Consider the following 144,179-nt stretch of genomic DNA (forward strand, 5'->3'; position numbering starts at 1 on the left):
ATTAAATTAGCATCAGTGAAATTAACACAATTTAAGTACAAATCAGTTTAAATGCATGGAAATAAGTTAGACCAACAAGCAAATTTTTGAGTATGAAATAAAATTACTTTTCTACTAGGGGCACCATCAGTGAATAGGTCTGTAAACAGTTAACTTAACTGATATTTCAGGGATTTGTTTAATCAAACGGTTATAATACCACAAATATAAAAAATAATTATAAATATAAATATAAAAAATATATATAAAAAATAAAAAAACATTATACTAGCTACTCTGACATAGATTTCTGCACTATTTATTCAGTGGCACTGCATCACCAGTATTGCATCTACAAAGCCAAATATACAGTGTGACCATGTAGTTTTATTAAAGAATGAATGACTGTTATGATTCTGCTCTCTTTAGTGAATTAAAAACATTCAGCGCAACCAGTATTTCTAATTCTTGAACAAATGACTTATTTGAGCTGGCTCTTTTAAGTGAATTCAGAAAATACCACACAACAATAGGCTGTCAAAGATGTAGATGAGTTTGTTTCTTCATTGGAACAGATTTGGAGAAATTTGTCATCACATCACTTTCTTACCAGTGGATCCTCTGCAGTGAATGGGTGCCGTCAGAATGAGAGTCCAAACAGCTGAAAAAACATGAAATAATCAAAAAGTAATCTTAACAAATCCATCAGTAAGACTTTAATTAAAACTTTAAATCGCTGCTTCTTTAAACTTTAAAGCTTAGCTTCTGGCCAAAATATAAGTCCATTATCAAGAACAACAATTTCTCCAATAAAAAAGTAATCTCATCTGAATCAGGGGGAAATGCGCACAGAGATCAAGCACTGTTTACAAATAAAACACTTCTTAGGAAATATTTCTTATTATTTTGATGTGAGAGAACAACAGGGGACGGATTTTTTTTTCACTGGAAGAAGTGTTATTATGGATTATGGACTTATATTTTGGCCAGAAGGTAAGGTTTAAAGTTGAAACATCTTAATGATGGATTTGTTTCTTACAAACATGCAGCTTTTCACTTGACAAGATGTTAAATTATAGTCTGGAGTCGTGTGGATTCCTTGTGGATTATTATGATGTTTTAATGAGCTGTTTGGACTCTCATTCTGCCGGCACCCATTCACTGCAGAGGATCCCTTGGTGAGCAAGTCATGCAATGCTAAATTTCTCCAAATCTGTTTTGACAAAAATACAAACTCATCTGCATCTTGGCCTAAGCATGAGTAAATTTTCAGAAAGTTTTCATTTAGGGGTGAAGTAATTCTTTAAGACCAATTATTGTAATGGATGTCTGCATTAAAAAGAGTAATTAAGAAGTCTGTGCAGAGATTTTTTTTTTCTTTTTAATACTATTTATTTACTGAAAATATGCATTCCTTCCTTTTCCAATGATTCTTTTAGTACTGTTAAGATACTGCAATCATTAAAATGAACCAGGACTAAGACCCAAATCATTAAATATGATTGTCATCACTCCAGTGTATGGTAATTCAATCCAGTGTTACTCATTGGCAAGTTTTACTTACACTTAACAACGTGCAATAAACCCACACTTAATAGCATGCAGACCAGAAGGCATTTAGCTGTAAAGCTTTTTCTCTCATTATTAATCAGCTGGAATTCATTAGCACACATACAAATTACAGGTCTCATAACCCTCCTAACATAAACATAGCTTCAGCTGTTTTGATTTGTGAAAGCAAATCTACATTTAAATATGGCGAAAATGTGTGTGACTCAAGACACGCCTTAATTTATGGTAAACATAGACTTTGCAACATTTGCAGTGTTGCCTAAAACTTACAGAGGGATCAATTTGCACCCATTATCTTACCTCCGATTGACTACTACCTACAACAGGAAAAGCAAGCATTTAACCTCGCCACGTCACATCAGCCTGCCCACTCTAATGAGAAGTCAGCGCTGACAGCCCCAGCCCTACAGCTGTGCGGACCGGTGATCCTCAGCAGGCACACACACACAAAAGCCCAACCACTCTGTGGTTAATGCACCAGATCACCAGCACCTCTCTACAGATGGATGCCCACTCAGTGCCTGCATGCTTCTTTTTGAGTGCTGCAGAGAGCTGGGGAACTTCAGCCTCCACAATGCATCCATCCTGTGCCAGACACTTAGGCAGCAGCCCACAGCTCCCTCCTGCCCCCTTCTTCAAGTACTGCCTCCAGAGAGTCAAGGTTACAAAGTATGAAGAATGGCTGTCAATCATACCTCAAAAGGTTTACCAACCTTAAATTGTGACTGAGTGCATTTGGAGGATGTGGTGGATAGGTGCTGTTCCCAAGAGTGCAGGAAGTCAATATGCAAAGATGCCAGCCTAGTTTCTCTTTCTTTCCACTTTTTTTTTTTTTTTTGTTACCCCCTCCCTGTATGATTCCAGCAAGAAATGGTAAAATTATATTTTGAGAATTCTGCCTGTATGTGTGGACATTGGATGGGAGTTTAGTGATTCATCTTAATGATTCTATTTCAACAATGGTTCCATTAATGATTCTTGTATGTAATTCAGTAGGAAAAACTAAATTATGAGATTATTAAGATTTGTTAGAACAATAGGATGTAATAGAAATACATTTAATGGAAATATGTGGGTTTGGACCATTTTAATTACGTTTCTTGCAGTTCAACAACTGGTCCTATCTACAAAAAGGGGCTCATTCTTTCACAAAGCGTATCTATTTTTAACTGAACGTTGTGATATTAATCAGTCAGAAGGTGCATTGATCACACAAGTGTCACGAGCCTTAAGTACAACATAATTCATGACGGAAGTAATAGCCAACAGTTTAGATTCAGTTAGAGTACTGAGTCAGATTGATTCAATAACCGCCCCGATTGAGTCGTTTTTGAATCACCATAAGAACTAGCTCATATGAGTCGTTCATTCGATAGGCTAATTGGACAAGACCGTCTCCCAAGAGTCATTCGTTTGGCAATAACACGTGCTGTTTCTGATTAGCTATAAAGAAGCAGCCCTTATTCTGAGTCATTCGTTCTGAAATCGAGCGATGCTTGTCGCGCTGTATCTCTGTAGAGTTATTTAGTACAAGCGCCGTTGAAAAGCAGTGCATATTTTAGTAGGGTGCTCCATATATTGCCGTTTGAGAATCGTGAACCGATTGTCTGTAAAAAATAATCCGGTACCGGCATTTTAAAAATGGGTTCCCAGTAGCCTGAACAACAGGTATAGTTGTAGCATTAACTTTGCTAAGGAATAAAAGAAGCTAAATATTCGATCAGCAGCGTGAATATAATTGGCATTGTTTGCCAAAGCTTTTATTCTACACAGACTACAGTATGCTCTCCCCGCGCTGCTTTAAGAAGATTTACGAATTCGAAAATAACTCACAAGTTTAGATGCTTACTGCATACAGTGATGATGTATTAACATCTCACATTCTGAACTAAATGGTTCTCTCACGTGGCACACAGCCCTATTCAGTGTCGAGCCCAACACCATTTATAGCCTCGCAGTAACCTACAATCTTATTATGAGATTTAACCTTGCCCCAGCTGGACTTGTGGATGAGCAGTGCTCAAGTCCCGCTTCTCAACTCAACTAAAAAAATGACTGGAAACAGTTATAAAGCGCTTTCCCTCGCTGTATGACAGAGAAAACTACTCTGCCATGTCTCTGTCTGTGCGGAATACATAAAGGCTCTGCCTTGAATTAATCGCTCGCTCTTTAATGGATCTTTGAGGATCGCGCTTGACGCAGTGAGGAGCTGCAGCTCTCTTTATTCTGAGGCCAAGAGGAACCTTGTGTGTGTGTGCGTGATTTTTTTTTTTTTAACCCTCGTCCGATATCTACTGCCTCTTAGAAAATGTCAAGGGGGTACATGGTGACATAGGGACCCCGGTTTGGTTACGGAGAGACTCTTGCTTCGCTCTGCGAAAGAGGTAAGTGAGAAATGCTTTGGAATGTCGCATCTACGTCGCTTCTAACGTTGGTTTTGTCGGACGAGAAATGAAAGCAGCGCAAGTGTAGTCTGAGACATGTAAGTTATCCATGTGGCTTTTGTACATCCGCGTATTTGCAACAAATACCTCGGCGTGACTTGTCTAACTTATAAATGCATCTTCTAATGTGCTGAGTTTGACAGTGAAACCTACACGGACTCAAAATGAACATTAATTCGCTTCGTTTTGCACTAAGGCGTGAGTGTATGTCGGCGTACACGCGAGCTGTGAGCGCTTCTCTTTTGGAATCATTTGACATTCTGCATGGAATTATTTGACAAATACTGACGTGATGCATTTGTGTGGTAATATATGGAATTCTAAGCTACATTCAGCAAGTGAACACTTCATGCCTGCTAGTTTAGGGCTTGTTGAACTCCAAAGCGTCTCACTTAGAGATGTTACAAGCACTAATATCTCGTGCTTTTGCTAACATCTCCAGAATTTTGCCAAACGTTTCAGGACCCTGGACAGCAGACAGGTTTGGTTTGCCGCTAGAGTTCGCCTCCAGCCGTAAAACTGACAACTGATCGCCCCTTTCAGTCCTCAGTCAGTAGATTTTAGTGAATCGCGTGAGTGCCATCTGTATGTGGCAAATACTCTTATAATAGCTTACGGTGTCCGTTTACGCCGACAGAGCTCTGAAAGTTTTCCTGTCCATTTCAACATTGAACGTGTGCTGCTTACAGTATATAAAAATGCAGTTCGTTTATTACCAGTTGTGTGTAGTGTTGAATGAATCCAGTGCATGTGTGTCTCTCTGAGGACTGAACGTTAGGATTGCTAAATTAAGAAATCATTTGACTCTGGAAGTCTAATAAATTATTCAGAGACATAATAATTGAGTTAAGATTGAATGTGTGATGTAGACATACTGTGGTGTATGTCTTTTCAAATATTTCATGAATATATGGACCAGTTTTAGTAAGTTAAAAAGCTTTAAAAGAGAAGACATGAAAAATGACCAAGCCTGCTTCGTTTAATAGGACTTGGAGTCAGTGCAAATGCCCAGTTATCTGTGAAATGTAAGTGTTGCATGCTTCAAACAGTGAAATCTGTGCATCCAATTGGATATGCAATTGATTTTCCTCACCTTGTCTGACATAACTGTGCAGTTAAACTTTGAGACTCACCCTCCAAAAGATACTAAGTGTATTAGGTCATCTGAGTAACACATCGTAAGAAAAGAGCTTCGTCCGTCATGCTACTGTCAGAACAGTGTATTCCAGTAAGAACTGGATCAGCAAACGGAGTGACGGTGTCGTAGCTTGTAAGTAAAACACCTATCCCCCTCAAAACACACAAATACATTTGGCAGGACAAACATGCTCTTTGGCAGAACAAACCTTTTTTTTTTTAATAAATGAAAGCATTTGTATTTTGAGACTTATAAATTACTCTCCGAGTTCTTAAAAGCCAAATGTTTGCATATATGCATATATTGACAAAGTGCGAAGGAACTAAATAATTTTGGACTTACAGTAGTTTTGTTTTGACAATATCAGGTCGAAAAGTAAAAATAATGAATGTTATTCATCCGAAGCAGGCATTTTCAGCTTTTATAGACCATAAGACCCCCTATCCAGACTCTGAGCCAACCCAAGGAACCACCCAGCATAAAAAACCTGTATTTTCTTGGTAACTGTATTATAACTGTCATTAAGAAAAAATAAATAAATACATTATATAATGCTTAACAGATCATCAGTTAGAAAATGTACATTTTATACATTTCTTCAAATATTTTACCGAAGGACCCAGTAGAGTACTTTCAGGGACCCCTGATTGAAAACCTTGGATCAGAATAAACATGAACATTATTAATATTATTATTTCTGATTTTATTATTTGCCTCTGCAGTATGTGCCATTGCTGAAAGATCATTCAGTAGAAAATATACAGTAGTTGTACAGCATGTATATAGATGACTGAATGACTGAATTGCACTATAAGCTACAGACAGATTGAGAATCTCCACCCTCGCTTTAATCATTTGGTAAAAAATCAAGACAAATCATTCTTGAGTTTCATCAGGAGGATTTACTCAAGAGCTGTGCTTAAGCATAACATAACATTCAACGATGAGTGGTGCTGGTTCAAAAACTAAAACATCATTTGTTAGATGCGTACGTCTGTCCCCTCCTCTCTCTCTCTCCGTCTCTCTTATCTTGATTATGCAGCTTGAAGATTGAGTCAGCTGTTTTGTATGCAAGGTGTCTGAGCCAGGCTCTTTGTGGAGGAGAGAGCAATCGTGCCGCGGATACAGAGAAAGAGAGAGAGAGAGAGAGAGAGAGAGAGAGAGAGATGGATAGACATACAGATAGACAGACATAGAGGAAGATGGCAAGATGAGGGTGAAAAGACGGCACGTCTGTTTGTGCAGTGTTGGAAAAGCAATGCTCATATTAATATCATATTATCTGGCTTTATAAAAAGCATCCTTTATGCCTGCAGCACTAACTCATAAGGCATAATGAATGATAAATTATGTAGCCGCCCAATGTGCGCACTTAATACATAGACTCACAAAACACAAGTGCAATTGTTGGTGATATGTGAGGTAGAAGGCTTTTATAGCACAACTGTTTACAGCTAAGCACTTATGCATAGCTGATATTATACATGAAAACGTGTTTCTACAATAAAAAAGTGAATAGACTTATTGATATGATGCAGGAATGTGACATGACTAGATGAGACTGGAAGGACCCTATTTTTATTCATATGCCAGTATCCTAGAATTGAGGCGGTAGAGGTTGAAAAGGAAAGGAGGGGCTGTCCATGGTCCTGAACACCCTTGAGAGGCTGTTGGACTGAAGTAGCATATTGGGCTTTGATTCGTTGTGATATGAAGTATGTACTTTTGATAGATGTTTCTTGTTTACACACTGAGATGGCAGCCTTTTGATTTTAAATTGATGGAGATGTTGTAAGCCTGTGGCAATGTCCCTTGTGCTTCAACACACATTAGCAGCTGGATATGTCTTGTAGCAAACAAAGGTTTTTACTATACCTGAATGCTCGAGGGCCTTTGATAAAGTGACATGGGGATTTAAGGCTAGGCTGGTTTTTGAGGTTCTCTTTCACTCTTCTTATCCCGAACACAATAACTTTTGGCAGCAACACACTGGTGTATTGGGAGGGACTGACTGGAAGCTGACAGCAAGTGTTAAGCCTTGGGACAGCTTGAAATTGACAAGTAATTAAAATCTGAAGCAAATGTTCAGAAAGGAGAAAATGGAGGCTTCAGTGTGCATCCGGGGGCCTCAACAGTGTGTTAAATAAGTGACTGGAACTTGCAGATAAGGCTGAAATTAGAAAACCGATGTCCTTACAGCCTTTGCCCTTGAGTGCTGTTTTATTTCAATTTAGCAAAGCAAAGATTGCACAGTTGTTGAGATTGTATCTGTTGGAAAGCACACAAATGGCATTAACAGCTTCACCTTGAATCAGCAGCTTGTGTGAGTCATTAACCGTGTGGCTAGCGATTACCTAGCGGTATGGCCCATTCTAACCCCGCAAGCACCGCAGCAGAGTTTGCTTTGGAGATTGCAACTCCAACGCCGCAGATGTCACTGTCAGTCGCAGCTGTATTAAACACGAATAATGCTCTCAAAGCTAACAGAGTAAGATAATGTTGACTAAGTGGGACCAGTGTTTTGGAATGGTTGGCGATACAGTCCCTTTACAGAGAGTGCATGTGATAGTTAGATGTGTTCTGAACAGTATGTGCAAATTCACCAGAATCTTGTTCACAGCATGAACTGTTTGTAATTAATTCAAAACACTATTTGATGTAACAATGAACTCAAAATAGACTATTGCTTTTTTTTCCGTTTTTTTCTTTTAATCCAATCAATTCCTGATGTACAAAAAAATCTAATCAAGTCCCGCTCTAATTTTTTTTCCTCATGAGAGAAGCCATTTTATTGGCGATCGCAACTTCCTTTTCATGCTGACTTTAATATAATAAATCCATCAAGTAACTTTAATAGAACCAAATCAATCAAACAATAATAACGGAATCAGTCCAGCTTACGTTTTTGATGTAAACATTTACCTGTCTTTATGTATGTATGTACTGTATATATATATATATATATATATATATATATATGAAACATTTAAAGTAATTAAGAATATAATGAATTTACATAATTACATTTGTTCTGTGAAAAGTATGTTTTTAATTACAATCAGTTTTCATTTTTAATTTTAAAATTCATGTTTTATATATTGTTGGTTTATTTTGTTTTATGATGTTTATTTTTTAAGGTTATTTTTTCATTTATTATTATCTGTTAATGATTGCTTTCTAAAAATGTTCTAAAATTATTCTAAAAAAGGGGTTCATTTTTTTTTTTATTAAAAAATGTCATGTGGTGCAACCTATACATGAAAGAATAGGAAAAAATTCCCATAAAGCATTAAATTATATTATAGAGAAAATCTCTAGAAACCTTACTTTTACCTTATATATAAGAAATATATATAGAAGGTAAAAGAATATATATATGTGTGTGTGGGTGTGTGTGTGCGCGTGTGTGTGTTTTTTACGTTGTATTAATATCCATTGCTAGAAATTACTGTGGTTTGCTGCCGGCACTCTTATTATGGGCAAATCCTTTAGTGATCAGGCTCCACATTCTACAGTATAAGGGATATTGAACATTACCCCTCTTCGTCTTCGTCATCCCTCCTGCGAAGTAATTAGAGGTCGGGATACAGCGTAGCATGGCTGTATACCTGCAGGCCTGCACCCTGACTTGATGAATGTCCTATGCATGAGAAGCCATTAAAGCTGGTGATACATAACAGGTTTGTCAATGCTCACTTCAGAGGTTCTTTTATTGATTGAGTTTTTGAGCAGCCAGCCACTCTACTCAAAGAGTTCTCTCTCTCTCTGTCATTCTCTCATGTGTGCTTGGCTGTTGGATATGCATTTAGTGCAGATATCAATCAGAATGCAGTGCTTTTAGGGGTTATGAGGTCAGTATAATATTAAACCATTGGTGCATCGATAAAATGTGAGGTTTATGTGACGTAAAACAAAGACTAGGACAAGTTGTGCTTTTGGGAACCAATTAAAATGAAAGGAAAACGATTTGAAGAAATCTTTTCTTTTTTATAACAATAAAAAAGTGTGTGTGTGTGTGTGTGTGTGTGTGATTACATATGTACATGCTGGTCAAACGTTTGGAATAATACATTTTTTAATGCTAAGATTTTAATGAAAAAAATATTTTATGCTCACCGAGGCTGCATTTATTTGATCAGAAATACAGTAAAAACAGCAGTATTGTAAAATATAAGTTGTGATGTCAAAGCTGAATTTCCAGCATCATAACTCCATCTTCAGGGTCACATTATCCTTCCGAAAATTGTCTAACATGATGATTTGATGTTCATTTATGATCAGTTATTATTGGTGCTCAATTATTAATGATAGCTCTTATTATTATAAATGTTGAAAACAGTTTTTGCTGTTTAATATTGTTGTGGAAACAGTGATATTTTTTTTTCCCCAAAATTCTTTGATGAATAGAAAGTTCAAAAGAACAGTATTTATTTGAAATAAAATTCATTTGTAAAATTAGAAATGTATTTTAATCGTTTTAGTGCACATAAATAAAAGTATTTATTTTAAATAAATAAATAAATAAAATAATAATAATAATAATAATAATAATAAAAATCTTCCTTGCCCCCAAAGTTTTAAATAGCACATTTTCCACAAAAAATATTAAGCAGCAAAAATTGTTGTTGACATTGATAGTAATAAGAATTGTTTTTAAAATCCAATTAGCATGGTGGCTAAATTTTAGTCAGGGTGACATCACAGTGTCATTGTATTTAACAGGATCAATATTCTTGATCACTCTTCATGTCAAGCAAGAGCTGACGCTTGCATATACTTCACACACAGTGTAAAATTGTTTCCTATTGAATGAAATGTCCATATTGCAATCACTGTAATTAGTTCACATGGGAAATACAAGGCCTGTGCAATGATTCTGTTCCAAAGCCAAAATAATACTTGTTGGGCAGCAATCCACATACACTGCGTAAGTGTCTTTCAGGGTGGATTCTCAATATAAAGCTTGAGTCCAGTAGTTGCATGTGCAATGCTTAATTAGGCTTTTGGCTGGAAGAGACACCTTCCTGTCCTCAGCTGGTCCCTCACTGTGAATTACAAGGGCACTAATACTCTTTCTATTTCTACATTTTGTAAAATATTTCCATGAATGAACTATCTGCTGGTTCACTTCTTGTGAATACAGTGTTTTTGGTTCTGTGAGAGAATTTAGCAGTCAAATATGTATTTAAAAATAATCTGAAGGAGTGTATTTGTAAATTGTAAATATAATAATGGCAAAAATGATAGTTTTGATGTTGATCTTGGTGATGTTGATAGAAAACTCCTATCCTATTATTATTTTTTTTTTCATAAAAAAAAAAATTAATTTTGAAGAACATAAAATGATTTTACATATCAGAGTGAATGCTAAAAAGTGTTTAATAATCAAATTCCCAAGATTCCGTAGTGAAAACTACACTACCCATAATCCTAAGGAGAGCACCTCCTTTGATCCACCAATCAGGGAAGCCGCTGCTACCAAACAGCTTAGCAGTGGCCATCCAGTGTAGCTTTGCAAAAAGAGCATGTATTTGAATATTTTACAGTTCTTTTTAAATATATTGTATTGTATACTAATAATCAGTGATTTTAAACAGTTAATTAATGGCTAAGTAGGTAGTTCAATATTTTTGTGTTGTTTCGATTTGATTACGCCAGACAGAGTGTTTATTAGCTGCATATTTCATTGCCCTGTAAAAACGTTAAGTACACCATGTACCTTTTTCCAAATAGTTTTTGCTTCAAATAAAAGTTTGTACTGTCATGACTCATCTCACAGCTGGTTGGTTTAGTTCATGAGTATGTATTATATACAGTATGTATTAAACAATAGTTTTAAATCTCTATGGAGAAAATGAATGCATCAGATATTTCTGGAACCAAGACGGCTGGAAACTTGTTGCACTGGAAACGGTTTGTTTTTCATGTTTCAAGATTTGACTTATTGCCTAGTGGGACAGAATAGGATGTGATATTAGAAATGTGTTGAGAAAGAAACTGTAGAAATAAATTGAGAAACAGGTGTGGGTACATGGAAACAGCCAAACTACCATCTGGTAGAGAATGCTTCTGGCCTCTGGAAGGGGAAAAAAAAACCCTTAAACTGTCTCATACTTGCAGATCTGATTAATGTCTTCGTCTGCTCACCGAAGACAATTCAAACAGATTGGGATATTCTGTGAAACTGACAAAAATCTGAGGATGTCTCTGAAGAAATGAAATGGGAAACAAAGGTGATATCATTCATCGTGTGGCGCTGTACATACTGCTGTAGTGGAGGAAAAAGCTGCGAAAGCAAACACCACGTCTGTCTTTGTGTCAAGTGTGTCGCTGTTTACCCTCTCCTAGGGAAAAGCTCATTTATAATCTGACTGTGTGGCTTGTTCATCACAGTAAATAATGCTTCATGCCCACATGACAATTCAAACAGTCCACTCTTCCAGTTTTCCTCTGTTCCATCAGCCCCCCATCAGTTCCCCAATTGAATCTGCGGGGCAATTTATCCATGTGTAGAACCGTATCGCGTACAGAGCGAGCACCTCCTTTTATTTCTGACAGACTTATCTTGTTCGTGGTGAGAAGTGTACGGTAGAATGTTTTTCTCTGACAACATCACAAAGAATAGAGTCGGGCAGGTCGCCGGTCCTTATTCAAGCACGCCGGTAGCGTGAACTGTGCACTTTCCAAACGGCGACATTTAACAGCAGATATCAAATATTTTCCATCCCTTTGAGACTGCTGTTCTTTTGTCGGTTGCCACCAGGGCATTTACACAAAACTTGAACTGAAAATACAAAGATAATGGCAGATGGATAAATGTGTAATTTTGGCCAGTCGAATGAACATGTATTTCTACGATGTATTTATTCACAAATACATCAAAAGTCATATATGCAACAAATAAATGCACCTCTTCAATGATTAGCTTTTTTGATCATTTTTGTTGTTGTTGTTCTGTTCATAAAAATGTCATTTGAAGTGATTTCCTAAAAATGAAACAATTTTTATGAATTAAGGTTTAAGAATTTGATATTTGTAAGGAATACATATATATATATATATATATATATATATATATATATATATATATATAATAAATATATATATATATATTTATATATATACACACACACACACACACACACACACACACATATATGTGTGATAGAGGGGTTGAGTAAATAGTGACTGAACTTTCTTTCTTTCTTTTTTGAAATGACAGACCTACATTCCTCATGCAACTTGTCAATGGTACCTCTTCCAAAAAAAAAAAAAAAAAAACCTTTAAAAACAGCATCAGCACTGTGGAATGCTTAGAGTTTGAGGAAACATTTTCAATTAGACGCTTGCAACCATCTGTCTATTTCCTGGTTCAGTGAAATAGCTTTGATACTTAACAGAGAGGAACAATTTCAGTGGAGACTGTAGAGTTCTCTAGCATACATCTGGAATATTTTTGATGCTGCATGTGACTAGGCAATCAACAAGGATCTGCCACTGTTAATACATGTCAACCAAAGAGCACCAGAACATGAAAAAGCCAAAAGGACATGACTTCCATGACCAATATCTTGCTAGTGTGCAACATTGATCCCTGTTTTTTTTTCTTCTTCAAATGGTTGTTCAAAGTTCAGAAGATAATTAGGTAAAATGTCTTTTAAATTCTACTGACTGCAGACTGCACCAGCTGCCAAGATGAGTTTTAATGCATCAGATTTTAAGGGCCGCTAAGCATTTCTGCCATGATGGACCATAAATTTCACTTTTGGCTGGCACAGGCATTGTACTTACCTCACAGCAAGCGTCTGTCCATAATTAAGGGCTGGGGATTGTTTTATATAATTTATCTGATGCCTACTTAAGAGGTCATATGATTAAAGACCATTACTTTCATTAGAAATCTTTGGGAAATCAACAGATATTCTCTCACAGTGCAGAGAGAAAGAGCACAGTTACCATAGAAACTGTCTCTGAAGTTGCCGGAAAACATACAGTACTAGCATCTACTTATTAAAAATGTGCCAATATTCACACAGTTTGTTGGCTATGCTGTATGCTAACATTCCAATTAGACTATCTCACCATATAGTGGATAGGACCTCTGTTTGCTCAGAGCTCCATTACCGTTAATTTCATTCATTCAAGGTTCACGTGCACCTGGATATGACTACATTATTCTTGAAAGATTTAAGCTCCATATTGGTTCAGTAATGGGCTGGTGGCTTGATATAAGCCTGCTGGTGTGACAATCTGCTTCAGTATCACATCCAGATTTTTACAGACACTCGGGGACTCTTGAAGTGGAGGCAGACATCTTAATTGCATTAATGATTGGGTCATTTAGTAAGCACAGACTTTATTGGAGAGTCCATCCGAGGATATCCCAGAGGAAGATATAATTGCTCACTGGCTGCTCCATCATAACTCAGGAGACAACTGAGATCACAGTTCTGTTTCATTTGAGCACCATCATTGGCTCAGATGTTTTGACTAAATCTATCTATCTATCTATCTATCTATCTATCTATCTATCTATCTATCTATCTATCTATCTATCTATCTATCTATCTATCTATCTATCTATCTATCTATCTATCTATCTATCTATCTATCTATCTATCTATCCATCCATCCATCCATCCATCCATCCATCCATCTATCTATTTTTTAAACTGCAACAAAAATCAAGTTTTCACTGACCAACTTAATTGTATTCGGTAAACATAAACAAATTTTGATTTTGATGGCTGCAACACACTCCAAAAAAAGTTGGACAGAGGCATTTTAACACTCTGTCACATCAATTGTCCTTTTAATTAAAATGTTTAATCCTATGAGAATTGAGGATACTATACTTGTTAAAGGGTAAGTTCACCTAAAAATTACAATTCTGTCATTAATTACTCACCATCAGGTTGTTCCAAACCCTTAATACCTTTGTTCATCTTCAGATCACAAATTTAGTTTATGGAGGGTCAGAAAGCTCTCGGATTTCATCAAAAATACCTTTATTTGTCTTTCGAAGATGAACAAAGGTCTTACGGGTTTGGAACGGCATGAGGGTGAGCTTGATACAAGACTTCAGCTGCTCATCAGTCTGTAGTCATTATTATCAGATTATTCTTTTCATGATGGGCCATACATTTTCAATAGGTGACAGATCTGCTGGCTAGTCAATCACATCCAAATTTGTCTGCGAAACCAGGCTGTTGTAACATGCAGAATGAGAGCTGCACTTGTCTTGATCTAATAACCATGGACTTCCCATGACAGATGTCATCTTGATGGCAGTATGTGTCTCTTTACAGTCCCAATATATGCCTCCATGTCAGTGGTACTTTTGCACATATGCCAGTCACCCATGGCATTTGCACTGATGCACCCATAAACCATGACAGACGTTTGCTTTTGTGTCTGTCGCTGGTGATAGTCTGGATGGTCCCTTTGATCTTTGGGACTGAGAATTTGATGTCTGTTTTCCCCAAAAACAAGCTGAAATGTGGACTCATCTGACCACAGCACACATTTCCGCCGTCTTTTTGACTATTTGAGATTCAAGTTGCATTTCTTAATGCAGCAGTGGACTGTGGTAATTGACAGTGGTTTTCTGAAGTACTCCTGAGCACATGTGGCTATATTTTACACCGCAGCATAATGGTTGCTTATGCAATGCCATATGAGGGCTCAAAGTTCATGCACATTCACCTGAGGTTTCTTGCCTTGCCTTATGTACTGTAATTCCTCTGGATTACATCTTTTCACAACAATATCTTTTCATAGCAATATCTCTTTTGAAACTCCAGAGTAGACATACGTAAGAAAAATCAGGAGAAAAAGAGGGAGACTTGAGCATTTCGATTTAATCTCATTGTTGTCTAGTAGAAACAATTGGGATATTAAAGAGATCTCACTGGTGATTTTTCTTTCCTATGGTTTTCTTAGACCCGCTTTTCTCAGACCCATTTAGGGGAAAAGGTGAAAAAGAACAACAGAAAGCTACAGATTATTTTGCAGCCTTTTAAAAAGTGTTTGTGTTTGTCACTTGTTGTTTTGCCTTGAGTTGTCCCAGCCATGTAGACCTCTGCCTAGTCATTTCCGCAAAAGCGGCCAATCCAATAATGATGGATTGCAGCCTAATGAAGGTGGACGTAGCATTGGGCTTTCAGGGCAACAACTTCACATAGCACCACCTACTGAATTAAATCAATTTAGTCTCAGTATATTTGTGTGCCCTTAGCAATAAATTCGACCTCACTGCATGCCAAGCTTAAAGAAAGCTTTTAAGGCATCCCAATTCAGATTACACTGTGACATTCATTCAACCGTCTTTTCTTCCCCCATCTGCTCACATGCTTAGCCAAAGTCCAGGTGGATTTCAGTAATTATGTTGGCATGTTGCTCCAGAATTGTAATGCCGCAAAATGATCAAAACCCATCCCTCGTTTTCGTGTCAAAACGTTCTCGCCAAATGAGGCGATAATACGCGAGTCCTTCACGGCAGCCTTGCTCGTGTTGTATGAAGATGATTTGCAGGCCTGTGGTTTTAATGATTATTATCCAGGCCCGACAGCTGGTAGAAACAGAGGTGCCTCCCCAGCTGCAGCGCGTGAAACTGATGCTCCACCTGTTGTCTCCTTTCCCACATGCCCTCTGCCTCTCATTAAACAGCACCGGCTTTCTGAGCCAATCAGAATGACCCGCTGATTACCTATTGTGAAGGCGGGAAAAGATTAGAAGGAGAGAGAGATACTGTAGATACACAGAGAGAGAGAGAGAGTGGGAAAAGCACTTTCTCACCATGGGATTGGAGATTGCAGTGCGCGTGAGGTGTTATCCTGAAGATAAATATGGATATTCACGGAAGCACTGCGTGCCAATTACAGCTTCTCACTTCAGCATTGGACCACCTGAGCCAGAAAGCAGTAAGAGAGTTAAAGACATGAGAACATCTCCTTTGGGCTCTGCTTGAGTAGAAAAGCAGTGAAAAGTAGAACGTGATCAGGCCGTGCTGTGGGTATTTACTTCCACCTGATCCTATCGCTTTTACAGAGCTGTGGCGGAAGAGTACATGCTGTTACAACATCCTCTAGATTTAAAGCTGTGCAGAGAGGCACATTCCAGTATTACAGATATATCAGATGGAGGTAAAGCAGGATATTCCTGCATAATTTTAATTTCATTTATTAGATTTTTCTTTTTGGTGAAAGCCCATTGTTAGAAAAAGGCTATTTGTATGCTGTGAAATACAGGTGCATCTCAGTAAATTAGAATGTCGTGGAAAAGTTCATTTATTTCAGTAATTCAACTCAAATTGTGAAACTCGTGTATTAAATAGATTCAGTGCACACAGACTGAAGTAGTTTAAGTCTTTGGTTCTCTTAATTGTGATGAGTTTGGCTCACATTTAACAAAAACTCACCAATCCACTATCTCAACAAATTAGAATACTTCATAAGACCAATAAAAAAAAAGAAATAATAAAAAAACATTTTTAGTGAATTGTTGGCCTTCTGGAAAGTATGTTAATTTACTGTACATGTACTCCATACTTGGTAGGGGCTCCTTTTGCTTTAATTACTCCCTCAATTCAGGGTGGCATGGAGGTGATCAGTTTGTGGTACTGCTGAGGTGGTATGGAAGCCCAGGTTTCTTTGACAGTGGCCTTTAGCTCATCTGCATTTTTTGGTCTCTTGTTTCTCATTTTCCTCTTGACAATACCCCATAGATTCTCTATGGGTTTCAGGTCTGGTGAGTTTGCTGGTCAGTCAAGCACACCAACACCATGATCATTTTAACAACTTTTGGTGCTTTTGGCAGTGTGGGCAGGTGCCAAATCCTGCTGGAGAATGAAATCAGCATCTTCAAAAAGCTGGTCAGCAGAAAGAAGCCAACAATGGACCAACATCAGCAGATGACATTGCACCCCAAATCATCACAGACTGTGGAAACTTATGGGCTAAGGGCTTCTCCACCCTTCCTCCAGACTCTAGGACCTTGGTTTCCAAATGAAATACAAAACTTGCTCTCATCTGAAAAGAGGACTTTGGACCACTGGGCAACAGTCCAGTTCTTCTTCTCCTTAGCCCAGGTAAGACGCCTCTGACGTTGTCTGTGGCTCAGGAGTGGCTTAACAAGAGGAATACGACAACTGTAGCCAAATTCCTTGAAACCTCTGTGTGTGGTGGCTCTTGATGCCTTGACACCGGCCTCAGTCCATTCCTTGTGAAGTTCACTCAAATTCTTGAATTGATTTTGCTTGACAATCTTCATAAGGCTGCGGTTCTCTCGGTTGGTTGTGCATCTTTTTCTTCCACACTTTTTCCTTCCACTCAGCTTCCTGTTAACATGCTTGGATACAGCACTCTGTGAACAGCCAGCTTCTTTGGCAATGAATGTTTGTGGCTTACCCTCCTTGTGAAGGGTGTCAATGATTGTCAGATCAGCAGTCTTCCCCATGATTGTGTAGCCTAGTGAACCAAACTGAGAGACCATTTTGAAGGCTCAGGAAAGCTTTGCAGGTGTTTTGAGTTGTTTAGCTGATTGGCATGTCACCATATTCTAATTTTTTTGAGATAGTGAATTGCTGGGTTTTTGTTAAATGTGAGCCAGACTTAAACTACTTTAGTCTGTGTGCATTGAATTAATTCAATACACGAGTTTCACAATTTAAGTTGAATTACTGAAATAAATGAATTTTTCCATGACATTCTAATTTATTGAGATACACCTGTAAAATGAAAAGTGTTTTCATGAATACTTAATGATCAAGCCATCCTCAAATGAGGCTTTTAATGTGTAGATTGATTAGTAATGCAATATTTAACATGCATGCTTATAAAGGCCAATCAATGAAATGTGCAAATGATGAAAAGTCAGATGGGCTATGATGCTCTAACTTTCAATTTGTATTTTTTATGGAGTCTAAAAATGTAAAGAAGGAAAAAGTATTTAAATAAAGGCTCTCAATTTTGGACTAGATAGAAGAGGATGTTACTGTTGGCTTGAAATGAGAGGGCTGTGCCTTGGCCAAAAGTGCATTCTTTCTTAAAAGGCTTTTAGAATTTAATTGTGTGAATCATTGCTCTAATTCTCCTTTTTTGTTGATATTTCCCTCATAAATGCATACAAAAAGCTACCAGCTAATGCTGTATGTTAGCCTAAACATTTTGTGCTATTAAAAGTAATTTTAGAACAATTTTGAGTTTTTGCAAATATCAGTTTTTGGTGTTTTCTACAAACAGGGTACAACTCGGTATCCCATTTTTTAAATTTAATTTTTTTATTACATCTCCCACCTTAGAGGTCTTTACCTTTTTTCACCAAATCCAGTGAGGAATATCATTCAGTAATGCAATTTTATTAATCTGTTGAACTGATATCCAGTTAAAGAAATGATTCATATTTAATATTTAATATTAATGTGTATGCAATGTTTGTGAAAAACTAAAAATCGCCATTAGGTCCCAAATTAGTTTATTTAAATTGGCAAACCTGATACCCATTCAAACAGATTTTATTCTGTCCTTATTTTCATAGATATTTATTTTGAATGGCTAAGCTTTATTGTTTATAACTTTTTATATAATGTTGAATTTTGATACCATGTTTGAAAAAACAACAACATATTACATAAGAAGCATTTTATTTTATTTTATTTTATTTTATTTTATTTTATTTTATTTTATTTTATTTTATTTTATTTTATTTTATTTTATTTTATTTTATTTTATTTTATTTTATTTTATTTTATTTTATTTTATTTTATTTTATTAGTTATGTTTTGTACCATCATTGTGAAAAGTGGCATTTGCTTACACAGTAAGCAAACACGGTGCCGTTTGCTTACTTTTACCTTCACAGTAAGAAATCGATTGCCTTGTCTATCCTCCCCATGCGTCCTGAACGATCCCAAACCTCCTTCCTTCATTCATTCGAATTTCCTTAATGTTATAACTGAATCTACGAATCCCTCCAAGGATGTGCTCAGGTAATCGGCCAGGCAATAACAGAAGTGATCTCCTTCCTGATGCAAACCAAACCCAATCTTACTTGATTAACATTACACAATTCACCAAATTAGCTATGACTTATGACCTTTGAATTAAACAACCCACACAGTTCATACGCTGTCAACCTTATTTGTTATGAGTCTGACTTTTATTGCTCCTCTCCGCTCGTGAGAGTAAAGCATGCTGTTGAAAATACAGTAAAGTGCCGAGCCTCTTAAAGCACCCGACTGCTTACAACCACGAGGGCTGGGCACATTAATCATGTTATAAAAGGCAGAAAATCCAATTAATTCTATTTGATATTCCAATAAGATCTGGGTCTGATTAAAAACTCTAATCTCTTCTGACCACCATAGAAATCTACATTACCCACACTCAAAACTGGGGAATAGCTCCCTGAGTGGAAAAGGGATTTATTTATTTTTTATTTTTTAATTATTATTATTTTATCCAAACAACTGTATCCCTAACTGTCTGATCATATTTCCACACTTAAAAGCTTATCTCTGTTGGTTTGTGCTTTTTTCCTGTGTACTGTTAATTAGAGCGGTTGTGTCTTTCACCTCTCATTACTCACATTGCTCCAGAAACCTCCAACATTATGAGCCTTGGTGGAGCCATTGCTGGTTTCATCACATTAAATATATATATATATATATAAACACAAACATGCTTTCTTGACTTGGCCTTTCTGTATCCCAACATGAAGTGGTGCATCCCAGGGAGGGAATGAACTGGAAAGAGCATGGCAAAAGCAGGACTCATCTCATCAGTGGAGCACAGTCCTGGTTAAATATGCAGGAACCTTTCTGTCAGACGTTCCCTCAGGAGATGGACCCATGAAGAAGCTGAAGGGTGCTTTCTGAAGGCACATAGCTTACATATCACCTCTGTTTACACCAAATCAGCTGGGCAGAAAAATTTGAGCTGCGTTGAGTGATATATAAAACTTTTATCATATACTCACTGCTTGAAGTTTCCCTCCCTGCTTTCTTGTTCACTCTCCCATCGGACTGTCACCATTTAATCATAAATTCATCTGAGAAACATTATTCTCTCTGGAGTGAAATATTGCCTGTGTGATGACAGTCAGAGTCAGGCTGAAGTATATGAAAAAATGTTTCTGTATATAAGAATGGAGGTATTTACAGATTTCACTTTTGATTTTACTGCTTGCTTTTATTTAGAACAATTTTTTTTTCTTTTTGAAATGGAAATCGATACAGTACACTGCTCTCCCCAGGACATCATTAATACACTTAATGGAAATGTTAATTCATAACATTATGTCTCATATTGACAAGGGTGCATTACGCCCAGTGGGAGAGAAAACAATTCAGTGCAACTACGAAATATGAAAGTGTAGAATATTTGCAAACACGCTGTTTCAAACCAATTTGTTTTGTAGTACTTTTTTTGTAGTGGAGATTTTTAAGTAGCTCTTTCTACAGTTTACATTTTACGTCAGTAGCTGACTGTGTTTATGTTTTTATAAGTCATTTGAATTTCATTGACAATCATGTCAGAGCCATACTCTTTTGTGCACCGAATCGACATATGGTGCAGTAGCGCTTTGAGCCAAGTTTGAGTTCTGGCTTGAGGTCATTTCCTGATATTGTTTCTTTTCTCCTCCTATTGCTATTTGTAATTACTACTCTGTTCACTCTAATAAAGGCACAAATGGCAACAATATAACTTAACAAAAAGAGTTATAGTATATATGGGGTGCTCTTTTAAGCAGCTTTGTTGTGCATTTTTTGTTCCAAAAAAATAAAAAAAATAAAAAAAATTTCCATTCAGGTGCATTTAAAAATCTGTGGCTGTGGTATTATGTTATTATCATTCTGCTAAGCACACCTGTTTATGTTTTTGAAAATAAAAGAAAGCCAGACAGTTTTCTATGGTTCCATGTGCTTGCCGGTGTATATTTTGCTTGTATATGTGTGTGTGGACAACACATTTTGGCAGCAGGTGCATAGTTCTAGTGTAAGATGCTGGCAGTTGGCCCTGAGGTTACTGCTGCCTCTGTCATGCCCATGTTTGCGCTGGATTGCATCTGTGTTCACTCCTCTCCGGCTCTGAACAGCTCATGCTGTAGCAGATCTCCACTCTGCTCAGAAGTAACATTAACGGTTAGCGTGTAAGACAATAAAATGCAGATTGCTATGACCTCTGGAGTTGATCTCTTCTTGCTTGGTTTGTTTGGATCATGGAAAAAAAAAAACAGGCATGAATGGAAGCTCAATTGCCTGGAGAACCAGTCGCCTTTGCTGGTACTGAATAACGAAGTCAAAGCCAAAATGTTGCTTTACATGACAGCGTGCAGACAGATGTCCTATGACCCCTGCTAGGAGTTTTGGAAAGCATGGTATATCAAAGGGAAAGTCAGAAGACTATGTCTGTGGAAATCAGTAAACTGCTTCCTCTCTGCTTTACTTCTGCTTTAGTGAGCCTGGGGATATTTAACAGTGCCACGGCTCATTGGATTTTACAGTTTTTACATGCTGTAATTTTAAGTTTTGGTGCAAAGAGGAACAGAAGCTTTTTTGAGAGCTGCTGAAGAATTTAAGACATTTGTGCCTGTTATATTTCTCAGCGGCACACTAGATTTCCTATGTTTTGTAGTAAGATATAGAAGCAATTGTTGTGGATCTTCTCAAACCATTGATTTCTTTTGCAGCTGCCTTCACAGCATGTTGTAAGGGAGACTGGAGCTAGCTGTCACAGAGGAATGTAAGTTGTCACCAAGACTATATCTCAGTAACTGAGGTATTGAGTCTAAAGTCCAGTTACACAAATGCTTGTTTTCTCTAGTTTTATAGGTTTTGAATTAAAAAGATCTAACTGAAATCCTCTTAATTGCATTTTTGTGTGTTTCATCCTTTGAACTAAATAAGTCCCATATGCTTACCAAGGGTGCACTTATTTGACCAAAAATAGATTAAAAAGAGTAATATTGTGAAATATTATTACAACTTTATTCCTTTAAAAAAATGTATTCCTTTACTGATCAGCATTTATTTTATATTTATATAGTAAAGACATTTGTATTCTTATAAAAATCTGTAAAATTGAATGCATACTTAGTAAATAAAAATATACATAACATTAATTAATTAATTCATTTATTTTTAGCTTAGACTTAAAAGTATGTACAAATATAGAAATTGACTTTCAAAAATAAATATATCACTGTGATATAATGGAGTTAAAAGAGAACTAGCCCCATCAGGACCGGTGTGGTGTGTTTTCTGCAGCAGCTGATCGGGGAACTAGAGCATTGAGACTCAGCAGATGCTGGAGAGTAGCCAGCAGCAGGTGAAAAACCCCAGATTCTGGCCTGCATGCTGCGTTACACACTACAGTAAACCACCTGCTCAGTCCACAACTGATGACCGTAATGGAGAGATACTGTACGCACATGACTCATCTAATGGCATTCGACTGCGTGCGCCCAAAGCCAGAAACAAATACGCTTGTTGTCTTTTCTTTTGGAGGGATTCATTTACGAATCCTCCCCAAATGCTTTCAGTTCATTTGAGTCATTCTCGGTTTCCCGCTCTACATGCCAAAGAGCCGTGGGTATGTTTTCTCAGGGGTTTCTCTGCGAAGATCTCTGCCAGGTTAGATCAATTAGGGAGTGGATATAGAGGTATTTAAACACAGTTCTGCTCATCACTTCATGTTATTAGTAATCTCAGCCCTGGCTCATGTGGATGATTATGTTACATAATACCTGTTGTTATTGCCTGCTCTAAGTGCGTTTGATTAAATTGCCGCTGGTATAGATGTGTGTGTGTGTGTGGGTTTGTGTGCCTTGCAGTTGCCATGCAGCAGCGCTGAGCTGAAAGCAGTAAGCTCTCTCCTGCTCTCATCTGAATTACCTGTCCACATTGATTAGAGCGACTACGCGTGAATGGGATCTTAGATTTTCTAGCCTTCAGAATTAAGATAAGCCTCTCTGTAGCTGTGTGAGTTACACCCGGTTGACCCTTCTTTAGAGTGACACACCTGCAGCTGTGGGGCCTTTAGACTCACAAATCACCAAGGGTCTCGAACCGTTCGACTAACTAGCTCCATGCCTGTTGTGTTCCCCGTTTCTCTCTACCTCGCCCACTCGGCTGTCTCTTTCCAACCACTGCTTCCCCAAATCCTCATCTACTTAACAGAATCCCTCATTACCAGCATCCCTGCACTGGGGGAAAAAAAAGAAGGATTTTTTTTGTCTCGTTTTACAGTAAAAATATCCTTAAAACTAACTAAATAAACTTAAGAAAATATATGATAATAAGAGTAAGACAGTTCAAATTACAATTTCTTACCTTATTGACAAATAGTTTTTATAAACTTAATTGATTATTTGATAATTATATTTAGTAAAAAGTAATTACAATTATTTTTCAATGTTACAATTTTTTTTTTTTCAAATAAATGATATTCTATTAAAAAAATAATCCTGAAAATATTATTATATGGTTTGCAACATGGTTATGGTAGCAAACACTGATAATAATAAGAAATGTTTCTTGAGAACCAAATCAGTATATAAGAATGATTTCTGAAGGATCATGTGACACTGAAGACTGGACTATTGATGCTGAAAATTCAGCTTTACTATCATAGGAATAAATTACATTTTGAAATATATTCAAATAGACAACAGACATTTTAAAATGGAATAATGTTTCACAATATTATTTTTTTTATTGCATTTTTATTTAATAAATGCAAACTTGGACACATTAAAAACCATAAAAAGATATTACCAACCCCAAACTTCAAAGATGTTTGCTTACTGTGTATCCTGACCTGCTGCATTACTGTCTGGTGTGAACTGCTCCACCTCAAACAGAAGGGCCCTGCAGCCAGTTGTAAAAATGACCGAGTCCATTACTATTTTCCGGCTATTATGGACACCTACACTGAGAGGTGTAAAAGGAAGCCTAGCGGCATCAGGAAGGATTCTTCTCCCTCGTCCCATTGTATGTTCACACTCCCACCATCTGGAACTCTGTCAAAGGATCATCCAGTCCAGAGTCAACAGGCAGTGGAACAGACTTTCAGAGCTAAATTACAATTTAAATTCAGCTGATTTGCTGTTTAAGCTGAAGTGTGCAATCTCTCTGATGTCAAAATACTTTCTTCATATACACAGACAACTATGAGTAAGCCATTTTTTAGCATTTAGCGGGTTTTTTGTTTTTTAAGCATTTTTGATAATTTTCACAAAATTGCCCCCAAAATATTTTGTTGTTTGAATATCTAAATATGTCAAAAGAAGGAACAGCCTCTGCTTTTAAACAACAAAAAATAAAAATATAAAAATATTCTAGCTTCATGCATTCTGTTTTTATCAACACTGACACTTGTGTAAGTTTAATTAAAAAAGCAACATTTTGAACAAATAGCTGAGAACAAACCCAGATGTCAAAGTGTCCATCTGGATCAGATTCAGATTGATGATCAATTAGATCATCAATAGATGGAATAAATTGCTTCCAACAAGTTGCTTCCACTGCTTGAATCCACATTTCATTTGGTAACAATAGGCAGTTTTGATTTATATAATGATTCATGTTTGATAATTGCATTATGCATCTGCTTACACCTGTGATTGATTGTTTCTGCTTCTTCACCGTGTTTTGATCCATACGTTCAATTCTCTTTCAGAACATGTGTAATATCGCCTCCTACTGAGCACCAGTGAAAATGTTAAAAGACGGAACCTTCCATCAATGGTGGGGAAGCGTTGTCTAATAAATGACAGAAAATTCTGTCAATGTTGGTTAAAGACTTAAGAGGATTTCCCTTAAAAATGTAAAGACGATTTGTGGCACTAATATACAATAGCATTGATATATGAGAATCCTGACTAGCCCAACATTGCCTCAAACTATGGCATGCGTTTTGGACTGGACTGTTTGTTTTGCAACCTTAGAAACCTGTTTGGAAAGTGTTATATTGTTTGCTCAAGCTAGTGGAACATAAAATGTCTAGGTTAAAATCTAAGTTAAAAACAGCTAATCTTATTCTGCCATTCTTTAAGATTTAGCCACTATTTCTTTCAGATGTTTTCTCATTCAAGACAATCCCTTTTTCCCATTTCCGATTTCATAACAATGAACTGGCTCTGGAAGAGAATGTACATGCATGCGACACTGGAGGCCGATGGCAGGAAGTGCCTTGTCGTTGTAATTCACATTCAGTCAGGAGGTGAGGAGTCACAAGTGCTATTGTTCTTCCTCCTCTCGTCTTCCTGCTCATCAGAGTCCTGCAGTGGCCACTTCTTCTGCTATTATTCTCCATTTATAAGCCATTCATTCCCACAGGGGTTGCAGTAAAGAGCTTTATTGTCTGCTTTCAAACTTGGCACAGTAAAATTAAAGTGTCTTCTTAAAGTGGTTTTGTTTCCGTACTTATCAATGCTTAATCCCTGGTTAATCCCATCGTTTTCCTACCGCCAATCCCAGGGGCCTGGCAGCCTTAGACACTTTGCTTTGTTGGCTCCTTTAATACTCCAGACCATCCTAGAGAAGGACAGCCACACGTTTCTATTAGAAATGAGAGGGTTGGTCAGATCGTCCACGTTTCTTTCGCAGGGTGACCGTAAATCCCTGAGGAATACACAGAGATTCTTGAGGTCTGAGAATAACAACTTCTTAATTGGATTCATTTAGTCCTGATCACCGTCCTCATTAGCATCATTTGTGCATGGCAATGTCGACTCATTCTTTTACCACCTTTCACTGCCTCTTCCTTTCCCTCCGGAAATGTACAATTATCTTTCGTAAATGAATTCTAGCCTCATGCCAAAACGCGGCCAATCGCGAGCATGGTAGCTAGCGCCACCCTCTCTTGGTATCATCACAACATGCACACACATGCGGCTTTATCTGTCCTTCGCATGCACATACATCTAGGTCAGGAGGAGGTTCAAAACATATGGCTCTTCTCATGTTTGCCTACCTCTAATCCCCGTAATCCATTATTTGTCATGCTTGAAGTGCAGGGTTTGTATTGGAAGTTCAGGAGGAAAAGAGGATCAGGGCAGGTCTCAGAACAGAGCTAGAGGTTTCAGCAGCTGCCGTTATCTGATCAGAGGCAACAGAACCTTTTGCACGTACCTACGAGGCTTGAACCACATCCCTGAGGCTGCCGCTACTCCTCTCTTCATGCGTAACATACATCTTCCGGCATTTTCTGTGATGCACTTGTGCTGTTCTATTAAAAGCTGTCATGAACCGTGACTCCTTTGTGTCAGTCATGACTCTTTATAAATGCACATGTGATGGGGGAAATGTCATTTCTCCTGTGTAGTTGCATTAGGGCTGTCAAGCAAGCACTCATTTATTTGTGATATGTCATTTATTAAGCTGAATTAATTGAATTTATATCTGCAAGACATTACAGTATGGTTCAATTTGTTAGTTCAAGTCATTACTTATTGCAGTAGCTAACATGAGATAACAGCATTTATTGGTTAATGGTAATTTCTTCATATACCTACTTTTCCTATATATTTATAATTTATTAATTAATTAAGTTTATATATTATGAATGAACATGAATTAATACTGAACAGTATTTATAAATGAACAGTAACCTATATTAAAGGGATAGTCCTCCCACAAATTTAATTTCTCTCATCATTTATTCACCCTCATGTCGTTCCAAACCTGTATGAGTTTCGTTTATCTGTGGAGGATAAAGATTTTTCAAAGAATGTTGGTAACCCAACAGTTTTCACTTTAATTATATTTGTGTTCATATAATAGAAGTCAATAGGAACCAAAACTATTTTGTTACCAATGTTTATTTATTTTTAAATACATAATAAAAACATAAGCAGTTGATTTTATTTTATTTGTTTTATTTTTATTGATCAGAAATAAAGTACAGGTTTAGAACAGGTAGAGTCATGATCAGGTAGAGTAAATGATGATAGAAATTTCATTTCTGAGTGGATTTTAATAAATGCTGAAAAGAATTGTTGTTCATTGTTAGTTATAGAGCTAATGCATTCATTTGATTACAAATTGGACCTTATTGTAAATTTAGCCAAATATTAAAGGGATAGTTCTCCCAAAAAATGAAATTTCTGTCATTAATTGATCATTCGCAAAGAGATTGATTGACAGGCGATCTGACCAATCATAGCACCAAATCCGCCATCTTGTCTGACAGCTGCGACCGGAAACTAACAATAAATTACATTTTCTGCCTATTAGATTGTGTTTTATTAACATCTACACGTACCCAACCCTAAACCATATTGCAAAAACAATAATTGTTATTGTACAGTATGAAAAAAATTATGCTGTATTGATGTGTGCATTAGTGATGCGTGGGTCAGATTTTTTTCCAACCCACGGGTCCCGCATTTATGAAATTATTTGGCCAGCCCGCCCTAGCCCACCCCAGCCCGCCCCGCAAATATGAGACGACCCGCGCATCACTAGTGTGCATGCCTAGTAGCTGCAGCTGTATCCCAACCACAAATCAGACAGGAGAGTAGATTAACTTCGATGGACTTAAACTTGAAATATGGTGTGTGAAATAAAATACATTCTGATGTTCATTCATGTTCATTTCATGCTTTAAGTAAATATAAAAAGTTGATCGGTTCATGTGCTGCTTTAACTGAGGCAATACAGTGATCTTAAAGAGCCACAAAATGGTATTTATTGTTTGAACTTCTTTAAAAGTGACACAATTGAAAATCTGAGAGTCCTGAGACCTTGTTTCATACCAGAAGTAACTTGTTCTGTCTTGTTTGTCGGCACATTGTCAGTTTCCTTTTTTCTCTGCGATGTATTTTCACTGCGTGAGAACATGATGTGTAGTGTGAGAGCGCCATTGTTTGTCGGAGATAGCAACAGTAACTAAGGGTGGGTGGGTCTTTGCGAACGGTCAATTGCTCACCCTCATGTCGTTCCAAACCCGTAAGACCTTTGTTCATCTTCAGAACACAAATTAAGATATTTTTGATGAAATCGGAGAGCTTTCTGACCCTGCATAGACAGCAAAGGAACTACCATGTTCAAGGCCCAGAAAAGTAGTAAGGACAATATTAAAATAGTCATACTATACATACATATAGAAGCATACTGTCTGAGGTTGATGTTCACACAAAATACAATCAAATTCCATTTTACTCATTTTACTTATTACTATTTTACTCATGCAAAACTAACTCCTGTCTACTTCAGTGGGCAGCTTCTGAAATCTCAAAAAACCCTTGCCAAATATACATTTAAACAGCATATTAGCAATAAAATCTGACATAAACTGTCCTATAAATGTTTTTTTTATTTCAGGCTGGTCCAGCCAGCGTGCATGAGCAGTCCCAAATGAGCATTTCACCGAAATCAGAGCTTCAGTGACACGATGACTTTACCTACAGGCAATTGACTTTTTATTTAAAAGCAGACCCATTGTGCCATATTGACATATATTAATGCGTTTTTGGAGATTTTGTCTGTGGTCTTTTTTATTTATTTATTTGTTTAATTTATTAATTAATTATTTTTTTAGACACTTGCAGATTTATGTCTTTGGCTGTTTTCTTGCTGTTCTTATATTGTCTTGTGCTATGAATGCAGTATTTTTCACATGACTGTCTTAAGTGAAAACTGTTTTCGATTGTATAGTAATTTGCCCATCCTTTTTATGAAGCGAAGAACACACCCTGTGTGATGCTTTCTGCTTGTTCAAACTGCAAAAATAAAGTAAAACTTCAAGACTGAATTTCTATAATAGAATTTACACACAGATCAGGGGACATCTTAATAAAATAATTCTTCATTTTAATTTAATAATACGATTGAGATAAATTGTTTTATATTAATACTATACTTTAATTTTAATTATTTAAATATTTTAATTACTGTTATTAAGCAGACCCATTCTGCCTTGTAATAATGATATTATTTTTTATTTTTATTGTTTTTTTTTATTAATTATATGTTTTTGTTTTAATTTTTGAAATAATTTTATATTTGTTTAAAAAGTGAGCAGTGAGGAAATTACAGTCATGTACTGGCATCAGTTCTTTTAAATTAGATATTGATTCGTATATCTAGAATACATCACTGGAATGGTTTCCTCTGTGTTATAGATGATAATATGAGGGTATGCGCTGATGATGTGTGAGGTTTGTGTGATTTACACAGCACAGCGTAAAGTAGCAACGGCTGCTGGGAGATGAGCTCTGTGCTGTTAGCAAACACTCCGTGCTCGTCCCTGCTGGCACAGACTCATGTCAGCACGCTTGTAAAAGACTTCCTGTCTGACTGTGTGGCACAGTTGTCACAGTAGGGTTTGTGCCCTATGCTGTTTACACCAAGAGAAGAGAGGAAGAGGAGGGGGAGTCTGAGCACAGTACACAAATAAGACCATAACTCAGTCGCAGTCTTGGCACCTTCCATCCATGTATGATTCAACAACTGCTAGATCCCCGTCGCCCATCAAGACTCAAGTCGCAGCGGGGGCTACAGTCAATCACATTTGGAGCAGAAGATCTCGGGGTAGTCGCAATTGCTCTTTGAGGGCATTACGCTGATGGACACATGTCAGGCGGTGCATATCAGTGGCGTGACATACGAGGATAATTCGCTGTCTTACATCCCAGCCGCTTAATGGATTCGAAAGGCAGGAGATCTAACAGGCAGAACAGAGAGAAAGAGAGAGAAAGACTCTTCTCTCATTGGCACGTCTGCATTTTACCTGTCAAACCGAGCCCAGATGAAGCTCTTGTGAAGAGCGGCTACGTTCACACAGCAGCTGAATACAATGTCAGTCCTGTTTTAACAGGGCTAAATACAGCTACTTTCGCACATAGTTTGGTTCTAACCTGGAGTGACATGGCCTTTATGTAACCGAACTGACTTCCTTAAATTTTCAAGACTCACATTTTGAGGGCGAGATGAGGTTGTGTCTCGACTGATGCTTTTAGAAGCAGCCGGTGTTTTCCACCAGAGCTGCTGCTGTCAGTTTTGTGGTCTGGGCACGCTCCAAATGATGCGCTTTGCAATTCAAAACTGCTGGCGGTTAATTAAGATTTGATGGATGAACTTATGATTGGACTCATTTATTAAATAACATCCTGTCAATTGTGATAGGACGTCCAAGCGTTATGGATGTCGCCATCTTCGATATTTACTTCAGACACTGTTGTTATGGTTACGGCAGTGGGAGAGATTTTCTTTCAAAATGTGGGTGCAAATTATAGAAAAGAATCAATGTATGTCTACATATTTAAAATTGTGAATATAACAGATAAAATCTATAGTGCTAGAATAGATATTATAGATTATAATTTTATAATGTCACATAATATGTGTTTGCCATCTTTTTAAAATAAAGTACATTATAATATAATATAATATAATATAATATAATATAATATAATATAATATAATATAATATAATATAATATAATATAATATAATATAATATAATATAATATAAACACTTTTATAATATTTTTTCTCTGGTATATTTGGTGCAATGACAGTTTTTATTTATTACAGTTTTTTATTATTATTATCATTATTCTTAATAATTTGGTAAAAAAAACAACAACAACAAAAAACATTAATTATGAATGAATAATGAATGGATGAATATTATAAAAAATTGCATGCCATTAAAAAAAAAAAAAAAAAAATGCAATTACATGACTTTTCCAGGTCTAGAAATCACACTTTAAAAATTAGGCTTCCTCATATTTCCAGGCTGTGTCATCATGTGTGAACCCTGTTTTGTGAAAGATAAAGCTATTTTAAATCTTGCTTTATGTTTTTTTTTTTTGATAATTTTAAGTTACTGTGAAACCCATATGCTCCGGCCCCTTGGTTATGAATCACTGGTTTAGGGGACATTTCTGTTGTTAAATTAGCTAAAAACCAGCTTGTGCTAGACCAGTAAAAGACAAGTTTTGTCAGGCTGTAAGATCAGTTTAGTTGGTTTAAGCAGAGTTTTCCTTGGTGGTGGTTACAGGCATTATTCACGGCTAACAAAAGTGTTGTATGAACAGGATCATTTGAGACCCACACCTATTGTTAAATACAGTTGTCACTCCCAAACGGTTTGTCTGTGTGAACATAGCCAATTATTCAAGCCTCTTTAAACGAACATCCAAACAAATAGATAATTAGCTATTTTCTCTTAAGATCTTGTGTACTGTGCAACTAATTACATTTAAAATCAACAGGATGATTAGAGTTTTACTCATGATGCCTGGCAGGTGTGACTAAAGGAAGAAGAAACCACGGTGACTTTGAGAGTTTGAACGTCTTTGTTTTGGAAGAAATGGCTGAGCTGACAAATCTTTTCTTCATTCATACCGTGATGTTGCCGTAGGACTTATCAGTTGAAAAGAGAGATGTCCTTTGTTGTTTTCCGAAGGCTCTCCTGCGTTACATCACATACATACTACTGTGCCCAATAAAAAGAAAGCGACCCACAACACACAGAGAGGCAGGGGAGGACAACCACGCTGGCAAAGCCATCAAATTGCCATATTTATTGGGAAAGTGCCCTAAGCAATATTACAAGACTGTTGAGTGATATTTTAATTAAGTGATGCATTCCTTTTACAAGTCCAGGAGAACAGTTGCAGTCCTTTCCTTTTCAACCAAGCATCAACAAAGATCACTTCAAGGGGAGATTTTGAGCATCATTAGTCTGCTGTGTACATTTCGGACTTATTTACTGACTGAAGGCATGGGAAATTAATTAAGTGAAAGACACTGAACGGGCACTCATTAGGCAAGCGATCCATTTGTGTGTGCAAGCGTCCTGCTGGCTCCTACTGGAACGGGCCGCTTGCGGATTCATTGTTCTAATGAAGTTGGCAAAAGCCACCCGGTGCCAGTATAGTGACAAATCACTGTCGAGCTCCCACCAAGTGAGACATTTTCAAGGCAAACAGTAAAAAGTCAAGCATATTCAGTACTGAATAGAGCTATGTGACAGAATGCAACAATTAATTGATGAGATTTTATGGTTTTAGAAGATGAAAAAAACAAACAGTAAGAATTTGACACTTTAGCCACATTTAAAAATGTTTGAATGTCTAAATACCAAAGTGGCAAGTAAGAAATATAAGAGAACAGACTTCGTAGATCTACTTAAAATGACCTTCATCCCACTACAAATGAGATCATCTCAATTGGTTTGATATTTTGTATGTAATCTAATCACATGCTGACATTGTCCAACATTGTCCATATAAACTATTGTTCAAAAGGGTTGGTATGATTTTTAAATGTGCTTGAAAGAAGTCTCTTATTTGATAAAAAAAAAAATACAGTAAAACCAGTAACAAAGTGAAATGTTATTACAATTTCAAACAACTGTTTTGCATTTGAATATATTTTAGCGCAATTTAAATGTTCAAAATTTTCAAATCATTGCTCCAGTCTTCAGTGTCACATGATTCTTCAGAAATCATTCTAATGCAGTTGTTCTGCTTAATATTTTGTAGAAACCATAATACATTTTTAAAGATTTTTTCTGTGTAGAAAGTAAAAAAAAAACAACAACAATTATTTGAAATGAACAGTGTATAAGCTTTAACTGTCACTTTTGATAAATTTAAAGCATACTTGCTGAATAAAAGTATGAATTTCTTTTTGAATAGCCATTATATACAAACTAGAGTCAGATAATGTACTTTACCACAGTCCTTTGTCACAAACACTTAATCTTCAGATAAGGTTATTACTGCAGTGATTTTTCAAAATATGAACACTGTTTAAACTACAATAAATAAATACAAATACAAATACAAATAAACATTACTTCTTCTCCCCATGACAGTTGACTGGAGATAATGATATGGCGCGAGAGGCCTGACTAGTAAAATATTACACAAGCACTGTAGTTTGTCTAAGGGGATAACACTAGCCAGGGTGTCTGTCTGCAACATAAGATCTGTCCCTGCATGATGCAGATTGATCTGGGAGTCAGTCCAAACAAGATGTATGCCTGTATTTATGTGTGTGTGTGTGTGTGTGTGTCAGCTTGGGGATGCCCAGAGAGAGGTCACTCATAGGTGAAATCAACACCTCCATCCCAGTGGCATTCTGCTGAGTTTGGTGTGGCATGCAGTTTACAAGTTGTGGTGGAGAAATTGAACATACAGATTGTTACATAATAAACAGAAAGTAAACACTTGTATGAACACTAACTGAGATGTGTAAATGTGTGAAATGTATTGCTGTGAATTGTAGGTCAGTATAAGGATTATTTCAAAACCACTTTTGTAATTTCTAGTATTGCTCATAATCTCTTTGAATTATTTTACTTTTAGGAAATTTTTTGCCTATATATATATATATATATATATATGCATGCACTACAGGTCAAAAGTTTGAAATAAGGATAAGAGACTTCTTTTAAAAACATGAACAAATCTTAAAGGGATAGTACACCCAAAAATGAAAATTCTGTCATTAATTACTCACCATCATGTCATTCCAAACTCGTAGGACCTTTGTTCATCTTCTTATTGTTGAATAAAGACATTATTTTTGTTTTCTTTGTGCACTAAAAGTATTCTCGTAGCTTCATAAAATTATGTCATATGGACTATTTTAACAATGTCCTTACTACTCTTCTGGGCCTTGAATGTGGTAGTTTTGTTGCTGTATATGCAGGGTCAGAAAGCTCTCGGATTTAAAAAAAAAAAAAAAAAAAAATGATATGAAAGTAATTAATGACCAAATTTTAATTTTTGACTGAACTATCCCTTTAAGATTTGTTCATGTTTTTAAAAGAAGTCTCTTATGATCACCAAGACTGCATTTATTTGGTTTAAAATGCAATAAAAACTGTAATACTGTGAAATATTTTTACAAATGAAAATAACTGTTATCTATTTGAATATGTTTTAGTGTAATTTATTCCTGTGATGGCAACGCTGAATTTTCAGCATCGCTACTTCAGTCTTCAGTCTCACATCAGTCTTAAAAAGTCATTCCAATATGATGATTTGGTGTTCAGTTATTTTCAGTTATTATTTGTACTTAATTATTAACAATGGTTCTTCTTATAAATGTTGAAAACAATTTTTGCTGATTAATGTTTTTATGAAAATCATATTATTATTTTTTCTTTAGGAATAATTTGATGTATAGAAAGTTCAAAAGAATATATATATATATATATATATATATAATATATATATTATATATATATATATATATATATATATATATACACACACACACACACACACACACACTGTTTTTACTGTATTTGTGATCAAGAAATTGCAGCCTTAGTGAGCATAAGAGATTAAAAAAAAATAATGTTTTAATATATTAAAAATCTGTATTATTCCAAACTTTTGACCAGTAGTTTATTTGTGTCAAAGTCAACTCCAATTGCGTATTTTCAGGGTCTTGTCAAGGACTCATGATCATGTGGTTTTGGTCTTCACTCAGACTCAACACTCTTCTGCTCTCTGTCTTCACTCAGTGAGCTGGAATCAGCTGGTCTCGACTACAACACTATGTAATTAATCTGATGAATTAATCAGCATATCCTGTAATTAATTAGGTGAATTTTTGCATCGATTGACAGTCCTAGTAATTTCATGTACAATGAGCAGCACCTCTTCATCGAATCCCAGAGTTCAAAGGCACGCTGGGGGACAAAGTTTCAAAGTTCATTTGCTGATGCCATTTGAAAGGCTCTCTCTTAAAGTGGAGAAATCAATAGTGGTATTAAATCCTTAGAGCTGGACCGAGAGGGAATGAAACGGAGTGAGAGAGAGACAGATCCTTCACTGTGATCTTGCATTACAAGCAGTCTGGCCGGCACTTATCTAAAGCCATAGTGCCAGAGACTTAGCACCATATTTCACAGCAACCACACACGGTAACGCCACTGCATGCGTCTAAAATAGCTTCAAGTCTGTGGTGTTTTTATGGAGTGTTGGAGAGACAAGGTATCTGTCACCCTGAGCGCAAGTGTGATGTCGACCAGCGCAAAGCAGAAGCATTGAGTGCTGTGCTCCGAGTCGCACTCAGATGCACACAATCTCTACCACAGCATGCAAGGGCTCGATGAATAATACATTCTGTGCAAAGGAATTCATTTGGATTACTCAAGAGCAAAGACAAATACCTTTTAAGTTCCATTTGATATGCCTTGCTCAAGTAAATTATTCATTCTCTGAGGGGGAGGCTTCGTGACGAATTCGACAAATGTTGCGTTCAAACTACAGGTCTGAGGTAGGCCTGTGCACTTTTGTGCTACTGGAAGTATCTCTGAAATACTCTAGGTTTGGGATGTTTATTCCAGCCTGCAAGACCAGGGCGTTTTTATGCATTTAACAGTAATTTAACAGATGAGGTTTGTGGTATAGAAATTGCTAAATGGTGTTGTAAACAACTTTTACATGCAGGCTTGGCACAGGATGCCTGCAAGGGAGCAAAAATCATGCTTTTATTGTGTCAATAGTTTTGTTATACTGATCCAGTGAACATATTATATTTGCACACACAGACAAAAGAATAATTTAATTTGCACAACTTTAAAAGCTATTTATTCCTGTGATGGCAAAAATGTATTCTTAGCATCCCTAGTCTTCAGTGTCATATGATCCTTTAGAAATCTAATAAGAAATCAGATTTGGTGATCAATATTTGATTTGATTTGATTTTTTTCTGATCAAAAGAACAGCATTTTGGAATAAAAATCTTTATAAATAATAATAATAAAAAATAAGTATTAAAAAAGAAAATAAATAATATAAAATAAAATAAAATATTTCTAATCCCAAAATTTTGAATGATGTGCATATATGAAAATAATTAATGGTTTCAACTGCAATTGTATTATTGATGTAACGCTTGGTAAAAAAAAAATAAAAATAATTTAAAAAATCCTTGCGTAACTGCCAGCGTTTGATAAATGTCAGTGGGAACTGAAAAGATAAGACTTCTCTAATGACAAGCTGAATGTCTCTTTGATAAGCAGGGGGTTTTTGGATGGATATTACACATCTGACTCTGTGCAACAGCTGTCCTACCAGCTTTGAAGAAAAGCACATTTGCTGTGAAATAAGCCCCTTTCATTCACACTCAGAGATGCACCATGTTTCAGTGCTCCTCACCACATCACATAACCAACATGGTAAATGAGTAAGCCATTTTATGTGACTTTGGCTGATGGCTGCTCATTCAGTCAGAGTAATTCTCGCTGTTTAGATTCATGTAATGAATCACTTTGATAATACCAGGCTAAATCTCATCTGGCAAATGGATTGGGCCTTGGTCTCCTCCAAATGGTATTGCTAGCCGAGAGCCTCAGCTCATCAATCTGTCATGAAGCATTGATTGGCACGTCATTGCTGTAAGATAGTTGGAGCAGTGGATGTGATTGACACGGCAGGAGTCCCTGCTTGGGCGCCGCCTCTGTTGGCATAGTCGTCCTTTTCTAATGAGGAGGACCCAGTGTAGATGCACGTAAACAATACGGCAAGAGAAGAGTGCAAAGCAGGAGGCCAGGAGTGAATGTGCTGTCAACAAGCAAAATATAGACTAGTGCTATTTGTTGGGGGGCAAGCTATGCTGCTTCGTAGCTGCTGAGAAATAGTGTGGTTTCTTGGCTGATGTTTCTAGTCTCATTTCCTCTCTCTTATTATGTTTTTTTTTTCTTTTAGACGAGTTTGAAGAGCGAATATCATATGATTTTAATCACCTACCTGTTTAATCGTACTTCAGAGTGGCATTACGGTTTGCTAGCAGTGCTTTTGCTATTGTTTATGCTATTTACAGCCTTCGCTTTGATGGTAATGTGTTTGAAAAGGGGTCCAATTTTCCACTCAGAAATATTGAATTGATCAAGTTTAATCATGTCAGGTTATTCATTCCAAGATATCACCTCGGAGGGAGTGTTTCCATTTCTCTTCAGTCACTCTTGAGATGTATTCTGTCTGACATAGGCTTAATCGACAAGCGTTAATTGCTCATCCTCCTTTTGAAAGTCTGAAAAATTATATTCATTGTGCCACAATCCATTTCAAGTGATTTAAATGATTCGAATGAGAGGAAGTAGCGTAATAGACTGATTGCTGCCAGCAATTACAGTTTATTAAGTCAAACAGAAAATGCACTGGTGAGAGTCAGTGTGCCAGGAATACATAAATTATTATCTAGGAATCATCACTCTGCAATGAATTATCCGTTTAAAAAACCTGCAGGAAATGTAAAGGTTTAAAGTGATAGTAAATTAGCATAATATACTAACCTTTATGGCGTTCCAAACTTGTGTGACTCTGTGGAATGCAAAATGAGAAATGTATTCGTTGTTCAGTTATTCACATAGGTACTGCGGATTTTTAGGCTTCAAAATGGATGCAAAAGTACCTTAAAAATATCATTAAAGTGGGCCATATGTCTTGTGCTGAATTTCAAGCCAGTGAGCTCAAGAGCCAAATCATTCTGATTCTTGAACATATCATTTTGTCCAATTTTGTGAACTACATAAACAGATTTATTCAAAAGCTCTGATTCAAAAGAATGATTCTTTCTACTTCTCTCATGAACTCTCATTAAAGAGATATCACAATATTTAGTGAATAAAGTAAATTTACACAACAATATTACATTGTAACTTCAGAAGACTTCGAATATAGCCACATGTCTTATGGACTATTTTTATGATATATTTATGGTGTTGTTTTGTCATTTTTTGAGCTTGACAGTCTGTCCTTATTCACTTGGCTAGGATATTCTTCAAAAATCCACCTTTTATTTTGAACATTAAGTCATAGATTTGCAACATTTTAAATAAATACATTTTTTTTTTCATTTGTTTTTGAGTGAAGTATTGCTTTAACTTGTTGAAGAGCATAAAATCTTATGACAAATTCTCAGTAAACAATGTCTTCCACAGTATATAAATCATTCGGTTTTGGATGATTAATTTAAACAGAGCTGAACTTCAATTTACATTGAAATAGGTCTCACGATTCAAGTTCATTTCAAGCGGTATGTGTCTGTTCGAGTCTGTTTCATATGCAGACACAGTGTGTGAGGTCTGCAGCAGTGCTTTTATTAACACTGCTGTGTGCGGCATGCATGTCTGATGGCAGACCGCCTTGCTGAGCTCTCTGTTGCTGAATGTTTGGCTGTGTGTCAGCATTGTGGCTTTATCTGATCCACAAGTGCATTACTAGTTCCTCTAAGTCCCTTTAATGAATCAACTGTGGCAAGACCCATCAATACCCAGACGTTGACTAATGCCCTGAGTGCAAACACTCTGCAAGTGAATCTTTCCATTATTGAGTGTTCTTGAATGTTGTTCTCAAAATAAACGGCCAAAACAGCCTGCATGAGACCTGCATGCAATTATCTCAATATCGATTGAGGAATTCCATCATCAGACTTGGGTGTTTTCTGCTTTTTTAAGTAACATATTTTATTTAGGTGCCAGATTGCTTGCTCTCTAAGGACAAGATGCAAAGCTAAAGCAATCTTTATGTTTGCTCAAGGAAATGTGATTCTGCCTGGATGACCAAGGTTTTCATTATGACTCAAGACTCCTCTTACCTGTATTTTTATTTCTGGTTATTCTGCTGTGCAAAAGCTAAATACACTAACTTCACATTGTGTCTTGAGTTATGGCCAAAGTTGAGTGTCTTCGACTGTGACGTGACCTGTGACAGGCGGTTTTGGCTCAGCTGTGCTGAGATTCAGAGAAAATGGAGTGTGAAAATTGAAATCAAATCAAACAAAATTCAATCTAAAAACTTTTAAAACGTTTTCTTTTCCCCCTACTTTCATTCTTGGTGTAGTTACTTTGTTTAGCCTTTATAGGACAGTATTAAAGACCTCATGAAATCAATTTAGGCTGTTAGTCCATGTCTATTAGCTTTGAGGCCATCTAAATTGTGGTTAAAGCGCCACTCAGCGGTCAAAAGCTGCAAATGCACCATGCAGATGCGGCGGCGGTGGCGCTCGTGGCGATAGAAAGCACACTCTGGTTGGCCACCTACTGTATCAATGGTTTTCAACTTTTTTGCCTCAGATTCATATTCAAAGACCCAGCCCATACAGGTATTTCCAGTATTTCTGCTATAATTATGTTATAGCTGCGGCCACGGCCACCCCTGTATAAACTCTGGCCACCCCTGTGGCCACCCCTAGGATGATTTGCAGTGGCTACTATTAATTTAAATCTATTTTAAATCTATTAATTTTAGATCTATATAATTTATATATCATTTAATATAGTTACTATCACACGAAGAGTGACGTTTTTCTCCAGAAGTCTGCATAATTGCAAATGTGACATTGATTTCATACAACAGTTCAATAAACAAGAAGTTAATATCAAGAGTTTTACGTTTTAGACAACATATTCACTTTTTGCGCTCTATTTCTAAAAACAAAAATCAATTCCAAACACAGCCACTGTTTTGCGTCTCTGAGCAACATGATAGTGTTTCGTTCCTGAATGAATCAACCGTTTAAATGATTCGGTTCAATCGCAATGACTCACTTATTAACAGTAACTCGCTCCCACCTACTGGCTGTTTTAATTTCACATTAAAGGTACCATTTCATTTTTTAAACAATTTCAAACATCAGTTTTCAATGTTTTATGTTTAAAATATCAAAACATTATTTATTTTTTTGTTTCTCATTGTTGGTGTATTTTATTTTTCTAAGAGCTCCATTAAACAGTGTGTAAAAACATCCAAATGGCACTTCAGATGCAGTTTCTGTTTTCTCTGCATTGCAAAGATCAATTTTGTTGATACTGATTGCATTTGCTTGGTAACAGACCAAATGCAAGTGTCTGACTTAAAAGATGGTGAACACTTTTAGAAAAAAAATGGCGTAAAGGTTTAAAAAAAAAAATGCATGTGCTGTCAGCACACTTAGAAATAAGATATCAGCACAATAACACACACACAGCAAAATATTGTCTAATTTTCGTTATCGATAAAATCCCAGAAATCACAGAGATATAATTTTTTTTGTCAATATTGCAAACCCTTTATTTATTTATTTGTTTTTTGATGTGCCACCCCAAGATTTACTGTGGCCTCATCTGGCCACCCCTATTAAAATTTTCTGGGGGCACCACTGTGCTTATTTTCAGGCTTTTGTAGTATATTAAATTCATCAAATGTGATACATTTTGTGATTTCAGAAATTTCAAGAACTGTATGTTCATCAATAAGAACAATTATTATTGAGAGGTGAAAAAATAAATGAATTATTGCATTTTACATTTTTTTTTTTTTTTTTTAGCATTTTAGAGTAGATTACATTGTATAAAAAATCTGATAATGTCCTGTCAGAAAATTACCAATACATTTCCATTACATTTACAGACATTTTCTTCAACTGTAAAACATGATGCAATGCATAATTCAAACAATGGGTTAACATCTGTAAAAAATCTAAACATATATCTCCTCCATATTACCAAAGAGTGTAGAATTTGATATTCTTAAGTTTACTAATAGTAATTTGTTCATTTAAATATTTTTAAATAAACTTGCAGCCCCCCTGGAAGTTTGCTGAGGCCCCTTAAGGGCCCTTAAGGGCGTCATCCACTAAGGCTGAGAACCTCTGATCATCCCAAACATTTACAAAATTAACAGATATTTAAACTTAAAATTTATAGAATTTGCAACATCACTGAAAAGAAATTTGCTCACATATTACTGGCAAAAGAAAACTGTGTTTGTCAAGCTATCCAATATCAATCTGTTTTAAGGTGGCTGTTATATTTGCAGCTTTCTATTATCATTCTCATTCAGCAGTTGCTTAACTGTCAAAGTACACAACCCCCAAACTACCATTTTTTGCTTGTTTTAGTTAGAAATTATACACTTTACATTTAAGGAACCATATTTGCTGAATCCGAGTGTTAACTGTTGACTGTGAAAGTCTTCCACACAAGACCATTGTTTATTAACTCTGTCTGAAACTTTATTTCCCCTGACTGAAAAAGCTGGGTTTTAACAATGCCATCATGGATATAACTTTTATGGTGCCATAACCGCTAAAAGCAGATAGTGGCCCATGTAAGAGCATGATATGTGGCCATGTGTGATTATTGGGGCTTCCATCAGCCGTTTAGCTGCACAGGCACAATGTGCTCTGACAAAAACAGGCTCACAAGGGGTTTAATGAGCACCCAGCGGATGAGATTCAACACCGGCAAATTGATTTTCCACATTTATCAATGGGAAATGTTTAAATGGGCAGGAATTAAAGCATGAAAGAGCTAAGAGATAGTGCTCTCTCACGCTCGGCTCTCAGACCCGTAACCTTAGAGATGGAGCATGGGAGAGAGCTGCCTGGTGCGCTTACGGGGCAACAGCATGTACGGCACACATTACAGAAGGAGAAAGCGAGCTTGTTAAGCACACATCGTAATGCCTTCCTCGGCAGTTTCTTTCCCATCATGCCTCCTGCAGGGCAGAGCGAAAGCTGGCTCCTTGCTGAACACGCGTCTGATGATGGGCCGTGCCTGTAAACCCGGCCAGGGCCGTGTCCTCTCCCCATGAACAAGTCTTAGGTGAGCTACTGAGGATGACCCTGCACATGTCAAAGCTCGGTTATTATAGGTTTTCATGGAAGCGGCTGCTCCGAGGAACTGTTAAACCTGTTTAAATTTCCTGTCATGCAGGATGCCTCCAATAAATGCTTTTAATTTGCAATCTGCACTTGTTTGTTTACAGATTTGGACTGCATCCCATCGTTTGCTTCTCGTTGACAGGCATGATAAACATTTAGAGGGCATCTGTATGAGAAACGTGATCTGTAGGCCTCCTAGCCACGTCCCGTGGCTGCCGACACTCACCCAAAGATAAAAATTTGGTCTTAATTTTCCACCTTCATCATGTCGTTCTAAATGTTTCAAAAATATTTAAGCTTTTTTTCCCATTCATTGAAAGTCAATTGGAAAGTGTATTTTATTAATACATTTTATATATTGTTAATTAATATGAATGATAATTCATATTAATATTTTAAAGAGGTCATCCAAAAACTCCAAACCTATATGACTTTTTATTTTGAAGAATGTTGTTAACCAAACTGTTTTAGTTACCACTGATTTCCATTGTATGAACCAAAATTAATTAAATAAAAGTATAAACAAACAAACAAACAAACAAACAGATAAATAAATACAAGTAAAAATAGTAAAATGTTTCTCAAATTATCTTCTTTTATGTCACACAGAAGAAAAAGTCATAAGGTTTGATAGAATGTAAAGGTGTGTAAATGATGACAGAATATTAATTTTGGGGTGAACTATCACTTTAATAATAAAAAAAAAAAGGTGAAGTCTGTCTTCGATCACATTCTTGTGCAGTCTCTTTACAGACAGGCAGCTTGCAAGAACCCTACACATTTCACGATCCCTCCCTTGCAGAAAACACCCTCATAAATTGCATTTGATGGACAAGATGAACTGCGGTGTTAATCATAAATTCATCAGTGGCATGACAAAGTAGTCTTTTGTTGGTGGCGGTATGCTCCATTTGTCAGCTGAGTGAAGAAAAATGTTTGAAATGTGCGTTTGCTCCACTCAGTATCATTTTGTGCGGAAGTTGATATTATGAAATGTCAGCGCTAATTCATTCTGGTTGGCTAAAAGACGCTTTTATTGTTCTCCGAAGTTGAGCATTGTGCACCAGAAGCAGATAGAGTAGGGATGTTCAGATCTTATCATGTAAAAAGATGGACTCAGCAGCACAGTGTTATTCAGTAGTGCTCCAGTGGTCTTCCTCATTGTCTGTGGAATTACCTCAGCCAAATTAGAGTCCAGCCACACTAATGGTCCTGATGACAATATTTATCCCACATCTATTCCTGGCAGGGTTCGCCGACTGATTGGACATGCCGCAGGCCTTCATTTCATTCCCAGCCAGAGATTATCACAGCGATTGATCCACAGCCGTGCAACACGAACAGACGCATTAAGGATTCCAAACCCTCCATCCTCAGTCAAAGGGTGAGGCGCAATGCCTCTATTGACTGATAGCTTTATGTTGGATGAAGGACGAAAAGTTTCTCTGATAATATAAGTGCTACCTAAGCTGAGAAATGCTTAATGATATAGAGTATACAATGCATTGAAATAAGTGCAGACTCCAAAAGAACTCTCAAAAGAAACATCATGTGAGTAAAACTGTTTTTGGTCGGCAAATTAAAGGGATAGTTCACACCAAAAATGAAAATTCTGTCATTAATTACTCACCCTCATGTTGTTCCAAACCTGTAAATTCAGCTTTGCTATTACAGAAATACATTACATTTTAAAATATGTCAATAGAATAGATTTGATATTTTACACAATGGTTTAACTTTAGACCTTGGATAAGAGAATCTCATGTTGATAACAGTAGCTAAATTTAACAGCAGCTGCAGGTCATGTATACAAACAAGCTTAAAAAGTTTGTCTATTTTTGGCTACTACAGTAGTAAGTTCATTGTTCTTGGCTACTTGAGCTGTGAGAAATCTAAACTCCCCGAGCAAAGCAGGTTCCTTGAGGACTCGGGATAATTAGTTCCACTTTTGTCTCTTATTTCCTGATTAGACTCCAAAGTGCTGCACTTCTCTCTTTCAGCACCGTAAGGGAGACTATGGAGGAAATTAATCTTCTACATCGCACAATAAACACAAAAATATGATACGGGTCCATGTTTAATTAATAGCTTACTGAACATCAAGAGCTGTTTTGATCCAAAAATAGATATATCAGCAAACTGTGCACGCTCACACATTTATTAGGAAAACTGTTGATCTTTTAAGTCCTGTTTTTATGAGTGTCTGTTTTTAGTGAACACCATCTTTTCAACAGTGACTGTATTAGCTGAACGTCCTTGTGGTCGTGTCAAGTGAACCGTCCTCCATTTCTGAAAGAATCTCTTTATATATAAACTATGAGCGAGCGGTCTTGCTTTGCCATGCTCCAGAAAACAATCCAAGATTACTTATTTATCGTGAACTCAATACATTTCATAGCTCTATATGCTCTGAAAAGATGACGCTCACAGCCAAAACCAAAGCCGAAGCCAAGAAACGCTTATGATGAATGGGCCTGTTCATCCTTCCACCCTACATACTCCATATAATAACTAATTACTGTCTGTGTCAGTCAAGATATCTTCTATAGATTAAGCACAAAAGTCATTACAGTGCTTTAGTTAGCTCTATAAGAGCTCCATCATTGTATAATCCGTGAGAGCAAGAACAGGAGGGTCGTACATTAATCTAATTTCCACAAAGCTGTAATTCGGGCCATCCTTTGGAATATATTACAATTCCGACACAAATCTTTCTCATAAAAGAGACCTGATAAATGAACGATTTCCCTTGAGCAAGGTGCACCACAAAACCGCCGAGACGAGCCGCGATAATGCATTCCAAAACACAACGCTTGCTCTTTCTTTACACAGACGTGCACGTCTTGCACTCCATTAAAGTGGCTGTTACAAAAGAATGCAATGTCTGCCGCTGCGAAACTGTAATGTGCTTTTATAGGGCAGATGCTAAGTGTACATCTTTTAAGTGGTGTTGCGTTGAGTTTGCCATTTGTAATATTGACAGGTGGAGGCGTTAACTTTACATAACAGAGAACCTTACAGAATGACAAACTTTAAGACAAAATGGATGTTTCATATGTCTGTATATTACATTTTGTTCTGGATTGGAAGTTAATGTGGTTGGAAACTTAAATAAAACCGTGGAGTGCAGCTAAAAAGTAATTCGTAACACAGATTAATGAAACCTGAAAATCTAAAAGAGGCTGAAAAGAGATACAAAAGGAAAACCTATTTAAAAAAAATTGCTTTGGGTAACAAAGTGTAACAATAAAAGCTGACTTAAAGAAGCAGTTAGTGCAGGTGTTGATATAATCATACTTTTCATTTATTCTCATGTGTACTCCAGGCTATTTGGTCTCTTACAACAGAAATAATCTTCAGACTTTCTTGTTCCTCTTTGAAATTACCTTGTATATAGGAAAACTGCCAGAGCAGATGTATTTTTATTTTTTATTTTATTTTTTTTGCTCCACCCTGAGCTGATTTGGCTTTTTAGTTTTCTTTTATAATGTCTGTGTTATATGCCATTTAGAACAATTTCTCAGGTTTTCGGTGATAGATCAAAATGCCAGAAATAGATCATCTGTATTCTTTATAGGCCGTGATAATCAGTTAGCATTGTGGATTTCGAAAACCTGGTGATTCAGCCTGAAAATAGCTCCCAATAATACGCCATTTTCAATAATCAAATGTGTACATTTGCTGTGAGTAATACTCGGCTGCAGTAGGTCTGCCTCTGTATTTTCTGTCTGATGAACAACAAATAACAAGAGAGGAAATCTATTGCAGCATATGGCTGTATATCCTGCATGATACATCACAATTACGCTGCTGCTCCGTCCGGCTCTCAGAGGCCAATTAGAATATCCAGAGCATGATGTCAGACATCATTGGTATTTTGAGACAGATTGCACTGTGCTAAAACATTCCTCCTCTCTCTTATTAGAACATATGAGCACTTCTGTGTGTAGTCAGGTTTCATTTTCAACAGTAATTCCTAAACTCATACAGATGGATGATTATGACTCTGGGCCAATGCATGATGTAATGATCTTACTCTTGCGGAACCAGACCCCAGCAAGAGGTCTGGTCCACATTGCAGCTTATTCTGGCCAAGAATTGCACATTTACATAGGAAGAGTATTTCTGAGCAAAATGTAAAGTGACCAATCACAGTTTTAGTTTTACTTTATGTGTTGTTTAATGGAAGGTTTGTATAAAACAGTTTTGACCACAATATAGGGCTGAATGATATGTCCAAAATAGTATAACTTTTTTTTTCTCAATATTATTCAATATTGATACTTATCACAATAGTCATTTCATACCATAATGGGGAAGGAAATACATTCAACATGTTTGTTAAACCTCAAGAATGATTGTAAACAAGCCCCCCCACCCCCAGATTCTGTTTTTTTTCTAATAATAATAATAATAATTATTATTATTATTATTATTATCATTATTATTATTATTATAACATCAACGATAATAATAATAATAATAATAATAATAATAATAATAATAATAATAATAATAATACTTATTATTATTATTATTATTATTATTATATTATTTAATAATGGTCTCTCAGTTTTTTTTTCAAATAGTTCTGCATAAATAAATAAACAAATACATACAGTACACACATACATAACTAACTAAATACATAAATAAGAGCTGTTAAAATAATAGTTCTTAATCTTGATCTTAACTCTCTGTTTCTTTAACTAACACAGTAGATTATATTTTTATAACATTTACAGAAGAACTTGATATCCTTGATGGTCTGATAAATCTCACGTATAATAATCATAGATTTAGGGTGGATAGTGTAAGTCTTTTATGGTAAGAATTCTCTATGTGAAAATGCCCCAGTAGATGTTGCCCTGACTGAACTTGTGTTGAATTTGTGCCAACACTGAGGGTATGTAAAGGCATCCCATCGGCCCTCCCTGGTAAAACAATCAATCCAGAAAGGCAGTTCTGTAGCAAATGGCAGATTTTATGCTTTTATTTTTGGTCTGAGTGTTTTCTGGCTATTTGGAGGTCGAGCAGTTCAAGCTTTACTCTCTCTTCATCTCACTAGGGGGAAACCAACAGTGTGGCTTTTGCTTTTCTCCCTCCAGGACTAACAGAGACAGAGTCACTCAGATGTGAAATCACGTTTACAGAGGTCTCTTCTGTTTTTTTCTTCGTCTCCGTCTCCTGCTGCTGCCAGTCCACAACACAAGGAAGCATGCAATGGATTAATCAGACCGTCTTTTATTATAATTCTCTTGATGTTTTTTGTGCGTGTAATCCCATGAGTGTAGAATTGATATCTCTCTGAGTGACAACACAATATCACAATGGCTTTTTTTCCTTTCCAATTAAAGTCACATTTATCATGTGGTCAAAATATTTCCGGTGTTACTCGATCACTGTCATATAAAAATGACTTCTTTTAGACTCTCTTTCAGTGGTGTTCTCCCTGCAGATCTGCAGCGTGGAGGTTGTCTTAAGCCATATGTCAAAGAAGCCCCGCTCAAATGCAGGCTTGTGCATCAGAAGGTACCACCCCGGAGCATTAAAGGATTCTCAGAAATGCTCAAGAGATGAGCCGCGTGACTTTTCCGTCTTAAAATAAGCTGAAAATCAGCATTAGGGGCAGCCGTTAGAGGAAGCCCCATCGGTCCTCGCCAACAGCATCCGTTCATTCAAACCCCCTCCCATCATCCTCTGACACTTCAAAAGTCACAACCCTTCTCTGATTATTCTCTCTGCTCTTGGCCCTCGTGGCAAAGGATTCCCTCAATTTTCACCCTTATTAAGTGACTATTGTTGCTGGTTCTTTTTTATTTGTACTCTGTTTAATGTATTATATTTTTGTTAAAAAAATACATCAAGTGAAATATTTATAGTTCAAAAATTTCAGAGGTTCAGTGGTGATGGAATGAGGAATAATTCTAGGGTTTAATTCTGAGGGGTTTATTTCACTGACAGAATGTACATTTTATCTCTGTTATTGCAGAAGTACTTTCCAAATAAATAGCTACTGTACATTGACATTAAATATTGATATTAGTTCAAATTATTTGTAAATAGCTTAGTTTTAATTAAGAAAAAATAATCCTTCACAGTGTAGAAAAGCAAGCTGTTAGAAAAGCAAACCTTACAGTACACAAAAAGTGGCAAAAGCAATTTAGAAATTATTATTAATCTGCAAACTAAGCTACTTTTCTATCTACTTTATTTTTAAGACCCAACCATTTGTAAGGTGAATGTGCCAAGGCTTCAACTATTCAAAATGTTACACTTATTACTGCAAACTGGTGTTTGGTATGATATTATTTGAATTTATTATCATAATAATAAGCACACTGGTTTGTAGGGCAAACTGTTTTAAAGTTTACTGCACTTTGTTCTTCTTCTAGTTATTTAACTATGAATCGGACGTCTCAAACATTTACGAGAAATAGCGTACTTCCCCATTGAAAAGTGAGGTGGAGTTAGCAAATATATTTATCTGGTTAGCAAATATATTTAGCTACAATATAACATGCTTTAATGAAACTATTAAATACCAATTTCAGATTATTCTATCTAATCCAGTTCTTTCTCTCTGGCCTTTTTTTTTTTTTTTTTGTATTAGGGGCCATTTACAGAACAAGTTTGTGTTTAAACACAAGACATAGTAGTGGAATGAAAATAAAAAGAAAGAAGAATGCAAGATCTTGAGACGTTGAACTTCTTTTAACTGCCTAGGATTTGCAGAGTGCCCTATCATTTGTGAGATACTGAAAAGACAAGAATGCATAGAAAATGTATGTAGAATTTATATAGAAAAACGATGGAGTGCAGCTCAATTACAAAAACATGTTTTGTGTGAGTAACCCATAAGTTGCTCTAAGTTGCTATATAAAAGTCTGAGGTCAATAGCATGTATAATGAAAGAAGCACAGAGTTCTGTAGATAAAATGATCTTCATTACAATAATCAAATGAATCATATGTACTATTTCTACTTCCCTGCACACGTTGATGTTTTTTTTTTTTTTTTTTGTACAGGAAAACATTATTTTTCTAATTCTTACTGATTTATACTGAGAGCAAGATAATTAATATCTCTCCCCTTTTTTCAATTGTTTTGGTGTTGCACATGCAAACAGACATTATGTATATTTCATAATAACCACATGCAGAGTTCAGCATGACTGGAATGAGCAGTGAAGTCAATAAAGCCCAGCTGACAGTATATTTCCCCTCTGTTGTTTGGGTTTGCCTGACTCCTGTTGGGAACAAATAGACTGACACACACTGACAATAAAAAGGCCTTGTCAGTACGCTCCAAACAAATATGTCCTTCATATTTTTTCTCTCTTTTGGTTCCTACACTGCGTCATTCTTCTTTAGTCCCTTGCTCTTTTTACCTTGGAACAAGGCCCTGTTTGTACCTGTGAGGATGAATAGAGGAAAAAAGTCTCTTTTAATCCAAAACTGTGCTGATGCAGAGAGCAAGTGCTAAAGAGGGCATTAGACCAGTGCAGTTTCTTAGCATAAAACACATCATTTTGCATTTACCCAGGGAGTTCCAGACTGTAGGAACAGTTCCAAAGGTCAGGAGCACCAGGATGCCGAGGATAATGAGATTATATTGAAATCATCCAAAAGTCTGTGAGTAATGCTTCTACACCAGGGAAAATCCCTTTAACAGCTTTCTGTGCTTTATTACAGTTGGCGTCAGTGATACATGTTATAAATGTCATAAATGTTAAGAAACATAAATCATTTAGCTCTGTGGAGTTTGCACATAAGTTGTAACATGCCATTAATGAACATTTCTATTAACAACATCGATGAAGGAAATCAATGGCTGTTGTGTGCAGTAAACACATTCCTACTCTTCTAATGAAGGCGATCGGTTCAGATATTTAACCCGAGGGTGCTCCAGTTTTGCATTTCAAAAGACTAGGTCTCGGAAGACGTGCAATGAACATGTTGTTGTTGTTGTTTTTTTTTTTTTTTTTTTTTTTTTTTTTTTTTTATCTGAAGCAGCTGCGGCAAAGCTAAAGAGGACCATGGCGGGGCTATTTTTGCCCACAAGCCCACTTCACTTGTCAGCAGCTGAGCAGAGACTATCAATCAGGGCTGAGCGGCAGTAGGATGCACGGGCCGCTGTAGAGCTCGTGGTTAGTGTGCTGGTGATATACTCCTCAGGACCATATGGGGTCTGATCTCCTGTGGGCACCGGCACATCCATGCTTACATCACATGTAGGTCAGGGTCTTGTCACAATGGCTATGTTCACACTGCAAGTCTTAGTACTTAATTCTTATTTAATGTTTGTAATGTTTGTTAATTTAGCCAGTGTCAGGTTCAAGTGTGAATTAGTGATGGTCCTGAACTGACCTGCATATGCAAGAGAACAACCGTCACAGCTTTCTTAACCTAGTAGTGACCAAAGAACTACTGGTACATCAAATCTCTGGAATGACTCTCAGCACTGAATTGTAGTTGAATTGCAAAATGGACCTGTGTCAGATTTATCAGTTTGTGCTAATAAATGTAGTCCACTTTGCCTGCAGTCCAAACATAGCCAACTACACACACAAGGCAAGCATTTAATATGTATTTAATATAGCTTTATAAGATAGAAAATGAAAAGAGTGCCAGATGAGGTTAATGTAATCCATTTTTGAAAATTCTGTTGTTTCTCATCGATGAAGCAGATATTTATTCTGCATGCAGCTTGTGAATGACTACACTGCAGGTAAAAACAAAAGACAAAACAAAAGTCTGAACATATCCAGGTATGCACATGAGGTGTACGTTTAAGATGGCCATGAAGAAAAAAAGGGTCCTGTGAGTCCAAAAATAGGATGCTTTGATTTCTAAAATTCTGATATATATATATATATATATATATAAGCTGTCCATTAATTAATTGAACTACACATTATATTCCATGCATTTTGTGCATAGGGCTGTTGACATGTTCCAAGTGTAGAGCATTTGGAGCTCCTCTTGGTTCCCACATATAGGTAATGGCAGGGATGCTGGGGTTGTTGAGAGGGGCCACAGTTTGGGTTAAAGGTAGCATACGCCAGGGCAGCTGCAAAATCTGCCCTGCCAAGGACGCAGTGCTTCCAAAGCCTACTCTGTGCCATTAAATGGGTCATTGACCAGCTAAATGGAGTCATTATGATGAGTAACTAAAAGAATAGCACCCAAATCCATGAACCTTGTCTCTGGGGAGCTCTGGGTTCCGCCGCTTTTGGGGTTTCACAGGCCTTTGCTGTATGACAGCTGCGTGAGACCTCTTTCAGGGGAATGCAAATGATGCCCTGACCAACTAATTACACCACATCAACAATTCCCTGCTTCATTGACAGTTGCATTGCTGGAAATGGGTTTCCATGGGAAACCTATTTATTTGTTTATTTATTTGAAAAAGGTATTAGTACTCTTATAATCCTGAGATCTCTTGGAGTCCTTTAAAAACAGCTAACTGTGTGAATGCTAGCAGGCTTGACATTAGCAAACGAAAGCTAATTATAGGTGTAAGAGTCAGGAACGCTTTAAAATGATTGTTTTTTGGTATTTTCATTGATTATAATGGTGATTATTATTGTAAGTGATTGTTTAGTGTTACAACAATAAAAGCCTTTGGCTAATAACAACTCCTCATGCTAGACCTGTGAAGTTCCAGTAAATGTGAGGCAACTAGTTAGCTATTAAGATAAAGTCCTTATAAGAAGCAGCGCAAACATCTTTTGTTATCCTTATTACTGACATGTTACTGAGAAACAGTAAAAAAAAAAAAAAAAAAAAAAAAATATATATATATATATATATATATATATATATATATATATATATATATATATTAAAAAAAATAATGTTCATTAAACAAATAAAATGCAAACTGAATTAAACTTTTTAGGACACTTGCATGTTAATTCCAATTAAATGAAAATAAAATACATTTATTTAAATTAACATAGCTGAGTGTGTTTTAACCCATTATAGTTTAGAGTGACCCATTATAGTTAAACGCACTTTAGAGTGTGTTTTGACATCACTAAAGCCTCAAAGGTCACAGGCACTGATCTCCCCTCAGATGAATCCTTGCTGCACTTTCAACACATACTGAAACACACCCATCTCACCCAGAACAGAACTGGTTTCAGCTGCACCCCTCAAGCAGATACCCGAGACCTCCATCAGGCAAAACATTTCCATTAAAAAAACAAGCTGACAGACTGCTCAATTAACATTCGTACAGTAACGTACAGTATTACTCTGGTACACACTATGGTCCATGTTTACTTTGCATATCAATAGTGTCATAGCATTTGAGGAATATTTACAGTTCCAAGGTGAAATCACATGTGTCTATCTGTTAATCAGATTGCGTGCATGTATATTAAATACAGTAACACCAAAGTTATTTTAGTAGCATTTTATAATGTTATTATAGTATGTATTAATATTTTGAATTATATTTTATTGTTATATTTTAATTTTGATAGTTCAGTAATTTCAGGAACTTTACTATGTGCTTTTGTTTGGTGGAATTGTCTTTTTATATTTTTATTAACTTTAATTTTATTTTTAGTTTTTTTGTGTGCTTTTAGTTACTCAACTTGAACTTACTGTATGTGTTCAGGTTTACAAACAAATATATTTAATTATAGTATTTATTAGTTTTCTTTTTTTTGTAATTTTATTATGTGATTTTATCAGTTGTATTAGTTTTAGTTTTTTTATTTCTATTACCATTTATTTATTTTATTTACTGTAAGTTTTGTTTTAGTACATATTTCAGTTAGATGCCAAGGCAACATTTCTAATTTTCGTTTTTCATCATTCGTTTTCTATATTTATATTTCATTTCATGTCAGGTTTATCAACAATTATTTTGAATGGTTTTAGTTTTAGTTAACAATGCCTACTTGCTTATTAGCAGAATGTCTCTTGTCTTTCTTGAAGCTGTACTTTAATTGTACTTGTGCTCAGGTTACTTTTTCATTCTGTTCAAATGTAATACCTGAAGTCTAAAACTCAAACCTTATCCCTGTAGACAGTTTTCCGTAGTTAATCGTCTTTTTGTTAGAATTTTTCACATTGCTGTGCCGAACATTCATTAGCACTCTGGGTAGATGTGCATGGAGCTCACAGAAAAAGACATACTGAATTAATGGAGTGTTAATAATCGCTAACTCATTAGTGTCATCTTATTTGCATAGCATATCATTGCATCTTTTGAGCAGTGAATATTAATTTCCAAAGGCATGAAGTATTGCAAGATATAAATAGAGGAATTATCCATGGGTAAACCACTCATCACGAAAAAGTCAAAGCATTGAAAAGAGCTGCTATGTAATATTATTTGTCCCATGTGCTTCTTTTTAGGCAAGTCAGAAGATGTAGCGCTAATAGGCTAGGACTTTCATGGCTGCTTGATTATTATTATTCATTTATTTCTTGTCAGTTTAAAAAGGTTAGTAAATGGCTTTGCATAATGAAAGTCCATCTCACTTTTTTGTGTTTTTGTTCTGATGTCTAAGGCGAAGTCATTGCTCTTACACATCCTAATGAGCAAAGTGACGTCTCTCCTGTATATATGTGAATGTGAAAATGAGCTTCTAATTAGTTTCGCCTTTTCTCCCACAGGGATTGGCCAGCTACTGATGGTGATTCCCAAGACATGCATGTGATCACTACACAGTTTAACCAGGGTAAGTCCTCTTTGGAAAGGCTCCATGACCTGAATAGTGGCATGGCGATAGGCTGCTCTAAAGCCCCAGTGTCCTCCTCTCTGATTGGATCTGCCTAGTTTTAATTCGCTACTGTGAGGGTTAAGACTTCACATTCAGTTATCGCTCCCATATCTGTAGAAGCTTTCAGACACTGAATGAATGTATACCCACTTTTGAAGTGTGATAACATGATTTTAATTTGTTTCTGCTTCAGTTGTGTCAGCTGATAAAATTAAATCAGTTACACAATGTGCTGAGTAAATAAGCAAATTAATTGCATAAATCAGTGTTTGTCTAGACAAACCTACAAGTGACTGTGATTTGGAGGGTATCCTCTTGTTATTTTATTTCTGTATCACTGAATATCAGCCTCTCAGTCACCTTATATCCACAGCAATCAACTTTGCAACCAAGTTTGTTGTTTTTTTTCAAGGTTGTTCACATAAGACATGTTCTTGGAGTATTTTTAATTGTTTGCCTATGCATACATGGCCGTTGGGGCACATCATGCTGTTTTTCAGTGACGAGGACCATTGGCTCCATGTTTTTAAGGTGTTGTGTCAAGTTAAAATTAATTCAGCTTTGAAAAACCTGTCTGGAGACTACTGCAATTTAGTTTTATCGTGTTGACTGCTTTATATTTTGGAGGTACTTCATGCTTCAGTTGTTCTGATAGTCAGAAAATTCATTATTACAAAGTGTACAAATCAGAAAGGGTCATTAATTAAATAAATACCATTAATCATTCCAAATTAATGTGTTCAATTGATTGACACATTTATTTAGACAGGTAAAAGAACAATTGATGATAATGACTTTAAACAAGATTGAGCAAAAATAGTGCTGTCAAACAATTAATCGCATCCAAAATAAAAGTGTTTGTTTACAATTTATATAAATGCACACAGATACATTATATATTTTGAAAATATTTACGTTTATATATTTATATGTTCATATTCTTATATTTAAAATTATATATAAATAAATGTAATATATAAACAACATATTTTTCTTAAATACATACATGCATGTGTTTGTATCTATATATACATAATAAATATACACAGTATACACACGTATATTATGTAAACAAAAACTTTTATTTTGCATGCGATTAATCGTTTGACAGCAACAGTCAAAAGCTTCAAAAAGAAAAACGAATTATACACACCTGGATATAATGTGTCATGCTGTTTAAACATTCATTATTTTCCAAAAGATAAAGGCTTGATCACTGGACCTTTCAGTGCCTCTAAAAAAATAGAAAAAAATAAATAAATAAGCGAGTGCCGTGATATGGTATTCCAAAGCCACATAGAGGACACTGAAAGTCTCAGATCTATTTTCATTCATGTTTTAATCATCATTGTCAGTTACACTTTAATTATCATCACACTCTGGATCTACAGCTGACAGCCTCTGCCCTCGTCTAGAGATCGCTGACGTGGACGTCTACAGAAACCGTTATGACAACTTAATTTTAGTATGAACGGGCCGAATCTTTGATGTGTCCTTATAAATCACATTAAGTGGCAAATATGAAAGAGCTTTAATATTTGATCATAGTGAATGGCCCAGGCAGTTTAATTTGCTTAGTTCTTATGGATATTCCTCTAGACACCATGCACTTGCACCGTTTTGCCTCCGAGACTATTCACTGAAGGCAGCAGCCACGTGTGTTGACTTCTTGCGTGAATCTGTCCGTTGAGTCTTGGTGCATTCATTCTAGTTCACACTAGCTGATGCAACCCAGACTGTCAGTGGGGCAATGCCAAAGAGATGAGATGCTGCTTTACTGTGCTTGTCTTCACAGAGAAGAGAACTGAGCGCAGACAATCCTCCAAATTTATTAACAGCCATCCATTCTCTATACTGCTTATCCTTTGTTGGGCTGCGAGACAATTCATTAAATGTGTAAATGAATGAGAGCAATGCAAATACTTAAAAGAATATTCCATGTTCAGTACAAGTTAAGCTCAGTCAACAGCATTTGTGGCATAATGTTGATTATCACAAAAAGTCATTTTGACTTTTGAAAATAAAAATAACACAGCGTTATGAAATTTAATTACAAAATAAATTTAACTGTAATCCGTTATAGTCACCAAGAAAACGTGCAATTAAATTACAGTTACTGATGAAAATGTTAACGATTACACAGGTGGTTACATCTTAATATTTTTCTGTAAAAAAAATCTAGGATATGTTGAATACTATTAATTTGCTGCTTTGCCTTTTTGATGTGCACGATGCCTCCTGTCATTTAAAGGCTGTTTAGTAAAGCGATGCTCTTCAGATGCTTTTGATTGGTTCTCTTCTTTGAATTTGCTGTGGACCACATCTGCTACAGTAATTACATCAACCCACATTGTTGCTGAAAGCTTTAGGCTACAAACTGTCTGAGAGATGATTAACTGATTAACAGATGAAAACATTCGTTAGAAATTTAGAAAAGTAATTAAAAAGTAACCAAATGTAATCAGTTACATTAATAAAGTAAATTAAATAGTTACACTACTTATTACATTATAAATAGGGTAACTTTTATTCTGCAACCTATTAAATTTCCAAAGTAACCTTCCCAACATTGGCTGTACTAAATGAAATGAGTATTTTAATGTTAATGGACTGGCCCCATTCACTTCCATTGCAAGTGCCTCACTGCAACCAAGAGCTTTGCTTTCTTTTAAAGAAAAAACAGGAGAATTCAGATTTTTTTTTCTTGCAATAATCATTATGCCTCAAATACTGTTGATTCAAATTAATTTCTTATATTAAATTTCTTTACATTGATTGAGAGAGGATAAGATTATTTAACATAATATAATACCTCTCTTCAATTAGTTTCCTCAAAATGTATTTTTGTAGCTACTGTACATATCTTCTATATGCATTATTCTGTATTTTGCTGATGTACTGTATACATTTTATTTATACAGTATCTGTACACCTGACTATATATAGGCTAATATTGTCTATAGACCATATTCTGAACTATTTCTGCACATTCAATGCCTGGATTTTGAAGTTAGTGAAAAATACATGTTTTTCTACTGAAATACTGCATACTAAGTACTGCAGCTATTCAGTGGATTTGCTTCTCTGTGTTTTTACACATTAGAGAGTAGGAGGAAAAAAAAAAAAAAAAAAAAACTCCAAAGTGATAATCAGTTGAAATCAAATGGTGAAGAAGTATTTCACCAGTGAAAAAATCCTGCTATGCAATCGACAGCTTTTCGTGTGAGACTTTGTGGGATACTTCAGAACCCAGAGGACCAGACTGTCTGATGGGAGAGAGCCTTCAGAGGTTGCATTGTTAAGTCAGACAGCTTGATTTGACTGACAGTTTTTCCCTTATAATGCAAGGCATTTGTGAGGGGAATTTCTGAGGCAGATATTCGACATGTACTATCTGTCTGGAACCCTGTTTATAGAGCCCCATAATTGATTCCAAATATACATAATATTGTCTAGCGGTGAAAAATGAATAATATGGTCATGCATTCCATAATTTATGAATTCTACACCCATAAACAATATAAACTGAACAATATTATCTGGCACTGGGACACATTAGCTCTCCCGAAGACCCTCAACCTTCTGAACGATATGTGGGCTGCTGTACTGTTGTCTCACAGACTGGGCTGCCTCCTCCTCCTTCATGAATATGGTGATACATAATGTTTTTATCTCTAAACAAAAGATATTCACATCTATTTCTTACCATTCTATGTGCACAAGGGCAATGTCTAGAATGTTATCTATCTATCTATCTATCTATCTATCTATCTATCTATCTATCTATCTATCTATCTATCTATCTATCTATCTATCTATCTATCTATCTATCTATCTATCTATCTATCTATCTGTCTGTCTGTCTGTCTGTCTGTCTGTCTGTCTGTCTATCTAATCATGTTACAACTAAAGCAGAAACAACATTTTCAGGTTTGAGAAAAAAAGAGGCAGTGTGATTGTGTGATATAAAACAGCTCAATAAACAAGTAGTTAATATTGAGTTAACTACATTTTTAGGTACCAGGCACTTTGTCTGTTTTTACTCAGCCGCTGCAACATAGAGCAAACCACAGTAGTGGTGTTTTGTTCCTGAGTGTTTCATTGTTTTTGAGCGAATCGGTTGAATGAATAATTCAATAACTCACTTAAAAGACAGTCACTTCTTTGTTTTTTAACAAATTAGTGAAATTAATAATTCAATGACCCTTTTTTTCTAAACGGATCAGCATTTTAGAATGAATCAGTTAAATAAATTATTCAAATCATTCACTTTTAAAGACACCTATGTAACCTGCAGAAACAGTCACTGAAATGAATGCACACACTGACATGTTGATACATTTCTTGGAACACCCTGCAGTTGTTCTAATGAACTATATTGCTTGCCGGATAAATCATTTATTTAGATTTTGAGGATTATTTAACTCTTTCCACGCCAGCATTTTTTTTTTAGTTGCCAGCCACCGCCAGCGATCTTGACGATTTTCACTAAAATTTGATGGCCTACAGTATATTTTGCTGTATGAATATTTGAATATGCAATACACCAAAATAAAGATCAAAGCCTCTACTTAAAAAAAACAAACAAACAAAAAAAAAATGTTTTATTCTAGCTTAAAGGATTCTTTTTTTTATCAACGCTTGAATATAGGTAGGTTTCATAAAATGTTTTAATTTTGAGCAAAAAGGTGAGAAAATCAAATTTTTAGCAAAAACTACATCTGGATAATATTCAGTACTATTATCAAAGCATAAATCCAGTAAATCGCTTCCATCAACACCTCCAAAGCTTACACAGCCATATATCACATTATTTATCATATGCATCTGTTTACATAGAGATCGCTAGTTTTTCCGTCCTAGTTGACGTGTGTTTTTGTTCGGGAGGTTTTGTACTCATTCAGAAAATGTGTAATAGTGCCCCCGAGTGTATAACAGTGAAAACACGGAAAGCCGTAAAAACTTGTCAATGCCGGGGAAGCGTTGTCTTCTAAATGACGAGATAACTTGTCAATGGCGGGAAAAGAGCTAAGCACATAGCGAGCATTGATGTCTTTTTTCATATTGCTGTTGCTGCGATAACCCACTCGAGGCCATATGCTACAGTGATTTTTACCACAGCTAAGGGGCTTCGCATCATACCCAAAAACACCCTGTGGTAAAATCATTCTAACACACAGCCTCTTGTGGCTTATTGCTTTAATAGACATCTCCTCTGAAGCTTTCTAACTCTCTAGATGCATTTCTCCTGAGTAATTCTGAACCCCAGTATTCATCAATATTCTTTTTTGCCTCTTGGGCCCTCTCTCACTCTCACTTTCTCATCGAGTAGGCGAAACTCCAGACTGTTTCACATCACATCATTCCACTTTCTATGCACGACACTGTTTTTGGATGTGGAGCTACATGGAGCATAAAGAGTTCATCAATGTTTGCGTGTTGTGTGACTTTTTAAAACCCATGAAGCCTAACATCTCCTCCGGAATAGGTAAATATATTTCTGCTGGGCCGCTAATGTTATTCTTCTCAACGAATCAGTCGGTCACATTTCCTAAATGTCATCATTTTTATTTCCAGCTGAGAAGAGGCATCCCTCCCACAGCCGTGGCCATTAGCTCTGCCATACAATCATTTCATCTATATGGGGCTTGAAAAAGAGGTACAACGTGCTGCATCAGCTTAAAGCAATTGTTCATCTCTAATGACTTACATTTAGAAAACTCACTGCAATGCTAGCTGAAAGCAGAGCGGATTAATAAAAGCCCATTGCATCTCCAAAACTAGTGGCGGACGTGATAGCTTATCAGCTCGCATGCAATTTCAACTTCCTCTACTGCAGAGATTATATTTGAAACAAGTCTCCCAATGAACCCCTGTAATGGAAGGTGAACTCTAATGTGTTTGTTTGCTTTTTAATTTTATAAGATACTTACCAGAGTGGTTGCCACAACTTTATCATTACAGTATGGTAACAATGATTCAGACATTATGGAATCATTAAAAGAAAGACTGTATAATCCAAAGCCATGGTTAAGGTGGGAGCTTATGGAATGCCCCTTTCACCATAAATTCTAAAGCAGTTCGAACCTTTTACTCAAAACTGTAAGAGTACACATATTGCCATGTTAACTTAAGTACATTTTCCTCACTTTACTCTAAAAACAGTATTCAGTATATATACACTACTGTGCAAAAGTCTTAGGCCATTATTATTTCACCAAAACAAACAAACAATCAAACAACAAAAAATCCAGTTATTTCTATCTTTTGCTGTAGTGTGTCAGTAGGAAGTATTAGTTTACATTTCCAAACATTCATTTTACCAGTAATTGTAATAATCCAGTGAGATTTTTGTTTGCACAAGGAGTCTGACAGCAGCCAGTGCTCCACACAGAGATCTGATCTCTTCATCTTCATCCAGTCTGTCTGGAATGACATGAAGAAACAGAACAAACTGAGACAGACTCAATCCAGAAGAACTGTGGCAATGTCTCCAAGATGCTTGAAGAAACCTCTGTGTGGAGCACTGACTGTTGTCAGAGTCTTTTTTGCAAACAACAATATCATTGGACTATTACAATATTAATGTTTGGAAATTACTGACACTACATCAAGAGATAGAAACAACCTTCTTTTTTTTAATGAAAATACTAATGGCATAAGACTTTTACACAGTAGTGTGTGTGTGTGTGTGTGTGTGTGTGTGTGTGTGTGTGTGTGTGTGTATTGTATTTTAAAATATGCTAGATTTAATTTTATGAGACAAAACTATGGAAAATTTTACTTAGAAAAGTATTTTTTACTTTTCTGTAATTATTCACTACAGTGTGGCTGATTAACAAGATTGATAAGATAAATAGTTAATGCATATAATGTCAAGTTAAAGTGACAAAGTTTAAACTTTAAACTTTAAGTATAAAATTTAGTTTTTCCTCATGCTTTTTAAAATGAAGGGTCCAAAAAGGATTTTCAGAGCGACTGCATAGAAGAACCATTCAGTGATCAGTTCTTAAAAGAACCATTTTTCTTGAGTTTGAAGAACATTTGAATCATCTAAAAAGCTTTTTTCAGCTATATATATATAGCCTAACCTTTTGTGCAATTGAAAAGTTCCATGGAACACTAGAATTCTATATTGGTCATTGCGGTTATTCTGACAGTTCATACTGTTCTGACTGGAACTGAATGCCATTTTGTCATGTCATATTTACATTTGAAGCTTTCTATTCAGGTTTTACAATGAAGCTTTAAATATCTGTTGTCATATTTTATGACGTCATCACCCTAAAATTTATTATATATTTTTTTAAATATATAATTGTGTAAGAGCTACTGGACCGCTCCCGAATGTGCTTGCCTCACTTTGTGTCCAGCAAGTGAGAGAGCAAAGATTTTTCACCGCAGTGAAATTTATGTATTTGAAAGTCTAAATACCAACAAATATGAACTAAAGCTGAATATTTTAGTAGATAAAACATGTTGTGAATTTTGAAAATTATGAAATAATTATTTTTTCAATACATTTGGACTTTTGTTCTTTACAACACTCTGGAGTTATTGGAAATGTTTGGATCACACGAATCGAAAACAGTCACCAGTGGAATCATAATCCATGAAAAAAAAAAAAAAAAAAAAATGGATGTTATGATAGCATAGGTAATAAAAAACATTGTCATTGGAGGTGTCCTATGGGCTTTTTTCTTTTTCTTTTTTTACAAATGGGAATTTTAGTTTAGCAACAGTGGGAAAAACCGTGAGAAAAATATAGCTAAAGCGTGAAAAAGTAGCAAAAAACTTAAATTACATGCCATCTATAAAGTGTACGTTCAATTTGACTTTGCCATTCAAAGTAGAAATACTCAGAACTCTTGTGTTTTGTAATTTTTATAAATTAACAGTGCTAGAATAAAATATACAAATATTTAAGAAAAGTCAGGGTATTATAGTTATATGGGTTTTAACTCAAAGTTATTACATTGCAAATTTTAAAAGCAGTCAAAATCACTGCTTTGGTTGTTCTAGTGTTAAAGTTTCTTAACAAAAACCTGGCAACAAAAAACCTTTATTATTAAGTGTATAGTGTGAGAGAGAGTGCACAGTTTCACATGCTTCTGACACCAACTATCTGTGAGTACTATATAGAGCACACGTGAGTGTAGCACACATGACTGTATTTACAGAGGACACTGAGGCATAGCCTGAAATTCTGATTTATTTGAGGTGCCTTCATAAAGTAAACTCATGTATTTTTTACTTAGTGACTTCACATGTCAGAGAGAAAGGAAGAAGAAACATTTTATCAACAAGCAGTGCTGACCATTAATGGATCCTGCAGACTATAATTTTCTTTTTTCAGAATCAACCAAAAATGCCAGCAGCAGATCATCTCCATCAAAACAGACCGAGAAGTCCACATATGTGTAAACATATTATATAAAAGAATTTCTGTGTGGAAAAAAATGCCACAATATAGCTGTTAAAGCATTCCTGTAGCCGTGTTTCCATCACACTTTACTGCTGAATGTCTAATGACTTGATCCTCAGACTTATTTGAATGGATTACTGTAGTAGATCTGAGATCAGCTTTTTTTTTGGTTTAACTTAGGCCTCTCTAAAATGGCCATAATTTGGAGCTGACCACAAAGCAAAGCTTTTATTTATATCCTACCGCATTGCATTCAGGAATTAATAACACACTTTGCGGAGAGTGAAGTTATCCATTGCAGAGCCCAGAGCTTTCACGTGGGCCGGTTCCCCAGCAACAGCCATTTCCAAATGGTCCAAATGAACAGTGCGCCGGATGAGCTGGAGGCATGACATGGCTGAGTAGACGGCCCCATGAACTGTGCTCCATGCTGATGATAACATATTGCCTACAGTTGTGCTTATACTTTTAAATACCCTTTGCAGTGTTTCTTTATTTCCTACAGTATAAGTATATTAAGAAGTTTTTACTTGTTAAGTTACAGGATGATTCAGACTACGTTTACACTACTGCATTTTCATTTTTTAAAATGCATAAGTTTACACTTTCTTGAAAACAGAGACTTTCAAAAAAAAAAAAAAAAAAAAAAAAACATTTTGCAAATTTAATGCTGCAGACCCCGCTTTAGTTTAAAAACTCTGGGGTTGCATTTCGGTGTAAACTGACCAAAATGTAGATTTATGTAAACGATGGCGTGGCTGCGCAAATTCGCTCTGCATATCCTTGATGACCGTGTAAACAATAACATCATGCTCATCGTTGTACCTACCAGTGATTAGCAACCAGCGACAGAAATTGTGAAAATTCTGAAATGCAGTGAAAACACCAGTGTAGACGAGGATCGTTTTCATTTTAAAGTGCCGTTTTAAAACAAAAATGCAATAGTGTAAACAGGGCCTCAACATGATTACTTAAATAATTGTATTTATACGTAATGTGCATTTCCAAGCCTACATTTACGTACAAACTAAAAGCATTTTTGATTTTACATTAATTCATGGAATTAATATGTTGATTAAAAATTACACTACATTACATTAATACATTTTAATATACACTTATGAGCACAACTGTAAAATATACAACTATATAGCAATATACAACAAAATCAGTGCTAATGGCCAGTTTGCACTGTGACATTATTTGTGAGAGCGACATATTGTCCTGCCCCTTACATCTGCATGGCAGGATAAATAAAAATCCTATGAGATGGTGATCATCCGTATGTAAGAGTCAAATGGCTGCTTCTACTGCTCTATTAATAATTAGAGTAATTAGAGCTTGCTTGTTAATCGAGGCTCACTCGGGCCGAGAGAGGTAATGATGAAGAAAATAAATGTGAGTCGAGGCTGAGAGGCAGCTGTCACATGTTCATTACAGCGAGTGTGACTTCTCTCACTGCCGACGCTGATGAGCACATGGAGCTCTTCCATAGACACTGAGCTCTCATCTGTGTCCTCTTGTCAAGGCCTGTATGGAATTGGCCTGCTGGATTCCACAAAAAGCTCAGAATTCAACATCATTCCGAAATTTGATGTTCGCCTAATTAATATTTAAGTTAATTCGATAATGCTTGTTATCGTTCCATAGAATTCTGTAGTGAAAAATTAGGGAAAGATTGTGTAATTTGTTCAGGCCTACTTTTCTCTTTTCATTCCAGACAAAATCAAGACTTATACAGGAAGATTCCTCTCAGTGTGACCATCAAATGCTCTCTGACTTCTTGGCCAGTGACGTGATTGAGTGAAACGGGGCAGTTGTAGCATTTCAGTTTTAGGGGGGATCAGCCCCCTACCTGAGCATGAGCTGATCTGGTTCTGAGGAATATTTCTTGCCTTAAGTGCAAGAGGTCATGAATTAGAATATTTTCAGTCAAACAAAATTTGTAAATAAACATTAATATCACATCTTGTTATACTGGTATCTGATGTATATTTGGCTGTATTTTTATTGTGATTTCATTGTAACGGAGAGCTTTCAGAAATGGAAATAAGCTCAGATTGAAGCCACTGCTTTCAGAGAGACTCATATAATCGTATAATAAGACTGCTGACAGCTGAGGTAATCAAACGTTTTTAGGGAAGCTGAGATGAAAGAGGAGTTTAAAGGTGAATGTGTAATTTTGATAGCAAGCAGAACTGCAAAAATAATGACCGTTTGCATGAAAGTTTTCCTGAAAGCACCTTCCATTTGCTATTGGTTGATCAAACAGGTAGCCCCACCCCAACTACCGTGCCATTGGTTGAGCCACTGTTGCTGTGCTGGACTAAGCAATGTTTTAAAAGCGCAACACAATGTTTACACTTTTCTGAGAATCAGTGTTCTGATGTCTTACTTACAACTGTCTCTTTAAATTAAACTGTGAAAATCACCAACATAGAGTTGGGTGATTATTCAAAATTAAACCAAAATCACATATAGTGCAATTATGAAATCGCAAAGTATATGATTTAATTAAATAAATATATGCGCCGTGTGTTTCAGAGTTAAGTGCGGCACCTTCTTCTTTTCAGAGCAGCTCAGTTCACATCAAATGATGCTCTGCACAAACTCATCTCTGCATGTCGTGTGAGTTCGGATTGATTATAACATTCATTTGGGAAGGCAACATACGCTAACCGTCTTTTCAAACTTGTAATGAGAAGTGCTTATAAACCGGCTGTTGTCAACAAAAGAGAAGCTTTAAGGTCTTCCTGTGGTTTTCCACCAAAATAGGAAAAAGCTTTATAGTTTAAAGTTGGAAAATGAAGAAATTAAGACAGACTTTACAATGTTATTTACAAAATAATTATTATATAATTTTTATAAATCTCTTTTTTTTGCATTTATACATATTTATACATATACATATACAATATTTATTATTTAGTAAACATTTTAAATATAATTTAAATATTTTTTAGATTTTAATGGTTTTATTTTTTTTAATAGTCATATCTATATATAATCACAAAAATATCACATTTTAAAGCACTATTGCAAAATTTAATCAGAAAAAAATAAGTTTTTTTTTTTTTGGGCCAGCACCACCTTACTACACACACACAAAAAGCTATTTTGAGAGAAGTAAATCAGCTTCAACTTCAGCTTTCATCTAGAAATTAGATGTAAATTTAGAGGCAAGTATGCTGATACATGCTGTAATCTCTGGACAATGGGGTGGTTTAAAGCTCAAGAGAACACCTTGTCTTAGGCCGTAAGCAAAACAGCGGTTTAAACCTGAGGCCACTCATCTCTAAATAGGGATGTCTGGCCATCTGCCATTGCTTTTTATTAGTGATTTAGGTGCATAGTTTTATATCAGACATTGCTTTGGCTAACAATATAAATGAACTCAATTTAATGCATTAATTGGTGATTTTATAAGGTCTGCACCTGTATACAGACAGTATTGTTGGTCATTGCTTGAATGCTGAGACTTGAGTACAAACACTAAGACGCAAAGTAGACAGACTTAAACCATTCACACCATAATCCTATGTAATCCTTAAAGGGCCAGGTAACTTCTTTGGCACACCTACTTAACAACTCAACTCAATGTCTAAAACATGGAGAACATGTTGATGTGAAAAAGGTTACTAAAAAGATCAAGCAGCTTTAAAGGGACAGTTTGTCAAAGAATGGAAAATCTGCTGTTTTTCTGTCGCTCCAAACCTATTTGACTTTCTTTAATCTGCAGAACACAGAAGAAATATTCTGGTTTTGTACAATAATTGACAGTCAGTTTTGTTTTTGACCCCATTAACTTTCACTGTATGGACAAACCCCAACATTTTTCATAATTCAAAAAACATTCAATTTCATTTTTCTTCTTCAGTAGCTCTTTATTTTACAGTCCTGTTTCACATGTGCATCCTATGTACTTATTATAGTGACTGCAATAACTGGGTAATAACTGGGTACTAACCTTGACTAACCTAGGTAACTAACTCTGATGTTACTTTATATTACCATTACTTTTTGTATAGTGTAAGAACATGTAAGCACACGTATTGTTAAAAAAAAAAAAAAAAAAGAAGAAGATGAAGTGCTACCTCTTCTTTTGTGAATCTCAGCTTAAAGAAATGCATACAATTTGGAATGGCATGAGGGTAAGTAAAAGATGACAGAGTATTAATTTCATCATTATCTATTCTCCTGATGAATGACTTTCATGTCATTCCAAGCCTGTATATATAAAAAAAAAATTCTTATTTGGAGGATACTGTAAATAAATGTTTAATATTCCCCCAACTTTTTGCTCCATTTATTGAAAGTCTATGTAGTCAACATATTTAGGCTTTAAAAAGTTTGTGTGTATATATATATATATATATATATATATATATATATATATATATATATATATATATATATATATATATATATATATATATATATGATAATATTATTGCAATTGTGTTACCTCTGAAGAGACATATTTAATGCACATATAGACATTGATCAATGCACATACTGTAAGTACAGCACTTACACACATGATCAACAGAAGCTCAACCATACTTGCTTGATGCCCGAGTTGACACAATTGTGTGATACTGCTTCCATATATGATGTGAGCTTGAAAATTATTATTTATTACTAAATACTTAGACTATCAATGGGTTGAGAAGATTGATGTATGTATTAAATAAGTATTTATTTATTTAATTTTCATTTGTGTTCTGAAGACAAATGAAAGTCCAATGGGTTTGGAATGACATGAAGGTGAATAAATGATGACAGAATTTTCATTTTTGGGTGAAATATCCCTTTAAGATGTTCCAGTAAGATTAAATAGTTGAAAAGGTAAAGTGTATTTATGCAAAATGCATTAAAAACATAATTGCTTTATAACTGAACCAGCTCTCAGCATCCACATCAAACTCATGTTACACTCTGAGGAAACATGCTTTGTTGAACTATCATTTATTCATGTAGCATGCTTTTTTTATGTGCTCTTGAAAGGGTTTGGTACGGCACTGCAGGTTTTTAGCTGAATGGATTCACAGGCTGCATTCTGCGGACATGGATTAGAAGATGGAATGCATTTTGGTGTCTCGGGCGTCGAGTACTTTCTCTCTCAGGCATGAGATGCAGTAGTAATGGCTGTATAATGCCTACAGTGATCTCAGTGATGACATGAGATAGAGAGGTGTGAGAAAAAGGATGCTTTGTGTGAAGTGTGGAAAGTGCCATCTAGTGGCATTAAAGGCCTGCTCTTTCATCTTGTTTGGCACATCATCATAGCTTGTCTTTATACCTTGAAAGGACTTTCTCTCATGCATTTGTCAAAAAAGAACACTGCCATTAGATAGCTCGTCCTCAGCAATGCTGAATATGTAAAACATCTACTTTGACAAAAAGTCAGTCAGAAAGATCTTTGCTGTCTCTGTGCTGATACTATTTTATCTATATTGTACTATATCCAAATGATAGACCCATATATCAGCAAGGCCAGAAATATCATACTTTTTAAAGAGCTACTAATATAAAAACAGGTTTTTATTTTCTAATTCTACAATAAATTCTAATCTCACTAAGCCTAAATTTGATTTATTTTACATACTATCATACTACTCATATTTTCAATTTATTAACAAGAGTGCATATTACAAACATTTTCATTTGTATTCTGAAGGTGAATAAAAGTGGGAAAAAATAATAAACTAAAAAACTAAGAACTAAAAAAAATTAAATAATAAAAAAACACCAATCCTAGTTGATACAAATGATCAGACAGAAATTGGTGATATGTTTTATGGCTAAAATAATCAAATAAAACTGACATTTATTTAGAGATTTTTAACTGATGGCTTTGAATGATTGCTGCAACTAAGTATTTAAAGGAAGTCAAAGGAAACACAGTGTGAGGAGCAAATGAACTGTATTTCTGTAGGCGTGTAAGAGTGTCAAGATTGATTAGATGTTGTTATCTGATATGGAGTCCTCATCATCTTAGAGTCGAATGACTGTTTCTGATGAAAAGAGTTTTGCAAACTAGCACTTCTGAAGAAGACTCAAAAGGATTATTTACATAATTTAAAGAGCCTGTCACACAAGTTTAACTGATCTCTCATAAAGATGTCAAGATAAATTGCCCTCATAAGACTTGAAACTAAAACTTCTTTGCTGAGCAATAAAATTCGATTTAGATTAAATTTAGTTTAATTGACATAAAGTTAACAAAAAATTACCCCTATCCTAACTATTTAGAATAGACATCTTATAGTGCTGTCTGTACCCTATCTGTCGGTGACTACGAGTTATGTCGTGATGACATAGGGGGTTTACTTGAGAGCCCCAATCCGCTCTGACTTTCAGAGAAAACAGCATTGAATTTTGGCTAGTTGATTTTGCACTCCCCGTGCATACAGGTATAAAAAGGTGACAGGTGCATCTACTCATCAGATTTTTGCTTCGGAGCCGAGTGGGTGAATGATTTCTTCTTCACAAAACCTTTTCGTTCTGACTGGAAGAAGGAAGCTGTTCCTGATTGGTGTGACGGCACAAACACCGGTATCCCTGTTGATGCTTTTCTGTCCATGTTCTCTTGGTTGTGGTCAGTTCCTGTCCTCTGTTGACGGCCATGAGCGTTGCCTTCAGTGTCTGGGCATCCAACATGCTGAAGCTGCATTCGTGGATGACTCATGCATTTATTGCGAGCGTATGAGCATGGCTTTGCTGTGATCTCGCCTCTCTGTCCTCACAGGGACTGGAGCGGCACCCTATGTCTCTACCCATTCCAGTTTCCCTGTCACGAGCAGGGGACCACCGGCTAGAGCTCTGGGAGATCTGAGGGTCACAGTGAAAGCTTCTCCGCTGGGCACATCCCTGCAGACCTTTCACTCCTCCCGCAGCGAATGTCCTGTGCTCATGATGGTCCCAGCATTTCATTCGGTGAGCCGCCAGAGGATCGGATGTCAATCGCAGCATCGGGGGATAGGCTATCGTCCTCCCAGGATGAAGATTTCCAGAATTCCCAAACCCGGAAGTCATGGCTGTGCTTTCCCAGGCAGCCGCAAGTATCGGGCTAGAGGTGTGCATGCCTCCCAGTCCCACCGCCTTGAGGCTGGTTGATTGGTTTCACGGAGCAGGGCCTGGCTCATAACTGTGCCATGCGCTGGTGCCTTTATTCCTGGAGGTGCATGAAGAGCTGACAAAGTTGTGGACGGCCCCTTTTTCGGCTAGAAACCACTCATCTCCCTCCTCCATCCTCACCACCCTCGATGGCGGGGCGGCTAGGTGGTACGTAGACATTCCCCAGGTGGAGAGAGCAATTGCGGTGCACCTTTGCCCTCAAAATGCTGTCACTTGGAGTAATCGTCTGTGTCTCCCGTCCAAAGCCTGTAAGCTGAAAGCTTATGGGGCAGCGGGCCAGGCCGCCTCTCCCCTTGAATGCCATGGCTATCCTGCACGTCCACCAAGCCAAGGCACTCAAAAAATGCAAAAGGGTAGTTCCGACCCGGGGTTGATCCAGGAACTGCGCTCGGCGACGAAAATGGCAGCGCAGTCCCTCAGGAAGGCAATCTTTGGCTTAACCTCACTGAGATGAGAGATGTTGACAAAGTGAACTTTCCCGTGTCCTTGAGAGTGCCTCCACCTTGTTCTTAGACACCGTTGAGGTCAGTACATCGAGCCTCTCGGAGGACTGTGGCCCCCTCCGTGTCCCAGCCGGTCCCTAAGTCCACTAAAAAGACGACAATGTGGCCCTGACACGGGCAACCCGGAGATGTGGGAAGCTGCTCTTTTTCAGGAGATGGCGAGAACAATGCCACTCCTTCCCCCGCAGGGCCGGGCGGAGAATCCTTTGTTCCCTTTTGTTTCTGTTCCACCGCTGTTCTAATGGTACCCACATTCTGGAAAAAAGAGCAGTTTCCTTTTCCTCCGGGTTATAAGGATCGTGGGTTGACATCCTGCCCACGATGCCCCCTACCGCCACTAGCCAAGAGGTCGCAGCTTGGAGACACACTGCCTCTCCACGCATCTCTGGCCAGTCCCTCCGGGGACATGGGGAATCCTGCTGTAATTAGCCAGGACACTATGCCTTCTGTGCTATCTCCCGCTTGCTCATTCGGACAGTTCAACTCGGCTACGTGATTCAGTTCGCCAAGCGACCCCCCAGGTTCAGCGACGTTCTTGAGACTTCAGTGGCAGCTCGAGATGCCTCTGTCCTGTGCGATGAGATTGCTGTCCTACTGGCGAAGGACACAATCAAGCCTGTCCCTCCAGCCAAGATGAAATCAGGGTTTTACAGCTCTTACTTCATCATGCCCAAGACACACTCTCACAACAACTCACATTCCCCGGACAATGGCGACTCCATCCCGAGATGATCCAGCTGAACGGAGTCAATTCGGGGAAGCCCAGTTTTCAGGAAACCTGTTTGCTTCCCATGAGTCCTCCCACTGCAAGCTGTATTACTCCCTGACCGATGCTCCCTCAGCACAGATGCAGTGGCACACAGCTGGCTTCGAGCTCTAAGTAAGTATGCATTTACCCTAGTGAGCCTTCTCGCACATACACTGTGCAAGGTCAGGGAGGACGAGGAAGGTTGAATCCTTAAATTACGACTTTTAAAGTCATGATTTGTTTTTCTTACATGGCGGAAATGGGCTTCCACAGAGGTGATCCAACTTCTTATAGAATTTGATATAGCAGAAAATCTTTTTCATTTAAACACGGAAACAAGCAGAAAGCTTTAGGATTTTGAAGATTTTAAAACAATATAAGGTGACATAAACCAAAGAAAAACTATTTCCTATCCTGCAATGTTTTTGTCTCCGTGTTTTTAAGTGAATATTCTGTGGCACAAAACCAGTGTGATTTTTTACATCTTATCTACTGTAATTAAAAAAATATATTAACTACAGTAGGGTCCAGACATTGAATTGTTTATGATTCTGTATCTGAAAGGAAATGCCTGCGACCAACCTGAAAATATTTAACGTACATGAAGTGGAATTACTTAAGATTCTGTACTCGAGAAGAAATGCCTACTAGCAGACAACAACAAAAAGATCCACTGACCAGTGAAATCATTTTCCCAGGGGTCTTGTGACTTTTGAATAAATATTATTTTAAAATGGTATAAAATAACTGCAATTTGGTGTATTCCATTTGATCATGAAAATGAACAAAATATTTTAGTATTCATCACTCAAATAATGTCTAAAAAATAAAACATACATATGACAAAGAAGAGGTAATTAAGATTCTGCAAATTTTTGTTTGTATTTCAGTGCTCTTTATTAAATTTTAAGTGAATATTGTGTGACAGTTGGGTAAATTAGTGCAATTTTGCAATCTAATGCAATCTTATCTGCTGTCATTAAAAATATATATTAACTACAGTGGGGTCCAAACATCTGAGACCTTGCTGGAAATCTGTAACGTGAATTATTTAAGTTTCTGTGGTTGAGTTGGAACATCTAACAAAAACACTTACTGACCTCCAGTGATATAATTTTAAGAGGTTTCATGACTTTTGAATAAATAATATATAAAAAGTTTGTAAAATACCTAACATTTTGAATACATCCCATTTGATGCTGGAAATAAGGTTTCAGGTTTTTGAAAAAGTTATGACATAAAAAGTCTAAAAAATATGTAAGATTCAGCAGGCAAATACACGTTTACTAGCAGCCATCAGCCCACCAACAACCAATATCAAGACTCAGCAGCCTCCAGTGATTTCATGGTTGTCAGTGTGAACGGTGGCTTAATGCAGCTGAACTGTTTTGCCAGTGCTGGGGAACCAGGCATTTCGAACAGTTCTTTGATTCGCTGTGCCTCTTTCATTAGGTGTTTGGTAATGCGAGAGCGCGCGTGAGAGCGAGAGCAGCGTGTTAGTTATGCGAGTAGACAAAGTGCCTGTGGCGGTAATAGCGTGAGCTCAGCTGGCCAAGAATGGCGACCGTGGTCTCCCGGGGAAGCGAGGAGGCAGTGTAACAGCTGCAGTCTGCGAGGGGGGCTGGCTGACTCACACCTCTGCAGGAAGAGGGAACCTGGGGATGGCTGCGGGGCGGTGGAGGCAAGGAGGGGGTGGGCTGGCCAAGGTGCCCTGTTAGGGGCCCACTGATGAAAATTACCAAGATGATTTCCCACAGATGGAAGATGGTGGCCGGCACATTTCAAAAAATATTTCAAACTTAATGAATAGCATGAGCACGGCAAATTCCGTATTCATCCGGCTCCTCTCAGCTTTGAAGACCTTCCCCTCCTTGCACCCTGTCTGATTTCAAAAACATCAATAAGCAACAGCAATAAAAATGCAAATTCAAAAGTTTCTTGTGCAGCCGTTATCAAAATGTGTTAGTCACTGCTTGTTTCTTCCTCAGCACTTTAAGGACAATAAGGTTCAGTAACATGTCCTGAATCCTAACCGCTGCGACACTGAAATCATCTTTACAAGAAACTCCAGAGCAAACACTATGCATCTCTGCCAATGTTCTTGTTGCTGTTCCTTATCTCTCAACTTTCAGTCGCCATCTCTTCTCCCTCTCTGTCGCTGCCCTCCGGAATTATGCCATGTCAAATGATTTCATCTAAAAAAGCGAGGGGGGAAAAACAACCTTATTTTCCAAAACAGCCATCTGGCAGGACAGCTCTCAATGTTTCTATCCACCTCCATCCAATTTCCCATTCCGGTCTCCACTCCACAGTCACTACGTCGCTGCGGATAGATCACACACGCAGGAGCTGAAATATTCTGACAGGCCCAATGTCCTCACTGCCGCCGAATTCTCTGCGTGATTGATTCCATTTCTCCATCCAACACCCCCGCCCCCCTCCCCGAAGCTTTCGCCTCATTCCTCCACTCGCTGCAGTCATTTGCTATTCATATTTCCTGTGCTTGGGGAAACGGTCTTTTCGCTTATTTCTTGAATTAAAGTGAAATAGATCATACATTGTGCTCAAGGTGTTGGCATTTTCAAGCTCTTGTTTAGCTGCCATTTACTTTCCACCGGAAAAGGAAATGGAATCGAGTAAAGTTAAATGGAACAATGAGCAAGAGTGATGGCATTCTCGTTTTTCCATATTGTCTCAAATCCATTTTTTTTTTTTTTTTTTTTACAGCAGCTAGTTCTGGTCCTCAAGTTTGATTATCTGAGTTTGCAACGTTCCAGACCAGAGGACCGTGAGCAGAGCATATGGGTTGTTTGATTTTGTTGCTTTTTTGGGGTTGGAACTATTTACATTGCCCAAAAAGATACACAAATCTCTGTTAGATAAATATCACTTTTTAAGTCATGCTGATGTTCTGAACATTGGGTGCCATATCATTGCTCAGTAAAACAGCATTCCTGCTCTTGATATTGCTTGAATGTGCATATATTTTCATGATGGAAACCAGGCTGCCAAAAATGGCTCATATATCTGATATTTGAATATTTTCATGTGGAAAAAAGGTGTGCACTGCAGAATTTCAAATATAAAGTCATGAATTAGTTTACATGTGGGCTCTTATGGTAATGCGTCCTCAACTCTTCAAGTCATAGCTCTGAAACCATCATCTCTATTTAGCGTTGACATGACAGATGGGGAGAGGGCTGTGAGGTTGTACAACATCCCATAGCTCACTTACAAACGTTGTGCAGGAATACCTCTGCAGAGGATCAAGACTGCTTAGATTAAAAATTTGAAGGAATCTATGTTCTGTGTTGCTTGGGATGTATTTTTTTTCTTATAGAAGTACTCCCTGAATAATGTGGACAAAGAACATTTTTCATTGAATTACTGGATGTCACAGATAAATAATTGTTAATGGAGTTGGATGTGTTGGATTCCCTAGAGAAAACAGTTTTCTATAATGAAGTACCTTGTTCTTTTCCACAAGAATACAGAATGCAGAGAAGAAAAGATCTGTACTAATTCAATCAGATTTAGTGACTGTCAGCCCTTTCTAAATGCTTTCTTTTGGTCTGGAACATTCTGATAATTGCATATCTGGCCTAAAAAAATAACCATTTGCTCTTTTCCAAAACTTAGACAAGCCAATGTAAGATTAGTCATTTTGGCCAGATTCTAGGGCAGCATTGCATGTATATTTTGCATACAATACAATCCCAAAATGCACTGCAATATGCTCAGTGACAAATAAATAGATGGAAGGGAAAGTAAATGTTATTTAGAATATTATACTTAGAATTGAATTTTCAACACTGAAAATTATTAAATGGTTAGTTCACTTCCAGAATAAACATTTCCTCATAATTTACACACCTCCATGTCATCCAAGATTTTCATGTCTTTCTTTCTTCAGTAGAAAAGATATGAAAGTTTTTGTGTGTTTTTTCTCCATATAGCGGACTTCAGTGTTGTGCAATGGATTGAAGGTCCAAATTGCAGTTTTAATGCAACTTCAAATGGCTCTAAATGATCCCAGCCAAGGTATAAGGGTATCATCTAGCAAAAAGATTTTCTAAAAAAAAAAAAAATGTATATACTTTTTAACCACAAATGCTTGTCTTGCATTAGCTCTGTGATGCATGTCTGCGACTTCATGCATTACATAATCCTGTTGGGAAAATCACACGCAGTTAGTTCTTTGTCTGTGTATTTCGTTTCACAAAGGGTAGTGCGAAAAACTCCAATTTCAAAATCAGCTGACATCGTTGTTTTACCTCGTTGTTTGACTTGTTTAACTTTGCACATTTGCTTTGTAAACACTGGGTCGGTACTTCTGCCTACATCATGCGTGACTTTTCCAACCTGATTACGTTATGCGTGAAGTTGAGCTAGTGCAAGATGAGCATTTGTGGTTAAAAAGTATATACTTAGAAAATGAGCAATCGTTCTGTTATATAAGACCCTTATTCCTTGGCTGGGATTGTGTAGAATCCTTTGAAGCTGCTTTGAGACTGCAGTTTGGACCTTCAACCCGTTGGCTGCCATTGAAGTCCACTACATGGAGAAAATTCCTGTAATGTTATTCTCAAAAACCTTTATCTCTTTTCGACTGAAGAAAGAAAGACATGAACATCTTGGATGACACTGGGGAAAGTAAAATTATCAGTAAATTTTTATTCTGGAAGTGAGCTAATCCTTTTATAATGTAGAATAATTTTACCTCAGATACATACATGCTGCCTGTATCAATTCCAAGTAAAGTCTCCCTTTTACTTCACATGATGCTGCCTATAAGGTATTCCAAATCAGTCTATTTTGATGTTCCATGATCTTAAAATGCAGAAGCCATCTGTAGTAACTTTAGTAACCATTGGGTCAGCTCACTAGTTTTTGGAAATAGGTATTGTTGTCTTTTATTTATTCTCAAAAGTTTTTGTCCTGTTGCACTGTTTCATTCTCAACAAAAAAACGTATCCAAATTGCCACTACATTTCTATTGTCATCTAGCCTGCGATGACATTTTCTCAAGTTTTCTCATGAACACGATGTCTGTTTGATGCTGTTATTTGTCGTGATGGTGATTTGAGGTTAATCCCTGTGGGGGTGAAGAGCATGCTAGCAATATGCTTGGCTCCAAGTAACCAGATGTTATGCCCAGAACCCATTATGAGTTCACTTGGTAATAATGAGGCTTCGTAAGAGGTTTCCATGGCAGCAGCACAATGCCCTTGCTTTGTGTTTTGCTGTGTCATGTTTACATAAGAGGGATTCCTTACGGAGGTTATTCAGTCTCAGGCTTTTTAGGGCCATATTTGATTGTGTCCAGTATTTCTGTGCTGTAAGAGGTTCCACTCTAATGAACGCTTTACGGTGCACTGCACGTATTTACTGCACATCCAGTGGTTTGGCAACCACCACGTATCATCCTTTAGATTAGAGTACATTCATCTTTTTTACGAAACCAATACAAATGTAAAAAAGACAAAGGAATACTATATATAACAATTACAGAAAAGTATGGCGTAACACCCCAAATTTCTTTCTGAGACATGATTTAGTTATAAATGGTCAGAATAAAGCAGACATTTTAAAGGGATAGTTCAAATATAAATGCAATTCTGTCATCATTCACTCACCCTCATGTCGTTTTAATACTGTATATTGTTAATATTTAATACAGAATATAATAAATGGTGACACTTTTCAATTTTGGGTGAACTGTCCTGAAATTGTGACCATTTCTTTTTTGGTGTTTTTCGATGGCCCAGCACTTCTTTGTTGGATGACAAAAATGAAAGAGCAACCAGATGGTGCATAGGGCCACATTAACCCATCAAACTGTGTCTCATCTTCTTTCCATCTCCGGTTTTTGGACCGGAGCTGGCTGATGATGTCCTGTAGGCTTCCATATCCTGAGTCAGCAGTGGGAACGGAGTCAGCTCCCATCCTTCTGCCTGCAGCTGCTCCACGCAAAGGCCACAGCACCGGGCGAACAAGTTGATGGTCTGGAAAATTGCATTAAAACCTGCAGGTCTTATTCCTCCGTTCATCATGCACATTTCATGTGCTGAATCAAATTAGTCCCGTTATAGATTGACACCATTTCTATGGAGAAACAGGTGCTTTACAACCTGATTATTGTCATATCCTTAAGTTTAATTACCTGCTAGGAAGGAAATATGGGACGTTGAAGGTTTTGTTCTCGCGGCTGTTTTTAAGCATTTTAAGGTTTACTGTATGAGCACTTGTATTAGATGAATCCTGAACATAAATGACTATCTTGTGTTGCTTAAAGTCAAAGTGTATAATTCCTGCACCATTAGCATCACCAAATGCCATTACAAAAATAATTAATGTTTTCAAGCAAGCAAACGTTCCCCCATCTGCTATTGGTTGGTCAAACTGATAGTCTCGCTCCAAACTCATGCCATTGGTTGAGCAGATGTTGTTGCTGGGCTGATCATGTTGGTTGCACAAACAGAGCAGTGTTTTGATAGCAACACAGGTTTTACACTCTCTGATTTACATATGGTTGTCTTTGCATACTAAGTGAATTAGGAGAAAGTATGGTGTGCTAACAAAATTACACACTTCACCTTTAATGAGTCTTGGTGCTGCCATGAGGATGAAGGTCTTAATGGCCTCTTGTCATTTTTTCTGATGCCATTCTTCTTTCCCTTTTCTCTGGCCTGTCTATCCATTCTAGCAGTAAACGGTAAAATTGTGCATTTCATTAATTCAATATTCAAATATTCCTCCTTTCCTCTAAATTAAACCCTAGAGGTTTTACTTAGGCCAGTTGTCTACAGGGCTGACTTCAACAGTATGCTTTTTTTATCTTTCATTTTAAAATATACATTTAGTCTTGAATAAACAATTTGCAATTATACAGCACCTAATGTCATGAACATAGCAGTGTTTTTCTGAGATGTCACAAAAACGTTGGTCAAAACTGTACATGGATAAACAAAACATGGTTTAGGCCTGTCAAAAAGCATGTTTCAAGTCCTTTTTTGTACTGAATATTTTTTTATGAAAAAAACTTTTTGACACTTAAACCACACCTACTTAACAAATAATTATATTTTTGCAATAAAAAAGACGATGATGGTATGATTTGATTTGATGATATGATATGATGTCATAGACCATACAGTAAGCTACAGTACATATTTATATTTATAGTAAGTATGATTAGTATCCTAAAGGGTTTTTTTTTTTTTTTTTTTTTTTTTTTGTGCATATGTTGCAACAGAGTGCTATCTCCATAACATTACAACCCAGAAGACTAACTCGCCATGGGTTCCCTTAAGATTTTGCTATGGGCTTTTATGATAAGGTTTTTCAATTTGTGAGTAAATAGTCTGTAGGAAACATAACTTGATAATTATTTTGTTGTACAATGTAAACTGCACACACTCACAGTCCAAATGTTATGTAGTTTCTTATTTCAAACCATTTCTATTTGTGTTTTCAGTATGGTTGTGTGTAATTTACACTGTAGTGCAAAACGTCCAAATATCATCAATCTAAATGTACTAAAGACATTTTTTTTTTTACTCATAAGCTAAAAACCCATTATACAAAACAAATAGTAAAATCTTAAGGGAACCCATGGCAATAGATAGATAGATAGATAGATAGATAGATAGATAGATAGATAGATAGATAGATAGACAGATAGACAGACAGATAGATAGATAGATAGATAGATAGATAGATAGATAGATAGATAGATAGATAGATAGATAGATAGATAGATAGATAGATAGATAGATAGACATTTTGTGTAAAATCAAATAATAGAGGCAGTGAGTATAAACCTTAAATAGGTCATGTTAAAAAAGAAAAAGTTTTTAAAAACCTTTTCGGCATAACATGCTCGTTTTAAAATCCATCAAATACACAATGTCTAGTGATCTGTCCTTGAGGCACATTAGCACTAATGTGCTGCCAGAATGTCGCTGTTAAATACAGCATATCTAAATATTCAGATCCCGTGAAAGAAAATGAAATTGACAGACTTTGCAAGGTAACATTAAGTGTAACATATGGAGAGAGTCATCCGGTCATCTGTTTCACCTTCAGTTTATATTTGCAGGCGACGCCAATGGGCATGCGGAAATAATAGGCTTTGTCCCACAAACAAATGAATCCAAAGTACCCTGAATCGGCACAATGACGCTCACTTATCAGCAAGGAAAGTTAGATAAAGATAATTAGTGTGCGGAGCCCCAAGGCAGTCTGTGATCTTGACTGAGCCGTTTGGGGTGAACCTGAAAGCCGGACCTGAAATTGCGTCTCCACAGTCATGAGAGAAAGTCCAGCTCCCTTCACACGGAGAGGTCTGGCCAGGGCAGGACCACTGACACTCAATTCCAGCCAGTTCTTCTCCGGTAATTAACGTACAGCGCTAATACCATCTGATACAAATGAAGCACGACTCCTACCTCCTCATAATTCTCTCTCTCACTCGAAAGTAATTTGAGGGTTCGATGTGCCGAATGTCCTCCTCTCCCACGAGAGCTGGCTTCATTACAACTGAATTGTTTCAGCACCTCTGAGCCCTTTCTGTGCAACTCTTTTATGCTTTCCTGTGACACACGTATGAATTCGAAATGACTTCAAAGAACACCATAGCGGGACAGCCTCAGAGGGGTTCAAACACCTTCAGAATGCAGCTGAAGGAAGACGAAAGGAAACGAGGGTGGGGATGAAAATATGAGGAAAATGACAAGGAGGAAAAGGGGTACTTGGGTAATTGGAGGGGCGGAGATAGAGATGAAAGAGGCAGGGGGCAACAACGGGGAGGATCTGTGGTTCAGGTTGTGTGGAATTCAGAAATCTAAAAAAAGAGCTAATTAATTTAAGATAGCAAGCAGGATATAGAGCTGTAATTTGGAATTTGTAACTTAGTAGAATGGAAAATGGCATACTATATATTACATTTTTAACTATGGATTTGAGCAAACTCTTAAAAGCCTCATGAAAAGCATTTTTAGATCAATGTATTATGTTTCTACATTTTCTGTATCAAAGAAGTTCAAATATTTGCAAAATGATCATTTTCCATCCTCATTTTGTCTCTATGTCACAAACACTTTAATTTAAGGTGCTTTACTCCTTTCAGAAGCATAATTAAATGCCCACAACCGTGATTAACATCTTCATTGCACCGTATAACAAATTAGGCAGTTTAAAAAGTGGAAACTCATCTTTTAAACTGGAGAGTTAGCTTTAAGGAAACTTGCACTGTTTTATTGTAGCGTAACCTCTTATATGGGTAAATATCAAGGACATTTTGACATTTCATGACCCCTTTTAAATTGTAAACGTTTCCCACCACTGCTGCAGTTCAGTCTGACAGTTCTGCTGACGGGTCTTGGGTGGTGAGATAGTTACAGTAGTCGGTGTATCTGCGTCCTCTATGAGGCGTGAAGGTCCAACCAACTGCACTTTGCTCAGAGTGATGTTCTCATCACAGAGTGTTGAACCCTCGAGGCTCTATAGAAGTCTAACAGGATTTCCACCAGCAGCCATCACTACTCACATGGGATTCTCCAGCACTGCTTTGAATAGATATATGTGTATAATTCAGATTATGATGCAGATCTAGAAGATTTATAGATGATCTCAATAAGTATTCACTGGCAGTTATTAGTATTTTAGAGTCAGAGCACATGTGGGCAAACAGTCTAGAGGATAATATCATTGCTCAGAGGTTGCTTTTTCGCAGCTGAGGAGACTCAAATGAGTTCTCGGTTATGTTTTGCTAAAGATTCTCTCTTAAGATTTTTTAGAGAAACAAAAAATAAATAAATACAACTATTGATGTGGGTGTAGTATAGTGAGTTTAAATTATATAATAGATAGTGCTTGACCTGAGATTTGACACTATTACAAACTAAGTGTGGAAGAAACACTCAAAATGTGCCATCATAACAATGACATGAAGAAACAGAACAAACTGAGACAGACTAAATCCAGAAGAACTGTGGCAACATCTCCAAGATGCGTCGAGAAACCTACCTGCAAAGCTATCTGAAAAACTATGCGCAAGTGCACCTAGGACAAAAGCTGCCTTAGACACAAAGGATGGTCACACCAAATGTTGATTTAATTTAGTTAATATAAGTTAATTGATAAATAAAATCTATTTATGACATTATTTTTGACAGCATCCACATTTTACAACATTTTTACACAAGTGCAGTACTTTTACTGTAGTTTTGCAGGTAGGTTTCTTGAAGCATCTTGGAGATGTTGCCACAGTTCTTTTGGATTGAGTCTGTCTCAGTTTGTTCTGTTTCTTCATGTCATTCCAGACAGGCTGGATGATGATGAAGAGATCAGATCTCTGTGTGGAGCACTGGCTGTTGTCAGACTCCTTGTGCAAACAAAAATCTCACTGGATTATTACACTTATTGGCAAAATAAATGTTTGGACATGTGACATTTCCTACTGACACACTACAGCAAAAGATAGAAATAACCGGCTAAAAAAATTTTTAGCTGGTGAAAGTCAAGTGAAGTCACCATTATTTATATAGTGCTTTTTACAAAGCAGATTGTGCCAAAGCTGCTTTACAGTATTAAACAGGGAGAAAGTGTGTTAAAATAGTGTGCCGTTCTCCTATGGCCAAAGCCAGCAGTTTAATTCTAGGTTGCAGCAAAGTCAGATTGTGCAGAGCAGAAGAGACTTCTTTCACAAAGATGAAAATCTTACTGTACCAACCCCAATTGTTTGAAAAGTAGTATAAATGTAAATCTACCTCACAATGTACTCTAAAGCTCAGATCATTTGTTTTAGGAATTATTTAATGAGAAATATTTGAGTTCAAATTGAATCCCATGACTTGATTGCAGACCTTTGTTTCTTTGACAGTGTGTGACATTAAGATTTCTTCTGAAAATCTGGAGGAGACTCTTGTGAGATTCCTGTTGTCTTTGGTCAGGAGAAAGCAGGATTCAAAACTCCCTACCTATAATTTCTCTGCAGTCTAGTAGAAACAATTGAGATATTAAAGAAATCTCATTTGTCATTTTCGTTCCTAATGAATTGTTGCTGCAACATTTTAAATGGTCAGAACAATGAACATTTCACTAGTACTTAATGCGTGGTGAAAACCTTTGAGTTTATCTACAGCCGTCTCATTAGGTTGTGCATAGAGAACAACAGAAAAAGCCATCACTGCTCTGCATGCTCGCCAAAGTGAAATGTCACCCAGACCAGGGAGCAGCTGTACGCTCCCAGAGGAGGCTCCGTGTGGCTTGAAAACCCTGACTGTTCTGGCCTACAGCACACATGGCCTCTGCTGGACCATGGAAACTCAGGCTATTAATGAGGTATGGACAGAAGAGTCAGCGGAGCTAGGAAGGGTCCCTACAGACACTATTACCATTTGTTTATGTAGCTCATTTAAGTGTGGAGTATAGTCTTCCTCAGCAACACATGCCCCATGTTGTTAATGGAATCATTTATATTAATATTTGCAAGAGATTCAGTATGTTTTTAAGGAGCTTGGGGCCAAACGCAAGCAAAAACATAAGGAACAAAATGTGAATATAAATGATGGCTTATGCAGATTGTGTTTATTTTCATCTGGGTCCATTGTGAACATACTCCATGTTTGCTCCTACAAGTTATGCAGCTCATCTGTAATGCATGCCGACACTTTGTGGTAAAATCAGTCTAACTGGAGCGAGTCAGGCTGGCCAAACAGCATGTCTATGTTATATTAATAAGTCCAGTCTCTATTGGTTTACCCAGAAGTTTACCTAAAGCAGGTCTAGCCTCCGTATCCTGCCGGCTGAGGTTATACACACTCTTGGCCTTTGCCATTTTGTTGTTCTAAAGGTCACAGGCTTGGGAGAATGGGCCGCAGGACGGAGTTTGTTTTTTCATGCCCATTAAAGCCATCAGTCATCCCACTTCACATTTTGCCCAGATGGAGTTCTCATATTCGTTTCATGGACATTTGAGTTTGGTAGGTAAAGTTTTTGTAAAGGATAGGGGAAAGTGCCTCTATAATTTGCCTCTCTGTTCTCTTTTCATGCTCAGTTGGAGACTAAGCCATGGAAGAACTTCATTGCTTTAAGAGCACCCCAGTATTCCTGAGTGAGCCCTCAACTGGTCTATTTTTTATATCCCAAATTACAGTTTAAAATGGTTATGGTAAAAAAAAAAAAAAATATATATATATATATATATATATATATATATATATATATATATATATATATATATATATGATGAAGAGAATTATGAGGATGGGTGAGTGATGATGGTCATGATCTTAAACTAGTCCCACTGGATTTATAACTATGAGTTTTGACTTAAAGTGGCAAGAATATGTTTGTAAACCATTTAAAAATGTCTATATTGTTGCTTTGATGCTCATAAAATGTGTCTGCATTGATATTCCAAAAAAAAAAAAAAAGGGATCTTCATCAGTTGCACAATTATAGAAATCTGACTAAATTAAAAACATACAAAGAGTTTTTATATCAGACTTTTATTATTTTATGTATTTATTTTTTGTTTAAAACATTGAGTGATCATTGACAAGACAAGGATGTAAAAAGTAAGTGAACCTCTGTGCTTCTCCAAATGCTAATTGAAGTCAATTAGGGAGATGAGATTAGAAGTGTGGGTTGCACAGGTGCCCTGCCTTTGAAATAAAGTCACACAAATCCCGGTTACTTCTCGAGAAAGGTTTGTTAGTGTAAACAATGCCTCCATTCCAAAGGCTTAAAAAAAAAAAGACACATTTTAAAAATTAGATGAAAAGGTTATGAAAACATTGCTGAAGACTCATTTGTGTTATTTGTTTAGGCAGATAGTGATTGTCTGTAATTGTAAGTTAAATTAAGGTCAGACTGCATTTTATGAGTAATCGATGCAGAAATCCAGATATTTTCACAAACCTATTCTTGACACTCACTCTGAATTCCCAAAGGTGAGATTAGAAGGTTTTGGAAATTGTGCTCTTGACATTTGGAAATTGCAAGAATTCAGATTCACTTTAGTCAAAAACCTTTTAAGTGACACATTTCCCAGGGTCGGCCCATGGGGGTTTCTTTTGGTTCGATGCATTTCAAAAGCAATATTACTTCAAAGAATTATGAATTCCATAGCTTATTATTGAAACAGCTAGTGATGTAGAATATTTGAAAAGGGTGAGAAAGTTTTGTCATCTTTAAATAAGTTTGTTAATGCCACCTGTACGCTGTTATTATCCCACTGAAAAGAGAATACAGTTTATATTGTTTATTTTATGTTGTGTTTAGATCAGGGAACACATATTCACTATTAACTAAGAATTTCCCCTCAATAAACTCCTAGTTTACTGCTTATTATTAGTTAGTAAGATAGTTTTAAGGTAATAGGATTAAGGGACCTACTATATGGTCATGCAGAATAAGGCATTAATCTGTGCTTTATAAGTGCTAATAAACAGCCAATATGCTAGTAATATGCATGCTCATAAGCAACTAGTTAATAGTGAAGAGTGAACAGTGTTCCCTAATCTGAAGTGATACAATTTTTTGATTATTGTTAATAACAATAAATTATGTATAATTACTTGAAAGTAACCCCAAGAAAACACTAATCCTAACCCTAACCATATAGTAAATGCATGTAGTTAAAGGTAAAGTAGGAGATATTGGAAAATGCTAACCAGCATAACAAAAAATGTTTCTGAAGACAACGACCTATTGCACCTTTAATTAATATTACTCTGTGCTTAAATGTATAATTACACTGTAACAAGGACACCTTAAAATAAAGTCTAACCCACTTTAGTATACAGCAGTGCTTCCCAAACCTGTCCTGGAGGCCCCCCTGTCCTGTACTTTTAGTATGTCTCCCTTATCTAACACATCTGATTCCACTCATCAGCTCGTTAGTAGAGACTGCAAGAACTAAGGCTGCGTTTACACTTGGCATTAACATGCGATCACCGTGATCCAATCAAGCAGATCGGATTATCAGACAATCAGAACATGGCGCATTTAAACTTGCCAACATCAACTGACTTTTCTATCTGGATAACCGATCGGATCTGTCTTTCCCGCGCAATATTTAAATAAATCTGCAGAGAATGGCCCGGTGCAAAGTTAACCTGAATTAGTGCGTTTTCTTTTGAAAAGCATTTTCAGTTGCGGGACATTTTACAAGTAGGATTCTCAATAGTCTCCACACGGGTGTTCTCCGTCTTTTTTTTCTGACAGTTCACGAGAGAGGGGTGGTGTTTTGAATGACGTCCACCTGCGAATGCAGACACGATGGCTGGATTGTGTTTACATTACACTGAGATCCCATCACAATGCGTCCACGACTACCTCTGGACCAGGACACCGTTTTTTTTTTTTTTTTTTTTTTTTTTTCACTTCTTTTGAAGTCATACAATAGTTTTGTGTGAGAAATGTAAGCAGACACACAGCAATTTTGAAATTTAATCAAAAGTTCCATAGGCCGCAGGTCTTGATTTTTTAGTACAATCACATTCGTTTACATCATATGTGAGAATGCAGTGCTATGATTTGTGTGAAGATTCTTAAAAAAAAAAAAAGATTTGTGCTCCATGGCAATAACAGCATGTGAGGGTCGCAAGGATGAGTTTTCATTTTTGGGTGAACTATCCCTTTAAGACCGTAAGTGAATTCTAGTCCCTGTAGCACAGTTGCCTCATTTTTTCTGTTTGTATGGGAAGCATCTGTTCAGAGGGACTCAGGATCCATCTCAAACGCTGTTCCAACCCAAACTATGGTCATGTCACTGCATAGCACCATTACTGATGTGAGAGGCTCTGGCCACATCCAGACAGGTTTTTCAGTCCAACCAATTTCACATCCATCCAATAGCTCATGCCAAGCCGCTCTCAACACATGGCTGTCCGTGCTCCTCCTCAGGCACCCCTAAAAACAAAGTGAATTTCTGTAGCCCTGCCTGCCAGCAGCCACTAATGGCATATGCAGAGCGAGAGTCATTAATATGTGTGGATGAACATGCAGAAAAGGCCGATGAGAGGGCAAAATTTGCGGGAAGGGAAGTGGTTATGCTTGGCATAATGTTTGAGTTTAGGATAGAAATGTTCATTGTTGGTAAACCGCTGTTAATTCCAAAAGCATACCCAGCCGACACTGAATAGCAGTTCCATATAATCCCTCCCTCAGGCCTCATTCAGATTCAGACAAAACAACTGTTAACACTGGCCACTCTGTGACTCTGTCCTCTTGTCCAGATCTCACTTTCACTGGTTCTCTGAAATGGATCAAAAGTGGATTTATTCAAACACAATTGTTTGGAGGTTATGAATTTTTATGCCTTTTATGACTCTGTTTAATTCATAAATGTATGAATCTATATTAAAAAAAAACTCAAATTCTCGGATTAATACTTCACTTCGGTGTGACTTTTTACTAGTAGGTGGATCATTGTTTACCTTGTGTAAAGGACTCAACATACTGTGCAACATACATTGCTGTTTATACAAGCTGTACATTGACAGAGAATGTGTGAGTGGAAAGTGTCCGCACAACTGAGATGACGTGGGTGAGAAACAAGTGTGGATATTGCCACAATACAAAAACAGCCATGACACACTCACTTATAGTTTCTATATGCTTCTTCATTAGTTTCAGGGTGGTTGGCACAAATTGAAGTTTGTATTTGAAGACTCTAAATGACCTCAGACCATCTCAGATACCCACAGTTTGTTTGTGGTTTGTGAATGCAATGGCCTCCTGGATCACTTTATTTTCACTTTAATGTAATTCCAAAAATAAATTTGGCCGTTACAGTTCACTATACAAAACGAATGCAATGCAGCTGCACTGGGAGAGTTTGTGGACAGAATTTCTCCTCCAGCTATTACCATGTATAGAACAAGGACAGCTGAAGCCATGTGATTCCCAACTAGTTGACACAGAGCCAACAAAAAAGTGGCAGAAATAAGGCATTGTTCCAACTGCACATAAATATTTTATGTTTTTCAAATCTGAACCTCAGGATTAACTGTGTAATTTCAGAATTGTGTAGGTGCCAAAATATGATATGAAAATATGAGCCTGGTTTCTCCCAAGGTTTTTTTCCTCCATTCTGTCACTGATGGAGCTTTGGTTCCCTAACGCTGTCGCCTCTGGCTTGCTTAGTTGGGGACACTTAATTTCCAATGATATCATCGACTTGATTCCACAGATACTATTTAAAGTAAACTGAACTGAGCTGGACGATGACATCACTGAATTCAATGATGAACTGCCTTTAACTGAAAATTGAGTGTTTACTATTGTTCTTCTGCATTATTGACACACTAAAGCGGCTTTGACACAATCTGTATTGTACAGAACTTTGCAAATAAACATGGTTCTTTTGAAATTTCTATTCATAAAAAAAAAAATTAAAATCCTGAAAAAAATCTATCACTGTTTCCACAAAATATTAAGCAGCACAACTAATAATATACTGTATATATATATATATGTATATATATAATATATATATATATATATATATATATATATATATATATATATATATATATATATATATATTTTTTTTTTTTTTTTTTTTTTTTTTCCCCAGCAATGGTTTCTGAAGGATCATGTGACATTTGAAGATGGGAGTAACGTTCATAACAGCAATAAAATATATATTAAAATAGAAAAATAGAAATATATTAAATAGAAATATATTTAAACTATTTTAAAATAGAAAACTAATATTTTAAATTTGAATGATATGCCACAATATTGCTATTTTACTGTACTTTTTTTTCAATTAAATTTATGCCTTGGTTAGCATAAAATTTTTCTTTCAAAAACATTAAAAAAATCTTAAAACCCCAAATATTTGAATGGTAGAGTAAGTCAGCATTTTGCTAAGAGTCAAGCATTTGTTCACTCATTCAATATTCACTACTCATTATACAGTAAGTGTCACTTAAAGCAAAGAGTAAGTGAATGGATATGTCAGTATTCAGTGTAGTTCCATACACTATCACAATCTATGATGTTAGATTTGCATTTTGTCCTGAATGACAAAAAAAAAAAAAAACTCTCTCCAGACTACAAACATCTAAACATTTTTGAGTCTAACACCCCAAAACAGATTTTTTACTGCTTGTCTAAAACACCCCTAGTGTGCTATGTTGCAAACAGGAAACTAAGTACAAAGGTTCACTGAGTAATAAAAAGACAACCCTTGTGGAATGTCTTTTTTGTTTTAAAAAATGCAGAACTGGACTATAATTATAATGCTCTCTTGGCGGGCCTTCCTGCATACTATCAAGCCTCTGCAGCTGATTCAGAATGCAGCAGCCGAGTGGTCTTCAACGAGCCGAAGAAAGCTCACGTCATACCTCTCTTCATCAATTTGCACTGGCTGCGAGTAGCCGCTCACATCAAATTCAAGGTACTGTTGCTTGCTTACAAGACAACCACTGGCGCTGAACCAATATACCTAAACTCGCTAGTTCAGACCTACGCGCCCTCCAGAAGCTTGCGTTCTGCAAGTGAACGATGCCTAGTGTAGCGATCCCAAAGAGGCACAAAATCACTCACACAGACCTTTTCCTGGACTGTGCCCAGCTGGTGGAACAACCTGCCTATCTCAATCAGAGCAGCTGAGTCTTTAGCCATTTTCAAAAAACATCTTAAGACACATCTTTTTCGCCATCACCTGACCAATTAATACTAGCACTTATCTATTCTATTCTATTCTATTCTATTCTATTCTATTCTATTCTATTCTATTATTTATATTTCTAAAAAAAAAACACCTTGCTGTGTGCACTGTGCTAGACTAACTGAGACTTATCGCAGCACTTGTATATTGTTGTTCTCTTGTTGGTCTGATAGCTTCTACTTTGTTAGTCGCTTTGGATAAAAGGTCTGCTAAATGACTAAATGTAAATGTAAATGTAGAACCATCATATGATAAAAGTTCATCAATGCACATCTGTCTTGTCCCATGGTTAATCTTCTCAATGTCTGACTTCAGTCTTATTAACGTAGACACTAGCTCGCAGGTCTGAAAAAAGACAAACCAAACAGAGAAAGGTCATCTGACTAAGAAGATGACCTCTGATCTTTAAGTGTCATTGATGGATCCAATTGATCGGTGCTGTAGCTTCCATTACCTTGAGCTGTCATTCTGATCTCCATCCACCATAGAATGCATCCACCTGCCGAGGTTCCTGCTCTGCACCTGTCCGTGACACTGAGGGCTCTCGTGTCAGCAGCTGCCATTCTGGGCAGCAGGATATCTGTTTTCACAGGCCAGCTGAAAGCAGGTAGCGGCACGGCCTGAGGATTAAACCATCCAGAAAGCAGTGTGGCATGATGAAGCTGTCTATCAGCCTGTCACCTGCCTGTCCAGTCACTGTCCTATCAGTAGCCAGAGAAAAATATGGGCCGTGAGCAGGCAAGGCAGGTGCATGGTACTCGTGAACACACTTTTTTTCCCCACCTCGGAGTAGAAGTGCTGAGCTTCAGCAAATAATAGGAGCTCTCAAGGGGAAAACGTTTTTTTTATATATATTTTTTTTTTGAAAATTTCCAATTACATTACCCTACTGACTATACATTCTTTTACAGTAGCCTGGTTGCTGTTCACACTCCTACGAATGCAAACACCAGGAAAATATATTCATATATCTCTTTGTAATGGGGTTGCATGGGAAAATTTCTTCACTGGTGTATTCTAGAATTTAGAATTTTAACCACATGACGAGCCTAATTTGATTGCATTGTGGCAGGAAAGTGGTTGTTAAAAGAAATGCGATATGATAATGTTGGCTTCGTTTCACATAAATTAAAATTAGGGCAGACTACCAATAAAATAAAACAAAAGAAAATGGAATAAAATTACTTGCATCATGCTTGCTGATTAATTAACCACCTATATCAATATTTGCAATATTTTGTGGCAGGCAAGTAAATTGTGGATTAAACAAACAGTGGCTTTAGAAGTCAATATATAATTTGTATTTGCATGTCATTGAAAATGAGCACAGCAATACATTTGTCATTTGACTGACAAGATCTGCATTTAAATTGTTACAATGAAAAATATTATTATGAAGTTTATGTGCAAGTAAATTAAAGTTTGAATGTTACATTTTAGCATTTTTCCCTCTTTTATATCTACACAGGCAAGCTATGAAAATTATTTTTCTAATTTTGATGAAACTAGTAATATCTATCAAAACAATTCACTTCAGTGATTCATAGTTTGTCATGAATGTAACTTTTCAGTGATAGACACAGAGAATCTTGCAAGTTTGAAGTCTCAAGGTGGGAATGTGAGTGCACTTGTCATGTGTACACATGTATTTCTATAAATAACCACATCGCCTGTTTCCTTGTCCAACTCTTGCAAGTTGCTCACTAGCCACTGTGATGATATTATCATCTCTTGTGAAATACGACAGTATGTGGGAAAATATGATTCATGTTGTGTTTGTCATAGATTCAGAGCGCTATAAAAGTCTGAGATGATCATAAATTATTTTTTATTTTTTATTTTTTTGCTTTCTAGAATTGATAAGGAATAAATAAAAACTAAAAGAAAGAAAGAAAAATTAAATTAAAAAATATATACATATTATATTATCAAAACAACAATTTCAGTGAAAAAATGTAGTTGAAAAATAAATAAGAATGTCTGATTTGGCATCTCATTATTTCGCTTTAATGACAGCCACAATCAAGCTGCATGAACTCCACAAATGTGTGTAAAATCTAACAGTCATGTTTTCCAGCATGATTTGAGATGATCCACAGAGACTCTTTAGCCTAAGAGGAAGAAGAATACTCAGTACAAAGAGTGACATTATCAGTGACATGATTACTGACATACTGACATTCTGTCATTTTTCTTTAACATTAACAATATTTGTTTCCTAAAACTATTTATTTACAGGTTTAAATGGGATTTTAAATAGAGCCCATTATAATCAGTGATGCTATCAACACTGGATGCAGTGGTGCGGCATGACGTGACAAAACCCCGACAGTAAACTGATGCCTTGTTTTGTTTATGATGTACTGACACAAAATACAAATTATTTGCAACGGTCGCTTTGTCATGTCCGGTGTAGAAATGGTGTTAGAATTTAGCTGAGTGACAATGATTAAAATAGATTTAATAAGATGCATCCCGTGTTGTTTGTGGTTTACTCCATAGTGTGATCTTACAAATAGACAATCTAATGCATCACTTGTGAGAAACCCAGTCAAAGCCCAGTAAAATCCCATCTCCGATCCACATGCTTTCCATCGAGGGCTTTATGAACCGTGTCCATCTATACACTTGAGAAATGCTTCTTTCCTCTTCAGTGAAAGCCTCCTTGCATAATTTACTTGTGTAAAATCGGCAAGCTCCCTCTCTGCCAGTCATCTTGGCTTTCGCAGGGCAAGTAGCCAGCTGAAGTTAAGGCTTACAGTGGGTCAGTCAGACAGGGCAATTAGATTGAGGTTTAGTGCAGTAGAAATCACTGTAAAGAATTCAATATTGTGCAAAGTATTTACTCGTGATTCCTCCATCTAGTGAAGAGGCTTTTAGGAGCTTTCATCAGCTTCAAGGAGACAGTGCAATAATGAATGACTTTCATTTTGTGCTTCCATTGTTGTGTTCTGTTCTAGTTTTATTCATATTGGATGGATAATGTAGGTAACGTGCATTACTTGACATTGCGGTGATATCAATAGAGGACAAAGTGTTTTTTAGTTACTGGACAATATATTGTTCCTTTACTGTAGTAGTAAAGTGAAATAAGGACAATTCATAGCACTCAGGTTATTGCAAAATACAAACTCGCACATACACAGCAATTGTCTTTATGTCCATGGTTAGAAGAAGGAGTGCAGTGAAAAGAAAGCCCTTTGCTTTCAAACCAGTTCCCATCCTCTCTTAACTCAGAAAATGATTTGTGATACAGCCAACATTGCTTAGAGCTGTCTCAATGTGGTTGCAAAGCCTGCCAGGGATGACTGTGAACTGAAGCTCCCTCTTGTCTCTACCACCCCAGGGAACATACCTTCTCTCTGTGAGGACAGTGCCTTTCAAAGAAATACTATTCCCATGTGATTTCCTTCTGCTTCATAGCTGAGTATTTCATTTTTAAAATAAATGAGCATCAAGAAAAAGCATGTATAAAAATTTGGAGGCAAAACAGCTTATGTAGTATAGAATCACCCGTAGTATTATTTTTGTGATGAAATTGTTTTGTATTTAGATTGATCAGGTGATTTTTTTTTGGGCCCAAATTGAGTATATCCTAAAAGATTAGATGCAATTCTTCCAAACTATGCAATATGGATGCATTTGAATTTGATAAACTGGTCTCAAGTGGTACTGGTTGTTTTCACTTGAACATTTTAAAGGATGAAGTGTAATTGATCTGTTTCATCCCCTGAGTATTAGTTATGCTCATTTTGATGGTCTCGGAGTTAATGGAGGGAGAAAAGGGACACTTTTGTTTTCTTTTATCTGTCAGGTGGAAATTGGCCAATGGTTTACGATAATAGCAATATGTCACAGGAACTGAAGGGAAGGAATATTGTGTGCAAAATAAATTGATGGTCAGCTAACAAAGTTATTCTTTTACCTTCCACAGGTTCATATGAGTAAGACGTCAGGGAAATAAATACAATGAAACAATATGAATTATTCCTTTGAGCTTGCACACATACATTGCAGACCACAATGTATGGTATGAACCATCTCATCGCTGTCGCATGTTGAACTGTTTTTCAAATATTGCTTTTCTAATTTAAAGACTTTGTGAGCGTCAGTCAATGCTTCCTTTTTTTCTTTTCTTATCCAGGGTACACCTCTGGGCCTATAAATGAGACTAAAATGGTGGAATAGAAGAAAAGACAAGAGGATGAAAGCCATCAACAATGCTCTACCCTGGGGAAATAAGTACAGGCCATTTTGAATTGGTGAAACATTAAGACCCAGCTCTAGCACTCCACTAGTGTGAAAACTTCTCCATTGGAGACTTAACCTGTAAATGCATAAGCTATGGTCAGCAGATTTAATAAGGGGCTGACATATCAGAGCAGAAACCCTCAACTCATGTGAAATAATTCTCTGGACCAGACACTGGACATTTTGTCCCTTGGCTAAAGGGAAAGGGTTTATAACCCTACTTAAATACTGTGAGGCTCCATCCAGCCTAGTTCAAACTCAAGTGGTACCCCAAGCTGCTACCAACTGGCATCGCTCATGGCTTCCAGGAGGGCATCAGGAGCTAGTATTGGAGGCATGGTGAAGAGTGCCTTCTTCTGGTCTTTGGCCATAATCTATCTGACTCACATAGCTGAAGTGAGGGGGGATTGTTGGCTCATAGAGGGTGAAAAGGGCTTTGTATGGCTTGCCATTTGCAGCCAAAACCAGCCACCCTATGAGGCCATCCCTCAGCATATCAACAGCACCATAGTGGACCTTCGATTGAATGAAAACAAGATCAAGAGCATCCACTACTCTGCCCTTAGCCGCTTTACCAACCTCACATACCTGAATCTGACCAAGAATGAGATTAATTACATTGAGGACGGGGCTTTTTCAGCCCAGTTCAACTTGCAGGTTCTCCAGTTGGGTTTCAATAAGTTGCGTAACTTAACCGAAGGGATTCTCAGGGGTTTGGGGAAGCTGCAGTACCTCTACCTCCAGGCCAACCTGATTGAGACTGTGACACCCAATGCCTTCTGGGAGTGCCCAAACATAGAAAACATTGATCTTTCCATGAACCGCATCCAGGTGCTGGATGGGTCCACCTTCACCAGCCTGACTAAGCTGACCACCTGTGAACTCTACACCAACCCTTTCAACTGTTCCTGTGAGCTTTTGGGGTTCGTCAAGTGGCTCTCAGTCTTTCCCAACAGGACAAGTGAACGGATGGTGTGCGATTCTCCTGCAGGGGTCTCGGGCTACAGTCTCCTAAGCCAGAATCCGAACAATCCCACATACCGGAATGCTCTGCATATGCTGTCCACTGTGTGCACGGAGGACTATGTGACTACGTACATCCCTGTGCCTACCGAGACCACCACTTACCCTCCAGACTCGACACCGTGTGGGCTGGAAGACTGTCCTTCAGGGACTGAACCAGAAGGAATCAGCATCAGTCCCACGTACATAGACTTAGATGTGAAACCAATCATGAAACTCAAGCAAGTGTCTCACATGAACGCAGTAATCACTGTTCAGATACCTTACCCCTACAAGAAGATGTACATCCTTGTCCTGTACAACAACAGCTTCTTCACGGATATACAAAATCTGAAGCGGCAGAAGGAGGATATTGAACTGAAAAACCTGAAACCACACACCGATTACACCTACTGTGTGGCTTCCATAAGAAACTCGTTACGTTTCAATCATACTTGTCTGACACTATCCACTGGGCTTAGGAATGGGAAAGAGCCTGCAACTAGTAATGCATCAGCCACTCACTACATAATGACTATCTTAGGATGTCTTTTCAGTATGGTAATTGTTTTAGGGATTGTGTATTACTGCTTGCGAAAAAAGAGACAACAAGATGAAAAGCACAAAAAGGCAGGCAGCTTAAAGAAGAACATAATTGATTTAGATTATGTATGTGGGTGAGCTGGAGGGCGGGTATATAGAATGTCTCAAAAGCAAATGATGACTGGGGAGAGCATGACCCGCATGCCCTATCTACCTTCCGCCAGTGAAATTGAGCAATACAAACTGCAAGACATCAGCGACACTCCAAAAATGGCCAAAGGGAATTACATGGAAGTGAGAACAGGGGAGCACCCAGATCGAAGGGAATGTGAGATGTCCATGCCTGGCAACAGCCAAGGCTCAGTTGCCGAGATCTCGACAATTGCAAAGGAGGTGGACAAGGTCAACCAGATTATTAACAATTGCATAGATGCTTTGAAATCAGAGTCCACCTCCTTCCAAGGGGTGAAATCTGGTGCCGTGTCAACAGCTGAACCTCAGTTGGTACTGATCTCAGAGCAGCCTCAGAGCAAGTCTAACTTCCTGTCACCTGTCTACAAGGACAGCTACCACCACTCTTTACAAAGACATCACGCATCAGATGCCTCTCCAAAGCGTCCGAGTACAGCCACTGGTGGGCCAATGCGGAGTCCAAGGCCTTACCGTTCAGAGGCGTCCTACAAGTCAGAGTCGAAGTACATAGAGAAGATTTCACCCACAGGGGAGACTATTTTGACTATCACACCCGCAGCTGCGATACTAAGGGCAGAGGCGGAGAAGATCCGTCAGTATAGTGAGCATCGGCACTCCTACCCTGATGCCCACCAAATTGAAGAATTGGAAGAACCGGATAGTCGGAAAACCTCCATTTTGGAGCCCCTGACGCGGCCTCGTGCCAGAGACTTGGCTTACTCGCAGCTCTCTCCCCAGTACCACAATCTCAGTTACTCGTCTAGTCCCGAGTACTACTGCAAACCATCGCACAGCATCTGGGAGCGCTTTAAACTCCATCGCAAGCGACACAAAGATGAGGAGTACATGGCCGCAGGCCACGCTCTGAGGAAAAAAGTGCAGTTTGCTAAGGATGAAGACCTGCATGACATTCTAGATTACTGGAAGGGAGTGTCAGCTCAACAAAAATCTTAATCTACTCAAGTGTTTGTCTGTGTCTTTTTCATTTTTGATGGACTATAATGAACAGGACCAGAAGGAATCTTTAATCTAGTGAAATCACATTCTAATGGATAAATATTACACTTCAGTGAATTTCAACTTAGGGAAAAAGGTTTGTGTATCAAAATAAAACGATGTTACTTAAAGCAACAAGAGGAGAATATATATATATATTATATGTTGAAATGGATTTTTAGTATTTGATTACCGCATGGCCAAGTCCTGTGACTGGATTTGCTGTTGTGTACTGTGAGACTAAAAAGAATCCAACAGTGACAAGACATCTTCTGAAATCGTAGTATTTCTTCTGCAGGACTGTCATTTATGGACCATTTTTCTCCCAATATTTGAGTTTGTTCTAAATACAAATTAACTATGTACAGATACTGTTTCTATATTTGCAACGTTTGCTGTTAAAAAATGGAGAAAAAAAAAATCTATAATGTGTATGATTCAGGTTTAGACCATGGATTTCGGAGTTAGCTCCTGTGATATTATCTGTCCTTAAATGAATGTTTACCGTCCTGATGGATAAACACTGCACTGGTCAATGAAATGGCATATTTTCCTTTAGGCCACAGTTTACGCTACCCTGCTTTGCCAATTTTCTGTTTAATCCATGCCACTGATCAGACTGCACAATATCACACAAAGGCTGACATGATGTTACATTTGTGTATCATAACCACAAAGTGAATCAGTTTGGTTGGGATGGTGTAGATGAAACATCTCCATACATCATTTCAGTGTCAAAGTGGAAGAAAATGAAAAATAGGTAGAGCATTTTGATATACATTTATGTCTGATTTGTTTACCAGTAAAGCACTCCACAAAACATGCACTTCTGCTTTGACCTTACGATGCCTAATAGTAGTGAGGGGTTATCTGATCGTGAACCAAAGTGCTTGGGTGGCAGCTCATCACACATTTTTCTGCAGATGTTTCCACCAATCTCGAGCCAACAGCCCTATGGATGAATGTATTGCATACATAAAGCAGCCTTTTCAGCTGCAGTTTCTTTGCTGTTTTTGTTGTTGTTGTTTTTTACAACCACATAATCCCCATTTTTCATGCTGTATGCTGAGTTTTGATATTCATACTTCTTTTCAGTTTCATGCATTTGGCATTTCTGTCAACAATATTTAATCAATCAGAAAACAAAGAAAAAAAAAACGTTTATAAACCTAAGGGTATTGTTTTAGGCTTTTCTACTGTTTGGCGGGTAAAAATGCTTTTGTAAATGTTGAATGCCACTGCACAGACCCTGTGATGATCACTGCTGATCTGAAAGGTGAAACATGAGTAAGAAAGACTAAATTACCCAGCTGAACTGTTGCCACTGGATTTGTACATCAGCTATTTAGAGAAATGCAGGAAGTAACTGGGTTGTCCGATTTCTTTCTTTATTTTTTTATTATTATTATTATTTTATTTTTATTTTTTAAACCGCCTTAATCTTCTGGAAATATCTGTATAACTGTATTTTTTTTCATTAAGTGTTGATGTTTTTGAAAAGTCTTCATCTGTTGTCATTTTTTAAAAAGAAAATACATTTCAGTAGATTTCAACAGCTGTCAGGTTTATAGGTAATCTAGCAAGTAACCTACATGTTTTTATATTGCATAGTGTAGCACTCCTGTATCTCATTCAACTTAGAAATGTTGGGAAATCTGTGAACGGAGAGCATCAGATACAAACAAGAGCACAATGAGTGTTATTTTGTATTTCTTAAAACTATGTTACCTGCTTTCAGACAAAGTACTGTGAAATAAAGGAAAGAGTGCACCCATATTGTCATGATCCTTATGATAACAGTTCTCTGGAGTCCTCTGCTTTACATGTGGTACAATGGCAATATTTAAATATTAGCTGAGAAATCCCTTTAAAGGAAGATTATTCAAAGTCATTTTATTATAGGATGACCATACATCCTCTTTTCCCAGACATGTCCTAGCTGGGATTTCTAATTTGCCTAAAATGTCTGGATTTTGGCTTTGTTTTCTCACTTGCTGAAGGTAATAAATAAGATAATAAAATTGTGGCATGTGCTAAGGTGGGATCTACAGCGGATGCTCAAAGCAGTGCAAATACAGTACATGTACAGGTCTGGGAGAAAGATGATGTATGGGCATATTATTGTGGCAAATGAAAACATTGAAAATATGTTACAAACCTATCACTAGCTTAAAGTACAGACCACAGTGAAACACAATTTATCATACCAGAGCCTTCACACAGAATATTAGGTGGCAAATATTATCACCCTATGTCACGTATGATTAATTTATCTACTGACTAGAGGAAATGATAATACATAACGAACTTTAAAGATCTTCAAGATGGGTAAAATAAATATTCAGAGTGTTGCCTGCAGCTCTAAGTGACGTTTAGTGAGGAAAGAATTTACACACAGGTCAGAGACATGATTAATTGCACTTATTTATTTTTCTTTTTTACTTAATTAATCACACTAAATTATTATGTTTAACAGCCCTAACTCTGACTTTTAAAGACCCTGAAATGTGCTAGACCCTGAAATGTGCTATTTGTAGTAGTACACAGCAGGATTTGTGCACTCAATTCAGTTGACTAACTCGTTTAAGGGTTCCTGACACCATAACAAACTAAAGGAAACCTTGGTTGTAATGTTAATGAATGAAAATGAGCTGTTACAACAGTATTGAGGAATCAGTAACTATATCCATCATACATGAAATTTCACAGTTCTGAGCTGAGAAACTGATTGCTTATGATCAATCCAAAGAGCCACTTACTCCTTGGCCTTGTATTATGAGATGATGTATGGTATTAGTGAAATATCTGACTTATTAATAGTATGAATGAATGCTGACTGACTGGAGCAGGGTGCATTTAACATTTCTTTAATCTCAAGGTCAGAGGTTTCTTTCACAAATGCTCATACTTGCTCTAATAACCCATATTTCTTTTTTGACAGATAGATCCTGGCATCTGCAAATGGATAGCAAGCAGCGAAAATTAGATCAAGATTTGAGTTCTTTTGCATTCATCAAAATGAATTGCTGAATAGCCACATCAAATATATTTCAGAAAAGAAATTACACTTTGCCCAAATCAAGCAGGCTAACAGTTATGGGGTTCAAAGATGGCTTGTCAGACCAAAGACCCAGCAGATTTCATGTTTTTCATCAAGCAAAAATAATGTGCAGCCTGTCAATCACATCAGGCATTGACTGCAGAGACATACCAAAAAAAATTAAAAAAAAATAAATAAAAAATAAATAAAAAATAAAACCACGCAAAAATGCATCAGATTTTATGATTGCTTTGTGCTTATTTTGTAATAGAATATTGACAATTTGACAATTTAATTTCATTATCATGTGTAAGTATAAGTAAATATTATATTTCATGATATCCAAACATCGAAGAAACAGATTTTTTAACATTGTAGTCCCTGATTTAAACCTGGGTCTAACTGAAAACAAACAAACAAACAAACAAACAAAACTTAAAAAGGATACAGAGTGAATAAATTAACAAATTTACTTTAAAATTAATTTTACTACTTAAAAAATCCGGTTCTAATTTAAAAATAAAACCAATGGCAATTTAGAAGAAACTGCATTCAATCTTTATATACCTGTGTACGTTATACATACAAAAATAATAAATAAATCATACCTTTTCCATCTCTAACATTTTTTTAAAACTACTACATCCCACAAAAATCAATGATGTTACTGCCCACACTAGAAGGATGTTATATTTTTCTTCTCCAGATGTCATCCTATTTGACACATATGTAATGCAATACAGAAAGAAAGAAAAAAAGAAAGAAAAGAAAAAAAAAAAAAAAAACACCTCACCTGGCTGTCATAACCGTATAATCCAACAGAACTTCTCCCCACTGGAGGGTCTTGTTATTGCAGCAGGTCTCTGTGGAATTCTGAACCCAGATTTAATTTCATTGACCAAAGGCTAAAGGCTGCGAGAGGTATTTAATCTATTCGTGTTCAGTGGACAGTTCAAGCACTCTGCTCCCCATCAGCAGATGTACGGTGAGTAGGAGCACTCAGAAGAGACTCACGAGTTGTATGACTGTTTTATTGCTGAATTATATGAGGTGCCACTTGTGTTGCAGCCATAGCTCTTTGTACTGCCGTCATCTGTCTCATCTGGAGAAGAGGTGATGCAGCCAGCTTCACAAAACCCCAGAGAGCTGCTGGAAGATGCAAATGAGCCTGTGAGTGTTCAGATTCACGGTGTTCCTTCTGCCATCTTTGGAGATAAACAAACATCTATCCATATTCTTACAAGCCTCAAGAATATTTGGCATGAGATGAGGTTTATTCTGTGCTTTAGAACTAAAGTAAATCTCCCTGATGCCTTGAAGGTTGTACACCTAGAGATAAAGATCAGATAGATAAGCTGTCAAAATTCATTTGTGCTTACTTATTCAAATATGGCACAAAAACACAGTATTTTGAACACTGATGCCAAATCCTGCTGATTGTCCAATGCGTTGTAACTGATCAATGCATTCCAGTTTGAGTAAGCAGAAATGTGACTGAAATACAAGTTCTTTGAAGATTTGCAGTCAAGATTGACTTAAAGGGGTCATAACGTGCAGAATACAATTTTCCCATCTTTTGCTTGATTGCTTTATGCTATTGCATTTAGAAATGAAAACCTTGAGCTGTTTCTGGGTGTGTTGAGAAGCTCTGCTTGTCCTTTTGAAGGAATCCAATGAGTGGGAGAAGTTTATTTTTAGTAGGATTCCTGATCACTTCAGTATCATTTTAAATTGTTTTTGTGGCACATTGAAGTGCAAAATCCTTTTGTGAATTCCATCAAATTGATTAAGTACACTCAAAAAGAGAGATGGGGCATAAATAGGGCACTTTTCACATGCAAAATAGACATTCACAAGGCACAGCAATAAAGAATGTATGGCATTAAATTTAGACTTATATGGAAAATAGCAGTGTGACTAATCTGTGTAATATGTGTGTTCCATGGAAGAAAGAAAGTGTGGAACAACATAAGGGTGATTATATTAACTTTTTTTTTTTTTTTTTTTTAATGAAACTATCCCGTTAAATCCACTGAACTAGATAAAGCATGGCTAAAACTAAAGACTTCTGTTTCCTTCTGATAAAACTGATTTGGCTGCTACTTAAAGAAAGCCATCCAAAACACTACAGTCCAAACAGAGAGAGCGAGCGAGTGAGAGGGACAGAGAAAATTCACACTACTGTTATTCTATAGCCCTATTCGGACGGGACTAGTTTTACAGGGGGTCGTTAGAGAAATCTGTGTTTCACAGACGTACTTGGTGATTTTAATTCGGTCCGAATCTGCCATGTCTGTGTTTTTCTCACACAACCTCTGTGATAATTCCAGAGCAAATTACCTACTGTTTTTCAGCAAACTCAGTGATCCTCTGAGAAAACTAATCCCGTCCGAATGCGAATGTCTGTGATTGCCAGTGATATTTTATTTCACAACGCGTTTCCTTGACTGTTTTGGCCAACGTGAATTACTGTAGATGCTCTTACCGCGCGCATATTTGCTTACAGGTGTTTTGCCCAATTTTGACCCTGTGCCAAATTATTACCCCCTCGTTCAAATCGCTACCTGATTGCCTAATCCTAACCCCACCCCTAATCCTAACCCCTTCCCCAAACCTACTCCTAAACCTACCAATACTAGGGGGTAATAATCTAGCAGGGGGTCAGAATTGGGCACAACACCGGCTAAGAAATAATAATAATAAAAAAATAAAAATAATAAAATCAAGAGCCAGATCACGTAAACTGTTAATACTGGCTATTGTAATATCAGCATCAGGTAAGATTACTCACGTTCATTTATGCACTCAGGTACATAAAGTTTTAATTACAGATGTACCTTTATGAAAATTAAACATGGGTTTAGCCTACTACAAAAAAAAAAAAAAATACAAGTTAAACTAAAAAACCACACATTACCATGGTTTTGCTACACTAGCCATTTAGTTTTTAGTATTTATTGTGTACTAATACTTATGGTAATCAATCTGAATTACTATATGCAATGTACGTATACAGAGCGCGTGATCTCTGTGACACCCAGATGCACAAAACAGACCCTCCCACCTCTGTAATAAACACGGAGATGTTAGTCCCGTCCGAATTGGTACATGAAAATCACAGATGTCAGGTGGTAAGAATCGAAACTCAAACGTAGTTTAGAAAACTAGTCCCATCCGAATAGGGCTTAAGACTGCTGAATATTTCAAAATTTCAAAAATCATGTTTATTATTAAGATCTATGTAAGTACTGATGCTCAAACATATGTTAAATTGATTGTTCACCCAGAAAATACCTGCATAGACAGCAATGTAACTACTACTGTATGTTCAAGACCCAGAAATGTAGTAAGGACATCGTTAAAATAGTCCATGTGACATCAGTGGTGCAAACCATAATTTTATGAAGTTACAAGAATGCTTTTTTGTGTGTGTGTGTGTGTGTGTGTGTGTGTGTGTGTGTGTGTGTGTGTGTGTGTGTGTGTGTGTGTGTGTGTGTGAAAAGCAAAGAAAAATAACTTTATTCAACAATTTCTTCTCTTCATGTGTCAGGTGCATTGCTGTCTATGCCGGGTCAGAAAGCTTTTGGATTTCATCAAAAAAAAAAATCTTAATTTGTGTTCCAAAGATGAACAGACGTATTATAGGTTTGGAATTGCATGAGAGTGAGTAATTATTTACAGAATTTTCATTTTTGTCCCTTTAAAGTCAAAATGAAGATGCATGATAAACTAAAATCATAGCACAAGGATGCTGTTGATGATATTTTAATGTACAACCACCTAATCGTGTTGCAGTAAAATGAGCTATTAGTAATCCAATATTTTTTGCAATTTAAAACAGTAATAAAATATTTTTAACATAAAAAAGTTTATTTGTGTCACTAAAAATCATTTGAATAAATGTAAATAAATATAATAAAACAACATAACCATAGCTATGTTTTTTAATTGAAAAATGTTGAAAATCAATTTCGAAATGGAAATACTTAAGCTTGCAAAACACTACTCTTATACAAACATCGTAGACAGAAGGTTGACTCTGTTGGATTTTCTAACAAATGCATAACGTACACTAAGAAAGATGAGATCTGAGTCTGGCTTTGCATAACCAGGTGTCTAATTTGCCCTGTCCATCAGAGTTAGAGGTTTTTGTAACTTTGCCACTTGTTGGATAATCTTCTTATAGACTTTGAAACCTGAGCTCATCCTGACAATTCTTCCATCCTGAAGTCTTTAATTGAATGTACCTCATGCATGCACTGCCTCTACTTTCATGTTAATGACTCCGCATTGTAGATGATTGCAGAGGGCCCTGTGCATCTGAATAATAATCATTTCATTAGAAAAGGCTGTTAACATCAGGAGGTGTAGCAATTTGAATGTGACATTAAGGAATGTTTTCATTTACCTTTTGGGACATGATTTTAATTCACAGCGTGAGACTCGTACAACCAATGTCAATCGTAGGTCAATGACATGAAAAGGAACAAAACAACTCAAAGTGACTTTTTAAACTTGTAATCACTGTGCTCACTTTAATTTTATAATTAAATGGACTCTAAAATATAAGTTGGTCATAGGGTAAATGTTATGAATTCCACATGAATTGTGCTTACTGTACAGATGGCATAAACCTAGGCTATGTTTAATATAGAATGATAACATTGGTATACAGTACAGTAGTCCCCCATGATGCTTTTCATAAAAGCATGTCAGTAACATATAATGAAGAGGCAGTTTTGAATGCTCTATGGAGTGTTTTGAGCTCAGTCTTATAATTGCAAGCAAACACCAAATTAAAAGTAAATTGTAGAGGGAATTATGCAAAAGTGGCACAGTATTAGATTCACAACAGTTTTTTTTTTCTTTTAACATAAGACATTGAAGTAATATTTATTATAATTTTAAAATAAAGTTCTCAATTTTACAAGAAACATGTAATTGTCAGTAATAAGATGGATTCAAGTGTGATTTTAGATGATTTCTTATTAAGCGCGAATACGACAAGCAAAGTCAGAGAAAACAGTTGTGGGTGCAGCGATGACAGGCTTCCTTGATAGCGCTAGGCTGCGATGGGCAGAGATCCATAAATGTTCAAACGAGAGACAACGGGTGGAAACCAGGCCAATAATCCAGCAACAGAAAGGAGTAAATCCGCCAGAGAGCAGGAACAGAGCAAACCACAGGCACTACACAGAGAACACGCATGAAACAACGATCTGACAAAGACAAGACCAAACGCTGAGACTAATATAGAGCAGCTAACGAGCCCCAGCTGAACCTCGTGAACTCATCAACGGTAGTACACAGAACAACCAGAGGGGGCCGATGCATCTATGAACCGTGACAGTAATTGCAGTTATTGTTCTTACATCTGGAACATTTTGGTCAATGAATAAAGGAAATTATGTAATATATTGTTGTGGGGAGAACAGTAAAACAAAATAAAATAAAATAAAATAAAATAAAATAAAATAAAATAAAATAAAATAAGATGTGATTTAATTTATTTTTAACAGCCATAATGAATTGAATTGAATTGAATTGAATGGATTTAAATAAAATAAAATTAATAAATTAAATTGAATAAAGGGTTATTGAATAGTTGCTTTAACTGAATTAATTCTATATAGTTTTTGGACTTAGATGAGGATCTGTTAACAATGGTGGAGAATAAAATTTTAAAGAGAAATCAAGCAATTAATGACATAATCTATGTTGAAAAATAAATAAATAAATAATTAGTTAATGGAATTAATAAAAGTTTTTCCCCCTGCTATTATTATTATTAGAAGTAGTAGCGCTGTTGTTCTTTATGGCTACATGATATATACATGAAAAAAGAGCTGAAATTATTATTATTATTATTTAAATGACATAAATTGAAATTTAAAAAATTAGGAATCTTGACCAGATTACTTGAGTAGCTCTTCTTCTTCTTCTTCTTCTTCTTCTTTTTTTAATTATTATTTTTTAATAAAAATTGTGATTTCCGTTTACTGTAATATGAAAAATATTTAACAACTCATATACCTGTTGCTTAGATAACAATGCAAAAAAAGAAAAAGCCCAAAAGACAAAAATCTGCTGTTAATATAAATAAATCACAGCCTTTGTGATTTCATAATCACACTTATATTGAATCATATTGCTTAATATATAATTTCATTAGAAGACGATGATATAGATATATAGATACATACTGTATGCACACTGATTTTTTTCTTTTCTTTTCTTTTTCTTTTTTTTTTTCTTTTAGAAAGAGTCACTATGAAGCTAAAGTCTGAATGTTTTTCAAAGATGATAATCTCAACATCTTGAGATACACTGGATATTCTATTTTAGGTCAAAGAAAATAAATATGGTAGTGCCATCAAAGATTACTCAGGAAAGTCTACTGATAAGGGTGCAAAGTGAGGTTTGCGGCTTTACAGAAAATAAGATAAAGCAGAAGCCCTTTGAAAGCATCCAAGCATCAATTTCACACCGTCTTTAATCTAGACTGACTGAAGCTTTCTGAAGGAATAGAAGAAGTGAGGGAAAATGGAAGAGAAAGAGCCCAGGGCAAGCCCAGACGTTTGGCAGGAGAAACGTGGCCCACACTCCAGAAGCCTTGACAGGATGCTGGAATACTGAGCTGAGCCTGCAGAATGAAGGACTGAAGGGTGATGGGCATTGTTATAATGACATTTTAAAAATGCTAAAATACATTTGTGAGACTGACCTTGGGCAGCCTCTGTACGTAAAAATTCTGCTGATGTCAGATTTTACATTATTCTACTGCTCCTTTTTTTCTTTATTTTTTTTTTTATTACAGTATATCCTCTCAGAGCTCTTTTGATGGATCAAATGGCACATCCAAGCTGGCAAATGAAATTAAAAGCTAACATTTGAAAAGATTTAGTTAATTGAATTAAACCACAAAAAAGTGAAATGTAAAGGAATGGAGGAATCTCATTAAAATGAACAGAAGTTAATGATAAAACTAATCTCTGTTCAAAAGAGGTTTAATGTGCACGTTGTAATGCCAAGCGGTTTACACATACGGCATCTTTGATGCTTTGCTTTTCATTAGCACAGACACACTGGCATCTCACAACATGACAAAACTAGAAAACGTCTGGCACACGAAACAAACTAGGACTCATCATCAGGCTCTTTCTGTTTAAATGCAGAATTTGGCTCAATTTTTCTTGTAGTTCTGCCAGCAGCCTTGACCTAGATCAGTGAAAAGCTGTGATAACTCCACAGAAAGACAGTGACAGCTGCTTGGATGCTTGTTAGCGCCAGACCTCCAGACATCTTAAAATCAAGCATGTTGTAATCAGACTGTCCTTAGGAACGTCCTCCTTGTCTTTTCACATAATGCATGTGTTCTTTGGTTGTTCTGGATAAAGACTGCATTGAACACTTGATGAGCAGTTTTCTTTCCCGTGTGGATGCATTTCCTATTGATACAGAATGTTGGGGATGGGGCATAAAAGGGCTCATTTAGATTTTGAGTGCTGCGGTCATGACTACTTTTGTTGGCCAACCCCAAAGTCAGCGTCACCACGGTTCCCTTGACAAAGACATGGTCATCATGATAATCTTCAGAAATAAACATGATTTTCATAAATTTTGAAACCTAAATACAATCATCAGAAGTAAAAAGCTATAGTGTTGACTATAACTGAAATATTATTATAACATATATTATTATTAGTATATATTATTATTATTAATTGTTAAATACAACTTTGAAACTATGACCTGAACTAACTTTGTGTGGGAATTACTTTCAAATTATTTTTGTAACCGGTGTCTTAAAGAGCTATTCTGGGTGAAAACCAGTTATATTTGACAAGACTGAGCTTGTCTGGTGCCCAAACTAATCAGATCAGATTGTTAATTTGTTTACTTTTATTTATTATTATATATATATATTTTAATAGTTAATATTCTTTCCTTAATCCACTGCTACAGCGTAGTGAAGGGGAGGGGCTATCAGACTCAGATTATTAATGACATAATATTAAAACCTTGTATAATTCATACACTGCATGGTTGAGTACATAGTGTGTAAGTGCATAGTGTGCAGTCTGTGCTAACTCGTTTCTGGGTTTTGGCTTACAAAAATGCATCATCCCTGCAGCAGTCTATTATGTAGGTTATTAATAATTCTTATGACCATGGCGCATGTGTCCAAAGTGGTCACCATTCTATGCCTTTGGATGTTTTCAAGACAACACATTCTACTTGTCTAACGAATCGTTGAATAAACAGCATCACCACAGCATTTTTTTTTTAAATCATGCAGTGACACATGACTACATTAACACTTCCTGATCTCCATCTATGAAAATTAATGAGTTGTTTCTGGCAAAACTTTCAAAGGTCATTAAAATGGTATTAAGGAGTACAGGTCCATGAGGACTTATGAGTCATATCAATTAACTAACACTAACCACTGCAGCCAATTAAACAGGTTTGAGGATGTGTGTGTCTCATATACACAACCCAGGTAAAGTCAATGAGAATGTGGGTGTATGTGTGTGTTTTGCTTGTTAAACGAGACATGAAATCAAGACAGATGACATTTAAAAAAATAGTTACGGCAATTATTGGATGAGCATTATGACAAAATTAGGGATGAATGTTATTCTGGGTGAATAAATCATGCACACAGATGTATGAATAAATGAATTGTATTAGCACCCCAATCAGAAGGGCTACAGGCTTCACTTCACCTACAGCAATGCAATGGAGCAACAGCGACAGCAGGGACATCCCACAAAATACACCAGCATTTTAAACAAAAATGACAATGTTAAATTGGGGGAAAAAGAGGTTACAGTGGAAGAGCCCAAGGATTCATCATGAACACTCATCAAACCTGAAAAAAATATGATATGATAGTAAAACTATATACAATTAGACCTTTAGGAGATTTTACTTTTTTTTTTTTTTTTTTTTTTTTTTTTTTTTTTTTTATACCATCCTGGTCCCCCAGGGTTATCACATAAAGCCATGCCACATAAAGTGGCATTTTGTTATTAGTCTTATTATGTTTAAGTTTAATACTAATATAATCAATAGGGTTATTATTCTGTACTTTCATGAATTAAATTTCAGATATCTTTGCTTTTCATTAAAACCAAGTGAAATCATTTTTTTTATTATTCAAAGTGTTGCTATTATGACATAGTTACTTTACTTTAAACTTCAAATAAAATATGAACAATTAAATATTAAATAATGCATGTAATTATTCATGTGCCGGTATATACATTTACATTTCAGATGAATCTCTTTTACAGAGATTCTCCTTTATCTGTCATTGTTTATTCAGATATTGAACTTACTTGTCAAATCATATTTGTGATTAAACTGAATAGTTAATGTAGTATTTTAAATTAATGACACACATATATATACAGTGGGGAAATTATTTATTTGATCCCCTGTTAATTTTGTACAGTAAGTTTGCCCACTTACAAAGAAATGAATGGGCTGTAATTTTTTATGGTAGGTTTATTTTAACGACTAGAGACAGAATACCAACCAAAAAAATACAGAAAAAAAAAAAAACATTATATAAAGGTTAGAAGTTGATTTGCATTTCAGTGAGTGAAATAAGTATTTGATCCCCAAAACATGACTTAGGCCCAATCCAAATTCTAACCCTTAGCACTTCCCCTTTCCCCTACCCCTCCGTTTCAAGCATTCATGTCTCAATTCTCTTTTGGTTGGAGGGGTAGGGGTAAGGGGAAGGGCCAGATAGCCCTTCAAACGAAGATTTTTCAGGACCACAGGACCCAAAAATGTATTCCATCATAAATATGATGCATCATCCTCCTGCACAGGTTAAACTTATATCTAAATACATTATAATTTAAAAGTAAATGCACATTGTTCTTAAAGTTTTCACAAGCTGAAGAAATTTAGAGGACTGAAAAATAGCTACTGAAGTAGCAGTAATGAGCAACTGAATTTAAGGGATTTCTGAATAAAAACGACCTTGTTTTTTTTATTTTTTATTTTTTTTATTTTTTATCAGCTCACTGTATTTGTGGATTTAATTTGAAACCATCCTCTTCTCTTGCACTAGATCTCCATCTCCCCAGTGTGGGTGGAATATATGTATTACAAACTCTCTCCTAAGTGAATGAAAAAAAGTGCAATGGGGGATTCAACCTAGTAAAAATCAATAGACTCCAATTTCATTTGGACATCAGGGATGCTGAATAAATGAACAGCGCTTATATGGGAGGTCTTATGGTTTTTTGCTGTAGTGGTATGCAGACATAACAGGTGGAATGATAAAAGTAAATGCAATCACTCTCACTGCTCCTCTAAGCTCCTGTGTCCTTCCTGGAGCCATGTTTGGAGGTGGAGTCCAATGAGCTTCCCCTGCTGCTTGGACATGGTATGGAGAGCATTAATCAGGTGTCTACAGAGCGTGACTGCAGCTCAGAGAGACTGACTGGCTTAAAGCGCCTAAGAAGAAAGGAGTTGAGAAGTTCCCCAACTTTCCTGAGACATATCGTTTAATTGGACACGGGTGACTGGCTGGAGGGAAAACAGTCAATTGTGGCCTCAGACGGAGCTGGTCAAATCAAATGACAGTAATATTCATTCTGGGAGTTGATAATGAGACAGTTCTGTAAGCAAGTAAAGACAGGGTAGCAAAGAGAGCAGATATTTCTGACTCCCACTTAATAGAAAAAATATGCATTTTAGAGCACGGTTGCTATTTAAGGATGGCCAAGTCGACATTGTGTGACATGCGACAAGGTTGCACTTTATCTCATTCTCTCAGGGAAGAAGGGCCAATTATAAATCTTTGAATAGCCTTTGTTGCTGTTAATACCAGTCTAAACATAGAGAGAAACATTAAACTGCTAGTGATAATGATAAATTAATTACACTGTGTGTCCTCCATTCTCAGTACTGCATCAAAAGTCTCAGATTCCTTGTAGTCAAAAAACTCGTTTTGAAAGGCAAAAGGGTATGCACATACTTCAAAATATACTGTATTTTCTAAATATTTGCAGCTAAAAGAAAAAAGTAAAATTGACTGGCAAAGAGCAGCATGCATGTGAGGGGACTAAGCCTAGTTGTCACCTTTTTTACTTAAATTAATTGTTTAATGCCCTCAATACGAAAAACACTTTCACTGCTATTGCCCAGAAAAGCCACTACAAAAAATTTAAATAAATAAATAAATAAAAATAAAACACATGCTGGGACTTTTTATAACAACAAAAAAATATTTTATATGTAGCATGTAAAATACCATTTGAAAGTTTCGAGTTGGTAAGAATTATTCTGCAAAAGTTAATTAAATTGATCAAACGTAACAGTAAAGACATTTACAATGTTACAAAATTCTATTGCAAATGAATGCTGTACTTTTGAACGTTCTATTCATCAAAGATTACTATTACTATAAGAAACATATCATGGTTCCCACAAAAATATTAAGCAGCACAACTGTTTTCCACATTCATAATTATAAGAAATGTTTCTTGTGCAGCAAATCAGCATAAAAGAATAATTTCTGAACGATTATGAGACACTGAAGACTGCAGTATGATGCTGAAAATCACAGGAATAAATTATATTTTAAAATATATTAAAATAGAAAACACTTATTTTAAATTAGAACAATATTTAACAATATTACTGTTTTACTGTATTTTTGATTAAATAAATGCAGCCTTGGTAAGACTTATTTAAAAATAAAAACGTTACTGACCATAAACTTTAAAAGTTTAAAGAAAATGATTTTACAGACTACAGACCTGAATGTAGTTATCTAAAATTTCACATATGAAAAGAGTTTATTTGAAGAAATACTAGTCTAAATAAATGTCCAAAATAAACAGTTGTTTGAATGACCATGATGTTTCTGGAAGCAACAGCAAGGTTTTTTTTTCAGATTATACTGCAGATTTTGCACTTTACGCTTCTCTATTTTATGGATGAAGCTAAAGATGTTTGAAAATCCTAAGATAAGAGGCAGTGACCTTTTCCATGCTGTCTCTAAACCCTTCAAGTCTTTTAGTTATATAGTGCTCAGTAACTGAAGTGTCAGACTGATAAATCAGCAGGGCATATGGTGAATAAAGTTCAGCGAAAACAATTGCACACATCCTGATGGGGTGAAAGCAGATGAATAAACTTTTTGTATCAATCATAACCAGTGAGATGCTTAAAATATCCAGTCCAAAGTATACTTTTCTATTAGTGTTGAGAGAAGTGGATGAAAATGTAAAATTAGCTTACATAACATTTAACTGAAACCCTCTTCCTACTTAAAGGGACAGTTCACCCAAAATAATTTAAAAAAAAAATCTGTCATTAATTACTCACCCTCATATCGTTCCAAACCCATAAGACCTTTGTTCATCTTCGGAACAAAAATTAAGATATTTTTGATGAAATCCAAGAGCTTTCTGACCCTGCATAGACAGCAACACAACTGACATGTTCAAGGCCCAGAAAGGTAATAAGGACATCAATAAAATAATCTATGTGGCATCAGTTGTTCAACCTTAATGTTATGAAACTGCAAAAAATTATTTCTGTGTGCAAAGAATACAACAATAATGACTTTATTAAACAATTCTTCTTTTCCCGTCACTCTCTGCCTCCATTCACAACAGTATACATGATGCATGCAAAAGCTCTTGGATTTCATCAAAAATATCTTAATATGTGTTCCAATGATGAACGAAGGTTTTGCGTGTTTGGAACGACATGAGGGTGAGTAATTAATGACAGAATTTTCATTTTAGAATTTTCATTTATCTCTTTAAGTTGAGCAACCTTCTTCATAAGAAACAACAAAGCAAACAGAAAGTGATCACAACCAGGAATAGCCAGAATAAGCATTTACATTTACATTTACATTTAATCATTTAGCAGACTTTTTATCCTAAGCGATGAGGAGAACAATAGAAGCAATCAGATGAACGAGAGAGCAACAGTATGCAAGTGCTGTGACAAGTCTCAGTTAGTCTAGCACAGTACACATAGCTAGGGTTTTTGAATAGAATAGAATAGAATAGAATAGAATAGAATAGAATAGAATAGAATAGAATAGGTAAGTATTAGTATTAGTTCGTCAGGAGCTGGCAAAAGAAAAGATGTCTTTAGACGTTTTTTTTTTTTTTAAATGGCCAAAGACTCAGCTGTTCAAATTGAGATAGGGAGGTCATTTCTCAAGTTGAGATAGGCAGGTCGTTCCGCCAGCTGGGAACAGTCCAGGAAACTTTGGGATAGCACCACAAGGCGTCATTCACTTGCAGAAAACAAGCTTCTGGAGGGCGCATAAGTTTGAACTAGCGAGTTTTGGTATATTGTTGCAGCGCCAGTTGATGTCTAGTAGGCAAACATTAGTACCTTGAATTTGATGCAAGCAGCTACTGGTAGCCAGTGTAAACTGATAAAGAGAGGTGTAACGTGAGCTTTTTCGGCTCGTTAAAGACCACTCTCGCTGCTGCATTCAGGATCATTTGCAGAGGCTTGATAGTACATGCGGGAAAGCCTACCAAGTGAGCATTACAATAGTCCAGTCTGGAGAGAACAAGAGCTTGTACAAGGATAGGAAGGGTATAATCTTCCTAATGTTGTATAAGGCAAATCTGTAGGACCGGGCCATTGTAACAATATGGTCTGTGAAGCTTAACTGATCATCGATCACAACTCCAAGGTTCCTGGCTGTCCTTGAAGGCGTTATAGTTGACAAACCCAGCTGTATAGAGAAGTTGTGATGAAGTACTGGGTTGGCTGAGACCACAAGCAGTTCTGTCTTAGCAAGGTTGAGTTGAATGTGATGGTCCTTCATCCAGCTAGAAATGTCTCTCATACAGGCTGCAATGCAAACAGCTACCATCGAATCATCTGATTGGAATGAGAAGTAGAGTTCTGTCAGGACCACTATTGTCAATATAACTTACGATTAGTATACATTTTAGGTTGGGGGAATAGTTCTGTTCTGGGCAAACACTCCCTGCCCATCCACGTAGCCTAGCATGGATAGGAGCAGGGAGAGCAAACCCCCAGGGTAACAGAACAGAACCAACATCAATGATAAATGTAGCAGATGCCATTAATGTTGTACATGATTATTTTAACAACATGATTCAGTGGTCTGACTCAATTATATATTCACTGTCAAGTCCTGACTGGACGAGAGGAGGAGCTGGGGATGGAGGTGGGTGATAAGTTCCAGAGCGAGCAATGGCTGTTGAATAATGAAGGGAATTATGATTGGTTTCGTGATTCCATAGATAGACGTGGATCAGTTGAGTGACAGCTGATGCGAGCTTGACTATCATTGCCTGCCAGAAATATCGCTACGCTCCATTTAAATGTCATCAACATGGCAGTGATAAGAAAAGCCATGCTTCTGAATGACAGATCCTAATGATGACATGTAGATGGAGAAGAGAAGAGGTCCAAACACTGAACCTTGAGGAACCCCAGCAGCAAAAAGTTGTGACTCTTCTTCCGATGTTCAGGGGAGAGAATGAGGACACACTGTATGTCAGCGACATAAGAGGCGGTGGAGATGCGCAGGGTACCGCTGAGCATGCAACAAGTCGAAGGAGGATTAAACCATATTGCTCATTAAGATATAAAAGCGTGAGTGTATCAAAGAAGCCTCGTGCAGCAGAAGGCGGAAAAATAAGGAGTGTTTCCCACACAGTTCACATGACTTTTTGTTCCAGGAACTTTTGTTTCTGCTGATAATGAGTGTGGCTGTCTTCCATCCTCATTGTGGTCCTCCTTTTATTCTTACGCTGCCATACAAAGGCTCCTCTGATCACAGCGGCACAACAGCAAAGAAGATAGAGGAGAAGGAAATCAATGGCTCCGTTCCTTTACGAGATAAAACACTTTTAGGCTTTAATTATTTCCTCTTTGTAGTTTTATGAGTTTGCTTACCACTGGATACAGAGGTGAAAACTTCCCAGTGACTGCTCAGCAAAGATAAAACGTTTTCACTTTCCACATTTGAGTAAAAAAGTGCTAATTTGCAAACACATTAAACAGCGGAGACAATGTGTAAGCAAATGGGATCAACCCAGTGTCCCTGTATCTGACATGGTTCAAGCTCTCACACTTGAGTGTCGTTTCTAAACAAGCAAAGCTTTCCCACTCTCGCTTTATCTGCTGTGCATCACTTACATTTCAAACACAAAGGAAGGATGAGAGCAGAATTTAGTTCTATTTTACATCAATAGCCTTCCCTTTTTTTCTGACTATTAGCATGGGATAGCATGCTCAGCTATTAGCCTCAGCTAGAATATGCTGTTGTCATGAACAATTCAGTCAGCTCAATGAGTTTACACAGAAATGTATAATACACTACAGTTTAAAAGATTGGTCGCGAAGATGTTTCTGAATATATATCTGAATACAGTTTTTTTTTATGCTCACCAACACTGTTTATTTGACTAAGAAATAAAACAGCAATATTGTTAAATATGATTACAATTTTAAATAACTTTTCTATTTGAATATATGAAATCTAATTTATTCTTGTAATGGCAATGCTTGCTTTTCAGCATCATTACTTCATATGATCCTTCAGAAATTATTCTAATATGCTGATTTGCTGCTTTGCAGTTGTGCTGCTTAATATTTTTGTGGAAACTGTAATTGTTTTTTAGGACTGAATATTAAATTGAATATCGATGTTGAAAACTGATGAATATTAAGTTCATGAACAGGATTTATTTGAAGAAAAAAAAAAAAAAGTTAACAATTTGAAAATGTACACAACACTTTAGGGACCAATTCTTATTAACTAGCTTATTATTAGCATGTTTATTATAAAAATGTTGGCTGTTTATTAGTACTTATAAAGCACATATTATGCACGACTACATTCTACATCCCTAATCCTGCCCAGTACCTAAATTAAACAACTACCTTATTCATTATTAAAAAGCAGCAAATTAGGAGTTTATTGAGGCAAAATCAGTTAATGGTTTGATAATAGCGAGAGTTGGCCTTAAAATAAAGTGTGGTCAAAATATTTTCTTTTTTTAATTCCATCCTTTCTTTCTTTCTTTCTTTCTTTCTTACTACTGTTTATAGTAGTGTAAACAAAAAATTGAACCTTGATGAATAGAAAGTTCAAAAGATATTGTTGAAAAACAATAGTATTGTCAGAGAAAAAAAAATCAACTTACTGATCCCAAAGATTTTAATGGAAGTATATGTTGAAATGAGTAACCTATAGCAGGCTACAGTACATGCTAATAGTACGCTACACTAGCACACTGAACAGTCAGTTAACTTGAAAAATATAAGCATAAGGCCCTGATACAGTATGTGACCCTGGACCACAAAACCAGTCATAAGGGTCAATTTTTTTGCTTTTACTTTGCATTGGTGCATGGTTTGTTAGGATAGGACAACATCTGACCGAGATACAGTTTGAAAATCTGGAATCTATGGGTGCAAAAAAAAAAAAAAAAAAAAAAGGGGGAAAAAATCGCCTTTAAAGTTATCCAAATGAAGTTCTTAGCTATGCATATTACTAATCAAAAATTACGTTTTTATATATTTACGATAGGAAATTTACAAAACATCTTCATGGAATAGGATTTTTACATAATATCCTAATGATATTTGGCATAAAAGAAAAATCTATAATTTTGACCCATTGGCTATTGCTACAAATATACCCGTGTGACTTAAGACTGGTTTTGTGGTCCAGGGTCACATGTCTCAAATCCAAAGAGATATTCTTTATAAAAGTTAAAACTTGTCCACGCCCTCCTAAAACGCCTCATTTAAACCCGCCCCCACATGTCTACATCACTATCTGGGAAAATTTGCATAACACCAACCAAATGTTCACATGAAGAAAGAAGTTGTAACTTTGATTCTCGCTGTAGTATTGTTGCCACTATGTTGTGGAGATGGTTGCTGCAAGTCGTTCTCAAGCCCACTGGCCACCCACTCATTCAAGCCGCTGTGTGTTTCATTGTGAAAGTGAAACTACTTTGTTTGGCCTTCCAAAAGATAACGCAACTAGAAATCAGTGGTTAAGTTGTATCAGCAACACTTTTCCAGAACAGTTCAACCCGAATATTCAGATGTGTGCAGCACATTTTGTGGACAACTGTTTCTTGAACCTGCAGAGTAGCCTACAATGGGTCTGTGCTCAAAGGCTGTTTCTAAAAAGTGGGGCAGTTCCATCTTTGCAAGGACTGTCTGGCACTTCTGACTCACAGCCTGTAAGTACGTTTTTTTATATTTAAAGAATTTGCCACTGATGATTCAAACGCGAGTTTTAAGCAGTGTAGAGAATCGCTTTTGTTTGTCGTTTCTCCGATCACAAATGCAGACATGGTTCTATGTTTGCAACATGTAAAAACACAGTATAAGTCATTATAATCAGTAACTATGTCCCCACTGGATGCAGCAAATTCCTTGTTTGTAATGGGTTTTATTGGTTTTGTCTCATTGTGCCGGGACACACAGTATGGTAAGGGGTGTAACATTTCCGTCACACGCTTAAGGTATTCGGCCAATCACAATGCACTAGAAAGCTGGCCAATTCGCGTATACCTTGCTTTTCAGAACGATGAGCTTTGTTAAAATCGATGCATTTCAGAAAGGTGGGGCATAGAGGAGGAACAATAATGTACATTATGTAGAAAATAATGTTTTTGAACCAAATAAACACATTTCATTACACCAAATACACAAAATAATGTTCTTTTTAGCAACGTCATATGACCCCTTTAAAGCAATCCGATTTACAGTACTGTTGCTTTCAAATAGAATATTTTTTAAAGCAGCTCTCGTGTTTTTTTTTTTTTTTTTCAGAGAGGTTTTCATCATTGTCATAGACCAAAGGTAGTTTGAAGGTTTTTCCAGCCACAGTCCATAGCCTTGATTTTACTGTATGCTACTGTATGTAACATTTTAGTGATCATAATAATTTAGTTCACACTACATATATAATAAAACAACTTTGTTCAGTGCCTTATACTAGAATATCCTTCAGAGGACTCATTAAAAGTTGTTTCAGCCTGTGCAATTACTTTGTTGACTTGACCCAGCCAGTGAGGACACAATTGTTCACAACACCATAACAATTCCATTTGGGGGCAAAAGCATCATTAGTAGCCATGCAGCCTGACAAAATAAAAACATTTGCAAGCAACATTTAGCAAATGGTTAAGGTATTGCAGGCCTCCTGTTTAAAACTCTGGACACTTACAGTCAAAAGACGGGACAGACAAAAGCAGATGTAAATATCCCTGAATTATAGATTTGGTTTTCTAATCAGACGCAATCCGATGGCTTGGTGAGCACAATCCACAAATTCTAATGAGCAAGTTTGGGCATGTTATTGCTCTGCCTATGTTTGAGATAATCTATCCAGCCCTGCAATCACCATCTTGATTTGGCCCTGGAGGAGCCATTTGGTGATTGCTGTGCTGTTTAATTTGCCCTCAGTCGGCTGGCGTCTTGATGCGACAGCCAGTGGCTGCTCTTATGTGCGCGTCATTCAATCAGGCTGTCTGAGAAGACTAGGCTACCTCTGATTGTCATTGCTAATGATCGGGGAACGTTTGTTTCATTTACCCGAGGCAAGAGATTCTTTCAAAAAATACATAGACAAGGCCTCGTAAGACAAGTGACATTTTCAAGTGACAATCTAATGGAAATGGCACATTATGAAGTGAATAAAGGAACCCATCAAATATTTTATAGACACTCAGCAGATGCTTTTTGGGAGGCACTTGATATTTTCATCTTATTTCAAGAGATTTGTGTCTGTTTGTGAGTTTGAAATGCGCTCATATCAACATGAAAAAGAAAAGGACAGCATTTTGGGTCACGATGGACAGCTAGTCACCCAACAACTCTCTATTCAATTACTAAGGTCAAATTTTGGGGAAGTTAATAAGAAATTAATACTTATATTGAGCAAGGATGCACTAAACTAAAAAAAAAAAAAAAAATAGAGAGAGAAGAATTTAAATGCTTTCAAATTCTTATACAAATACATGTTTACATGTTACAATAATACAGTATTTTTCCTTGTATTTCTCTTTTTTAAATGTTAGCACTGCCACGTCAATCATCAACAACTGGATGTTTTTCGCTGCTTTGTGTTTTTAAACCCAGTGCAGGCTGCATGTTTTTAAAGTTTGTGTCAAGTTAAACATAGTTAGTAAAACTGTGTAAAAATAGCTAGACATCATATTCCCTGTGTGCTCTTTTCTTTTAAATGGTTTTGAAAAAAATACAAAATAATAAATAATCATTCACCCCCCCAAACCCCCAAATCTCTATCAGGATCCATTTATTTTTGCCTGTTTCAGTTGACTGCATTTGACTATTGAATCCAATGAAGTGGGATCCAGAGCCAAAGCATCTACAATCCTGAATATACGAAGAGCTCTACTATTACATTCAGACATTTGTAAGACTAGGGTCTCATGGTTATAAAGGTGTAATTACCATATCTACATCATGTCATCAGCGAGCTTGTTTTATCATGCAAATAGAACTCTTTAGTAAATGCACCCTAGTGCAATACCACACGCAGCTGCATGAACTGACATGCAAATGAGACGCTGTAGACAAAAGTAAGAGAATAGAGGATATGCTTTCAGGATCTACTGCAGCAATCCTCACAGCCCCGTATCAGAAAAGCTCTCGTTGAATAATACATATGTGGGCCCCAAAAGTAATAACTCTGATTCATTATGAATAGCCCTCAATTTTTATAGATGGATACGCTATAGAATAAAAGCATGAATGAATCTGCATTTAAAGCCAAGTCATACTGAATCAACAGAGGGGCTATTTACATGGTAAATACTGTTATTCGCCTCTGCCAGAGCCATTCAGACCGTGAGGATGCAACCCGAGGTTTCCAACTGAATGCAATCTACTCCTTTGGAGTGGCGAGAACAATAAACACTAATGAGTGGTCCACCTCCAAAATATTTACAGTAGATGCATATATATGAGCGCATTTAGCTAGCAGCCCCTTCAAGAGGCATTGTCGGGTGCCAGCTGCTTTTAAATTGTCTCAGTGCATTTCCTCTTGAGATCTGCTCACATCAACAGAGGATAAAAGGGAAAATTAAGGCATTGTCAACACTAGAGGCCATTCCTCATCATTCTCCTTCCCAAACACACAGTTGGAGGGGATGGAGCTGGGGATTTGTACTGTAGACTTGAAAGCAGTTGTTTGTCAGGCTGTTTTCTCTCCCGCTTGATACAAATCGCATTCTGCATAAAAGTGCTTATGAGAACATATTCTGTAGGCCGGGAGCTTAGAGACGCCAAGAGAGCGATAGAGAGAGAGAGAGAGCACTCTTTTGCGGCTTGTTATCGCTCCTTTCTCTTATGTTAATATTGATATTCATGACCTACAGTACCTGCTTGGACTATGAAAGTGAAGAAGCATCGGTGCAGGAATACAGTGGCAAAATAGATCTCTTTAGGTTGTAGTGCTGGAACAAAGAGAAATGGTAGAGTAAGTGGTAATTCTGTCATAAAGATTCAGCAAGTTCATTCATTTGTTCATCTGTTCATTCATTTATCCATTCTTAATGCTGCTTCCACTTTAAAGGTCTCTAACATTTATCATTTGTCGCTTCATGTTTGCATCACCCATCGCTATCAGTTTTGGACCCATCTTGCTGACCAAAGGTGGGCTCCTCGCCTCACTGCTGATGTTCTTTGGCAGGATCGGACTGTTTTGGCAAGAATATGTACGCCAAAGGATATGATTCCAATCACACACGCTCACACAAAATCGTATTAATATTCATATTTGCTTCGAGTCGTTCTGGCAAAATTAGCATTTTCAAGCCAAGGGTATCCTTTTTCCTATGGGTTTTTAGAATATCGATTTCAATTTATGTGTAAATTAAGGGCTGTGGTTAACATCACTTGAAGAGATTTTTAATGTTTTCTTCTACAATACAAATTAAACACAATCATAACTCATACTCAAATTTTAGAAGCTGTTGCATATTTGAATATTGTAAATTGAATATTATAAATTCATGTTTTGAGGTATGAATGTATGTCATTTGTTAGAAACTAGTATCCAAGAATGTTAACCATAGTAATAACAGCAAATTATGGATTTAACAATTAACCCATAAACCAAACCCTAAACATAGTAGCTAGTAGTTAGTTAGTTAGTTAAACTATAACAACGTCACCTTAAAATAAAATGTAACCTCACCAACTACATTTTAGTCTAAAAAAAATAAATTAATTAAAATAAAAAAATAAATAATAATAATAATAATAATAATAATAATAATAATAATAATAATAATAATAATAATAAAAATGTAAAAATAAAATAACATTTCAAAGGCCATTGTCAGTTAGCCTTTGGTACTGGCTTACAAAATGAAGCCATGATTGAACAGCTCTGTAAGAGTTGCTGCGTGAACCGGCTCAGTTTCAGTGTGTGGTTGTTTGCTTTCACATTTGACAGTGATAATTGTACTTTCTGATATTCCTGACAGGTAAATAGAGTCAAAAGTTTTCTCTCCCAGAGCTGTGCTGTGTGCCAGGAAATCTGATGATTATTAACTTTAGAATTGAATTTGCCACTTTTTTCCATGGTGATACAATCTCATATTCCTGGAATGAGCCGCTTGGTTTGGGGAATCAGAAAATCTCTGTCCCTGAGATGCGTTCGTACATGAGCAATTTCTAGTGGCTGTTGGTGAAATGGTAGGCAGTGTGCCTGTGAATCCTCTCCAAAATAAACCTTAAGGGATCAAAAAGTGAACTGATAAAAGTGTCATCAGATAGCTAAAAGTTTCACTGTCTTCCTTGAGAGTCGGATGGAGAATATGAGAGGAGTGGGAAGGGAAGGGAGAGATAGAGCAAGAGGAGAAGGATAAATCCCTTTGCTGAGTGTGTCGTGCATTTCAATCAGCCTCATCGCTAGCCCTCAAGACTGTGTTTAAGGTAACACATCCAGAAGGCATTTTAGTCATCAGTAGCCTCCTTGAATCAACTTACCCAGGAAAATCTGGGGTTTATTAGATCTTTGGAGGAGCACTTTTCTCCGTTTTTCTTTACAATAGGGCATGTGGGTTGTAAATGTTGAATGTTCCTGTATTCCTCTCAAGATAATTCAAGCTGATCACTGTTTGATCACAAATTATAGTTATTTTTTTTCTATTCAATACCAAAGACAATATCACTAATACTGATTCCAATACTGATATTTCTATTTATGTTTCCACAATTTCGGAGAATAAAAAAGCAGTTCTTATCAATATATGCAATAGAAATGAACAATTCTAGAATAGAATAGAATAGAATAGAATAGAATAGAATAGAATAGAATAGAATAGAATAGAATATTTTAACATTAATATCTGAAAATGATCAGACCTTTTGTTCATCATCCTTGCTTAGGGAAAAAAATGGTTTGCTGGTTTTAGCTGGTCTAGCTAAACAAGCTTAAAAGTATCCAACCCCCTTATAAAACCATTCAGCAATATAGAATTATATTTAATTGCAATTACATGTGTAATCAAGTATGATAAGGCCTATACAATATATCATTTTAATATGAATACATCTAACAACAAATTATCCGGTCTTTTATCAAAACTGAACAAAAAATAAACATGTTTGCTGGTCTTGCTTTAACTGCACAAAACTCCTATAAAACCAGCTGACAGTCCAGTCTACCCTGACCAGTAAAGACCAGCAACCCATCTTAGTCTGGTGTAATGGTTTCAGTAGATATGCATTAACAACATTTACAGAACACTGGTTCCTATTCTACAAGTATTTGCTAACACAGTTCATTTTTTGACTTATGACAGCATCAGAGCTTATGATAGACATTTTACAATTCACATGATAACATATAACATGTTAATGCTATATTAACAAATTAAAACCTTTGATCTTCACGTGCTTCTCTCATAACATCAATATCCAAGGTATTGATACGTCAAGATCAAACCGTCCCGTCTCCACCATCACAATTCTTCTTAGAGCCCAAGCCATGAAATCTGTGTGAGTTTACAGATAAAAAGAGACAAACGCCAATGCGCATGACTGCCTCTCTGAAATGCCCTTGTGACACTGGGTGCACAGTTCATTTTACGCTTGCTTTGCCATCAAGTGTGATGAGGTACCTTATCAACCCTCCAAATCAACCACCTGTGATCTACAGCCTCAGGGTGCATCTACTCCGTTTACTGGCTTTAAAACCTTCAGATTCAAAGATTTAAGCAGCGCTGGGCTGCTGTGAATCACAATTAATCGGTCTTCTGCACATCAGTGTCTCACCTCATCCTGACGTGCATTAGTTAATTGCCGTTCCGTTTACCCAGATAAGGCAAAACTAACACAAAGTGGTGCTTTCCCATCATGCAGTCTCGTTAAAAACTCTTGGAAAGGGACCACAAATAAACTGTGTTTGTGAAACATATATGAGCCTTCCTGTATCACCAACCCCAATGCAAAGTTTTATTTCCTCCATGCATTACAGTGACATAAGGTGTACATGCTGTCGTATAGCAGCTCACCTCCCCACCTCCCACCACATTAACAATGGTGCAGCAGAATCAAAATGAACTTGACAACCCTGAAGGTGAGTTTGCATGGTTTGTGACTAAAATAAAACTCTCAGATTTCATGGAGCTTCAGGTTTCATATACAGTGGGGTTCAAACCATTCTAATTTAATCCATACATTTTCATTACAAATTATGTTATCAGCATTACATTTCAAGTGAAAAGCTGAAATTTACCATGAATGTAAGAAAAAAAGACATCAGTGTTATGTTTTTCTTTTAAAAATCTGTAAGCTTTACACACTTAAAGATAAAAACTGATTTAAAAAAAAAAAGAATAAAAAAAATTACATTTTCAATGCGGTATTATAGTTTTGGCAACCACTGTATGATAACACATGTCATAGTGCTTAAATATAGAAGTCTACAAAAATTGCTGAATTGATTTTTTATTTTATGTTTTCCATTTCAATAAAAATTATTTGTAGTTGTAGTTATTTTGTTGCATTTCTGTCATTTTAGCAGTTTTATTAACCATATTAGTCATATTTCAGTTTTAGTATGCATTTTGGCCTCAATTTATGCATTTTGGCATTTTATTTCATTTGCATGACAACAGCATGTTGGGGGCCTGAAAAAAAACAACAACTTTTGAATCTGTTTCAAAGTGCAAGTTTTTGAAAATGATACTGTTATCATCATCTTCATGTAAACTACAAAAATGCAAATTTAAGAAAATAGTGATATCATGCACATGCATATTACGTGTTCAGTCTATAGGTATGTGCGTGGGCGCAAAGTGTTTCTTTACAAAGTGACACTGCCAACTACTGGTCTGGTGTGCATAATACAGTGTTTTTACATTTTATTTCATTTTTATTTATTTATTTATTATTATTATTATTTTATTTTCGCTGTGTGAACGGGGATCACTTTGACAACACTTTTGTCATTATGTCAATAAAATTCAAAAACGCAAAGAAAAATAATTTCTGTTTTTAGCAGATTGTTGTCATGTAAATGTATCCTTATCGCTTTAGTTAACTGTAATAACCCTGGACCCCACCCTCAGTTCTGCTTGAGTTTGTTTTCTCTACTTTTTTCTGAAGAAGCCAAGCCAGACCAGAGCTGCCCTCTCAAGATGATGGTAACAAATCATTACTTCTGGAGTTTGTGAAGTTTGGCCCACTCTGTACCCCGCAGTCCGCCCACTCTCCTCTTCACCCACGCCTGAGCTCTCAGCCTCTCACAAGAACAGATCCTAGCCATGTAGATATTAATGCACTGTCAGGTCCCTTCACAGTGGCTGCACCCAGGACAGAGGATCATCAGTCTTACACCATGGTTTGCAAATTCTTCAATGACCTCTTTCAGCTGGAGGTATTTTGTGAGTTTTCCCCTGTGGCTAATCTAACTTGTTCAGTCAACCCTATTCACTTTACATGACTCACTCTTCCATAGTTCTTATTTTATTTTATTTTATTTATTTTTTATAATTTATTATTTCACAAATCCTACCATGCAAGAGCCTGACAAGCAAAATGTAGCAAATAGGCCTACTTTTGGCTTTGTCCAAAGTAAAAATCTATCTGTCTCTCTGTCTTGTTGAAGAAGATACTTTGAACATCAACTACTTATAACTGAACTTGAGCCACTTAAAAAAGTAGCTAACTACATTTAAGCTCTTGAAGGGGCACTATCGTTTTAAACTGTCATATGATACAGTATGTAGCTGTTTCTTCAAATTCAGGGACTTTTATGTCCCTAGGGTTGATTTTTATCAAAACATATTCAAAAGATTTCAACTTTTTGTTGAAGGCCACATTAAAACTTTGTTGGAAACTTTTTACAGTTCCATTAATCAAAATACGTAAAAAAAAAAAAAAAAAAAAAAACAGCACAATATACTGTACTGACATTAAGGAACTGTCTGTTTTCTTTTTTTTTTTTTTTACAGGTGTTTCCCCTGTATTTTAAATTTTACACATCATTGTGTTTTTCAAACTACAAACATATAAACACAGAGAGGAATTACCATAAATCATTTTAATATTTATTGCATGACACTGAATTGTATACATTTTTATACAAATTCATTCTATAATTAAGGCCGTAATGCTTTAATTTACATTTTCTTATAATTGAAGCATTTATATTGTCCAAAAATACGATCTCTGTGACAAGAAAATATAAATATTCAAGAAATGCAACAAACAAAATTAGAAAGAAAAAAATCCATCAAAGATTTCTGAGCAGATTTTTTTGTTTTGTTTTGTTTTGTTTTTTTGGTTTATAAGTTTGTGCATTAGTGGTGAAATTGGATGTGGTGTCAGAGTCCCAGTTTTTAAATAATTTGTTAGTGGAACCTCATAATGCATAATTTTTGGTTTTTGTTTTCAATATACATAGAAAAGACATTAAATCTTCTAACCACAAGAAAGTGGGAGGAGGTTTAGGACTTCCAGTGCAATAGAATTCATCTGTGAGTTATCAGTGAGGCAAAGGCTAGAACATTAGCATACTTTTTTGAAAGTATGCACCAAAAATAACAATTCAAGGGCATAGTTCAAGGGAAATATAAGAACGTTAGAAAAAAATTCAAAAAGGAATACCACAAATCTTCCAACTTTGGACAAGAAAAAAACATGTGGGCATGATCAGCAGGAGTCGTAGAACACCTATTGCCAATAACATCCACATCCTGAAATAGCTTAATTCACCAAACTGTATTGGACTTAATTCTCACACATAATAAAGGAGGGATCAGCATTATGTGCAATTATGTGCATTATGACTCAATTCATCACTACTTGCTGACAAAAGTAGCTTGTAAGCTACATTCCTCTCTATAGCAGCTGAGCTACATGCTAATGAAAAATGTTAAGTTATGTTAATATCTGTCTACACACCCGAATCATACGTGTAGACCCAGGCAAAGAGTTTCCTTAATCTTTAATTGTGTCATGGTTCTAAATGAAAAAAGTGTTCTTGTCCGCTGTCGCTGTGGGACAGCTGACATATGCTCAGCACCAGAGCAAATGAAGAGATGTAGCAAAATTGTCAGAAGGCATTAGACTCAAAGCTGATCTGTTGTCCCCTGACAGTCTTGCTTGACAGACATAACAACATAATGTAAGATTCAGACAGCGGTCATGCCATAAGTCCATCCTCTGTTACATAATCCCGGTGTTCTCTGCACACAGACTTCAATCGGGACACTTTTCCCTGTCTTTTTCCCCCCCCGTTCACACCACCAGCTGTTTATTTTGCCCTCAACAAGCTTCTCTTGTCACCGGCAACTGCCGGCTGCCATTCTTAATACAACTTCACACATGCCACATCGCCCTCTCTGTTGGAACGCTCCTTTTACCAGGTGCGTCAGATACACGAGTCATTTATTCGCTGTCGAGAGACAAGTCTTCAGAGACCCGAGTGTCTTTTCAGATGTTCTACATGAAATCACCGCTTTTCCCCATTCAGCTCAACGGATGAGTCGTTTTCTCGACATCTTCAACAAAAGCAGCTTCTAAAGCCACAAAAAGCCTTTTGTTATTTTTTCAACACCAGGCGCATGTCAGAAATAGCAGTGAAGAACAATTTCCTCGTTTCTCGACTACTGTACGACCGTGTGAGGTTTGATGAGAGCCGGGCTGAGCTCCTATCTCTTGGCTGGTGAGCAGCTACCTGGGGAGCAGGTAGTTGAAGCTTCTGTTCATCAGTAATTGTGCTTCAACAACACCCCCACTGACTGTAGAAAAATTCCCCTTCGCTGCGAGGAGCCGCCACCCCTGCTGAGCGAAAACAAGCTCCTCGGGCTACGCGGGGGGCAACTCTCACTCCATTTCCCGTGCCGACGATGACACGCCGGCCTCGGCAGGCATATAGATCTCCTCATAGATCAGGCCTGTTTGTGTGATTACAGCGTTGATCATTGGAAAATTACATACAATAGCTTGGGATCAAAAGGCCTCTGGGGAGGAAACATGAGAGTGGAAGTACTGTACTTGCCAAATTGCTGGTTCTAATGAGAAAATATTGAGCAATACAAAGCTGGCTGCCGTTTTGACTCCTCCTCAAAAACACAGAAGATAATTGGGGGTGAACAAGCTGGCGATCTTTCCGAGATGGTCTGAGGAAATCAGCTGTAAAATGGAAATTCTTGAGTGTATGACAATCCCTGAAACTGGAACCTATTGTGTCGAGGTTCATTTGTCCAGGAAACATTCATGACCTTGACTTACAAATGAATCATTTACTCAGCCTCATCGTAAATTTCCAAGAGTCAGAATTCCTTATGAATTGATTCAGAGAGATAGTTTTTGATAACTGTGTCCTGGGAGAAGTGAGGGAAGATGGCGGTAAATCCCGCAACGAAAAAGAAGGCGCCAAATCCACTTTGGCTGAGATGAAAATCACGGATATGGTTAAAAAACTGTGGTAGTGCTGAAAGGTCTTTAACCTCCTCACTCCAGAGACAGAGCCCATCACTAAGAGCCTATTTCAGAACACGCTAATTATAGAGAAAATGTGCAAATTATATACTTCTGCTTTGATAATTGGATTTCATAAGTTGTATGTAAAGCCTATGCTAATAAGGGTTCTGGGGTTGAAATCATTTAAAATGCCTTATCTGTGAATAGACATTTCTCTTGACTGAAAAATGCAATCCATTAACCTATACAAGAGGCTCCTACGCACCACTTCTGAATGCTGTGCAAGCTCAATTCACAAACGCGTTAAGAATTTACTCCTGTTGCTTATCACTGAGTCAGAACTCCATTGACAGAGTCATCAGCATATTCGATTAAAGTCTCACTTAAATATTTCCATACAACTTTACTGAGTCATGGCTCTAGTTTCTCATCTCAAAAGACTCCCCTGGGCCTTGAATATGAAAGTCGTTCCACAATTGATGAATATACATGAATGCATCGTTCAGTTGATCTTAGCTATTTTTCTGCCTTTTTTGTGTATTGGACCTTTTTTGTAGTAGTAGACCTAGGGTAGACAATAAGTTGAATACTATAGAAACAAGGTGTGTTTGCACTGTAAAGACTGACTGTAATTTAAAAACTCAAGGTACAATGTTATTTTATCATATGTTGAGTACAGTTGAGTTTCATCACAAGAATGTTAGTGGACAAATGTGCAATTTCAGCGAGAATTTACTGCAAGAATTTACAGTGTACTTCCAGTGTTCAAAGATTATTATTAGAGATGAAGACAAATACTGAATTGTGCTATATTATGATAAAGAAAAGGATCAAAATAGGAGCAAATAGTTCATGAAAATGAGTGACAAAGATGGTAAACAGGATTGTGGGTACACCACAATTTGTGTAAATAAATGCTATTCATTTGAACTTTCTATTCATCAAGAATCCTGAAAAGGTGTCACAATTCCCACAATGATATTAATCAGCACAACTGTTTTTAACATTCATAATAATTAGGAATGTTTCTTGAGCAGCAAATTAGTATATTACAATGATTTCTGAAGGATCATGTGACCCAGGATCAACAAAGCATGAGAAACCCAGAGTGGAGCTGGAGTGAAGTGATTATAGATCACTTTGAAAGAAAAGTGGGCCCGAAAAACATTTATTCTGAGCGCATAATGAATAATATGCAGGTTTTTGTGCACAACGGTTTAGTGAATACACTAGGTCAGAAGTCAGTCAGTCATTACTGTAAACAAGAATACAGAAAGATGACCGTCAAGGCAGCTGAGGAGTCAGAGTGACCCTGAATTAGAGAGGGCAACACTACAGCCTTGAGGAAAGATTAGTGTAAGACGTAAATTACTGCCCTTGGACAGCACCTAACAGTCACAGTGAGGGTCATATATGCTCCAAAACAAAATAAACATGAGCACAAGAAACACACTCACTGTATTCCCACTAAGTCAGAAAGATACATTAACAGCAACTCCAGTTGAATACATCACATGATGAATACAAAATGCCAAGCAAGACTTGATATTGCTGATTGTTTCATTGAAGCTGAGTGATTTAAAATAACACAACCAATCAAACAAAAGGAGGGAAACAAAACTTTGATTAAACGAATCTGTCCGGTGAATCCGTTCCAAGCCATTTCCAATCTACAATTCCAGCAATCTAGTGATCTGATGAAGCCCGCTCCATTTTTCAGAGTCTGGTGTAGACATACAGTATCAGCCACCACAGCACGTTCACAGATCTCTGATCACATGGTCGGAGCTATAAAGGCACCATAGAAACACCCAGAAGTCTGTGCTTTAGTGGCAAGTAATCTATTCCATTTGGTCCGCTCTGCTTGACGTCCACACGCTCATGTGAAATGAAACCTGTAAATCTTTGACTCAAGGTGGCCAATTTTAATAAGATGAGCACACATTACAATGTAGCCCATCTCCCCAGGAGTCTATTTAATAAATAATAGATGCCCTTTGCTCAAGATTGCAGAGAGCAAGCCATGGGTTAGCTAAAGAGTGGCAAAGGGCTGAAATCCCTTGTGCGTTAGTGGACTGCTATAACCTACTTATTGGTTTAATAAACTATTATGTTATTATTTATCACTTCAGTCCACTTCCTGTGGCTTACCAAGATACATTTCACATTCCTCTCCACAGTCTGCAAGCATACGTAATCTCTTTAGCGTATTTTGTGAACGTTTTAAGTGGCTTCTGGTGTGCAACACTTCCCAGAAGCATCTCTTTGAACCTAATTGATGGCTGTTCAGGCCAGGATGACAGGTAATGCTGGAACTGTCACACTGTTTGAAGTCTCGCCTCTATTTGTTGAAAAGCGTCTGATCTCTGACTGTATGTCGCCAGGGACGGCTGTTTGTCCAAATCTGTCAAGGCTCATCAGTCAACTACAACTACAGCCGAGGAGAACTGGATTCAGCATGCGATAATGTATTTAAAAGGATCGCCCAAGTGAAACAGTGTTAAAATCTTATCAGTTCTTGGGCAATTGCATGTATCGATTCTGCCGTTACTCTGGGATATATGCCTAAAAAGGACAGAGGGGAAAAAAGTGTTATGATTCAGTGGTTAGAATTGCAAGGTTAACTGCTTTCCTGATGTAAAGCAAGGATGTCAAATGTTTACTGATCCAAATCGTAACCCTAGCCTTCAGTTTGTTTTTTTTTTTTTGTTTTTTTTTATGATTATAAAAGCAATTAATTCATACAATAACTAAAACACATTACTTTTCAAAAGTCTGAGGCCAGTAAGATTTATTGGGTAATATATATATATACATGAAAGATCTGTAAATTATAAATGTCTGTACTGTCACTTTTATTCATTTAATGCACCCTTGCTGAATAAAACTAATAATAATAAATCTTACTGACTGAAACATTTGAATATTCTATGCATTTTTAGAATTCTAAATTTAATTCAATTCAAGTTTATTTGTATAGCGCTTTTTATGATACAAATCATTGCAAAGCAACTTTACAGAAAATTAAGTTTCTACAATATTTAGGAGTAGCTTATCAGTGATGACTGTCAGTTTATGTGCATACGGCAGAAATGTTCAGAAAAATCAATAAGAGAGGTAAACAAACAGACGATTAACACTTAACAGCAATTATGCAATCAAACTTATAGCAAAATGTGGTAGTTCTGTATGTATTGTATTGTATTGTATTGTTTAAATTGACATTATGTAATGAATTACATATTTATATAATTATGTATTATATGAAATTATATTATATCATATTATATTATATTATATTATATTATATTGAGATGTGCAATGATAATTATAATAAAGATGTCCATTGTTGTCATCATCCAGCACAAACATGCATTATGAAATGATTCTGCTGATGCTGTAATAAAACCCCTGTTCCAAAAACACGGACACAAAGAAAAGGAAAAAAGCTTCCTGATGCTAAATATAGTGCAAACTGCTGACAATTATGCTATTCTTAATTCATACCTCACACATTAACACCTCACACAACCCACTTACGTCAGCCATGAGAAAAACCACAACTATTCTTGACACAAGCTGCTGCTGCTGTGTCCTTGTAAACAATGTGTGCAAGCTCAAGAGAAATGGATTTCAGTTTTCTTGATGTCTATAACTGTCAACTCTCCCTTGACGGGCAATTAAAAAGATAAAACAAGATCAAAAGTCAGCAAGACAGCAATTCACATTAATTCAGCCAGCTAATAAGAATCCCACACAATCAATACCACACGGCAGGACTCTGTCTCGCTTAACATTAATGGGAAATAATCATGTCCTCTAATTATGCATACAAAATCACACATATATCTCCAGTTCTGTTCTGCACACTGTATAGTATTTTTCTTTCTGATGATAGTAAAAACACAATATGACAGCAGCTAAGGAATATTTCTATTATTGTAAAAATTATACCCTGCAGGGTTATTATTCATGATGGAAACCATTTTGATGAATTTAAAAGCTATAAAAAAAAAGAAAAAAAAGAAAAAAAAAAAACAGTGCAAAACCCAACCACTTTTAAACATGTGTCATTTGCTCTTTCTCAGTTTATAGACCAAAGTGGTTTTCTTTAAAGGAATAGTTCACCCAAAAATTTTAATTTTGCTGAAAATGTATTCACCCTCAGGCCTTCCAAGATGTACATGTGTTTGTTTCTTCATCAGAACAGATTTGGAATTTTTTTTTACATTATATCACTTGCTCACCAATGGATCCTCTGCAGTGAATGGGTGCCGTCAAAATGAGAATCCACACAACTCCATCAATTAACGTCTTGTGAAGTGAAAAGAGTTTTTTTAAATGTCAGATCTTTGCTTCCAACATACTTGTGTTAGTTGCCTACTGTGATGTTTTTATCAATTGTTTGAACTCTTATTCTGATGGCACCCATTCACTGCAGACGATCCACTGGTGAACAAATTATTTATAGCTAAATTTCTGTTATGTAGAAACAACCTCATCTACATCGCGGATGGCCACAAATTTTATTTATAACTGAGCAGAACACATATTCATATTCTTAGTACAGTTTAGAAATACAAGGCAAAAGAAAAGCTTTCAGGGAACTCCCAAAGTGTGTATGCAAAAAGCTGATTTTAAGTGACGTATCTGTCGAAAAGCTGGTCTGAGCTTGACAGCAATAAAATCTGCTTTGTTGTATCTTTAGGGACCCTTCAGTTTCCTTAGGTTTGTGTTGTGTTAAAATACAAAGCATACTTCATGTAGAGCAAGCGGTTTGGTCTCCTGAGTCTGTCTGATTCACTCTATTTCCAGAGAAAGCTGCAGGATCACAAGGATTTTACATGGGGGTGTATCAACCATTATAACTTGCGGGGACATGTCCCCCTTTCGGGAATCTTTTAGAAATGAGCAAGCGGTTCATGGTAATCCTAATAAGGCCAGCGCCCACTTACCTGCCTCGCAGCAAATCATTCAGGACTACTTGGTGAATGTTACATCAGCTAATTAATATTCATGAGGCAGACTAATAATGTATCTCCCCAAGTTTTCAGATTGTTCCTATGCCCGTGGTTTCATCAGTTACACCCTGAGGTTTAATTATCTCATTTAGCTAGTCTACTCTCAGGCACATCCCTAGACAAGCAACTAACAAGTCCCTGAAAACCTACTACAGGTGTGCTAGACTTGATTAATTTTAGAGATTTTCAAAGACTTAATTAGATTCGGTACCATCTCTGTGTAGAGGAATCAGAGATACGTGTCCGGATGGGATTGTGTTGCACTTCTTTTTGATCTGGAGCCACACAGTGGTATCGGATGGTTTTGAAGCACTTCTCAAAGAGATTTTGAATATATAAATAAAAAAAATTCAGATTAAACAGTTGCAAAATTTGATAATTAATTTCAGCTGCTTTTGCCTAAATGAATAATGCAAAATGCAAGGAGATCTGACTGCATTAAACAGGGAAAACATGGTTAAGATACACAGAATAAAAATTCTTCAAGCATTTCAAACGTGATGTGTCTGCTCTGACTGCAAAAAAAATAATAATAATAATAATAATAATCCCAGCCCGCAGTATGCACAAATGACAAAACCTTCATCCTCAAGAAATCTTTTGACTGAAAAATGTAATAAAGGGATACAAAGTCAAAATGTGATACCACTGAAATAAATCTTTAATGGATCTGTCAAGCCATGGATCTGTCAACTGCTTGACATTCAATTCCGCTAAAACAAATTATACTGTGCCAAACGTTTTATGAAATGCTGCATCATATAGGGTGACCAGTGATACAAATATAGAGTGCTTGTTCATGCATCCTGTTGTCATGTCATCTTTTCTGCATCTGGCTTTTCTAGTGTTATTACATACATTGTATTTGCAATGGTTGGGATTATGGAATGATTAAAAAAGCTTGCATCATAGGACCTGCAAACATACTGTGCCACTCCAGGAGCACCTGCTGTGCACAGACACCTGTCAAACCTGACGATATTCCCTCAGAGGAAGTGACTCAGCAGCTGGGCTGCCATCTGTCTTTCTGTAAATTACCCCCCGGCCCGAGGTTGTCCTCCCATTCTAAAACTAGCATCTGAGGGGGTGACCTTCTTTGCTGCCATAAAAGCTACGCTACATCATAACCTGCCCAGCTTCACCACCATCAATTTCCACTGGGTCTCAACCGTAAACCTCAACTGTATTGTGGCCGATTTCAGAATTCTACTCATAAACCTTTGGCATACCGTTAAAGCCACCATGAGGCCTGAAGTCATGTGTTGGTCATACTCTCTTCGTTTGAAATGGGATGAAGTTCACTGTTCATGAGCTGCAACTGATCTATGCAGGGATGAGTCTAGATGGGTGGTCCGTGACTGACTAGTATAAATATATGATATACATTGTATTGGCACAGCATGCTATCACTTAATAGCATTCATCAAATAATGATGCAATTAAACACAGTATGTAACTAAACAAAACCGTATGATCCATAAAATAAGAAGTCATATCTGGACCTTATTATATTATATTATATTATATTATATTATATTATATTATATTATATTATATTATATTATATTATATTATATTATATTGTATTATATTATATTATATTATATTATATTATAAATAAATAGAACAATTACAGTATGAAATAAAGTAAATTGATACTACTGAACAAATTGCATTAAAGTACATTGAAGATGTAACTATTACAAGAAAAGAAGAAAATACAAATACTCACTTAAGTATTGTACCATTCAAAGGTTTGGGGTCAGTAGATTTTTAAGATTTTTTGTTTGTTTGTTTGTTTGTTTAACTAGTTCATACTTTTATTTCGCAAGGATGCAGTCAACCGATCAAAATTAACAGTAAAGACAAAGAAATGCTTTTCTTCTGACATATTTATTCATCAAAGAATCCTGCAAAAAAAATAAATAAATAAAAAAGTTTTAGTAACCCTTTATTTTAGGGTCTCTTAACTAGTTGGTTATTAGCATGCATATTACTAGAATATTAACCATCTATTCGTACTAATTAAGCACATATTAATGCCTTATTCTGCATGACCTTATTCTACATCCCTAATCGTACCCAATACCTAAACTTAACAACTACCTTACTAACTATTAATAAGCAGCAAATTAGGTGTTTATTGAGGGAAAGGATGTAGTTAATAGTGAATAAGTTTTCCCTTTTCTAAAGTGTTACCAAAGTTTTTAACTGTATTCAACATTGATAATATTATTAAAAGAAATGTTTCTTAAGTAGCAAAATCAGGAAAATGTCAGCTCATGTAACACTGAAGACTGGAGTAATAACTGCTTCATCTTTGCCATCACAGGAAAAAAAAAAATTCTAAAATATTTAGAAATATATAGAAAATGATTTATTATTTTAAATTGGAATAAAATATCATAGTATTATTGTATTTATTGTATTTTTTTTTTTGATCAAAGAAATGCAGCTTTCTGAACAGCATTGTGTGCTACACACAGACACACAGACACACACACACACACACACACACACACACACACACACACACACACACATACTCCTCCACATGTTTTGTGGTATTATCGTAACAATTAATCATTAAGTAAATTCCTGAAAACTGACACCCCTATTTATTGCTACGGTAATCAAGGAAGATGAGTTTCATGCCTCCCTTTATCTTTTCCCAATCAAAAGCATTTGTTGTTTTGACCATTGCTTACCTACAATTTGCTGTTTTGAACCATTGCTAACCAAGTTTAGGTATCTGATTAGTGATTACAACAACCGCTCCTCTCATGGTAGAAAGATACTGAAGAGATTCGTGAACTTCAGGCCCCCACTAATTATTTTCACATCAAACAAGAAGTATTGAGTGCCAGAGACGTGTTGTGAGGGGCCTAGACAGCAATTATTACCACTCTCCACAAGATTAATGGGTCACTACCTGAGATGTATCTCGCCCAAGAGAAAGAAACACGGCAGCACAGCACATATAAACAGGTCCATATGTCATGTGCTCCAGCAAATTCCACGTGTATCCATTTTACCACCCAGAAATAATGTAATGCACAGCCTACTATGAAATAGAGCATGCTTTTTCCTTTGGGAAATCTTGTGGTGTTGCACACTTTGAACTCAATGGATATGGGAAGGGCTTTTTTTAAAAGCAGCCAGTGTTTTAAATGTAGCTGCAAGGCTCATCAAAGATAAGCTATAGAGCTGGCTAACAAGGGGAAAAAAATTCAACCTTTATGTAACGAGTGCAGCATCTCAAGTAAGCCTGTTAATTGCCATGAAAAAGACCAGGAGTATTAGTCCTTAAACAAATTCAGCATCAAGAAGTGCCTCACAGGCTTGTGCTGCACAGAATGTTTCCGTGTAGAGATGAAATATGCAGTGCCTGCAATGTCACTGTTAGGATGCCCACTGGGGCACAAACAAATCCCCATCCATCATTCTCCTCTCAGCCATAGCTGTTTAACTGTTAAACAGACCCTTTATCAACACTGACAGGCCCAGCACAGTGTTAACAGACGCAGGCTATCATTCCTTCTGGAAGGAAGCTTGGATGTTTGGAGTGTACAGGGTCCGAAACAACCTGGCATGATGAAATGGAGAGCATGTGTGCATCAGAGCTGGAAAGTTCATCAACAGCTGGATCAGATGTGTTGGCAGATTTCACAACCATCTGTCAAACATCACAAATGGACAACTTTTCACTTTCGCAGCACTGAACACTGATCTATAGAGTATATATATAAGAAGTTGTCAATAAAGATGTTTACTAAAGTATGTTTTACTAGAAATACTTTCTCTAGAAATACTTTCACACTGCAAAATTTACTAGCAGTTCCTGAGTGGAATTTGTTTAAAAGTAAATCCCACACCAAATTCATCTCACAAAGTTACAACCAAAGGTGCTACACAGTAACTAACCAGTTTCACTGGTTCCTGGTATTACATCTTCACCCTAATTATCCCAGAATTTCATGGACAGAGGTTTTTTAAAAAACATAACATGCTTTATTGTATATTGTAAAATTGTGTGTATATTTTTGAAAACACTCAAACAACGGGATGTTAGCAAAGCCAACCAAGACCATGGGTTCAGTTCTCAGGGAAAGCATGAACTGATTTATACCATGAATGGAATGTAAGTCACTTTGGATGAAAGAGTTTGGCAAATGCATACTATGGAAGTGTGATTACTCTTCTTCACTCCAGTTAACAACTTTTTTCATTCTGGCAGTGGATATTTGAACAAGTGTTAAAAAAAAAAGAAGTAAATTCCTGTTTGCACCAAATATAAATAGCAACAAAAAAAACACTGTAAAAAAAGCATCTATCATTATTTGCATTTAGTAGTAACATGCAGGTACTGTAAGTCACTAGAGATTTATGGATTATGAGGCTAAGCCTATTTTTAAAAAGTCCCAAAATGTCTTTTCAATCATGTATTTTTTGACAGACAACGGTAAACACAAAATTACGAGTGAAAATATGGTTATTCTTGGTCTAGTTTGTTTAATAGTTTGTGTTAGAAACTGATGTATTGTGTGACTTACTTGAATTCTATATAAGTGTTATAGAGAGAGAGAGAGAGACTTTTACATTGCAAGTTTTGTTTATTGTTGCTTAAAATTAGGCCGATATTTCAGACACATATAACATCTTAAACATTATCATCCACAAGAGAACAAAATGAAATTCTAACTAATAATTGAAGAAAAAAAAGAAAGAAATTCTAATTGTTTTTGCAATATGCCTTTTTTTAAACACAGCAACTGAAATTGTCTGCTATTGTACATAGTGTGTAGATATTTAATGAACAGTATTAAAGGAGTAGATTACCCAAAAAGTGCTATCATATATGCTATCATAATTTACTTATATTGTTCCAAACTTGCACTAATTTCATAATTCAGTGGAACAGAAGAAAGTCATATAGGTTTTGAAACGACATGAGGATGAGCCAATATTGACAGAACAACTTGTACCACATCATTTCGTACTGTTTACCAGTAGCACTGCAATTCAGTGTTAGCAGGGTTTCTAAACACAAGGTTAAAAGCAGTTCTAACCCTCTTTGGAAATTACAAGTGTGAAACTTTGCTTTAAAAGTGCCCTGAAAGTGTTAAAAGAGGCTGTAACCCCATGTTTTAAAAAGACGGTAACCCAGAGTTAAGCACAGTGTGAAAACTCTTCAACTAACACTGAAAGCGATGCCATTTTGTTTGAAAACTTGTTTTGATGAGGACTCTACTCAATCCAAGGCCATCAGCTGCAGTTGCCTTATTACCGTTAACCGAGAAAAGACTAGATAAACATTTGGCACATATAACACATCGCAAATAGATTTCTGTTCTAGGTAAATGCATCCCCTGAAGCAAAGAAAATATAGTTTCCCCCATCACTGCATATGGCACTTTTGATTTTGATCATATTCATGCAATACCTAAACTCCACATGGTTTCCATGCAGCACATATTGACTGTCCACTATTAAAAACCTCAGTGATAGTGATTCAGCAGCACCATGTCCAGACTGTTTAGCAGTGGCTGTCAGCTCCTTTAATTTGAGTCAGTTGCCATCGATATTGAATTGCGTTACTTGGTATTCCCTTTGGCGCACTATCTGTTGAAAGTCTCTACTGTAAGTCATCGCTCACCCACACGTCAATTAGATAGTAAGAGGGCAACGCGCTGTCTCAATACGAAAGGATGGCCTGAAAAGTTTAACAGCTCTCCACAACTTCACAATCTCAGCCTGGCACCAGAACAAGAGGTAATCTAAGGCCACAGCTGATAGCGTGAAGGAAACAATTACAGGTTAAGCTATTAAATGAACAACTGAGCTGAAGCTAAAGACAAATTTCCCAGTAGGAGAGAGAAAACAAATGTGAACTCTGAAAATTAATAAATTCATTCGCTTGTAGCTCTTACAGGGTGTTTACAAGGTACAAACTATATAAACTGGAATATCAACAGGATTTGTAACCTTACTTGGTTTGATAGTTCTCCCGAAAAAGAAAATTGTGTCGTTATTCTCATGTCATTCCAAATTTGTATGCTTTTTTTCAGTGACACATGGAAAGAAAATTCTGAATCTCCACTTTTCAGGTAACGACAGTTCATCCGAAATGTACATAATCACTATAAATGCATGAAAGTACTTCAATAGACTATGCTAAGTTTTCTGAACCCTTGTGTGCTAAATTATCTAAATTAAGATAATATACCCCTATGCTGCAGCTCTTAAATTAAATGCTGCATCTGGTTTGTATAAAAATTAATTAATCTTAATTGTCACAAAGTCAAAGTTATGACACTACAGTATGTCATAATTCTTAAATATAAAGGCATAATTGTAACTAAAAGTTTAATCCATAAAATAGATTGAAATTATGAGATTTAAAGCCATATTTTTAAAAATCTGTTATAATTTTCAGCTCATAACTTTGTGTAATTTTTCTGTCTCATAATGATTTTATATTATATTAACTTTCAACAATCACAATCTTGGCTTACAATTATGATTTAAATTATTTTGACTTTTGGTCATTATGATTTCATAATTTCTACTTAGTAACTTAGTAAGACTTTTTAGCACATAATTATGACATACAGTAGTGTCTCTTAATCTCATGATTTTGATTTATGTAGTAGAACTACGAAAGAATATATGTGATTTTAGAGTTGGTTTATAGGGGTTATTATTAAAAGGGTCATACGGACCACTTTTGTGGTGTAACTTTTTTTTTTATTATGGACCCATGGACAAAATAGCTTTTTATTTTTCAATGAACTATGCCTGTAACTTGCATCTATAAATCATGGGAGGCAAACAATTGTTTTGAATATTTAAACCTTTTTCACATTTTCAGCAAAAGAAAAACAAAAAAGTGAAAAGTGCTGAAATAATAAAAGAACTTTGTAAATATTAGACATGGTATTTTAGTTCAGTCAGCAACTGTTTAAACATTCATTAGGGCAGCAGACACGTCTGTTTGGTTCTGGAAGGAATGTATTTCCCCATAATTGATTTGGAAATAAAGTACACCTTTGTGGTCATATATATATCACGGTTTCCTCTTACATTTGTTGTTGTGGTGCTGAGTACTTACGGGCATTCGCTGTAAATATCACTTAAGAGTGAAATGCAATTACTGGCTGCAGGAGCCAGCGCTGGTCACATCCATTCTGCAGATGAACCTGACAACTGCACATTGCATTTGGCCTTATGAGTGAAAGAGCCCAGCGTCTCACTTAGCTCACCATCTCAATTTACAGACCAGTGAATTGTTGCACTCTCAGCAGGACCAAACATATACAGGTGGACATATCCGCTAATGTCCGGCCATTTCTAAGCTCACAGCTTTGCTTCCTCTGTGTTCTTAAGGCAGGCAGGAAAATGATTTGTTAATAGAGATAACCTTTTTCTTTCTGCTCTGGGAACACATCTGAGTAAGCAAAACTTCTATGTGATATCTTTGAAAAATGCTCCTTTAACGTCACAACAAAATAGAATAACTAGAATTACATTTTCCGCAGGAAAAGTGAGTGGTGCCTTCCTGTGCTCACTGCCTTAAGGTGCAGTCACATTAGTGTAATCAAACTGCCTATTGTCATTGCTGTGCAGTTTTCTAAGACGTAATCCACTCCTTAACCACCATTGTATAATGTTTCATTGTAGGAACCAAATACTCATGACTGTTTCCCGAACATTGTCTCACCTCCATCGCTTGAACCAAGTTGGTTCGACAAGGACAGTCATTAATGACGTCATATGCAAGTAGTGGAGTAATAACTTCTATTAATTCATCGATTCAAGATCTCTGAGATGCTGCTGTAATGAACATGGCACCTGATGACTACTTAACTGTTTTTTATTCTCTGTCATTTTGCTTCATCTGATGTTTGATTCATTGCAGGTTCCCTATTTCATCACACTCTGGTGTTCCCTTAAACATTTACATACACTCCACAAAACACCACTTATTGAGCACACACTAATATATATAGACTGAAAAGTCTATATTTAAATGGTATGAAAGATATAGATTATACCACATTTTAGCTTGCTTATTCTGCTTGAAAGCATGATCTATAAAAATATGTTTCTAACCACAGATTGAGAGCTGTAGCACCAACTACGACTGAATAAAAACATTGCACTCCTCCCATCCAATAAATTGCAATAAGCTTTGTGCTTTGTTACTTTTGATGTAAAACAAAGTCTCAGATTTCAAATTCTGTTCATTTTATTACAATATTCAAACAATATTTTTTGACTTTTTTGTTTAATGTGGTGACAGATCGCTGTAGTGCCAAAAGCGGCAGTGCGAAGTGCATGCAAACTGACCATCTCTTCCGCTTTAATATCAGTTATAGAATGTAATAAACATGAATAAACATCAGAAGGTATGTTAATAGGACAAATACAACTTACTAAAATCAATATCCTGTCTCATGTAATCGCTCAATCATTGACTGCATCCAAAAGCTCTAAAATGCTGCCTTCAGAGGCAGCATTCCAAGACAGGAAGGCATCAAGGCATTCCTGAATCAAAATTCTGCTTTACTTCCTGTCTCCGGAGGTACCTTCTTTTGATCGAATTTTGACATTTCTAATTTCCTTTGATGTTATTTCTAGCAAGAAATCAATATTATAGTAATTAAATATTCATTTATTTATCATCAAAAATTTGTTCTATTTTGTTGTAGATCATTAAACCATTACTCTGCCTCAAAAGACTGTCCTTTTATGAGGTGCCTTCGTGCAAAAACGCTGCCTGCAAAGTCATTGCCTGATAAGGCAGCGCCTAGGCTTTCGGACACCGACATTGTTTCAACAGCAGAAAGAGAGAAAGAGAGAAAGACGGAAAGACGTTAAGAACTTGTAAACAGGATTTCACAGACGTACTGTAACATCACATTTACCTCAGAACTTGTAAACTCCTTAGTCAGCTAGAAAAGGGGAGGGAAAAAAAACAGAGAGGAGCATTTTGCTAAATAGCTACATGCACCTTATAACACATTTATTTTAATTTTGACTTTTTAAATATTTAATTTATGTTTTAATAAATCCATCAAGCTTTTATGATATCCACCATGTAAAGGTTTATATTTGAAAGTGTTGCTATGCTATGCTTAGGCATTCTGGGTCACTGATGTCTTGAGTGTTTCAAATGTGTTACTACACAGTTCCTAAGGTTCTGAGTAGCTGCTAAATAGTTCAAATGGTTTTTTTTTTTATCATGCAAATATGCACTTAAGGTGTGAGTCAATGCTTTGAGTTTAGTGCTTAGTTTTCAATGCTTTTAAAGCTTCTTTGACAATCTGTATTGTTAAAAGTGCTATATAAATAAAGGTAACTTGACTTGACTAGTGGTTGCTGGGGCCTTTGTTGCTTACTGGCCAAAAACTAGATGTGGCAAATCCTTAGCAAGTCAAAAAAAAAAAAAAAAAAAAAAAAATCAAAACAAAAGCATGCACTTCACTGGAAAAACACTCAAACCAGTTGCTCAAAAAAAAAAAAAAAAAAACGTGAACAGAAAAAAAGTTGGCACACTTAGTCATTGGTTTATACAATGACTAAACCCTTAGTGCAAGTACCACTGATAAACTACTAAAATGGTCCAAAATGTTTGGCTTTTTCTGACATGGCTTGTCCAGCATTGTGTCGGTAGTACAGTATATTATCCTCCTCACTGGACTCTTGCTTATGCAGCAGAACTGTGGCTCCATTATGAGGAACTCTAGTGGCATAAAGAGTCAGAGCAATCCTCTCAGATAATCAGTGTAAGTGAACTACAAGCAAATGTAAAGTGACTGTGAGAGCGGCTCCATCCCTCCTGTCCGGACTGTCTGACTGAGTAAGGCACAGGCCTCTTCAGAGTGACACAGGTGCGCCCGGTGCTCTGAGCGCAGGGCAGACAGCCAGTCTTTAATGAATTGACTGTGCGTCACCGGCATATGGCCACGTTCCAAGGCTAAGCTCAGGACTCAGCCCTCTGCGCTCATCAATGAATCTCAGACACACGTGAAAACGGCAGCCTGGCAGCATTAGCTGAATGCCAATGCGGCTTGGCTGGATGCTGTGATCGCAGCGAAATGGCGGCCTGGCAGAATTGCAAGGACGGATGACGCTGTCTCCCTTCAACATCCTGTCTCACAGAGCAAACCATTGATATACCCAGATGAGGAGCTGACCTGAGGGCGGCACTGAGCCATGCTGATCACAATGACTGTCAAAGGTGAAAATAACAGGAAGTGGTGGCCTTGGAAACGCTGTACAGCCCGCATACAGTAGTCAACCAAAGTGCATATTAAACAAAGTCAAACAAAGAAAATCTCATAATGTTCTATAAGTAAGAGATAACGTGCAGGCAGCCAGTCATTATCGCAAAAGAAATGTCTGACGTTAAGCACAAGGGTCTTGTATCACTCTGAAAGGGTTTATTTTGTGATAATGACCAGATCACTGTATATTTTCCAGATTTTTACATGGCTACTTACTGAACAGTTCATTTCAGTGAAGAATACAACCAGTCTAAGAACATAAGGAAAATGACATCCATCCATATATATATATATACACACATATATATATATATATATAGAGAGAGAGAGAGAGAGAGAGAGAGAGAGAGAGGGTCCAGGGGCGTGTGTGTGTGTGTGTGTACTATGTAAATGTATATAATATACACACATACATGTACATATTTAAGAAATATTTCTTAAACATTAAATAAGAAATACTTAAATATTGTTTGATTTTCCCACTTCTCTTTGGGTGTCATGTTTACATTTATTATCTGTTTCTTGTTTTTTAGCTTAATCAATAATTATCAAAAATTACCTTGTTTGTTTCAGTATTTAAGTTCATCTTTTACTGTGTTTAGTGTCCGGTGTGTGTTTGTGTCAATGTCACCTTGTTAATAATATAGCAACATAGTAAAAGTAGCAACGGTACGTTCACAGTCAAATATAGTTTAGTAGTCATTATGAAAAATATTGGCAAAGACTGAACAGAATCAAATAAAAACGCATGTGACCTGTAAGTACTAAATGATGATGGACCACTGAATTACACTGAAATACGCACACCCCAGTTTCAACACGAACATGTTTATCTTAAGACATTTTGCAGGTTATCATAATTGTCTGTAGAAGTGTCACAGTGTATCCTACTTAAAGACAACCCTATCCACCATTGCTAGCTAGAACGTGATGTATAGCAAAAAAAAAACAAAAATTAGCTAAAAATGTAGGAATACAAAATAATTATAATTATTAATTTAATAAATATTTAATATTTAATGGCATTCGATTAGTAGTGATTTTTTTATTTTTCTGCTTCTTTTGCTTTGCTAAATAGGTCTTTTAAATTCTGTTATGTAACTGTAATAAGGTCAAGACCTGGAAGTACTTCATAGCTATTCAGATATAGAAAATAAAAAAAAATGTCTGCCAACCATTCAGAATCAAGTATTCAGCAGTGTCGTGCCATAAACAGAGTCATTTAATCCTTTTCTCTCACTCTTCTCTGCCTGTCAATGTCTCTCTCATTCTTTTTTTCCCAAAGTGGCATACCATGATTCATCATAATCAAGGTTGCTTATGTACTTTTCTGTCCTGAAAAGCATAGTCAAGATATGTAACGCTATTCAACGTGAGACAACGCTCACTCACTGCAGTAGTGTTGGGTTAACAGCTGTCTCAGGGTGAATGAGCAGGATAACAGGAGGCACTCCATGCTCACAAACCAGTCTGCTTCAACCCTTAAACGCAATCACACTCCTTCATGCTTCCATATTGCATTGATTAGTAGAACAATTTGGCCTGATTACTGATTACAAGTCGACTGATATCATTGTTACGGATGTTAAGAGGCACATTTCCGAACCACCTGCAGCTATGATACAAGTTAATTGCGGAGGAGCACTTATGAGCATAATATCAAATGTCAAGCCTTTTGCTTTTTATGCTCCGTTGGTTTCAAAAGCAGCAACAAGGCAACCAACCTCTCTAATCGCCTGTCATCAAATGCAGATACATTGTGTGTTATTTTAAACAGCTCCAGGGGGTGCAATATTACAGCATTAATGATGCAAACAAAGTTGACAACATCTAAATAAAGAGTGGTTTCTATTTTTCCCTTTTCAATTTCAACTAGTTCCGCGCCATCGCTGATGATCCGAGTCACTTGAATGCACCTCTTGCATGCGTTTCCTGTTGCTTTGTTTGCTATGGCGTTGTTTTGCTCTTAGCTTTTGCGTCATGACTGGTATTTAATTGTTGTATTAAATACAATATCTTCAGAATGCTGAAGTTTTTTGTTTGTTTGTTAACTTGGTTTGCCCTCACATACACCATTACATTCTGTAGGGCTAAAAAAAATCTTAAGACTTAAGACTTAAATCTTAAGAATAATTTTCCTTTCAAATCCTTTCAGGGTCAGTAAATTAGTTTTAAAGAAACATTAAATTCAGAAACAATATTGTAAAAGATTTCTATTTTAAACTAACGCTTTTCGGTTTTATGAGAAAATGTAGTTTTAATGAGAAGAATGTCATTTTAACTAGAAAAATGTTTTAATGACAGAATCTCGTTATTGCGAGAAAATATTTCATTTTAATGACATAACTTCTCATTATTACTAGAAAATATTTAATTTTAACAAGATAATTGTCGTTTTAATGACATATATGGTTATGACATAAATGAGAGGAAGAAATATGTATGTGGCAGCAATGTGTCACCGCACTTTTAAACTTAAATCCCACAATTTTCACAAAATTATTAACTAGCACAACTGTTTTTAGAAATGAAATGTTTTTTTGAGCAGCAAATCAGCATATTAGAATGATTTCTGAAGGATCATGTGACACTGAAGACTGGAGTAATGGCTATTTATTTTTTTTAAAATCAGTATTTTTTAAAACAGTATCACTGTTCATATGTGATCATTGGAGAATTCTTTCACAACTGTTAAAACTTTTAAGTGGTAGTGTGTATATAAAACTAGGCAAGGTATAAATTACCAGTCACAGTCGGGTGACTTTTTTATTAAACCAAGGCCAGGTAGAAGTCTCAAATCTGGCTTTATATTTAAACCACTTACAAAGTCATTTATAGCTCTAACTGAATGCTACATT

General features: G+C 36.5%; 1 protein-coding gene across 1 annotated transcript; it reads left to right on the forward strand.

Moving 5' to 3' along the window:
* The first annotated feature begins 3,429 nt into the window (after positions 1–3,429).
* On the forward strand, positions 3,430–96,769 carry LOC109051912 (protein ELFN1-like). The gene is given in 4 exon segments (XM_042720096.1): positions 3,430–3,935; positions 53,395–53,459; positions 91,944–92,039; positions 92,154–96,769. A coding segment is annotated over 1 exon segment (2,394 nt). The 5' UTR covers positions 3,430–3,935; positions 53,395–53,459; positions 91,944–92,039; positions 92,154–92,557; the 3' UTR covers positions 94,952–96,769.
* Positions 96,770–144,179: the final 47,410 nt, after the last annotated feature.

This window comes from Cyprinus carpio, chromosome B3, assembly GCF_018340385.1.
Source record: "Cyprinus carpio isolate SPL01 chromosome B3, ASM1834038v1, whole genome shotgun sequence".
In the NCBI taxonomy this organism is placed as follows: domain Eukaryota; kingdom Metazoa; phylum Chordata; class Actinopteri; order Cypriniformes; family Cyprinidae; genus Cyprinus; species Cyprinus carpio.